The 144,179-nt window shown below is 47.1% G+C and overlaps 1 protein-coding gene across 5 annotated transcripts; it reads left to right on the forward strand.

The window, feature by feature from the left end:
- Positions 1 to 2,330: 2,330 nt before the first annotated feature.
- Positions 2,331 to 118,248, forward strand: pkib (protein kinase (cAMP-dependent, catalytic) inhibitor beta). 5 transcript variants are annotated; one of them, XM_038799716.1, is made up of 3 exons: positions 2,331 to 2,351; positions 115,048 to 115,222; positions 117,586 to 118,248. In XM_038799716.1, exons 2-3 carry the CDS (start codon positions 115,075 to 115,077, stop codon positions 117,663 to 117,665), a joined length of 228 nt encoding a protein of 75 aa, XP_038655644.1. In that variant the 5' UTR covers positions 2,331 to 2,351; positions 115,048 to 115,074; the 3' UTR covers positions 117,666 to 118,248. The 5 variants fall into 5 exon arrangements, with proteins under 5 accessions (XP_038655644.1, XP_038655642.1, XP_038655641.1 ...); XM_038799714.1 differs by lacking the exon at positions 2,331 to 2,351 and adding an exon at positions 44,051 to 44,181; XM_038799713.1 differs by lacking the exon at positions 2,331 to 2,351 and adding an exon at positions 64,310 to 64,423.
- The last annotated feature ends 25,931 nt before the right edge of the window (positions 118,249 to 144,179 follow it).

Raw genomic sequence — 144,179 nt, forward strand, 5'->3', positions numbered from 1 at the left:
TTTGATGTATGTCACTCTTAATTGTAATCATAACTTATGTGTTTAGATAGTTTTGACAGCTATATCATTCTTACTCATTATAAATGTTTTCTTTATGATTTTGATGATGTTGACAGCTTTGGAAATGCATCATGTCCTAATATGAAGTCAGTATTGGTTTGTACCAAGCATGTTATGTGCAATTACTTCTAAATAATTACCTTTATTGCAATTGTTAATCATTGGAGTTTTTACTTCTTTAAATTTTCATTGCATTTAAAACATGTAGAGTGCGATTCTCCTGTTTCCAGTCGAAGTGCTCCCACCAGCAGGGAATTAGGACTGTTTCCCGCTGGTGATTAGAGTGATGCTGAGGTGCCATTCAATGGCACTAAGAAATTCTCTTTACAGGATTGGGTTTTACGTTGGATGTGAGAGGGGTGGGGCCTAAACCTGTTGACAGGTTCCACTCCTCAGAGATCGGGCCACCATCTTTAAAGCCCGCCCCGGTCTCAGAACAACTTTGCAGCCCCTCCGCCTAATCGTTGGCAAGGCCCCACTCCCCTTAATCAGTGGTAAGGACCCTTCCTTGTCCCAGTCAGTGGCATGAACCCCCCCCCCCTCCCATTACGGATGACACCCTGTTATGGGCTCATCAAATGTCCCCCCTTCAACACCTGCTTCAGTTCCCCTTAAGGCCTTGCCCCTTGAATGCACCAACATGACAGCTTGCACTCTGAGGGCAGCAAGGGGGTGAGTACCCACTGTACACTTGCCTCCAGGCTGTCGAAGTGGGTCTTTCAGGGGAGTCGGAGTCGGCAGGACCTGGGCTGAGCTGGAGGGCTCAAGTCAGGAGTCTTTCCTGGGATGTGAATTGTTTTGCTTTTCCTTCCTATCTGTAGCCTTGAAAATCATTAAACTGTCTGAGAGCATGCAATGTTTCAATTTAAAATCTTCCCTCTGATATGCTGGAATCTCCCAGCATGTCAATATCAATGGTCGAAAAGAAGAAAGTGAAAGTGTCTCCCCTGTAGCCTTAAACCTTTTAAACTCTCTCCCAGCATGTCAATATCAATTATTAGTATGATGAAGCTGAAAGTCGTCCCTTTATGTGGTGGAAGCCTTTGAAGTGCTTTTATCAAAGTCAAGATCATTGCCTGTTAATTTTTTAAGCCTCTGTGCATGCTTGGAAGCCTAAAAGCTTTGAACTGCATTGTTTACATTCAATTTCACAGACCGTTGCTTTTACAAATCTCTTGATTGACAGGTATTTTCAAAGGAAGGCTTACCGTTGTTTATTTATCTGGCTCTACAGGGTTCAATCAACTCTGGAAATCTTCCTCTTTTGAGCAAGTCTTCTTTCCAATCAAAGTTTTTGATAATAATAATAATCTTTTATTGTCACAAGTATGAAGTTACTGTGAAAAGCCCCTAGTCGCCGGCACCTGTTTGGGTAAGCCAGTACGGGAATTGATCCCGTGCTGCTGGCCTTGTTCTACATTCCAAACCAGCTGTCTAGTCCACTGAGCTAAACCGGCCTCTGTGTCTTTGTTCTGACAACTTCCTAGAAAGACCAAATGCTCTGTCGGAATGCTGCCCCCCACATCTGTTTTTTCTTAGAAGCTCTTCAGAACAAAGAGACAGATAAAGATTACCCAACCCCCATCTTCCCTGAAAGACCCCATCCTTCTGGCACCCTGGGGACAAGTGTAGGGAGGGCACTCACCCCCTTTCCCTCCACTTGCTGTGCAAAGCGGCAGGTCCTTACTTTGTCAGAATTTGCACCAATTCATGTCCGCGTGACTCCAGGCTGGGGAGGGTGGTTGGAACATACCATAAGGCAGGTAAATTGAGTTTCCAACCGGATAATTACATTCAGGTGCATGTTAATGGCTATCAGAATGCTCTTGCATACTCTTGGCAAGAACATCATCAGGGCCGGCAGAAACCTTGTCATGGCCGGCGGGAGACTTACAATGGGCTTGATGCCTGGCTGGAATCTCGTACCTGATTCAGCGGGCCATCGCGATTCCCGCCTCTAGTTAGTGGCCATGGAAATCTCTCCTGTAATTGAGAGTATAAGTGTGCGGCAATTTGACTTGAAATAATTATCTTCAGAAAATGATCTTGTGTTGCCTTGAAGAGGTTTGGGTTTTGCTTCAGACCTGCCTCTATTGTGAAGCAAAAACTTGGCTGATGTCATATCACAGACCCAATGTGATGCTCACATCAAAATCAGCCAGGCAGAGATAGCCTGTAACAAATATAGACCAACATGTGTTCTTATGCTGAAGCTTTCCCTCTGGATTTTAATCATTACACTGGCTGCTTGCTGAGTGGATCGCATAATCTTCTTGTAGCTCCGCTGCTTGGTAAGTAAATACATAAAATCAGTTTTATGCAGGAATTGATAATATGCTGAATTGGAATTCTTAAGATGCTTATGTTTTAAATACAGTTGCTGTGTGATCCATCTGTCACGGTGTAGTTTTATACATCACATTCGCAAAAGTGAAATGACTCTCATAACATGGGCATCTCAAATATCTGTTTCATGAAATGTAGAATTCATGCTTTATAAGTTTTTCTGATAAAGTCTGAAATTATTGCATATATGGTATTATTTGGCATGGCACAATTTTACCTAATTGATTTCATTTTTTTTAGTGTTGCACAGATCAAGTGCAAGCACATCATTAGTCATCAGACATCATTAGCCAAGTGTGAGACAGAATACAGCTGAAAGATGATTCTGGGGGGTTTATTTTCCAGAGACTTTTTAATATAATGTTGGTGTGCAGAGGTGATTCCCGTTGACAGTGGTTATTACAGACTGCTTTCAGTTCAGTGGACCCTGCAGAAATATTGCTACGAGACATTACTCTGAAATGCGTTCATTTTGTTTGTCATTACCATTAGTTCCAGGCACCTGAGCACACAGTCCAACAAAGCTAGAAATGAAATTAGAGAGCGTGGAGACAGCAGCACAACACAGTTTATTTTGAGGAGCTATTTGGATTCTGAAGCTTAAGTTATGTTTGTAGGCTGGAGTTTGCACAGAGTAAGTCGCCATGATAGCATCTAGTTTATTTCAATAATCGTTATTAATCATTTTAATCTTACTGTTTTCATTTGTAACATTGCTTTCTGTGAAGATAGAATGTGATTAAATCCTTAAGCTACTTGGCCAGTATTGTTGAAAGACCCAAACTGGTAATTCCTCCTACCCCAATCCATGGATTGTGTTACACATGACAATTTGTCTTCTAGGACAATGACAAGTCCGAGAAGTATTACAAAAGCAGATGGACCTTGAGGGCTTCAGCATATCTTTGCTATGTTCCATTTGAACAGTTATGCTCAGGAAATGCATACATTTGGTCCGATACTTTGCTTGCGATTTCTGATGATTAATTTTAATGGAATGTGTCATGTATGCCTGGAATTTCTGTGATTTCATAGAATGAGACTGTGCAAAAGGAGACCATTTGGCCCAGCACATCCTATGAATGTACTCCCTTCTTGGACTACAGAACTGACCTAAAAGTTTAATTGAAATTCACAGATTTTACCTAACCAGACCACCTTCTTGTGGAAATCTTGATTGTGAATATTGACAGCGTTCAAGGCATCACAGCCAAACCTAATCTTGTCACATTCGTACGTTCAGACACAAGTTACTTAATCGATATTGAGTGCAGGGGGTTTAATTTCTGTTTTCTCTTCGCATTAGGAAATGGAGCAAAAATTGCTGTTCTAAATGATATCACTTTATTTCACATGAACTGAATATTGAATCTGAAATCAACATATAAATTGATGTGTGCATGGTAATAATGTCTTTCTTGAGAGAAAATGCAGCAATGTAACAACACAAGATCCATTGATTCCTAATTCGTTTCACAATCAAAGGTTCATATTCACAGAAACATTACAGTTACATTTGTGGCATATTTCCTACAGTTTAAATGGCTCCACAGAGCACTGATGGACACTATTTTTAAAAATTCCATGATAGTAGCTATTTAAGGTATTACTGCTTACTGATAAATGCAACAACACACAAAGAAAACATATAGGGCGGTATTCTCCCCCCCCCCCCCCCCCCACGATGGGTGAGAGAATTGCCAGGGCGCCGCGCGAGTAGCGCCACGCTGTCCCGACCCCCGCACGCGATTCTCCCACCCACCTGAAACTAGCGCTGTGAGAATCACGCAGCGCCGCTCGGAGAATCGCCGCAAACGGCGAGCGCCGATTCTCCGGCCGGATTGGGCCGAGCGGCCGGCGAAAAAAGTGACAGTCCCACCGGCGCCGTTCACCCCTGGTCGCTGCCGGTGGGAACTGTGCGGGAACGCTGGGGGGGTCGGCCTGTGGGGAGGGGAGGGGGGCTCCTTCACGGGGGGGGCCTCCTTTGGGGTCTGGCTCGCGATCGGGGCCCACCGATCGGCGGGCCGGCCTCTCCCCCCCCCGGGCCTACCTCCTTCCGTGGCCGGCCCCAGAAACTCGGCGCCATGTTGGGTCGGGGCCGGCACGCGTAAGAAGTTCCCCGCGCGTGCGCAGGATGGCATGGCCCAACGGCGCATGCGTAGGAATGAGCTGTCCCAACTGCGCATGCGTGGGTTGGCGCTGCGCCCATTCGGTGCCGCTTAAGGACGTTGGAGCGGCGTGAACCGCTCCAGCCGTGCTGGCCCCCTGTGGTAGTGCCCGAGCCCTGTACGCGCCATCGTGAAACGCGACGGCGATCACGACGGCGCGGGCACTTAGTCCCGGGAGCGGAGAATACCGCCCATAATCAGACAGTATACCATCTGAAAACTGTTTCTATAAGGGAAGATTCTGTCATAAGAAAATACTTCATTGGAGAAAAAAAATCCTTCAAAATGCAAGAAACCTTGGGCGGGATTCTCCCATCGGATGGCTAAGTGTCGACGCCGGCGTAAAATCGGAGTGTTTTAGTCTGGCGCGGTGCCCATTCCGGGACAACATTCTCCGGCCCACAGGGGGCTAGCACGGAGCTGGAGCAGCCCACGCCACTCAAGCTACTGATCCCAACGTGAACCCGGCACCGCGGGGTCTGCGCATGAGCAGTTGGGCCTGCGCCAACTAACGCATGCTCAGTGGCCTTCTTCCCCACGCCGACCCGACGCCAAATGGCGCAGGGCTACATGAGCCAGTGGAGGATAGGAGGCCCCCAGCAAGAGAGGTCGGCCCACCGATCGGTGTGCCCCGAACGCGGGCCAGGCCATTACAGAGACCCACCTCCCCCCGGAGTCAGACCCCCCTCTCCCCCCCACAGAATGCGGACCCTTCAAAACTGAGGTCCCGCCGGCTCAGAGGATATTAGAACAGTGCCGGCGGGACTCAGCTTTTTGTTGACGGCTGCTCGGCCCATCCAGGCCAGAGAATCGGCGTGCCGGCCCGGGCCAGAGTCAGCATATACCCTGACCGGCGCCGTGCCATCCACGTTGGCCCCAATGGCGCCGATTCTCCGCTCTGTGGAGAATCGTGTCCCAGCATCGGGACGGCATGATGCGATTTGCCCGGACCGCCGGCGATTCTCCAGCCCGGCAGGGATCGGAGAATTCCACGCATCTTTCATAGGAATTGTCGTTTTCTATATTAAAAGCAAAATGTATTTCAAATAGGAAAACTTGATGGAATGTGGAGAATGAATTGTGTTGGTGATTTAAAAAATATACAATAATGAAATAGTCATTTCTTCAAAATAGTTATTGCAAATGCCTCCAATGCACATTAGAACATAGAACATAGAACAGTACAGCACAGAACAGGCCCTTCGACCCTCAACGTTGTGCCGAGCCATGATCACCCTACTCAAACCCACGTATCCACCATATACCCGTAACCCAACAACCCCCCCTTAACCTTACTTTTATTAGGACACTACGGGCAATTTAGCATGGCCAATCCACCTAACCTGCACATCTTTGGACTGTGGGAGGAAACCGGAGCACCCGGAGGAAACCCACGCAAACAGGGGGAGGACGTGCAGACTCCACACAGACAGTGACCCAGCCGGGAATCGAACCTGGGACCCTGGAGCTGTGAAGCATTTATGCTAACCACCATGCTACCCTGCTGCCCCTGCTGCCACATTACTGAAGGCTTTGCTGTACGTTATTTTCAGTAATACTCTGTATTATTTTGCACATAACCTTCCATTGACATGGTAGTCATTTGCCAATTGGTAAGGAGATAATTGGTTTTGTGCCAGCTGCCTTTGCACAGTCAAGTTTGTCCTGTTGCAAAGGTCAAAAATAACACTGTGATTTCAACATTTTACCAATATATGAGAAGCTATCAAAATCTGAAGTGAATCAAAAGTATAATTCGAGTTGGATGGTCCTGTGGACAGTATGAGTCCTCTAGACAGGCTGATGAAATGTGTTGAGAGATGGTGGTCAGGATTTGCGATGCCCAATCAGGACGGACATGTTTGTTTGGGAGATTGCAACATATCCCGAAAAGGCCCGAGGCTCTTTTCTCAGTGAGGTAAAATGAGAAAGTGATTGTGTTCAGCCCCCATCAATGGTGGACCACATTTCCCCACACTGAACATTATTTGCATGCTTGCATCTCATCATTGTGGCCACAGGCTAGAATCACTCCATGTACAATTTAAATACCATGGGCGAGTTTCTCCATCCTGCGCACCAGATTTCTGGTGCATCACCCCGTCGGGCTTTTCCATTTTGCCGGCTGGTCAATGGGGTTTCCCATTGTGGGGCAGCCCCACGCCGTCGGGAGACCCCCGGGCTGTCAGAAAAATGGAGAATCCCGACGGCAGAGAACTCAGCCTCATATCAGAATGAATGGAGAATGGCGAGATTACAACTGCGTTTAAAAGACATGGGCTGGGATTCTCCCCCAACCAGCGGGCGAGCCGTACTGGCATCAAAGAATGGCGTGAACCACTCCGGTGTCGAGCTGCCCGGAAGTTGCGGAATCCTCAGCACTTCCGGGTCTAGGCTAGCGCTGGAGTGGTTGGCGCCACGCCAACCGGTGCCGAAGGGCCTCCGCTGGCCGGCGCGAGTTGGCACATGCGTGGGAGCGCCAGCATGTTCTGGCGCATGTGCAGAACTGCTGCCGTGATCCCTGCGCATACGCAGGGGTTTCTTCTCCACGCGGGCCATGGCGGAGCCTTACAGAGGCCGGCGCGGAGGGAAAGAGTGCCCCCATGGCACATGCCCACCAGCAGATCGGTTGGCCAGGCCACCGTGGGGGTGCCGGATCCCCCCGCGCCCCCTCGAGGACTCCCAGGCCGCCCTCAGAGCCAGGACCCGCCGGTATGGACCTTGTGTATTTCACGCCGGCGGGACCTGCCAAAAACGGGCAGCCGCTCGACCCATTGGGGCCCGGAGAATCGCCGGGGGGCCACTGCCAACGGCCCCCGACTGGCACGACGTGATCACCGCCCCTGCCAAAGAAATGGCACCGGAGAATTCGGTAGCCAGTGTCGAAGCGGCGGGGCGGGATTCACACCGCCCCCCTAGCGTTTCTCTGACCTGGTAGGGGTCGGAGAATCCCGCCCATGCAGTTGGCAACCAGAACTTTGAGTGGTACTCAGAAGTGAGTTCACGTAACTCAATGCAGTTCATGCGGGGTTCTCCAATAGAAGTACAAGGAAGTGGCGCTGTGCATTCAGTGGGTGGAGGCTCCGAGGCAAGTCAGCACAGTGACTTCTTTGAGGCTCCAGTGTGAGGGGGCTGGGTTAAGGCAGCATAAGGAAGAAAACCTCAGGGCAAAGGCTCCAGTGTTTGTAATAATAATAATTGCTTATTGTCACAAGTATGCTTCAATGAAGTTACTGTGAAAAGCCCCTACTCGTCACATTCCAGCTCATGTCTGGGGAGACTGATACGGGAATTGAACCCATTCTGCTGGCCTTGTTCTGCATTAGCTCACTGTGCTGAACCACTGTGTTTGTATTGGGGGGAAGGGGGGTTGCAGCAAGGTTTCACAGACTGCCTTATAATGAAAGATTGGAAAGATTAGGCTTGTTTCCACAGGAAGAGCGAGGGCTAACAAGATTGAAGTGTATAAGATCCTGAACAGTCTTCACTGGGTGGACATTGGAAGATGTTTCCCCTTGTGGGTGAGTCTAGCACTACAGGGCACTGTTTTAAAATTAGGAATTGCCCGTTTAGGACAAAGATGAGGGGTACAGTCTACCAGCCGCGTCCCGCCGGTATCGGACGTGATACAACGGACGGTATCGGTATCCGCCAGTAGATCCTGAGAGAGGCCTCGTTCGCCACACCAGTAGATGTTGGCATGGGTGCAGGGCACAGTTTAGTTATGGGGGCTAGGGCACAAACCTGTATATATTTGTTCACAATTAACACTTGTTACCAGTGATACAACCTACGCGGTGCTCAGTCAGATGGGTTTGAGGGGTGGGCTGGTCTGGGCTGGCTGAGGGTGGGGGGGGGGAAATGTGCAGACATTGGGGGAGGGAATGGGCGGACCCTTTGGGTGGTCCATGCTCCCTGCCCTCCTCGCACTGCCCCAACCGTCCCCACCACCACCTTCCCAGGAATCCAATGGGACCGTGTGATGGAATGGTCCGCTCACCTGTAGGAATCACACAGGCGGATGGTGGAACACGCTATCGTGGGCAGGAGTTGTACGATGCAGAGCACCAGAGCTCATCGCAGAGCGGGTTGTCATCATCCAGACCCGGTGTTACTGCTAACCCAGGGCCACCACCCCGCAGTGCGGCAGGTATGTATCATGGACAGGGTCGCAGGCAGGGCATGGCTGGGCGGGGAGGGGGGTGGCAGTGAAGCGGGGGTTGGGATGCGGTGTCCGTGCGCTTGGCCTGTCTCCCCCTTTATCCCCCCCTCCTAGTTAGTGAACCTGGAGGCGATCAGAGTGTCTTGTGCGCTTTGGACCTGGCACACAAGTTGCCTGGCCTCCTGTGCCTGCCTGGGCTCCATGTTCGGCCCACCCTCACACTCCTCCGCATCCCCGTCATCGAAGGCCTAGCTATCATACTCCTCCTCTAGCATGTCGCCCCTCTGCTGCGCGGTGTTGTGGAGGATGCAGCAGGCCTTCACGATGTGTGCGACCCTCTCAGCATCATACTGGAAGGCCTCGCCAGAGCAGTCCAGCCACCTGAACCACATCTTGAGGAGGCTGAAGCACTGCCCGATCACACCCTTGGTCGCTTCATAAGCGCCATTGTAGCCGATCTCCGCGGCGGTCTGTGGCCTCCAGATAGGCGGCAGCAGCCATGACCATAGTGGACAATCCCTGTGACCCACGAGCCAAACCCTCAGCCAGGGTGGGGGAGGGGGGGGGGGATGCATCTTGAATATGTCAGGAATCGTCGAGTGTGCCAGGATGAAGCTGTCGTGCACACTGCCCGGGTACCGGGCACAGGCATGTATGATGCACAGCTGAGGGTCACATGTCAGCTGCACATTCATCGAGTGGAATCCCTTTCGGTTGATGTAGAGCCGGTGCTTGTGGGGCAACATGCATCCCGTCAATCACCCCTGGACCTGGGGCAACTCGGTGATGATGGCGAAACCCGCTGCCCGGGCATCCTGGTGGGCTCGGTTCACATGTATTGATCCGCCTGGGAAAATAGAGCATCCGTGTTGGACTGCAGTGGTTCAAGAAGGTAACTCATCACTGCCTTCTGAAGAGCCACTAGAGATGAACACTAAATGCTGGCCTAATCAGCAAAGCCCACACCCCGTAAATGAATTTAAAAATAGAGTCAACAGAAGCAAACCACAGAGAGATAGGGGGCTGGATTCTCCAAACCCTGACGCTGAAATCGCTGGGGCGGAGACTACAGTTCCCCGCATGGAATCGGGACCGGCACCAGTACCCCAATTCTCTGGGGGCTGAAAAGCGATGTACTCAGAGAGTACGCCGCGCTACACATTCCCTTACCTGAGGCCATTGCTGGAGGCCCTCCATTCTCCATCCCCGACCGGCCGAAGTCCGGACAGCGTGGATCTAACATAGTCCTGCAGGTTGGGATACTAGCATGGCGGCTGCTGACTCAGTGCGTGGTCGCCCTGGTCGGGGGTGGGCCGAGCGGAGGGCGGGGAAGGCCTTATATGCAGCCAGGAAATTTTTGGGCAGGCGGTCTGGGTCGGGTGCGCGACCAATCGGTGGGTCTATTTTTAGGGTTCTGCTGAGTCCGTCATGGGGCATGGCGCGGCTCCTGGAGGCTGCCGCAATGTGCCTGCGTGGCCTCTGACCCGGAAGTGCAGGTGCCCGTATCTGAAGCAGAAGCTGCTCGCTCCACGCCAGGTCCCTGCTAGCCCCCTGTAGAGCTAGGAATATGTGGCCCTTTCACACCAGTTTTTCTGCCGTGTAAGTCCAGTTTCTGCGACGGAGTGGGGACATAATCCCAAAAAAGAGAGAATCTAGCTCGTCATCTCACACAGAATCTTGCACATTTTATTCATCCATTCACAGCAGCCTGGGTGTAGCAAAGACACTTCATAACTTCTGCCAAGAAGATAAACAAATATGGAAATTTAGTGCAAAGTGATAGAAAATTTGTTGCGTCTCCTAGTGATAATAATGAAAAAATATTGCCTATCATTGGTAATGGTGCAGATTGTTTGGAGCACACTGACTGTCTTAATGATAAAGCAGCAGCAGTAGACTGTGCTGTGATTCGAAAACCAGAAAGAATGGATGGTTTTTTGTAGAGTTTTGCAAATTCAATCCAAACTCATCAGTGACTCGGTATAACTCAGTTGGTGGTGTATAAAAACCATTGTTCATCCTAAATGAAATGAACTTCTGATGGCACATCGTACAGTCACATCATACAAAAGGCGTTCATTTAACCCGTTGCAGCTGTGTTGGACCTTTGTGGGGCTATCCAATTAGTCCCCACTATCCTGCTGTTGAGCTAGATGTAACTTCAGTTTTTAACAGAATGCTAACTTCATAATTACTGCTGAACACCCTTACTGGTCTAAAAAGCTAATTTTTAATAACTGTAAAATGTTAAATTTCTCCAGAAGAGTCAAATATTTGATCAAAGGGCAGCACGGTGGCCTAGTGGTTAGCACAACCGCCTCACGGCGCTGAGGTCCCAGGTTCGATCCCGGCTCTGGGTCACTGTCCGTGTGGAGTTTGCATGTTCTCCCCATGTCTGCGTGGGTTTCGCCCCCACAACTCAAAAATGTGCAGAGTAGGTGGATTGGCCACGCTAAATTGCCCCTTAATTGGAAAAAATAATTGGCTAATCTAAATTTTAAAAAAAAATATTTGATCAAAACATGAAATTTTTTTTTTTCGATGTCCATCTTTATTTTAGCTTCTATCTTAACACAGTCATACGTTTATTTCACTGTCTGAAAATTTAAATTAAATTAAACAATTGTAAGTACTTTCAACTCCCTGGTTTGTTCGGTGTGACTACTTCAATTTGATTTGCCTGTCTGAGGCTTGCTGACATTATTGCTGTCACATTGCAAGAAGTCCCTTCATTTGGTGCCAGAGTTAAATGGCTGTGAGGAATGGGGAAATAACCACCACTGACATTGCTAAAAACCTTTGTGGGCAGCTTTCTTCGATGTCTGCAATGAACCTAGACCATAGGCAAAAATGCAGATCCAAACACAGGAAATACTTGTCATCAAGAAAACTGGTATTATTAAACCTGCAAACAGTAAAATCTTCCAGTTCTTATAATAGATGTTCAATTAATTGTAATTTATCACAAATGCGCCTCTATCACCTCTGTGCTCCTTTTTTTAAGGGTTCGGCTACTGGAGCCCACATTCATGCCTTTGTTACCTCTAGACTTGACAATTCCAAAAATCGCCTGGTGCTGAGACATCCACCATCTCCCCACTTCCCCCTCCCCAGCCCAGGGGTGACCCCACCCCCTCACCGACAGTGGCCAACCTCACCCCCCCACCCCGACAGAGGCTGCCCCATGGGGACTTCGCCCCTCCTCACTCCCCTCTTCCCCCCCCCCACCCCCGCACTCTCCCCTCCCCCCCCCCCCCCGCCCGAACAATGGGGTCCCAGTCTCAATGCACGAGGAGCAGCAGCCACTCTGCCAGCTTCACGTTTTTAATCGGCACCGACGTGACCACTTGCTGGGGAGGCGGTTAGATCACGGGAGGCTGTTAGATCGAAGGACTTTCCCGTTAATGGTATGGAGATTGGCTTTATTTGATGATTATTGGTTTTTCGCCAGGCCATGGCAGGATCCTGATTTTGCCAACGGGAGCGGGCTGGTTGGATCACAATCTGATTGGCACGGTTCTCTATTTTGGCCTTCCCCGCAACATAACGGCCACGTCACGCTCTTGCTCAAGTGTGATGTGGCCGTAAATTCTTGCCCAATGTATAAAGGATTAGGTCAGAGGCTAGGAATTCTGTGTAGAGCAACTCACCTCCTGACTTTCCAAAGCCTTCCCATCATCCACAAGGCAGAAGTCAGGAGTGTAATTGAATACTCTTCTCTTGCTTTGATGAGTGCAGCTCCAACAAAGCTCAAGAAGCTCGATACCATCCAGCGCAAAGCAGCTCGCTTGATTGGCACCTCATCCATAAACATTCATTCCGAATGTGTGGCAGCCGTGTGTACCATCCACACGGTGCACCGCAGGAACTCAACAAAGTTCCTTCGGAAGCACCTTCCATACCCACGACCACTACCATCTAGAAGGACAAGAGCAGCAAATCCCTGGGAATACCACCACCTGGAGGTTCCCCTCCAAGTCACTCACCACCCTCACTTGGAAATATATTGCTGTTGCTTCACTGTTGCTGAGTCTAAATCCTGGAACTCCCTCCCTTCAGTGGGTGTATCTACACCTTCAGGGACTGCAAGAAGGCAGCTCACCTCCACCTTTCCAACGGCAGTTAGAGATGGGCAATAAATGCTGGCCGAGCCAGAGAAGACCACATCCCATGAATTAATTTTAACAAACAACACGGTGTAAGTGCCAACATCAGATAGCTGAAGAGGTCAGGGTTAATTTTTTGTCTCTCTCTGGATCAGATTTTCACACATGAGCCAGGTAGTATGAGTTAGGAAATTATGCTTCAAGAGAAAGTGCACTGTCAGATCTGATTTATGATCCAAAAGTTATTGTTTTACCAAGGTTTTTCATACGATTGTTTTACCAAGGTTTGTCATACGATTGGTTAGTTTGTGATAAATAGAAGATTGGCCCCTCCAGATGCTCTGCCCCTCCAAAGCGGCATTGCCTGAAGCCCGCACCCCCGGTGCTCAGTCCCGATGCTGTTGGTTGCTTGTGGTAACATCCGTCGGGAACTTGTCATGGTGCTGTGTCCTCAGTCCAGTGCTACCACAGTCGAGGGAGGGCCGATCGGCGGGTAGAGGGGGACATTACTCAGGTCTGGGGATGGTCCGGAGTGCGTGAGCCGGCCAAAAGGGGAGCAGTATTTCGCGGGCCGAGTCCGCGAGCTGCCCGCACCACATAGCATGGAGTGGCCACTGCCGTGCACATGCACGGCCACGTACCTGGCAATTCTCCGGGGCGTATCGGCAGCTAGAACCTGGTGCTCTACACTGCTGGCATGTTGGCCCCAAGCCAAATGGAGGAACGGTGGCCATTTTACGCCATTTTTGCTGGCCACAGTTCCAACACTGGCGTGGAGACATAGCTTCAGAATCGGAGAATCCAATACAGGGTCTCAGTGAGATTGTTCAAATTTGGGAGAGTTTAACTCGTACAAGTCTTCAGCAGCAAAACCTGTGCATGAACAGAGATTAAATAGCTGACTCTGAAGGGTATAGCTTTAAGCAGCATGACACAGACAAGAGAAACCATTGTTGCTATAGACCCATACCTTCAGGGAGTTGAGGAGAGGTTAAACACGGGAGACTGGCCTTGGCAAAAGAATTCCCTCCAGTAATAGATCTCAGCAGCTCTGAACAGCTAGAAGAAGACTGCTAAAAGTACTTTTTCCTCTGTTTAAGTATCCCACTTTGGGCACGATTTCCTGGCTGCACCCCGCTGGAATCGGGGTGGGACACAGCCGATAGATCCTGGGAGAGGCCTCCATTGGGATTCCTGATGGTCGATATGCCTCTAACTAGATCTCGCGAGACATCATGATCAGGACTCAGTCTTGCAGAGTTATGTGAGTTTAGAAACCCACTAAGACATGCTGACGCCAGATCGAACGACCTCCCGCCATCTACCGGCCTCGCCGAGGAGACCCCAGCCAGCCAGGCCGTTTAGCACTGGTCCCCACAAACCTGGGTGGTCGGACTCCAGGCAGGTTGGCACCTTGGCACTGCCTGGCTGGCAGGGGCACCGTCAGGATGTTAGGCTGCCAGTGCCAAGGTGCCAGGCTGGCTTTTTTCCGCGCTGGGGAACCGGGCCCGCAGGTGCCCTGCCGATGTGAGGTGGAGCGTGGGGAGCCCCGAGGACCCCTTTATTGGCGTGTTGAGGCGTTGGGGGTCACATTGGGAAGTTGGAAGATCGGCCCAGCATTTAAAAATGTCATCCTGATCCCTTCCTGTACTGAGGAGCTCCGCAGATTCATGCACCCAAACATTGTCCAGCTTTGAACAGTGCACGCAAGGCATGTGGCACTAGAGGACTCTGGTAGAACCAGTGCAGATAGCAAAGGCTATGATATTTCCGATGCTGCAAGGTATGAGATGAATCCACTGGAAATGGGTTCTGTTCATTCCTCTACTTCATTTTCTACGTTTAGAATTAGCGGTGATTCACTATAGTGGTTATCAATTTTCCTTCTAGGAGACAAGAGAAACAGACATGGCATCATGTCCAAGATCACACTACCTCATAAATACAAAGAAAACGTCTTATGCTATGGCCCCAGGTCATGCTATTGTTTAACTAATATTAGGTAGTAAAAATGCCTCCTTCCACTCAATCCACATGGCTCACCTCCTAAAATGATCCAGGATTAGGCATTTTTTTAGGTGCAGGTGGGGTTTGAATAGGACATTTGCCGCAGTCCTATTGTGCCTTCAGTCATTTTATCTCAAATCATTTTCTGTTTTATTGGTCAGAATATCTATGGCAGAGACCAACCAGAGTATTGAAGGATGGAGTCCTGTCATATCCTGGTTTCCCCTCACGTCCCCTTCTATCTGCACTATTCCTCTTCATAGTTACAGAATTGCAATAAAGAAACAATAACAAGCCAAAATCAAGATGACAAAATTGATTATAAAATTTGGAATGAGCTTAACTTCCACAACACAACACGCATAATGAGACTGTTGCGATCTCCCCACCATGATCTGGAATTTATGTATAGCAAAATTATTTCATAAAATACACCTGTAGCTTATTGCCGATATTGATCAGGATTGTCCAGTTATTCTCAGAAGTATAATATTTGAATCTCCATGCTAGGATTGAAAGCGTCAATAAAATAAAAATTATCCATATTAAATAGTCATTTATAAATGTTGCAACTGCACAAAACCTACTGAGTAAGTGCGCTTCTTGATAATTTGGAGACAAAATGCCATTTCTTTAGTGTTTTGAATTGAGCTCCAACTGAATGGATGACAGTCATTTGTTCTTTGAGTGCTGCGGTGAGACTGGCTCAAGCAATCTGAATTCAATTCTTAGCAAGAATGGCTCCACAGCATGAAATTTCACACATTGATGCATCACTTGGAAGTAACCTGGCCATTATGTGAAACAGAAAAATTCTAAAACTCTAAAACTGCATGACCAGCATGCAATTAACAACTGCCCTTTCAGTAGAAATACTGAAATAATTTATTGTAATGCAAAGAGGTGTTTGGCCACCGAGCAATAGTCAATATGAAATAAAACTGTTAATTAGCATGTCCCCTGATTCTACATTCGGGGCACAGTGGAAATAGCTTGCACAACACTATGCGGTACATTTTTTCTGATAATTTCGGCAAAAGAGTCGGCATGAATACAAAATGGAATATTTAATCTTATTTTCATGCTGATTTTCACAGTGAAGTTATTGGCAGGAGGAATTCCACCCAGCGGTCTTTTAAAAAAAGTTAACATTAAGTAATTTTAAAAAAAAATGTCTTGAAAATCTCATAAGTAATAAGAAGTGTGAATTTGTAGGGGTGTATGTCAAGCCACATTATGTTAGATTATCAAAAAAGCCAATAAATTGGTTTGAGACAGGCCATCTGTCTATTTTAACCTATTTGTGATTTTATCGCAAGTGATATATGTGATCTTTCATTGCGTTAAAAATATAAGGAGCTATGTTAAAAAAGTTGCAATAAATATTGCACGCGATATAACAGCCACTTTTCGCCCAGCGCGAATCCATGAGAGCTGGTTAGAACACGGGAGAGACTGAAATCGGGATCTACATCGGGTGCCGATCAGTTTCCGATCTAAGCGGCCCGCTCCAGTTGGTGGGTTCCGGATCCCGCCTAGACGGGGCGAGAAACCAATAGTCACCAATTAAGGCCAATCTCCATATAATTAATGGGACAGACTCCCTTTCGAACGGTCTCCCGTGAGGTAACTCAGGCATTGTCAAACTTGGGGTGCGACCCGCGGGTCGGTCGCGGGCGTCGGGTGGGTCGCGGAGCCGACCGTCGTGGCGCTGCCGATCGCGCAAATCCATGCACGATAATGCCGGCTGCGCGCAGCCTTCAAAATGGCCAGGAACAGATAAAAAAAAAATTTCCGCACTGTTCACGCGTGCTGATCATTGGTGCACCAGCGCAAAACTATACGCATGCGTACCGATGATCGGGCACACATGCGCAGTGTGGCCGCATATTTCTATCCGGTCGCAGACTTTTTAAAACTAGTTCGGGGGGCCAAAGGGACTAAAGGGACAAATGTACCATTGGGGCCAAATGGACCCAAAACTATATCCTCAATTTTTGCCAGCAACAAACAAGGGAAGAGAAAATGGTGGGTCGCGCAGGTCAGCCGGCATGGGTCGCGAAGGTGTTAGTTACACAAACACTTCACAGTTCTCAAGTGGATTCCTGTAGGTAGACTTGCCTCGTCGCAGACAAGTGTTATTGCCGAGCATCCCAGTCAGACTGTGAGGGCTGGGCACTTTGCCTAAACTCTGGAGGCATCACCACCACAGAGGCAGCGGCCAACAATGAAATACCCAAGAGCTGGGCTTCATGACTGGGGATATCCCCATGACTAGAGGGTGGGTATCTGGAGGGAATCTGAGTTAAAGTTGTGTTCCCGGCAGGGGTCTGGGGTCTAGGTTTCAGTGCCCAGAAAGCCCCTGCTATGGCCTTAAGTGTGTGCGCAGGGAGGGGTCTCCCAGCTCAATCAGCTCATTGGATGGCACCTTGAGAGAAAGTAGGGAATGTAAGGGTGGGGGAGGCCGGGGGGACTCAAATGTCTCAGTATGGAAGCAGTAAACAGTCTCTCACCTTCTCCAATTCCTTACAGATATCACATTATGGATAGGACTGTGGGCCCCACAGCAGAGGCCCTTGCGGTACTGTCCAGGCCAGATGCTGGACAAGGCAGCAGCAGCTGCGCCATGGAGACACAAGGTGGTAGTCCATGTGCATGGGTCTGGCCCACACCACGAGGAACCAACTGTACATCAGAGAAGGAGGCCAGCGATGACCCAAGTTGTACAGGCATCGCTGGCCACTCGAGATGTCGGACAGCGTGTACTGCAGGAGGCTCCGCCTCAACAAGGAGATGGTGCAACACCTGTGCCATGTCCTTGTGGACTTGGCACCACGTGGAAGAGGAGGACACCCATTCCCGGTAACCGCCCAGGCCACTACAGTCCTGAACGTTTACATTTCGGGTTCATTCCAGGGTTCGAACAGGGACTTGTGCGGTATCACACAAGCTACAGCCCACAAGTGCATCTGTGAGATCATGGGTACTCTGTTTGCTCGAGCAATGGACTACTTTGACCTGGACCAAGCCCATCAAGATGCCCGGCAGCAGGATTTTCTGCCATCACTGGGATATCCTGGTTCAGGAGGAAATAGATGGCATGCATGTTGCCTTGCACACACCAGGCGGTCCAGGAGTTCCCTTCATGTACAGGAAAGGGTTCCACTCCTTGAATATTCAACACAGAGGGCAGCACGGTAGCACAGTGGTTAGCACAGTTGATTCACAGCTCCAGGTTCCTAGGTTCGATTCCCGGCTTGGGTCACTGCCTGCATGTTCTCCCTTGTCTGTATGGGTTCCCTTCAGGCGCTCCGGTTTCCTCCCACAGTCCAAAGATATGCAGGTTTGGTGGATTGGCCATGATAAAATTGCCTTTAGTGTCTAAAAAAAGGTTTAGGTGGGGTTACTGGGTTATGGGGATTGGGTGGAGGTGTGGGCTTAAGTGGAGTGTTCTTTCCAAGGGTTGATGCAGACTCAGTGTGCCTCTTTCTGTGCTGTGAATTCTATGATTCTACGATTCTATGAACTCATGTGTGACCACCACCTCCAGAACATGCTGGAGGTGGAGGAGGAGGAGCATGCGGCCTTGTCTGAGGAGCAGGTGCCAGACCAGGAGGGGCTGGAGGACGAGCCTGGAGGACCTGCGGGATCAGTCAGTGGATGGAAAGCAGGCAGCCACGGGGACGGTCCTGCATTCTGAGAGATCCAGAGAGGCCCTCATCCTTGTCTGCTTCTCATAGGGTGTAGCTTTGTCCATTATCGCACCATCCTCCCTTCCCACCCACCTTCCCCCCCCCCCCCCACCCATCCTCCCCTCTCTTTACAGAGCTACCTCCCCCCCCCAACTTTCTCCCCACCCACGCATTCCTCCCCTTCCCCCACATCAATGATCCTGTCCCTGACCCTCCCAAGTTGTGTGTAACATCACTCCAGGGTGTTGGGCCTGTGCCGGCACCGTCACCTGGTTAATGTACAAGTTAGAAGGGTGATGATAACCTGGTGTGAGGTGAGTTCTGGTGCTCCTCAATCTATCCCATAGTCTGACTCCTGTCTGTCTGTTAAGTGAACACTCACACCCATCACCTGCACGTGGTGTGCCCTGGGAGGTGGGGGAAACCAGATCCAGCACCACCGTGCCCGGGAGGACTGGGCAGAGGGCACTGGAGGGTGATGGGTGCAGGCTGGCCCGCAGTGTGGAATAACATGAGAGGCGTCTCAGATGTAAAGTGTTTTAATTGTGAACAATTATGACCCTAACTGTCCCGAGCTATTGCTTGTGTCATCCCCCTCCTCCTGTGCTCTCTCAGTAATCCTCAAATTGCTTAGCTCTCCTTGATCTGCTGCCCTGACTGGGTGTGTCACCAGGATCTGGGCTGACACATCGGAGCTGGAGGCAACCTGCTGCTTACTGTGCCCTGTGGTGTTGGATGCTCCTGGTGGGTGTCCTCTGGGCTGACGGAAGGCAAGGATAACAGCTGTGATGCCTCAATGGTCACATCCTCGGGGCTGATCCCTGAGGTGTTCTCTTGGAAGGCAGTGTTGGGGGCACCCCGGATGTGCTGGCATCATTCGATGGAGATCCTGCTGGAGAATGAACATGTGGTCAGTAGGAGGGAAGGGCCCTTATATCTGGCGCAAACAATTCACGTGTGACAGGTCATCTGGGTGGAGCCTGTGGATCCTCACTTCTGTGACGCAGGCCAACCTCGATGTAGTTAACCGCTCTGTCCTTGTTCGTCCCTGTGACGTCCAGGGCCCATTTCTCATAGGACTGAGGACTCTGACGTCTGGCACCCCACCGCCTGTCTGGGCCCTTGATGCACTATCAATTACCACAAAGATGAGAATAGTAGAATAATCAAGGCTTTATTGAGCAAAGTTGTTGTGCCTCCTGTAGCTGGAACCAGAATGGCTGCAGCACTGGCGAGCACACACATTTATACCCTGCCTACTGGGCGGAGCCAGCAGGCAGGGATTTACCCATGTACCTTTACTATACGACCTTACCGTAATACATGCAATACTGCTAGTGGTGACTACCACAGCCCTTTTTCACCAATTGTGGGCTAACATCTCATGCGGGGACAAAGAAAGCATTGTGAGCTGTCTGCTTCATGAATCGTGGGGGAGAGGGGAGGAAACGGTGAGGGGGATAGGCAAGGGCACTGTTGCTGGGCATGGGTGGGGTAAGCTGGTGGGTGCCAAGTTGTGCTGGAGGTGATGATGTGCCAACTGTAGTGATCCTCGCCTGAGTGTGTACAGAAGGGGCTGAGGGGAAATGGAAGTATCACCAGGGGGCAGCGCGGGGACATATAAGAGGGACGCCGAAGGCCCACCCTTGCCCACTTGGACCGGAGGGTTAAGGAGGCAGGACGTGGAAGTTGAGCTCAGGGCTGCAAGTCTTTTGGGCCTAGTTGCAGAACATTGAAGAGCAGTATATTCTCAAGTGCAATTCTGTAACTTATTGTGGAGCACAATAAACCATCCTTTAACTTAAAGACGACTTCAAGCATTCTTTCAGGAAGCATAACATAGTACCAGGAGTGGGGTACTGCTCTTCAATGTTCTGCAATGTTAGCGGGGAGCTGCCAGGCGAAGTCTGGGTGAATCAGTTGGCGGGTCAGCCATTTCCACAGTGACGCCGGTGGGGCCTCATTGCCGGCCCTAATTAACATTAGATACTGGTCGCAGTCTCATTGGATCAGCCATCGGGAAGCACCTGGCAATTCTTGCTCGCTATTGCACTTAGTGCTTCTCCCAGTAGAGCGCACCCCTAAAATCTGGTTGGAAAATATCATCCTGCTCAAGTGCTGAAACTGCCAGCTTTAAGGGTTTGTTTAGTAAAATACTTCAATGCTGCATTTCTGCTCAATTCAAATAAAAGTTTCAGGTTTCTACGTGGTTTAAAAAAAAACCTGCTGCATGGCAAGGTGAAAGAGATAATTTAAACTGTACAGCTATATAAAAATAGGAATGAGGCTGGAATAGAAAATGCCTGAAACACTTTGGTCAGGCAGCATACGTGGAGTGAATGGATAAGGTAATGACACGCACTTTATCAGTTCTGACAAAGGCTTTTGTTGTTAGTGGGTATTTTGAAAGCTGCTTGTTTTATATGTGTGATGAACGGTATTTACCTTTAATACCTTGCCCCTTTAAGAGGCTTGGAACCCTGGGGGACTCCGCCTCTGGCTACGCCCCCAGGAAACAGTATATAGGATAAGGCTCCGTGTGGCAGGCACACTTCTCTCGAATGCTGTCCTGTTCTCTGTATATTACGTGCTGCACGCAAACCCTCAATATGCCTACGTCGAGCACCCCGATGGCAGGCAGGATACTGTCTCCCTGCGAGACCTGGCACCCCTGGCTCTCCCACCGACCCTCCCACCAACCCCAACGTTTTCCCCCCGACCCCCCCCTCTACCGACGCTCCCCGCCTCGCACCGACCACCTACTCCGACAGCGCCTCCCCATAGCGCTCCCTGCCCCCCAGCCAGCGCCGGCACTGACCACCCTAATCACCCCTGATACCCCCCCCCCAAAGGCGGGCAAAGGCTCAGTCAACCGTGCTCCCGGATAGACCACCATCGGAACCGACCGAATCCACGGCGCCACCACCAGAGCGGCAAAAGTCAGCACGGACTATCAGACCGCCATAAAGACTGAACTTATAATTTAAAGCACTTCACCCCCGACAGACTATGTGTTTTTTTTAAACAGGGGGTGAATGTGATGAATGGTATTTACCTTTAATACCTTGCCCCTTTAAGAGGCTTGGAACCCTGGGGGACTCCGCCTCTGGCTATGCCCCCAGGAAACAGTATATAGGATAAGGCTCCATGTGGCGAGCACACTTCTCTCGAATACTGTCCTGTTCTTTGTATATTAAAGCCTTTGATTATCAACCTCGCTCTCGCGTCGTAATTGAGAGTGCCTCAATATGTGTTCTCAGGAGGTTAACACGGCCACATTTATTGCCCATCCTTAGTTCCCCTGAGAAGTTGGTGCTGACCCTTCCTCTTGAATAACTGCTGACCATGCCACATGTAATGGTGTTATTCAGGGAATTCCAGGATATTGACCCGGGGTAATAAAGTAATGGTGATGGGGGTGGGGTGGGGGAAGGCAAACACCAGGACTGGGAGAGTGAAGGCTCCAATATGACGGATCTGACATTGGTGGCTCTGTTGGGGGAACGTGGGTAGGAGGAGCGACACTAAGGTTCTCCTGAAGGACCCCCCCCCCCCTTAGAAGGGTGGCCAGAGATGAGAACTCCTAGAGTCAGAACTTAGACCTGCCAGCATGCACTTCCCAATGCTCACACCTACCTCTCACTGCCGTCATGAACCTCCAGCTGTTCAGCTGTGGCAGGCAGATTATTCAAAGACAGTGCAACACAATGACGGATATTCTGCCCACTGTCTAGCAGGACAGGGTGGCATGCAGGAGAAGTGAGGAGAGCAGAACTGGCAGGGAACTAGTTCCTTTCATATCCTGAGTTCTGCAAAGGAGATAGTTGTCAGCACAATTACGTATATTTAATCTAAATGTGGGGGGGGGGGGGGGGGGGGGGGTCACTTGTAGGGAAAAACCCAATTTAAAGGAGGAGGTAAGAGTACAGATTAGCAATTTATGGTGAATGATTACCAGAAAATAAAAGTGAAGGACAGGAGAGGTAAACGTCTTTATGCACCAAGCAATTATAGAAGAGTGTGGAAATCTAACATTAAAACAAATTTTAAAGCTTTGTATCTAAATGCAAGAATCATTCATAACAAACTTAATGAGCTAACGGCGTACATAGAACATAGAACAGTACAGCACAGAACAGGCCCTTCGGCCCTCGATGTTGTGCCAAGCAATGATCACCCTACTCAAACCCACGTATCCACCCTATACCCGTAACCCAACAACACCCCTTAACCTTACTTTTTAGGACACTACAGGCAATTTAGCATGGCCAATCCACCTAACCCGCACATCTTTGGACTGTGGGAGGAAACCGGAGCACCCGGAGGAAACCCACGCACACACGGGGAGGACGTGCAGACTCCACACAGACAGTGAAGTCTGCACGTAGAAACAAAAGGTTATGACTTGGTGGGGATTACTAGAGTGTAGTTACAGGGAGACCGGGGCGGGATTCACCGATATGGTGGCTAAGTGTTGATGCCGGTGTAAACACCGGAGCGTTTTCCGCCTGCGTCAAAGGGCCCCATAGTGCACTGTTTTAAAAAAAAAAAAAATTTTTAAAGTTTTTTTCCAATTAAAGGGCAATTTAAGGTGACCAATCCACCGACCCTGCACATCTTTGCGTTGTGGAGGTGAAACTCACACAGACAAGGGGAGAATGTGCAAACTTTCCATGGACAGTGACAGGGGCCTCGGCGCCTTGAGACTGCAGTGGTAACCACTGAGCCAATTCTGCGGCGCACAAGGGGTCAGCACGGGTGCCACGTGAAGTGCAGGGGCGTGGCCCCAGACCGGTGTCCGATACGCGTGCCGCCTCATTGACACGGCGCCATTGCGCACTGAAATAACACGACCCCCCAGACACAGCTGACACTGGGAAGATGGCCGCCCACCGCGCAGAGCTAAGGTTCCGGGATGGCAACCTCGACATGCTCCGAGACACCGTGGAGCAGAGGAGGGGGTCTTTGTACCCCGGACCGTCCGCTGGACCCCGCGCAACACCATCCTGCATATGTGGAGGGAGGTTGGCGATGCCATCAGCGCGACGGGACGACACCTAGGACGGACGACCAGTGAGGAAGAAGCTGCACGACCCACACAGCGCAGCCAGGGTGAGTACCCAGCACTGTGCCACTGGCACCAACTCCCTGTTCACCACACATGTGACACCGCCTCCCACCCCTCCAGGGGGACGGTACAACCCCACCCTTAACCACATGGCCACACTCACCCATGCCAGCCGCATTGGCCGGGTGCCGTGTGCACCTATGCCATCATAGGCCCAACCGCTGGGTTGATTCTTCGGACCGCCTAACACTGCTGATGTTTGTGTGCCCTGCCCCCTCCCCAGGATAAGAACGTCCATAACTGCAGGGAGTGGGTGAAAAGCGGAGGGGGTACACCTGTATTCCACCCCCTCACCATGAACATGCAGAGGGCACTGGATCTCGTTGGCGGACCTGAGGACCAGGAGGTTGCCAATACCGAGATTGGGGGCGAGCCACCAAGTGGGACCCTCCTACCTGGCCCCAGCCATGCACCCCAGCCCCCCCCCCCCCCCCCCGACCCGGGAGGGCCTCCCCTACCCACTCCTGCAGCCATGGCCGTGCCCGTTTTGCCAGCCTGTGGTCCCCCCACACCGAGCCCTACCTCCTCCCGCTGCAGCGTCAGCCAGAACGACTGGTTGACGCTTTTTTTAAAGCAGATTAGAACCACACTGGCATGGCCTCGGGTCATGCCAGCGGGACTTTGACCCATCCGGGTAGCATTATCGTTGGGGGCCTTGAGAATCGGACGTCGGGCTACCTCTCGCGATTCTCCGGGCCGTGCGGCGCCCGCGGTGTTCGTGGGTTTGGAGGTTCGCGTCCCTGCATTGGAACAGTATCGCGGGCCATTTCGGAGCAGTCACGGAGAATCCCACCACAGGACTGTGAATTGAATATCCAAGGGTACACAGTATTTCGGAACGATATGGTGAAAGGAAAAGGAAGTGATGTAGCCCTGCTGCTGAGGAAAGGGATCAGTGCTGGAATGAGAAATGACATAAGCACTGGAGATCAAGATATCGAATCAGTCTGGGTGGAAGTAAGAAATAGCAGAGGGAAAAAGACCTTGGTAGGAGTAATGTATAGGTTCCCAAACAGTAGTTCTGTAGTGGGGCACAGTATAAACCAGGAACTATTGGGGGCTTGTAAGAAAAGTACGGCAATAATAATGGGCAATTTTAATATGCCATCAAATTGGCAAAGGTAGCCTGGAGGCAGAGTTCATTGAATGTATCCTGGAACAGTATGTTGGGGAACTAACCAGGGAGTAGGCTGCTCTGGATTTGGTATTGTGTAATGAGGAGGGATTAATTAATGAGGATCCACTAGGGAGTAGTGACCATAGTATAGCAGGATTCAAGGTTCAGTTTGGGGGTGAGAAAGTGGAGTCCCACACTCGTGTTCTGGAATTAAACAAAGAAAATTACTTGAGGTCAGATTTGGCCCAAATAGAGTGGGCAGGAAGGCTAAAAGGGTAAGACAGCTGATGAGCAGCGGCAGTTGTTTAAGGAGATACTCAATTCCTCACAACTAAAACATATCCCAGTGAGGAAGAAAGATGGGAAGAGGAGGAGAAAAGATCCATGGTTAAACATGGAGGTCAAGGACATTATGAAGACAAAAACTGAGGTATGTCATATTGCAAAGTCCAGTGGCGGGATGGAAGATTGGGAAACTTTCAAACATAAACAAAGGGATACTAAAAAAGTAATTTAAAAAAGGTATGGTAAATTACGAAAATAAACCAGCACAGAATATCAAAAAGGAGAGCAAGAGCTTCTACAGGTACATGAAAGGGATGAGAGTTGCTGAGGTGAATGTTGGCCCCTTGGAAGATGAAACTGGTCAGTTAATAGTGGGGAATACAGACATGGCAGAGATGTGAAATCAATACTTTGCCTCAGTTTTCACGGTGGAGGGCACTAGTACCATTCCTATAGGAACGGGCAATTCAGAGGTAATAGAAAGGGTGGAACTTGGAACAATCAGCATCAAGCGGGAAACGGTACTCAATAAACTCTTGAGATTGAGGGCAGACAAGTCCCTAGGGCCTGATGGCCCACATCATTGGGTGTTAAAGGAAGTGGCAGCAGAGATAGTGGATCCATTGGTTATGATATTCCAAAATTCCGTGGACAGGGGAAAGGTTCCAGTGGATTGGAAAAATGCTAATGTAATGACCTTATTCAAAAAGGGAGGAGGTAGAATGTGGGAAATTACAGACCAGCAGTTTAGTTAGTTTAACATCTGTTGTTGGAAAATAGTTAGAATCAATTGTCAAGGATGTGATGTCAGGATATTTGGAAAGCCAAAGTGCTATCCATCAGAGTCAACGTGGTTTTATGAAGGGCAAATCATGTTTGACTAATTTGCTTAAGTTCTTAGAAGATGTAACAAACAAATGGATAATGGGGATCCTGCAGATGTAGTTTACCTGGACTTCCGGAAGGCATTTGATAAGGTGCCGCACAGAAGGCTAATTCACAAGGTGAGATTACATGGGATTAGGGATAATTTATTAGTTTGGATAGGTGACTGACAGGATACAGAGAGTGGGGATAAATGGGTCTATTTCTGGATGGTAAGGTGTAACTAGTGGGGTGCCAAAGGGTTTGGGCCTTGGGCCCCAACTATTTACAATCTATATTAATGTCTTGGATACAGGGATAGAAGGTTCTATAGCCAAATTCACAGATGACTCAAAAATTGGCGAAACAGTAAGTTGCAATGAGGAAATAAGAACCTTACAAATGGATATAGATAGGTTAGGAGAGTGGCTCAAAATGTGGCAGATGGAGTTTAACATGGAGAAGTGTGAGGTCAAGCATTTTGGTCGAAAAAATGAAAAGGCAACTTATTATCTTAATGGGGAGAGACTTCGGGGTGTTCCGATGCAGAGGGATCTGTGTTTCCTCGTGCATGTGTCACAGAAAACGAGCATGCAGGTACAGCAGATAATACGGAAAGCAAATGGAATTTTGGCATTTATAGCAAAAGGAATTGAGTATAAACATAAGCAAGTGTTGTAACTATACAAGGAATTTGTAAGACCGCACCTGGAGTATTGGGCACAGTTTTGGTCCCCTTATTTGAGGAAAGTTGTCGTGGCATTGGAGGCAATTCAAAGGCGGTTCACTCGATTGATTCCAGAGATGAGGGGTTTGTCTTATGAGGAGAGATTGGACAGTTTAGGCCTGTACTGTCTAGAGTTTAGAAGAATGAGGGGAGAGCTAATTGAGGTATACAAGTTGCTAAAAGGTATGGATAAAGTAGATGTGGAGTTGATGCTTCCTCTTGTGGGGCATTCTATAATGAGAGGTCATAACCTTAGAATAAGCGGTGTCAAATTTAAAACAAATTTGAGGAGAAACGACTTCTCCCAAAGGGTTGTGAATCTGTGGAATTCGGTGTCCAGTCAGTGGTTGAGGCTCAGGACAGGGGAGCCCAGTCATAGGCAGCAATGTATCGGGCCCACATGGACATTGCTGTTGCGCTTCAGAACTCGGCCCAGTCACAAAGACAAGTTAATAAGATGAGTATCTAGATCCAACAATTTACATGGTAACCCTGTGTTGCACTTCAGCTCCACCCTCCACATGTCCCCCCACAATCCCACCCTTGGCCACACCCCCGATAATTTGCTTTCTGCACTGCCCCCCTTTCCCCCACAGTGAGTGGCACCGGGAAGCCTCTACCCTCACCACCCATTCCTGTCAACAGGGGTACCAGTGACTGCCATAAACAATGTCAGTTATAGGTTCTGCAGCCCCTGTCCTGTCTCCCCAGTGGGCTCTATTGTGGGTGTCCTCACTGGGTGTCTGTGTGTTATCCCACCAGCAGGATGGTACCTGGTTATGCGGTGAAGAGGGTGACGTGTGCCATCAATCGCCTCCATGCTTAGAAGCTTGTTTCTGCACCATGTGGACCGGTCTGGAAGGCATCTTCCCACTTCCCCACAATCTTTTATAATTTACCACAAGGAGACTCATGAGAATGTTTGAAGTTTGCTAGTGCTCTGCCTTTCACTTTCTGCCTCTGAAGACGGTATCTTGTTACCTTACAGCTGAGTATACTGAAACCTCTTGGGTGATCCTTGTTCCTTCCATTCAGTGGCAAAGCATGCCAGAGAATCCCTGCAATATTCATTTGAAAGTCAATTTAGATAAATCACACTATTGTGTAAATACAGATTAAAATCAATATTCCATTATCTCTATGCTTGATTTCTTGAAATCATTCTGATTACCAAAAATAACAGCGATTTATGGAATATTGCTGAAAAGATAGACGTGCTGTTATTGGAACTGGTAATGCCAAATTTCAAAGGGAGCAGCAACAATTTATATTGCCTGAAACAAAAGTGCTGATTGGTTGGCAAGTTGACTCTGATTTGTAAAGCCATTGTCGTGTCTCTTCCATCATAAGGTCAGAAATGGGGATGTTTGCGGATGACTACACAATGTTCAGCACCATTCGCGACTCCTCAGATAATGAAGCAGTGCATGTCCAAATGCAGGAAGACCTGGACAATATCCAGGCTTGGGCTGACAAGTGGCAAGTTACATTTGCGCCACACAAGTGCCAGGCAAAGATCATCTCCTACAAGAGAGGATCTAACCACTGCCCCTTAACATTCAATGGCATTACAATCACTGAATCCCCCACAATCAATATCCTGGGGTTACCATTGATCAGAAACTGAACTGAATCAGCCATGTTAATACTATGTCTACCAGGGCAGGTCAAAGGCGAGGAATCCTAGGGCAAGTAACTCAACTCCTGACCCCCCCAAAAGCCTGTCAACCATCTACAAGGCACATGACATGAGTGTAATGGAATACTTACCACTTGCCTGGATGAGTGCAGCTCCAACAACACTCAAGAAGCTTGACACCATCTAGGACAAAGCAGCCCGCTTGATTGCTTCCCCTTCCACAAACATTCAAACCCTCCACCACCGAAGAACAGTGGTAGCCATGTGTACCATCTACAAGATGCACTGCAGTAACTCACCAAGGTTCCTTTGATCCTTAGACAGCACCTTCCAAACCCACAGCTACTACCTTCTTGGGAAAGAGCAGCAGATACCTGGGAATCCCACCACCAAGGTTCCCCTCCAATTCACTCACTAACCTGACTTGGAAATAAATCGCCGTTCCTTCATTGTCACTCTGGCACCATCCTGGAACTCCCTCCCTAACAGAACAGTAGGTATACCTACACCTTCAAGAAGGCAACTCACCACCACCTTCTGAAGGGCCATTAGGATGGGCAATAAATGCTGGCCTAACCAGCGATGCCCACATCCTTAAATTAATTAGAAAACATGGAAAATGCACTATGGAGCTATTGTCACCCACACTTTTGTTTATTTTAAGAAAGGCCTTGATAGGTTCCTTTTTCCTTCAGAGGGCAGGTCCCTATGTATGACTAAATGTAACTTCTAGTAAACATAAGTGAGCCTTTTTTTACGATTCCGATTTATAATCTTAAATTGATCGTGTGTGAATTCTTAATACACTCAGGATTTTTCAGCAACTGTTGTCCAATCATAGAATTACATTTAACGACAGGCAAGCTAATCTGGGTTTTGCTGGTTCAGCACAGTCAGTGCTCTGCTTATGCGAACAGCCAAAGGGACGTGCTATTTGAATCGCCTCGCCAATCATTGGGATATACAGCCTGTGTACCTGGCAACACGGTGGCACTAAAATTCATATACCACATTTCCCGTTAGTGCATTTTCTTTTGGTTTGATGGCAGTATCCTGCTGGTGAAAAATACCAATTAAAATAATTTTACACTTACTGAACACTTAAGTTCTGTATTACAAAGTGATCTTTTCAATGTCACTGTTGGCTATTTAGTGTGACCCATATGATCTCCTTTTACAGAAATGTGTTGAACAGTGGAGCCTGATAGAAGGCAAAAAATTTGGCATGTTTCATAAGAAGAATCAAAACTTTCTTTTAACATTCTAAATGTTCTGCTAAGATGAAAATATCTACAGTTCGTGAAAATTATCATCTTTATTTCTAAAATTACTTAATTAATCGCTTCTGTGAGATGAAAAAACTGATGGGTTTTACCCGATGACAAAATTAAAGTTCTTTAAAATGAAATTGTTGCCACAGCTTTTACACTCAGAGTTTAGTAAATTAATCAATGCTTTCGGCACATCTCAGATTACTCTTATCATCTCAGAAATCCGATATTTGCAAGCTTCTGTGGAACAGCGAGAATGGTTTACGGTGTTGTGTTACATCCCCACTTTCCTCCCAGAACAATGGAGACATGAAAAACAGCTTAATAGTGATTTAGCATTTAGTAACCCAAAAATTAAACTGTATTCATAAAGCAAAATACTGTGGGCACTGGAAATCTGAAGGAGAAACAGAAAACGCTGGAAATACTCAACAGGCCACACAGCACCTGGGGTGAGTACAACAGAGACTGGATTTCCGATCCGGAGTCAGGAACCCGTATCCCAGACATTTCCAGGTCCCAACCCAATGCCGCATCTGCGCGCTAGTGACGCTTTAATGCACCTAATTGGGCCATAAGCGAATTGAGCACTGGCTGGGGGCAGGAATTGGCTATGCAGTGCAATACTCAAAGCCAGATGGCAGGCATGCATGGGCTTGCTGTTACCTTGTAGATTGGGACAAACAGTAAAGCAGATCGTCAGCAGCCTCACAGTGCATACAATCGGCCAAACAGTTACTTACAAGGCACCTGACCCGCTCTGCTCAAACAATGGCAACTTTGGGCGCGATTTACCAGCCATGTCCCGCCGGAATCGGGATGTGATGCGGCCGGTAGATCCCGGGAGAGGCCTCTTCCGACAGTCGTTACGCTTCACGAAATCTCATGAGACATCGCAATCCTGCCCACAATGGGTGGGACCCAGTCTTGCAGAGTTAAATGAGTTTAAAAGCTCACTTAACTCTGCCGACGCCAGATCTAACCAGCTTCCTGGATCTATAGGCCTCACCGGGGAGACCCCAGCCGGGTGCTCTTTAACACTGGTCCCACAAATGGTGGAATGGCACTCGGGGGATCTCCCGGGATCAGATGCCCAGGGGGGTTGGTATCTGCGCAGAGTAGTACCCTGGCACTGCTGATGCACTGCCGGGCACCCTGGCACGCCAGACTGTGGCATCCTGACAGTGTATACAAGCGACCAAACAATTACTCACAAGGCACTTGATCTGCTCTGCTCAAGCAATGGGCACCTTGAGCGTTCCTGTTGAGGCCCGAAAAAAAAACAGAATTGGATAGCGGGTCATTCCCGGTGCCCTGTAATCCCGCCCAGAACGGACTCTGTTTCCCCCCCCCCATTAGATTGTGCCCTTTGTGTCACCAAATGAGCACCTCAGTTTCAATGAGCCCTTTTATTTCAACACTTTAATTCAGCACCAACATCACTTTACAGTTTCCCACAATGCTTCTGAAACATATTCACTAGCATGTACCAGACCATTCAATCTTCACACACAACACTTTGTAAACCTCCTTCTGGCCCTCTCCAGGACATAGAAAAAACGTTTCAGTAAGTGTGATAGCCTGTCAATTGGAGGTGAGTGGATTGCTGCCTACCCCATAATGCACCCCCCTTCCTCCCTTTGAAAATTGCAGCATGTTCCAGAGGTGTTGGAATGTCATCTGGGGGTGTTGTATTTAAAGTGTGTCCGCATTTGACCGTTCCCCAACAGACAATTGAAAATCTGGTCCAGAGCTAATGTTTCAGGTAAATTACCTTTTGTCAGCCCACGTTAATTGAATGGAACAGCTTTAGCAAATGGACACGAGAAGTTAGTGCAACACATAGGAAAACTAAATGCATCTTTTGTGGTGATATGATCTGCATACTCGTCTGCCATTGGGCCAGAACGTCGGCTTACCATTGGCCCTGGTCGGTCATGTGCCTCTCGACCAATTGGCCAAGAGGCTGAGTTAACCACGCCTCTATTAACGAGGTATAAATGGTCAGACGCCTGACGATCGTCCCTTTCCATTGTAGACGATCGCAGAGCTGTGTTCTAGTCAATTAAAGCCAGACTTTGGTAAATCACTCGCCTCGCGTACAAATGATGGTACATCATCTTTAAAAGATAATTATTATATTCGATGTATATCTATAAATTACTACTGCCAATATTAGCAGATCGATGCTTGGAATGTTTGTATACTATTCTTAATCCATTATTCAACACAATGGTTAACTCAATTATTTTTACATGAGTCGCTCCTCAGGTAAAATAATAAATCACAACCACGCTAATGTATTGAACATTCATTTATTGACTTTGACAATTTCTAACTTATAGCATTCAGCAAATTAATCTGAAACCCCTTTTCCATTACCCATTTCTCTTCACATGATTTAACCTACAATGTTCCGGACAAGATACAAAACACAACTTAATCACCAATTAATCAAGGTGAAAGAATAGAGGTGAATTTGGAGTTAGAACTATAGAATTCCTACAGTGCAGAAGGAGGCCATTCATGCCATTGAGTCTGCACCGGCCCTTGGAAAGTGCACCCTACCAAGGCCCACTCCCTCACCCCATCCCAGTAACCTGCACATCTTTGGACAATATGGGGCAATTTAGCATGGCCAATCCACTTAACCTGTACATCTTTGGACTGTGGGAGGAACCAGAGCACCCGGAGGAAACCCACACATCAAGAGGAGAAAGTGCAATCCACACAGACAGTCATCGAAGGCTGGAATTGAACCCAGATCCGTGGCGCTGTGAGGCAGCAATGCTAACCACGGTGACACTGTGCCGTGGATGGATTTTCTACATGTATGCAAGTATAAAACTAATGGTGTCGATTGGCTGCCTATTATCATAAGGTCTGATATACATCTCCATTGAAATGAATGGTAGTCAGGTTTCATAATGTTCAATTGATGAATAGCACTAACATTGTGTCCTGATGCCATTGCAAGGTTACCCGTTGAGGGTAACTCTAACACCCAAGCAGGACTGAGTTTGAATCTGGCAAAAGTTGAACATTTTTAGAATTTCCAACCCAGGATTCACAGAATCACCAAATTGTTAAAAAAGCAGAAGGGCGACACATTGACACTGTGGATACCAGCCACGGAAGGCCAATGAATCTCGCCCAGTATTTAATGTTTGCTTTGTTGACTCTTGAAGAACAGAAAAATACCATGAAATATTGTGGCTTCATTCTTTTAGTGAATAGTTGGATTTTCACATTTCTTTTCCTAAAAAGGTTTCAGTTCTCGACTGAGCGCGTAACAGTGTTCCTATTGCTTCTTTTGTCAATTGCCTTCAATCTGTACCCTTTCATTTTCAATCCTTCCACACATGGAAATACTGGGCAAACTTTTCCCAAAATTTGTCAGTGTCAGGTTCTGACTGAAAAATGATATGTTTCTTTCGAGACCTGACTTTCTGGCACTTAGCGCACAGAAATTCCAGAGGCCTGGTTTACACCGACACTCTGGCTGGGCGGGGAGTCCGATAGAGCCGGAAAGGCCGACTCCACAGAGATCAGAGTGCTCTCTTTAAAGGGTACCCCTATCTGCAGTTAAAGTATGTTCATCCAACCCCATCATACACTCCCACAAGCTTTGGGGCAACCCCCTACCACAGAAGTATCTGGGGGAACTCCCCTCTTCCCCCCCAACCACACATGAAAGGAATCCCCGCCAGTAGAGAGCTACTTTTCAGCCAGCATGCGGAGAGGCAATGCCAAGCCTTGGCCCTTAACATCCCCCCCCCCCCCCCCACCCCCCAAGACCTCCAGACACCTCTGCAGACTTAGTGTGGTTTTCACAACTGTTTTTCGCTTTTGAAAACCAGCAGTGATTTGCACCGATGTGACCTCATGCTGCCAGTGGAGGAGAATACTTTGTGGGCGGACGATACAGTGTAAAGCCCTTCTTCAAGTACATGTAAATTTATTCGAATGAATGGAAATCAGGCTCACGCCTTTTCTTGGTCTGAGCCTGATTGTGTCACCAACAGAGGAACAGAGATGATCTCAAACCAAGATCTCACCAGCGCAAATCCCGTTTTGGCCCTCTTGTGAGATTTAGAGCCATAATGGGTTTTGCATCTGTGGCGCATAGGACCTCCAGACCTTGCCCAATGTTTCCAGATCCGTCATAGGTTTGAATACTTCTATCAAATATCCTCTCAACCTCCTCTTCAAGCAAAATAGTCCCAACATCTCTAATTCATCTACTGAGGGTCTTCACCCCAGCATCTAGTTTTTCTGTAGCTGTAACCATCTTGAACATGCCCCCTCCTGGTTTTTAACAGAGGTGGGGCAGGTAGCGGCCAAATGATCCACTCTCAGGTCAGTCAGTGAATTTTTTTAAGAAGGTTCCATGCTTCCATTTTAGAAACTCTTTTATGTATAACTCTTGTCAGTCATGTTTCCTTGTCACAGAACTCCCAGAGTCTGACCCCAACTTTAGTAGCCACATTAGTAACTATAGCCTTTTGGATAGCACAATTGCTTCACAGCTCCAGGGTCCCAGGTTCGATTCCGGCTTGGGTCACTGTCTGTGTGGAGTCTGCACATCCTCCCCGTGTGTGCGTGGGTTTCCTCCGGGTGCTTCGGTTTCCTCCCACAGTCCAAAGATGTGCAGGTCAGGTGGATTGGCCATGATAAATTGCCCTTAGTGTCCAAAATTGCCCTTAGTGTTGGGTGGGGTTACTGGGTTATGGGGATAAGGTACAGGTGTTGACCTTGGGTAGGGTGCTCTTTCCAAGAGCCAGTGCAGACTCGATGGGCCGAATGGCCTCCTTCTGCACTGTAAATTCTATGATATCTTTGATATTGAAAAATCAAAAATTTAGGAAATTCTCATCTGAAATTAATTCAGTAATAAAGTAATTAATTAACACCACTGGAGTGAGTCAGCGTTACTTCAAACAGTTAATCAAGCTGCTTAAGAAACAACTGAAAAGCCCCAGTTCACTATTTAGGTGTATATTTGATTTTATGCAAAATTTCCTTGTTTGGATATTGACTCCCTTCAGGTGTTTTCCCTCTCTCCTTTAAACCTGCTGTCATTATCCTCTCCTCAACTAAACCGATTTGACTCCGTCATTCTTACAAGTTACATTTGTATCTCCAACATCCATTTCCTCCCCAAAGTTCTTGAATGCTTTGTTTCATCCAAAATCTTGGGTACCACGTTACGCCCAGCACTAGGAGCATCATGGGACAGGCCCAAATCGGGCATTGCACCAGAGCAAACCCTCGCCCAAGTCACCCGGCCCGTGGCGCCCGCGTTGGATGTGATCCAGATAATCATACTTAAATGATCCATTAAGCTCATTTAAATATGCGCAGCCTATTTGAGGCAACATTCTTACAGCGCCTGGGAGTCACCGGCTGCACCAACAAGGCATCACCCGGGTGCTGATTAGTACTAGTCTCCACAATCAGAGACCAGGCATAATGGCCAACCTGGGGGTTGGCATTGCTAGGGTGCCCGATGCCAGGTTGAAGGGGGCCATGCCCATGAAAGAGAGGGGTGAAGGGCTGGGTATGAAGGATGGGGGAGTGAAAGGGGGACATGAAGGGGCTCCATAAAGTTTGGGGGAGTGAAGAGGAGGGAGGGTTCCTGAATGAGGGTTCTCAACAACCCCATAGCTGGTGTACTCTCTTTGGGATGGGGGAGGTAATTCCCATGTATGTGGGGAGCATGGGTGGTGAGAGTGGGGGACACTCAAACTCATTTAGGCATCAGGGAACCGTTTCAAAATGGCGCCTCGATCTCTAAGGAGCCAGTCTTGCTGGCGAATTCAGCTCTCCACTGCTGAAAACAAATTCTAAGAGTGGGCTAGACCAAGGAGAAATTTCCCAAGACTCAAAAAAATGTCTAAGTGTGGATGAATCCATGTCTATATCTCACCAAAAAGCCAATGGGAAACACTCTGCCAAACCCAGCTAAAAAACACTTAGGGCGGGATTCTCTGGCCGCGCCTGCCCTGCGGAGAATCCCGCCTGCGGTGAATGGACTTTTCCATTGTTCGCATCCCGCCAATGGCGATCTTGTGGAGGGCAGGGTGGAAGAATCCAGCCCTTAGTTATTTTTGCGCCCCTTGTTTCCTCCTTTCTTGGTTTTGTATATTTGAATCCCTCCAATTAGTTTGTCACGCCTGCCACACCAAAGCAAATCTTTTCACAGTCACAAGTGACATTGTACGCAACTGTGATAAAGATAAACTTCCTTTTTTCATCCTTCTCAACCTGTGTATAGCCTTTGACAGGACTGTCCACATCATCCTCCTCCAAAACCTTTCCACTGTGAAAGATGTGAGTGCTCACACCTGGTTCCATTCTTATCCGTCTAATCACTTGCAATGGCTTCTTTTCCTGCTCTCCCACTCTTAGCTCTGGTGTTTTCCAGGATCTACCTTTGTACTCTCACCTCATATTTCTCATCTACCAGCTTCTCCTTGCACACTAAGAACATTGATGAACATTGATCAGAGATTAATAAAGGAGGTCAGAATGTCTGACACATGGGCTGGGATTCTCCCTTCCGGTGACTAAGTCCCCATGCCGGCGGGCAAACTGGCGGGAACAACTCCGGCATCAACAGGCCCCCAAGGTGAGGAATTCTCATCTGTCTCGGGGGCTAGGTTGATGGCCGAGGAGTCGGCGCCGCTCCAGCCGGCGGCGAAGGAACGGTGCGAGTTCGTGCATGCGCCAAAGGGCATGCGTGATCTTGCGCATGCGTGGAACCGCCGGCGTGGTTCCACGCTTGTGCAGACCGGCTGGCATATTTTGGCGCCGGCCATGGCGGAGCCCTACAGGGGCCGGCGCAGAAGGAAGAAGTGCTCCCATGGATCAGGCCCACCCGGTGGGCCCCGATTGTGGGCCAGGCCACCGTGCCCCCCCCCCCCTGAGGTTGGATCCCCCGCGCAACCCCTGAGGACCGCCCCAGCCAAATTACCTGCCAGGACCCGCCGGTACGTGAGCTGAGTGATTCACACTGGCAGGACTGGCCAAAAACAGACAGCCTATCGGCCCATCAGGGTCCAGAGAATTGCTGGGGCTGTGAATCCCGCCCCCGTCCAAAATACAGCGCCAGAGAATACGTTAGCTGGCGTTGGGGTGGCGGGGCGGGATTCGTGCTGCCCCCAGCAATTCTCCGACCCGGCTGGGGTGGGGGGGGGGGGGGTATCCCACCTCGTAGTGCACCAGAAAATCCTGCAAGGGAAAGACAAATCAACCAGACCTATTTAAAAACCTTGCACCTAAGTGCACGCAGGTTTCAGAATAAGGTCAATGAGCTGACGGTACAAATAGAGACAAATGGGCATGATATGGTGGGGATTACTGAATTATGGTTGTAGGAGGATGGGGGCTGGGAGTTGAATGTCCAAGGGTACTCAGCATTCCAAAAGGATAGACAGGATGGAATAGGAGGTGGAGTTGCTTTATTGGCTAAAGATGTCATCAAGGCTGCATTAAGAAATTATATTGGCACTAAGGGCCAAAATGTTGAATAGATCTGGGTGGAAATAAAAAAATAACAGGGAAAAACCCTTGGTAGGAGTAATTTACAGGCCCCTGAACAATACTTCCAAAGTAGGGCATAGTATAAACCAACAAATAATGTGGGCTTGCCAGAAGGGCACAACGGTAATAATGGGTGATTTTAACATGCCTATTTACTGGATAAATCAAATTAGCAAGGGTAGCCAAGGTCGTGGAGTGTCTGAGGGATTGTTTCTTAGAGAAATATATTGTGGAGCCAACCAGGGAGCAGGCTATTTTATATTTAGTATTATGTACTGATGAAGGGTTGATAGTCTTGTCGTTAAGGATCCTCTTGGAAGGAGTGGTCACATTTCAGATTCAGATTGAGGGAGAGAGTACAGAGTGCCATACTAGAGTTTTAGCATTGGGCTGAGGTAAAGATACAGGCCTGAGGAAAGAGTTAGCATTGGGCTGAGGTAATGCTACAGGCCCGAGGAAAGAGTTAGCATTGGGCTGAGGTAATGATACAGGCCTGAGGTAATAGTTAGCATTGGGCTGAGGTAATGATACAGGCCTGAGGTAATAGTTAGCATTGGGCTGAGGTAATGATACAGGCCTGAGGAAAGAGTTAGCATTGGGCTGAGGTAATGATACAGGCCTGAGGTAATAGTTAGCATTGGGCTGAGGTAATGATACAGGCCCGAGGAAAGAGTTAGCATTGGGCTGAGGTAATGATACAGGCCTGAGGAAAAAGTTAGCATTGGACTGAGGTAATGATACAGGCCTGAGGAAAGAGTTAGCATTGGGCTGAGGTAATGCTACAGGCCCGAGGAAAGAGTTAGCATTGGGCTGAGGTAATGATACAGGCCTGAGGAAAGAGTTAGCATTGGGCTGAGGTAATGCTACAGGCCTGAGGAAAGAGTTAGCATTGGGCTGAGGTAATGATACAGGCCTGAGGAAAGAGTTAGCATTGGGCTGAGGTAATGATACAGGCCTGAGGAAAAAGTTGGCCCAAGGAGACTGGACACAGATAATTGAGGGGAGGGCAGTTGAGAACAACGGCAGATGTTCAGTGAGATATTTAACATCACTTAATTAAAGTACATTCTTGAGAGGAAGAGGAATTATAAAAGGGAGAAAACATTCCATGGCTAAGCATAGAGTCGAGGAAGGCATAAAGGCAAAAACTAGATACTGCAAAAGCTAGTGATAACCTGGAGGTTTGGGAGAATTTTAATGTTCAGCAAAAGGCTACTAAAAATAAAATCAAAAGAGCCAAGATGAACTACGAAAGGAAACTAGCAGAAAACATAAAGAGGAGGAGACTAGCTAAAGTAAATGTTGGCCCTTTAGAGGACGTTATTATTGAGGTAATAATGGGGAACACAGAGATGGTGGAGGCACTGAACCAATATTTTGCCTCTGTCTTCATGGTAGAAGATACTAACAATTTTCCCCAAACGACAGTTAATGTAGAGGAACTTGGTGCAATAACCATCACTGGGGAGACGGTATTGAATAAACTGATGGGATTAAAGGTAGATAAGTCTTCGGGATCTGGGGGCCTGCACCCTAGGGTATTATAGGGAGGTGGCAGTGGTGATAGCGATGCATTGGTTACGATATTTCAGAATTTACTGGATTCTGGAAGGGTCCCAGTGGATTGGAACATGCTAATGTGACGCCCTATTCAAAAAGGGTTAACTTGACCTCTGTGGTGGGGAGGTTGCTGGAATCAATCATTAAGTAGGAGATAACTGAACATTCGGTAAGACAAAGCTCAATCCACCAATGTCAGCTTGGTTTTATCAAAGGTAAGTCATGCTTCACAAACTTGCTTGAGTTCTTTGAGGACGTAACCAGCGAGGTGGATAATGGAGAATCTGTTGATGTGGCATATCTAGACTTCCAGAAGGTGTTTGATAAGGTGACACATAACAACTGATCCATAAGGTGAGATCGCAGAGGACTAGGGGTAGAGTACTAGATTGGATTGAGGATTGGCTGACTGACAGAAAGCAGAGGGTCGGGATAAATGGGTCCTTCCCTGGCTGGTGAACTGTAACCGACGGGGTGCCGCAGGGGTTAGTCTTCGGACCACAACTGTTTACTGTCGATATAAATGATCTACAACCAGGAACAGGGAGTAACATAGCAAAATTTGTGAGTGATATGAAAATAGGTGGGAAAGCAGGCAATGAAGAGGAGATAAAGATTTTTCAGATGGTTATAGATAAGCTAGGAGATTTGGCGAAGATATGACAGACCGAGTTTAATGTAGGTAAGTGTGAGGTTATCCATTTTGGCTGAAAAAATAGAAAAGCAAGTAATAATGGAAAGCAGATTCAAGCTGCGTCTGGGCAAAAAGATCTAATAATAATAATAATCATCTTTATTAAGTGTCACAAGCTTACATTAACACTGCAATAAAGTTACTATGAAAATCCCCTAGTCACCATGCTCTGGCGCCCGTTCAGGTACACAGGGAGAATTCAGGATGTCCAATTCACCTAAGAAGCACATCTTTCAGGAATTGTGGGCGGAAACCAGAGCACCCAGAGGAAACCCACGCAGACACCGGGAGAACGCGCAGACTCCACACAGACAGTGATCCAAGCTGGGACGCGAACCCGGGTACTTGGCTCTGTGAAGCAACAGTGCGAACCATTGTGCTACCGTGCCACCCTGGGTGTCTTTGTTCATGAATTGCAGAACGTCGGTGTGCAGGTACAGTATGTAATTAAAAAGGCAAATGGAATGTTAGAGTTTATTGCAAAAGAACAGGGGCTGGATTCTCCGATTCTGCGGCTATGTCAGATTCTCCGATTCTGCGGCTATGTCAGATTCTCCGATTCTGCATCTATGTCAGATTCTCCGATTCTGCGGCTATGTCAGATTCTCCGATTCTGCGGCTATGTCAGATTCTCCGATTCTGCATCTATGTCAGATTCTCTGATTCTGCGGCTATGTCAGATTCTCCGATTCTGCGGCTATGTCAGATTCTCCGATTCTGCAGCAATGTCAGATTCTCCGATTCTGCGGCTATGTCAGATTCTCCGATTCTGCGGCTATGTCAGATTCTCCGATTCTGCGGCTATGTCAGATTCTCCGATTCTGCATCTATGTCAGATTCTCCGATTCTGCGGCTACGTCAGATTCTACGATTCTGCGGCTATGTCAGATTCTCCGATTCTGCATCTATGTCAGATTCTCCGATTCTGCAGCAATGTCAGATTCTCCGATTCTGCGGCTATGTCAGATTCTCCGATTCTGCGGCTATGTCAGATTCTCCAATTCTGCGGCTATGACAGAAAGTCGGCGGCGCCCCCGCATTGATCATCCGTCCAGTGAGGGTCTAGCAGCGCGCAGTGTAAAGCTCCTGGCTTTATCTGCGGATATGGCAGGAGAATGGCTGCGCATGACCCTGGCCAAAAACTGCCCCCCTGTAACCCCCTCGCCACCTCTGGACATCCCCCACCAGTCCCCCCAGCCCTTGCCAAAACCCCCCCCTGCCAGCGCAATGGCTCCCCCACGACTGTGGCGGCGTTGGACTCAGTCCGCAGCCATCATATGAGGTTCCCGAATGGCATGAGCACATGTGTCCCATGCTGTTGGGGACTCGGCCCATCAGGGGCAGAGCATCGTGGGAGGGCGCCGCCCCTGATTCCGCCATAAACGGGGATTCTCTGGCCGATCACCGAACACGATTTTGGCATCAGCAATTGGTGAATCCCGCTCCTTGTAATATAAAAATCGAGAAGTATTGTTGCAATTGAATGGGGTGTTGATGAGACCATATCTGGATTATTGTGTCCAGTTTGATCTCCTTATTTGAGGAAGGATGTGATGGCATTGGAGGATGAGAATGAACAGTTTGGGTTTATACTCGTCGGAGTTTAGAAGAATGAGAGGGGATCTGATGGAGGTGTATAAAATACTAAAAGAAATTGATGAAGTAAATGTAGTCCAAATGTTCCCCCTTGTCGGGCAATTGAGGACAAGAGGTCACTGATATAGATTGACAGGTGATAGATTTAGAACTGAGATGAGGAGGAACTACGTCTTGCAGGGAGTGCTGAAGGTGTGGAAATTGCTGCCCCATAGTGCGGTGGCAACATTTAGCACTGCTCCACACAAACATGGACCAGATGTAATGGCACCTAAGGTGGTCTCCCAAGTCATTGAAGGCCCCGGGTGGTCGGACTCTGGGCAGGGTAGTAAACTGGCACTTACGCACCTTAGCACTGCCAGTGTAGCACCGTCACCTAGAACCTCTGGCAGTGCCTCCCTGCATTGGCAGGCTGGAAGGGGTACTGCCAGTGTACCAGCCTGGCAGGTCATTTGAGGGGCAGCACAGTGGCGCAGTGGGTTAGCCCTGATGCCTCACAGCGCCGAGGTCCCAGATTCGATACCGGCTCTGGGTCACTGTGTGCAGTTTGCATATTCTTCCAGTGTTTGCGTGGGTTTTGCCCCCACAACCCAAAAGATGTGCAGGCTAGGTGGATTGGCCACACTAAATTGGAAAAAAAATGAATTGGGTACTCTAAATTTATAAAAAAAAGAGATCGGGTGAGGGAAAGGCTCGAGGACCCCTAAGTGATAAACTGGGCATTGGGCGGGTCTGGAAGCCACAGTTGGGTGGCTGAGGCGGGTCAAAGCTCTGGACAGCATTTAAAAATTACGCCCGTATCCGCGAATACTCTTTCTGCACTGGCGAGCTGAGCTCATCAGTGCAGGAAATAATGCAACAGCGGGGCGTTCCTCGCCGAGGCCAAAGAAAAGGCAGAGTCCCCTTTGATAGTGGGGTCGGTCTCGCTGCCTGATTAAACGTGCCCAAAATTAGATGTCTTTTCGCTTTACATTATGCCCAATATCTCCATCAGTGGCTTGTTGTCATATTTAGTTTTCCCGTACTCCTGTGAAACACCTTGCGGTATTTTGTTATCTCACAGGCACGATAAAAATAAAAGTTTTCATTGTTGCTGTTGCCTGAGAAGGTAGCCGGCCCCCTCTATAAAAATCTGCAAGGGGCAAATGAGTCTGTTAATGAGAATAATGAAACAGATATGTTCTTATTAATTTGAGATTGTCCTCTCTAGGTAGCTGAAACAGGTTAACATTTGATCACGGTTGTTGCTCATGTAAATTCACTTGATATCTGTAAAATAAAAGCGACTTGATGATTTTTATTTGGTCACAATATAGGTCAGAATTCTTTGGCTGTTGGAGTTCTTTTTTCCGCTGGCAGCACACCCCTGCCCACGGGTTTCCCGGCGGCGTGGGGTGACTTCAGTGGGAAATCCCACCAGTGATGGAGCACAGCCGAGAAACATGCGGCTAGGGGACCGGAGAACCCCACACATAGGGTGGGATTCTCCCCCACCCGGCGTGACGGAGGGTCCCGGCGTAGGGGAGTGGCGCCAACCACTCCGGGGTCGGGCCTCCCCAAAGGTGGGGAATTCTCCCCACCTTTGGGGGCTAGCCCCGCGCCGGAGTGGTTGGCACCAGAGGACTGGCGCAAAAAACCGGCGCCCCCGGCAGCGGGGCTGGCCGAAAGGCTTTCGCCGGTCGGCGCATGCGCCGGCGGTGACGTCAGCGGTCAGTTGCCGCTGATGTCACCACCGGCGCATGCGAGATGTGGGTTTCTCTTCCGCTTCCGCCATGGTGGAGGCCGTGGAAGAGAAAGTGTGCACCCAGGGCGCTAGCCCAGAGTCTGAGTGGGGGGCCCCGATCGCGGGCCTGGCCACCGTGGGGGCACCCCCCGGGGTCCGATCGCCCCCCACCCCCCCCCAGGACCCGGGGGCCCGCTCGCACCACCGATCCTGCCGCCACCAGAGGTGGTTCAAACCTCGGCGGCGGGAGAGGCCTCCCAGCGGCGGGACTTCGGCCCATCGCGGGCCGATGAATCGCCGCAGGGGCCTCGCCGATCGGAGTGACGTGAATCCGGCCGCCGCCACTTCCCGGGTGGCGGAGAATCTCTGCCACGGCGGGGGTGGGATTTTCGGCGGCCCCAGGCAATTCTCCGACCCTGCTGGTGGTCGGAGAATTTCGCCCATAATCAGAAAGATTGGACCATTACATGTCAAGACATGTGCAAATGTCACAGTCGTCATTTCAGATCACAAGGGACTCCCCCTTTACATAAATGTGTAATTAGTTACAGGGCAATACAGATGCACTTCTGAATGCAAGAAGACTGACCCACCTGCTGGGTAGCTAATAATATGAGGATTTAAAAAATTTTGCACAAATATACTTTAAACTTCAGGGGCGGGATGCTCCGACCCCGTGCCTGGTCGCAGAATCGCCGGGGGGCCGCGCGAATCGTGCCACGCCGCCCCGACGCAATTCTCCACAGAGCGGAGAATCGGCGCCTTTCCTCATTCTGCCCGTGCGATGGCTGCCCCAACCTTTAATGTATCCCTCAGCACATAGTCCTGGACTTTGGAATGTGTCAGCCTGCAACATTCAATTGGGGACAACTCTTCGCGCTGGAAAACCAACAGGCTTCGGGCAGACCAAAGAGCGTCTTTCACCGAGTTCATGATCCTCAGCAGCAAGTGATGTTTGTCTCAGGCGCGTCCTTGGGAACATCATGTAGAGCACAGAGTCCTGCATCATGGAGCTGCTCGGGATCAACCTTGAAAAAAAGACACCTCACCTCCCCCCAGACCTTCTTTGCAAAGGCACATTCCACAAGGAGGTGAACAACGGTCGTTTCTCCACCACAGCCCGGCAAGGGCAACTTGCGTTTGGGGTGACTCCACGCATTTCCAAGAGAGAATATGTATTGAAGACCCCAAAATATTAACAGTAACCAGCTGTAATTCTCTGTCTTTATAATAGAAATACCATTATAACTGAGGTTCTTTGTAATGCAGGTGAAGCATTGCAAAATAGAATAGTGACATCTTGTGGCAAAATAACAGCTCGAAACTGCTGCTTGGGCTCTGAATCTTATGCTATCTTTTGCTGTTGTTGTTGTTTTGGATAATCCTGGGTTGGGCGTCTGCCAGACACTTGGCTTTGGTTTCTCTGGGATTACTCACCTTCAATACAAGAAGCTTCGCTCAATGCGATACAAAGAAAACATCTGCACACTGGTAAGTGGCCTTCCAGCTTCTCTCGTTTGACGATGGAAGCGTACTTGAGGAAGCGGAAAAACAATGGTTATTAGGTAACTACAGGATGTACAGCCAGATAGTTATAATAGCAGCTGTTTCAACTTGACCTCTGTGTAAATGCATGAAAGACTTCCATTGTGAGGCCGGTCCTATAAGGCAACTAAACTTCATCACGGATCTGATGTTGGCCTCGGAAGCATTCGTTTCAAACCGGATTACTATGAAATGGCAAACGCAACATAAGCAATCACTCTTCTGGCACTTTAAATTATGTAAAGATTATTCAGAATCAGGCCATGGACGTTTAATGACTTTACAGATGAATATCTTAACTGAACATTATTTTTATAAATAGGCCTCAAATATGTGCACATTAATAAAGAACCAGTTCAGTGCAGGAGGGAGTTAAGTAAACTCCTTTATCTTCCATTTCTTTTGTTTACCCTCCTAGGCAAGTGGCCATGGTAATGCATGCAGATCAGCTGAGCTCACTTAGAATAGCTAATCAGAACACAGCATAGGTGTTTTAATTTGTAAACTGATTAGAATAGCCAATCAAAGCGCCATAAAACTTCTCTCGCAATAGTTCTCAGAAGAATAGCTGAACCATGGGCACTCAAGTGAACAAAAATTAAAAAGAAAAGAAGGTAAGCTGTGGGAATATATTTAACTCTGAAATATAATCAAGGGATATTTAATTGAGGCACTCAGTCACAATGTTGGTGCAATTTTAAGTTACTCAAGTATTGTTATCTGTGCTATTGCTATAAGAAAACATGTGATGCATCTTCAATGCTGAAACAATAGCTTTTATTCAAATTTGAGTCACACAAGATAACATAAAAATAACCAAAGACTCAATAATGATGCGCCTATTTCAATTGCCCAAAATTTGAACCATCTAAGTATTAGAGATGTTTTTGCTGCATTTAAAATTTTTCTAAAAACAATCGGTATATGATTTTTGAAATGGAGTAAATCCGGAAAGAGCTCCTCTGACTGCCTGATGTAGTAACATTGTGAATTGCTTCATCGAGATTTCTTGTTCAGTACTTTGAATGAAAACAGTCACAAATACCGTTTCAAGGTCACTCTACTCATACTCAGAGGAATTCAGAATTACTGCTTTACTTGACCTTTGTCACTGAATTTTATGTTTATTAAGTTTTTGCTAATCATTTGCTTGGTAATTGCTTACATGGGACTGCCATGCATATCCGGTTGTATCGCAATACTTTATGCTGTGTCATATTGAATTGTTTCATTTGCAATACACCAAGAAAACAATATTTTTCTCAAGCTGCAATTTGCAGGTTACAGAATGTAAATCATCGGCCTTTCTCAAACAGCCCGTTTAGGTGACGTGCTTTTCATTACTATGAAACACCACTAAAGCCATAGGGAACACTGTGGGGTCGACCAGGCGTTCTGATGTTAAAATGCTGGAAGTCCCAAAACTGCTTTTCGTTCGCTATCAATTCAAGTGAGTTATGGTCTAAGACACTTAAAGCCATAGCTGCATCATCAGTTGTTGGTTTTAACCCAGTTGGTTTTAACGCTGTACTTCTGCAAACTTCTCCTCAGATATTGGCCGGGATTCTCCCCTACCCGGCGGGCGGGGGGTCCCGGCGTTGTGGAGTGGCGAGAACCACTCCAGCGTCGGGCCTCCACAAAAGGTGCAGAATTCTCCGCACCTTTAGGGGCTAGACCCGCGCCGGAGTGGTTTCCGCTCCACCGGCCTGCGCGAACGGCCTTTGACGCCCCGCCAGCCGGGGCCGAAAGGCCTTCGCCAGCCGGCGGAAGTCTGCTGACGTCATCCCGGCGCATGCGTGGGGGAGGGAGTCTCTTCCGCCTCCACCATGGTGGAGACCATGGCGGAGGCAGAAGAAAAAGAGTGCCCCGCGCCCCCCCCCCCCCCAGGACCCCGATGCCCGCCCGTGCCGCCAATCCCGCTGGCACCAGTGCTTTGATTCCCGCCGGCGGGAAAGGCTTGTCAGTGGTGGGACTTCGGCCCATCGCGGGCCGGAGAATCGCCGCGGGGGCCTGCCGACCGGTGCAGCGCGATTCCCGCCGGTGGGAAAGGCTTGTCAGTGGTGGGACTTCGGCCCATCGCGGGCCTGAGAATCGCCGCGGGGGCCTGCCGACCGGTGCAGCGCGATTCCCGCCCCCGCCGATTCCCAGGTGGCGGAGAATTCGGGCCACGGCGGGGGCGGGATCGATGCCGGTCCCGGGCGATTCTCCAATGCTGCGGGGGGTCGGAGAATTCCGCCCATTGATTCAGTCCTTCTCCATTCATCTTTTTCTCTTGTTTCTCACTGTAATCCAAGTTTTAACTTTTTTGTAAACATTTTTCATAAACAGACTCCCACCATCCTTCAGGTAAAGTCGTTTTTTCTCACATCCTCTTTAAACTTTCTGCCCTCTACCTGAAATCTATGCCCCCTGTCATTGATCTCTCCACCAAAGGGAAAGGTTTATGTCTACTCTATCCATGCCCCGTCATAATTTTATACATCTCAATCATGTCCCCAGTCAGTCTCCTCTGCTCCAAGGAAAACAGCCCCTGTCTATCCAAACTCTCTTCATAGCTAAAACTCACCAGCCCAGGGAACACCCTGGTAAATCTCCTCTGCACCCTTTCCAGTGGTATCACATCCCTCCTATAATGTGGATACCAGAACTGCACACAGTACTCAAGCTGTGGACTAACCAACATTTTATACAGTTCAATCACCTTGATTTTGTTTTCTATCAGTGATCTATTGCAACATACTGCACATTCCCGTACCAGCCTCCCCGAACAGGTGCCGGAATGTGGCGACTAGGAGCTTTTCACAGTAACTTCATTGAAGCCTACTCGTGACAATAAGCGATTTTCATTTTCATACTGCAACATAGCTCAGGGAAAACAGAAGGTAGGCACAGCATGAAAGGGGACCATTCTGCCCCTTCTCTCTTTATGGGCTATTACCTAGAACAATTGAACACTAACCCACTGCTTCACTATCTAGTTATGCCTTGTATCTCCCTCTACCTCAAATATGCATCCAATTTTCTTTTGAAAGAGACACTAGCCTCTGTCTCAACCTGTGGCATGGCCAATCCTCCTAATTTCTCCTCACTCTTACTTGCTAACTCTGCAACCAAAATAATGAATCTCTTTTTTAATTCACCCTCAACACCTTAAGACACTCAATTACATTTTTCCTTGGCTTCTCCTTCAGTGAAAATAGCCCCAGTATTCCATCTTTTGTCATGGCAATAGTTTCCCAATTTCCTACGGAATCATTGTCCTACCTTTTCTGTGGTTTTAATGTTCTTGCTGGAAGGTGGCACCTTGTACTCAGAAAGCCAACTGACTTGACCATAGCTGGAATTCTCCGGCCTTCGAGATTCACTTTTCCCACTGGCATCGCACCCCCGCCTGGGTTTTCCAGTGGTGTGGGGTGTATTCACTGGGAAATCCCATTGACAAGTGGAGGGAAGATAGAATCCTATCGCCAGCAGTGGCGCGGTGCCGAGAAACATGGGGCTTGGGAACTGGAGAATCCTGTCCAACAGTCTCTTCTTTGTCCTTGTAACCGTGCGTCTATTTACAAAACCTCAAATTCTGCAGTCTTTTATAGCTTTCTCTACTTACCACTTGGATGTATTTTGGGCAACTATGCATTTGGATATTTCAGTACATCCACAAATGTCCAGTATTTTCCCATTGAATATCCATTCCCATTCCTTTTTTCTGCCAATATTATTTCTGCAAAAGTATTATCTTGCCCTTCAATTAAGTTACAACTGCCATCTCTGTCTCTCCTATTGCAATAATATGACGGTACTGTCTTGACGTCTTTTACATGCCTCCTTACTGTTATTTACTCTACATTTGAGTGTGTAGAAAATATCAAGATCATGCCCTTTATGTCCAAGATCAAAAGATCTATAGAATCATCTTAGAGTCTTCCCAGTGCAGAAGGAGGGCATTTGGCAACATTGAGTCTGAACCGATCCTCTGAAAGAGCGCCCTACCTAGGCCCACTCCCCCATCCGATCCCCATAACCTCACCTAATCTGTACATCCCTGGACATTGAGGGGGAATTTTATCATAGCCAATCTTCTAACCTGCACATCTTTGGATTGTGGGAGAAAACCGGAGCACCCAGAGGAAACCCACAGGGGAGAAAGTGCAAACTCCACACAGGTAGTTAGCCAAGACCGGAATTAACCCTGGTCCCTGGTGCTGTGAGTGCTAACCACTGTGTCACCATGCCACCCATAGAATGGTTACATCAGAGAAGAGGCCATTCACCCTATTATGCTGGGCCTGTGAAGGAGCAATTCACCTCCTGCCTTTTCCCCATGGTTCTGCCAATTCTTAGTTTACAGAAAGTGATCAAATTCCTTTTTGAAAGCCTCAGTCCTACTTCCACCATGCATCAGTACAGCACCCAGGATAGATTACTTCCAACATGTCTCCTCTCTGAGCAATATCTATTTGCCAAAACTGTTTCCTGACTATTTCATGCTGCAACCTATTTTATCATACACTGTATCTGGACTTTTCCAACAGATCTTTATTGAGTGCCCCCTGAAAATTGATACACTTCCTCTGCTGAATTTGCTCTATCTATCCAATGGGTCACTTGCTCAAAAATGCTGATTAAATCTGTCAAACACAATTTGCCTTTAATAAATTCATGCCAGCTGTCCTTGATTAATTCATTAATTTTTAAATTCTCATTAATTTAAGTCACAAATTATGGATACTAGGAGATTGGCCACAACATTAGAGAACTGATCTATAGCTACCAGTTTATCTGTCTTTATCTTCTTGAACATATGTTTACATTGGCTATTCTGCAGTCCTGTGGCCTGCAGAATATATAAAGAATATTGTGAAGCTGTGGCCCAGAGCCTTGTGCTATCTTGTGTGTGACTTCTTCAGCAGACTAAGTCAATGCTGTCAGAGTCAAGTAACTTATACACAATTCTGCTATCTTTGGGAGAACTCATTAATTTTTTATGTTATTACTAACCATATTGTCCTCTGGAACAATTGCATTCATATTTGTAAAAAAAAACAATGCAAAATGTTTATTCAATACATTTATCATAACTTAATCTTCCACAATTGAGGCTCCTTCCTTAATCCTGGAAACAATACAGCACAAGAATGGCGTGCGGTTAATACTCACCCAAATCTGTGGTGAATATTTTATTATATTTAAAACAAACATGCTTCCTCAGTAAAGGGCATGACCCAGTTGGCAACACTGGTAGTATAGAATCTCTACTATGCAGAAGGAGGCCATTCAGCCCTCAAGTCTGCACCGACCCTCCGAAAGAGCACCCTACCTAGGCCCACTCTCCTGTTCTATCCCTATAACCCTATAAACCCCACGCATTGATCATGGCCAATCCACCTAACATGCACTTCTTTGGACACTAAGGGGTAATTTAGCATGGCCAATCCACCTAAACTGCACACCTTTAATACTTAGCATTGAGTTACAATTGGCATAAAATGACGGCAAGAATGTGTCACATACATGTCACGCTGCAGATAGCATTGAGGAAAGTAATGAAAGACTTGTGCTCAGATTGTGTATTTCAGTTTGTTGGTACATTTCCTGAGGGCAGAAATGGACATGGGGGAATACATAATATGTAGAAGTACTGCATGTTATGTCTATTTTTTAAGTCTAAAGTGGGCACAAATTTAACAGCCTCTACCGTACATGTGCTGATCCCACTGCTAATTTATGGGGCCTTTTATTTATCCCCAGCCATTAGGTATCTTTAGTAAATTAGGAGCCTGACACCTGGTGATAAAACTTGTCGATGGTCAGTAGTGTTGACATTGGACTTAACACACTCAAGATTCTTCCGTATCTCCTGCAGCCACCAATGGAAAGAAAGTTTAAAGATGATTGTTTAAGAAACATCTTGTGGACAGAAGTCACAGTCACCTGCCTGATGGCTGCTGGAGTGGACTTCCTGCCTGTTGTAAGACTCACCTGATTCCCCCATACCATTGAATTCTGCGATGGCAGTTGGTCCATTTCACCATATTACTGCCTGGGGTAAGTTGTAAATGACCCCAGATGGGCTTACTCGGCTGTGAACATCATAGTTGGTAACCATTTGCGTTAAGCATTTTACTCGTCCCCATGTGAAAAGGAGCCAGTTGGAAACCCTTTTCAAATATTGAAGCATTAATGCATCTTTATTTTCCTTTATAATCAACATAGCTTAATTTTCCAGTAGTGAACCTTGTCACTTCTGTGGTTCGGCACTATATGTTGATAATAAATTGTGACTGATGGTGGCAGATACACAGCATATTTGGAAGATGTTGAAGTGAAAGTCTAGGGTATTAAAATTTTGCTGCAGATCCCGCTGTTATTCCAGAAGCCTCCTCCACACATCCAGACTATTCTTAAAAATACACCTCGACAGGGGAGCCAGGGTAATCACTTCCCCCACCTGTAAAATGGGGTGTCAGAAATGAGGGATGAGAAATGTAAAATAGTCACTAATAATAATTCACACTAATAAATACAATGAGTAATTCAGGAGAAACCTTTTTATCCAAAGAGTGATATTTACCTTGCGTTTCTCGGTGCTGTAGCTAAACACGTCTAAACACACTCGCTCTGAGATTTTGTTCCCATTAGTAAAATTGCACGCGTAGTAACAGGAGAGAGTAACAAGATCAAAGTGCATTTGGCAGAAAGCCAAATTCCACTATTATAAAGCTACTGAAATATTACCAGAACTGAGAGTTGGAGAGCCGATCAGAGTTCAAACATTCAAGACACTCAATAAAAGTGAGCCCACTTGACAACTTGGTCCTATGTAGAGAGGTTTTCAACTGGATTGTACACTGTGAAAGTGAACAACCAGAGCTATCCTCACAACTGGGAATACCCACGTACAACAGTAGAAGATGCTCCTTCAAAGCAGGCAGCTGATGAGGCAGATTTGATTTTTCTAATTGAAGAAGAAACTGAACAGCATCAGTCCCAGAGGTCAATTCCTCCCCATCAAAGGTAATGCATCAGCAGCAACAATTACCACAGCAATAGCACTCGCCGCAGCAGTAATAGTCCCCAAAGAGGCAACGTCACCCCAGGAACCAGAAGATACCTGATGAAGAGCCAGCAGCAACTGGCACAGGTACTATAAAATGACTTGGACATTTTAAAATTATTTTTGGATGTGGGGCTCAGAAAAAATTTGAACAGACTAGAAAGATCAGTTTTTTTGTTCATAAACCAGAATCAATGAACACTTGAAACTATTTTCTTATGTCAACTAATATTGTGAAATTGACAATTGTGAAATTGGGCTCTGCCCACGACTCCTCCCCCTAGTGCCGCTGTATAAATACCCTTGTCCAGAGTCAGCCTGAGTTCACTACGAGTTCATCAACGGGTAACAGGCTGGCTCTGAAGTAAGTCGATTAAAGCCTAGATTCATATCGGAAACGCGTGTCTGGTGAATTGATGGTTCCATCACTCACATTCTGTTCGTGGCTGAACAAGAATCAATTTACTGTATGTAATTTGCATGGAATTAGAATGTGGTATGGTATAGGCAGCTTATGAATTCCTGGAGGACACGGGAAGCCATTCTTATACTCAGAGTTAGACTGACAGGCAATGTGAATGAGGCATTGTTAGCCTTGATTTACTAAAGGGAGGCATGTTTTTTGGCGATGTGGCCCACCAGCGGGATCGACAGGTCCCACTATTGTCAACGAAATCCAGTTGACAGCACCCCTTGCCACCGGAAAACGGGTCGAGAATTTACCGCCAGCGTAAACATCTGGTAAATCCCGCCCGTTATCTTTGCCCAGTGCTTGCCAAGATTAATTAAATCCATGACAAATATTATTTTTAATTCATACCGATCTGACCTTTTAAATTAATTTTGTTTGAAACTTTTGATAACATTCCAAGATACAAGGGGCTGGATTCTCCATTTGGGAGACGAAGTCCCCACGCCGGCGTGAAAACGGTGGTGTTTTGCTCCAGGTAAACTGCAACAAAACGGCCACTGATTCCCCCTTTTGCTGGATGCTAGCAGGGAGGCAGGATAGGGCTCACACCTCTAGCTGCTGTTACAGCCCTGAGCATTTCCTGTTCCGTGGCCGTGCATGTGCTTGGCGGCGGCTTGCAACGGCTGTGCCGTGCTTCATGGCGGGCTCAGCCTGCGCACCCAGGCCGCAAAAGTAGTGCCCCCCCTAAAAAGTAGTGCACGCGCGCCGCGGACCACCTGCCCACAGTGCCCACAGCCCCGATCAAAGCCCCCCGTGCCCGTGGATCGGCCCTCCCCCGACCGTGGCAGCGCCGGACTGAGTCCGCAACCGCCACACTAAGTTCACGGTGGTGAGACCATGAGAGTCCCATGCCCTCAGGAACTCAGTGGTTGGGGGTAGAGCGTCGCGGGGCGTGCTTCAGGCAATGGCATGAGGCCATGGACATGGCATGCTCCGAGAGTATGCCACTTTTTAGGGGGCGGAGAATCTGAAAACCGGCGCCGCCCCCGATATTGGCGTCAAAACAGATTGTCCACCCCCTCGCCGAACGTGATTTCGCCGTCGGGGAGCAGAGAATCCAGCCCATGGAATTTACTGATGTTGTCACTCTTTTCTGGATTGTTCCTTTTGGAATGCCTCGTAAATTGTCGGTTCACCCAAAGGATTCCATCTCACTGATGATCCAGGATGATCCAGGAAATAACTTGGTTGTTTAACCAAGTTATTGCACAATGGGCGTGATCTTGCAACTATTCAAGTCAGCAGGATCTTCTAGTCAGGTTTCCCAGTAGTGTGGCGTGGATTCAATGGAAACCCCATTGACAGCGGCGAGACCAGAAGATCCCGCCACTAGCCAAAGGAGGGCCACCTCCCGCTGCCAAGAAACATGTCCACAGGGAGGCCAGAGAAACACACCCAATGTTATTGTTGTACAACCTCCGCTGACCTTGATAAATATTCAATTACTTATTAAGGTTTGTCCTACTCTCATGCTGTCTGCAAATGCAAGATGAAAAAAATCCCGACAGCATTTTTCTTTGTATAACAACAACCGCTAAGTTAGAAAATCAATGATGATAAGTTCAGTTAGTTTATATGAAAGGATATTTTTGATCTTAATCTATGGAAGTCAAAAATTGATCCTCCAACAGACTCAAGGGAGGCAATTTTAATCCCCAGTAGTTGGTGTGCTGAGGAAATGAAAATGAAAATCGCTTATTGTCACGAGTAGGCTTCAATGAAGTTACTGTGAAAAGCCCCTAGTCACCACATTCCGGCGCCTGTCCGGGGAGGCTGGTACGGGAATCGAACCGTGCTGCTGGCCTGCTTGGTCTGCTTCAAAAGCCAGCGGTTTAGCTGAGTGAGCTAAACCAGCCCCTACTGGTTGGGTGGATAGTTAAAATAATTGATTTTTGGATCATGACAGCAACCCAGCTTCAATGCATCCATTTTTAGGTTTAACTGAGCCTTGTTTGGATGTCTTTGGTCTCTCTGAGAATCATGGGAGAGAGATGTAAGTGGAAGTGGAGTTGAGGCCAAGTATCAGCCTAATTGTATTGAATGCTGTTAGGAAAACAAAGATAGCTTTAAGGAAGTTATATTTGTATGGCTAAACATTCAAAATAAGGTATAGTTTTAGATGGGTTTAATTTAACATTTCTGTGCCGGGAAGTGATAGTTAGATTCATGCTGGACAAAGGTGTTTGTGCATGTAGGGGTTGGTTTCGGTTCCAACTGGGTTTCTATTGTGATGGAGAGAGCTTCGGATTGAAGAGTAAATATAGTTGCTTGGCAACTCGAGGCCCTTGTGAGGGAAATTCTTTTCCTTTGTTCTTTCATTTTAGCTGGAAGCTACAGCAGTTTGGAGATTGACAGCCAGAGAGGGATCAACTTCCTGAGTTCTGCTGACAGCAATGGTTTTAGAAAACTAAAGAGGGAACATCTCTCTCAGTTTTGCTATATAAGAAAAAACATACAATGCAGTAATCTATCTAAAGAGCAGCGAATTAAGGAAAGAAGTGAAATTGAAAAGAAGCTTCCAGGTGGTCTGAGGTTAAAGGTATAACAACAGAAGACTGTTCAGTAAAGACAGAGAGAGCTCAGAGGAAGACTGAGGCACCCAAAACACATCTGAAGTGATTTTCAGGTTAGGGAAATGTTACTGCTGTCTGTGGAACATGAATTGAAATATCTGTGGGAATTGGTAAAATCCTGAAAGAGGTTGGTGTAAAGTCCTGGCCTGGATTTACTGGTAAAAGTGCAATGGAAACTCTGTTCACAAGAGTCTTTTGGAAGAGGTGGATTAGATTTCGGAAAGCAAATGCTAATAGAAAAGACGATTTTGAGAGAAGATTTCAAAGCATTCTTTAGGGATGGATTAGAGTTTGGAAACTCTCATAGCATTCCTACAGTACAGATAGAGATTATTTGGCCAATCAAGTCTGCACCGACTCTCTGAAAGAGCACCCTACCTAGGTTAGTCCAACACCTAGGGGAAATTTAGCATAGCTAATACACGTAACCTGCGCATCTTTAGACTGTGCGAAGAAACCAGAGCACCCAGAAGAAACCTACGCAGACATGGAAGAATCTGCAAAAGCCTCACAAACAGTCACCTGAGATCAGAATCGAATCTGGGTCTCTGATGCTGTGAGGCAGAAGTGCTAACCACTGTGCCTCCCGTGTCATACTCTCTATGACAATCACCTCGGGAGATTCTGAGCTAAAACTCATGGACAGTAACTTGGGTTCAGAGTGGAGTGTGAGTTTGACCACAGCCAATCTGCGGAGTCTGCACGTTCTCCCCGTGTCTGCGTAGGTTTCCTCTGGCGCTTCGGTTTCCTCCCACAAGTCCCGAAAAATGTGCTTGTTAGATGAATTGGACATTCTGAATTCTCTGTCAGTGTACCGTACAGGCGCCGGAATGTGGAGACTAGGGGCTTTTCACAGTAACTTAATTGCAGTGTTAATGTAAGCCTACTTGTGACACTAATGTAGGTGATCATGTGGGTGTGATTTTTAAAGGACTTTGTTTGCTAATTAAACCATTGCAGCTTCAAATGTAATGAAAATTAAAATTGCGAGTAGGCTTCAATGAAGTTACTGTGAAAAGCTTCTAGTCGCCACATTCCGGCGCCTGTTTGGGGAGGCTGGTACAGGAATTGAACCGTGCTGCTGGCCTGCCTTGGTCTGCTTTAAAAGCCAGCGATTTAGCCCAGTGTGCTAAACCATCCATATTAATTAAAAACCTGTGTATAATTGTTAACTTAACTTAAGAGGGGGGTAAAATAGTATTGTATCAGAATCCAAATTTTCCATGCTTAGTAAAACATTATTCATGTTGTTAAAGCGAAATAGCAGTCCTGTAACTCTGTTCCTCCACAAAATAAAACTTATGGGCTGGATTCTCTACATCTGCAACTATGTGTTGGCGGCAGAGAATCTATGGACCTTTACAACAGGAGAATTGGAGCCGTACCCGCACCAATTCCACTACCACAGAGGGTATCTTTTTTGGGGGGGGGGGGTTCAGTGTTGGTAGTTGGTAAGATGTTTACTGTGGTTTATAAAATGTTAACTGGATTGATAGAATAAACATTATTCTGTTTTAAAAATACTTTAGATCTCTGTTGCATCACATCTGTAAAGTGAGCCCTTGTGCTCCCCACAACCAAAATCTATTCAAAGTTGTGGGTCAGGTGAACTCCATGATATTCTTTGGTGTTCTCTAACCCTGGCCCATAACAAAATGGGGGTTTGTGGGATAAAAGTCTATCTTTCATGATTGGGTTGGCTTAGTGAACTTAAAGACAGTGAGGGGTGAGCCCGCTTTTCAGATGTGGTATTCCAGTTTAAGTAGGGAGTGTGTTGTGGACAATGGCTCTTTCAGAGGCTCTGAAGTTTTTGGGGGTGGAGATGGCCACGCACATTACCTTACGAACAGAGAATAAAAACAGGCTTTTAGATTTGGCAAAAACATTGCAGTTAACATCACCTGACCGTCTCAACGTTTCAATTTAATTGCCAGCACTCCCCAGGTCCTACCACCAGACTTTTAGGCCAGGATTCTCCGAGCCCCCGCCTCGTAATCGCGCCCAGTGCGGGGGCGGAGAAAGGGGCGTCGGACCCGCGACGCCTTAGCGCAATTTTCCAGCAACTGGAGAATCGCCGCCAGCCATGCGCACCATTGAAAGAGGCCCCCGCGGCAATTCTGCGCAGTCGACCGCCTGAGTTCCCGTCGGCATGCTTCTTGTACGGTTCCATCTGACGGGAGTTCGGAGTCGCGACTGCGGTGGAAATCCTTGTGGGGGGGGGGCCTCCACGAATGCCAGGCCCATGATCGGGGGCTACCGATCGGTGGGCGCGGGTGATCTGGGGGGGGGGGGGGCATTTCTTCAGCGAAGGCCCGCTGTGTGGGTCCGCCATGTTTCGCAGGGCCGGCACCGCAGGCGGCCGCCGCGCGCATGCGCAGACCCGTGGCCGGAAGTGCAGAGCCCCGTATCAGCAGTCGGAGCTGCACGGCGCACGCTGGGGCCCAGCAAGCGCCCTTAAAAAGAGAGAATCACCCCAGACTTTTTAGAAAAAAGTCCAGAGTGATTCACGCGCATTTTATGGCGGGCGTGGGGACATAGCCCCTTTATTGGAGAAACCCGGCCCTGATGTCCAATTCTTCCTTCCCCCACCATCCACTCTATGTCTGATTCCCTACCAACAGACAGCCATCAGTCTCTCAATCTTGCTAGACCTGGCTGGGGAACTGATCACAGTTGATTAAATCAGCTCCAGCCATTAAATTCAATATAACCACTTGGAAACTATACTTAATGGTAGCTGAATTTCCCCACCTCTCCTTTCCTATCTCCAAGTTACTATTAGGGCCAATAGAACTGCAGAGAAATATCCATAAGACCATAGGTTATAGGAGCAACTTTACGCCATTTGGCCCATCAAGTCTGCTTCGCCATTCGATCTTGGCAAATATGTTTCTCTCCCCACACTCCTGCCTTCTCCCCGTAGTCCCTGATCCCCTAATTAATCATGAACCTATCTCTGTCTTAAAGATACTCAGTAAGAGGTCTCACAACACCAGGCTAAAGTCCAACATGTTTGTTTCAAACACTGGCTTTCAGAGCACTGCTCCTTCCTCAGGTGAAAGAAGAGGTATATTCCAGAAACAACAGAGCGCAATCTCAAACAAACCATTGTTTGCAGCAAACTACCCAACCTTCAAAACAGTGACCACGGCACAACACAATCCTGCCATGGCAATCTCTGCAAGACGTGCCAGATCATCGACATGGATACCACCATTACACGTGAGAACGCCACCCACCAGGTATGTGGTACATACTCGTGTGACTCGGCCAATGTAGTCTACCTCATACGCTGCAGGAAAGGATGTCCTGAAGCGTGGTACATTGGCGAGACCATGCAGACGCTGCGACAACGAATGAACGGACATCGTGTGACAATCACCAGGCAGGAATGGTCCCTTCCAGTCGGGGAACACTTCAGCAGTCAAGGGCATTCAGCCTCTGATCTCCGGGTAAGCGTTCTCCAAGGTGGCCTTCAGGACGCACGACAATGCAGAATCGCCGAGCAGAAACTTATAGCCAAGTTCCGCACACATGAGTGTGGCCTCAACCGGGACCTGGGATTCATGTCGCATTACATTCATCCCCCACCATCTGGCCTGGCCTTATGAAATCCTACCAACTATTCTGGCTTGAGACAATTCACTCCTCTTTAACCTGGGATTACCCCTATGTCTGGATCTGTAAAGACTGAATTACCTGCAAATGCTCGCATTCTAAGCATTGTCTGGCATCTTTGAATTTGTCTATATATATGTTTCTGGAACATACTTCTTCATTCACCTGAGGAAGGAGCAGTGCTCCGAAAGTTAGTGTATGAAACGAGCATGTTGGACTTTATCCTGGTGTTGTAAGACCTCTTACTGTGCTTACCCCAGTCCAACGCCTGCATCTCCACTTTAAAGATACTCAGTAACTTGGCCTCCACAGTCTTCTGCATCAATGATTTTCACAGATTCACCACCCTCTGGCTGAAGAAATTCCTCCTCATCTCTGTTTTGAAGTATCTTCCCTTCAGTCTGAGACTTCCCTCGGGATCTAGTCTCTCCTACTAGTGGAAACATTTTCTTCACGTCCACTCTACCTAGGCCTCCCAGTATTCTGTAAGTTTCAATGAGATCCCCCTCATCCTTCTAAGCTCCATCAAGTCCAGTCCCAGAATCCTCAATCGCTCCTCATATGACAAGCCATTCATTGCAGGAATCATTCTTGTGAACCTCCTCTGGACCCTCTCCAAGGCCAGCATATCCTTCCTTAGATATGGAGTGCAAAACCGCTCACCAATATTCCAAATGGGGTTTGACCAGAACCTTATAGTCTCAGTAGTCCATCCCTGCTCTTGTATTCTAGCCCTCTTGAAATGAATGTTGACATCACATTTGCCTTCCTAACTGCCAATGGAACCTACATGTTAACCTTAAGTGAATCCAGAACTAGGATTCCTAAGTCCATTTGCGCTTCAGATTTCCAAAGCGTTTCCCCATTTAGAAAATAGCCTATGCCTCTATTCTTCCAAAGTGCATAACCTCACACTTTTCCACATTATTTTCTACCTGCCAGTTCTTTGCCTACTCTCCTAGCTTGTCCAAGTCCTTCTGCTTTCCTCCTCCTTGGGGTGAACTTCTGTTGTGCCTCCCGAATAACCCCCAAAAACATCTGCCATTGCTGTTCTACTGTCTACCCTGCTCGGCTCCCCTTCCAATCAACTCTGGCCAGCTCCTCCCTCATGTCTTTGTAGTTACCTTTACTCAATTGTAAAACTGTTGCATCTGATTCTAGCTTCTCCCTCTCAAACTGCAGGGTAAGTTCTATCATATTGTGGTCACTTCTCCCTAACGGTTCCTTCATCTTAATCGAGTCGGCCTCATTACACATCACCAAATCCAGGATTGCCGAGTGGTATCGACCGCAAGCTGCTCCAAAAACCATCTCATAGATATTCCATGAATTCCTTTTCTTGGAACTCACTGTAAAATTGTTTTTCCCAGTCCACCTGCGTAAGTCCCCCATGATTATTGTAATATTACCTTTGTTATGTACCTGTTCTATCTCCTGATTTATTTTCTGCCCCACATCCTCACTACTGCTATGGGGCCTGTACATAACTCCCATCAAGGTCTTTGTTCCATTGCGATTCCTCAACTCTACCCACGCAGATTATCCACCTTATGACCAGATATCGCTTCTATATTTCATTTCTTACTAACATAGCAAGCCCACCCCCTCTGCCCATCTGCCTGTCCTTTTGATAGGACAAATTTACCAACCCTGATCCCCTTGCAGCCATATCTCTGATGCTCACAGTATCAGACCCGCTAATTTCAATGTGCGCTACCAGCTCATTTGCTGGAAACAGGGACCTCATTATTGTATTCAAAAGGGATCAAGCCATGCTGTTAGGATTCCAATGTGATTTTAATATCAATGAATTCAACACTGACACTGCTGCTTCCTGAGCTCACATACAAAACCACGGGTGTTACAGTTTGGGAAGCAACGATATGTTTTACGTAGAGAAGGGCAGCACGGTGGCGCAGTGGGTTAGCCCTGCAGCCTCACGGTGCTGAGGTTCCAGGTTCGATCCCGGCTCTGGGTCACTGGCCGGGTGGAGTTTGCTCATTCTCCCAGTGTCTGCGTGGGTTTCGCCCCCACACCCCAAAGATGTGCAGGCTAGGTGGATTGGTCACGCTAAATTGACCCTTAATTGGAAAAGATTAATTGGGTACACTAAATTTAAAAAACAAAAAATGTTTTACGAAGAGGGACTTGAAGCTGATGTCAGGTAAATCTGGAAGAATGTGCTTTCATCATTCATTTGTAAACTTTTAAACCTTAAAAGCTTCCTTAAGTTTTACTCCTTGCTGTGCTCGATCCGACTGACAAATATTAAAGTCTGTTTTTGGGCGTGTTTAATGGGGTGTTTCTCAACAGCTGAATCGCTGAGAAACATCCCATTATCCATCAGCACTTTGCCTTTATTTTGGCCTCAGGGAACCTCTCCCCACCGAGGCCGCATTTAGAGTGATTTCCTGCTGACAAGATGATCTCACCAGCAGGAATGGCTGCTTGCAAATCGGCGCCATTTTGACTGGCTTCGCTAATCACTTCCCCCCACTTTCAGCACCACCACCACCACCACTTTATTGACCCGCCCCTCACCCCTCCAACCTCGTAACGGCCGCTGGAAACCATCCCTAATCCCTCCTCAAATTGGCAAGGCCCCCTCTCCTAGGTCTGACCCTTGGCACTGCCAGTCTGGCACTCTGGCAGGGGATACTGCCAGGGTGCTTGGGTGGCTCCAACCGGGTGCCAGGCTGGCAGTGTCAATGTACCCAATTGCCAGAAAGAGTGCCAGGATACCACCCTGCCCTGTCCCTGAACATCTGGGGGTCTCCAGTGGCCTGTGAGACCCCTCGAACTGCAGTTACACCCGGTCCACGTTTGTGTGGATCAGTACTAAATGGTACCCTGGCGGTAAACCCTGGGTGGTTGAGTCCTGGCTGCCGGGTGAATCAGTGTCTGGGTATTTAATTGAGCCATTAAGCTCATTTAAATATGCAGATCTGGATCTCAGCCAGCAAGGACGAGATCCAGATCACGCTGTGTGGAGCAGATCAGTGTCTCACAATCGGCCTGGCACAGAGCCCAATTTGGGGCTCCCAAGTGATTCACCCATTGTGCCTGGATCTGTCCACGTGTAACGGGGTCACTGAATCCCACCCATTCAATCTAATGGGCATGTGACTTGCTCAGATCAAGAAAAATATGCAATGAGATGAAACTCTCCAAGTTCTGTCAGATGTTGTGATGAAAGGATGACCTGAAACCATCAAGCATCTGAAATCATTAGCGGAGGCAGTGGCGTAGTGATAGAACATAGAACAGTACAGCACAGAACAGGCCCTTCGGCCCTCGATGTTGTGCTGAGCAATGATCACCTCACTCAAACCCACGTATCCACCTTATACCCGTAACCCAACAACCCCCCCTTTTAACCTTACTTTTTTGGGACACTACGGGTAATTTAGCATGGCCAATCCACCTAACCCGCACATCTTTGGACTGTGGGAGGAAACCCACGCACACACGGGGAGGACGTGCAGACTCCGCACAGACAGTGACCCAGCCGGGAATCGAACCTGGGACCCTGGAGCTGTGAAGCATTTATGCTACCACCATGCTATTGTTGCTTCGCCAGTAATCCAGTATACAGGTTAATGCTCTGGGGACCAGTGTTCAAATACCACCATGGCAGATGTTGGAATTTAAATTTAATAAAAATCTGGAATTAAAATTTCATAGAATTTACAGTGCAGAAGGAGGCCATTTGGCCCATCGAGTCTGCACCGGCTCTTGGAAAGAGCACCCTACCCAAGGTCAACACCCCCACCCTAACCCCATAACCCATTAACCCCACCCAACACTAAGGGCAATTTTGGACACTAAGGGCAATTTATTATGGCCAATCCACCTAACCTGCACATCTTTGGACTGTGGGCGGAAACTGGAGCACCCGGAGGAAACCCACGCACACATGGGGAGGATGTGCAGACTCCGCACAGACAGTGACACAAGCCGGAATCGAACCTGGGACCCTGGAGCTGTGAAGCCATTGTGCTATCCACAATGCTACCGTGCTGCCCCAAATAAAAACATTTGTCCATGCCCCTGAATCAGTAGTCCAGTAACATTAGCACTATGCTACACCCTCTCATGCTCATGATGACCATGAAACCATTGCCAATTGTCATAAAAACCCATCTGGTTTACTAATGTCCTTTGGGGAAGGAAATCTGCTGTTCTTACTCAGTCTGGCATACATGTTACTTTAGACCCATTGCAATGTGGTTGACTCTTAAATGCCCTCTGAAATGACCTAGCAAGCCACTCAGTTCAAGGACAATTTGGGATGGGCAATAAATGCTATCCCAACCAGCGATGCCCACATCCCATGAATGGATTTTTAAAAAGCACACATCTATTGCTATTTAAGTGTATTGGGTTTACAGAGATTAAGTGATTATACAAGATGGCATGAGTTGAAAAGCAGGTCAGAGTGTAAACATTCAACACACTCTATAAAAGTGAACATACATGGCAACTTTGGCCCCTATAGCTTGTTTTCATCATGATCATACATGGTGAAAATGAATAACAAGATCTATTATTACAACCATTGATGTCTACTTGCAACTTAAGAAGCAGGTCTTTAACAGCAGACAGTTGCTGAGGCAGAATTGATTTCACCAACTGAACAAGGAACTGAACAACCATCAGTCCCAGAGGTCAACTCCTCCCCATCAAATGCAATGGATTAGCAGCAATTATCTTAGCAGCACTCACCACGGCAACAACAATTCTGAGAGGCAGCGTCACCCCATAACCAGCCGTCATCAGAAGAGCAACCACATATACCACCTATTGTGTAGGGTTTCAACTACTTCTTCTTGGCCAGCAGCCTGTTTAAATTCAGACTTCTGTATTTTTGTAGGAGAAAGTGTGTATGATAGTGTCGTGATTATGTTTTTGGGTTGGTAATTCAGTGGTCTTGATGGTGAATTTATTGGATTGTTGATAAACCTAACTGATTCACTAGCTTCCTTAAATGAAAGAAACCTATGGCCCTTAGCTAGACTGACCTATATGTAACTCTAAACACATATATAACTGCTCTCTCATATGGCCTAGCAATAGCACTCATACAAGGCAACTAAGGATAGTTAGCAAATGCTTCTCTAGCCAGGAAGATCCACTAAGATTTTGAAATCTCTTTCCATTTATGCATTGGTATTGGTTAATGGTAGGATTTGTATAGCTATCTGAAGCTATCTATTGCTTAAAGCACTCATGGAAATTCTATGAAAATTAATGCCCGCTCACTGATTTATCTAGGACCTGTTTGAAGAATTAGGCCACTTTTCCCAAACAGGACGTAACTCCTGGCTTCATCTAACAATAGTGGGTTCTTCACTGACCTTTTGGACTGACCCAAGGGTCAACAATGACTGAAGAGACTCTGAGCTGCCATAAGCATTGTCTGTTCTTGAAACAGATTGCAATTTCGCTGCTTAGTGCATAAGCTAATGGTTCATGGTCTGAGTTGCGGACCCCGTACACATAACCAGGAAAATATTCAAGTATGGTCCTCTGGGCCATGAAGCTTGGTGAAATGGCACCGACAGAAGGGAGGTGCTGCCTAATAGAATCATAGAATTCCTAGAGTGTATAAGGAGGCCATTCGGCCCATTGAGTTTGCACAGACCCTCTGAAGGAGCACTCTATCTCGGCCTACATCCCCACCTTATCCCCGTAACCCAGTACCCCCACCTAAGGGGCAATTTCATTTTCATTTCATTTCATTTAGCATGGCCAATCCACCTAACCTGCACATCTGTGGACTGTGAGAGGAAACCGGAGCACCCGGAGGAAGCCCACGCAGACGCGTGACAAACGTACAAGCTCCACACAGTCACCCAAGGCCGGAATTGAACCTTGGTCCCTGGCGCTGTGAAGCAACAGTGCTAACAACAGTGCCACCCCTAATGAGAAATTATTTCTCATAACAGGGTGATTATCATTTTCCCAGCTCAAAAGTGGACAGGCTAAGATTTCCAAAAGGCAATGTGCAACTCAATACAAGGTCCAATTTCACAAACACCTTCTTTAAAAAATGATCATTTGAATACTGTTCCTTTGGTGCTCAGATCTAATTTCTCTAAATTATTGATGACTACCTGTGACGTTCATCCAATATCATTTATTATGCCAAAAAATCCTAACTTTTCAGGCAGGTAAATCTGGTCTCTAATACTTTTATCGCTTCTGTTAGCTCATGCTTGCTTTAGTTGATAGTGTAACAAATTAACATTTGTTTCTGAAATTTTCCCCAGCGGTGGACAACAAGGTTATCGCAGTTCAGTGGGCAATATTATTAATGTTAACACAGCAGTATCCATTGTCCTCTCAGCAGCTTTTGTTCCTTGAATAGAATAAGCTGTTTCATCATAATCAAATGTGATAGGACAGCAACCAAATAAGGCAGCGGATTTAGCCTGCATCTGAAAACTATGCCAATCTTTTTCTGACATTGTAAGTACATCTGATGCAGTGAAATTAGAAATTGATTTATTTTCTGAAAGTTGTATCGGAATAAGTAACAGCTATTACAAAAATAATTCTTCGACATTTGTGCTCATAAGCTTATATCAACAAGCCGCACAAGTACTTTGGCAAATATTTACAGCTGTCTTGGAATATTGGTACTCACCTAATATTTTACAGTTGTAAAGTTCATTTTTTTGTTGTTACAAGATATTTAGCATCTACTTATCGCCTTTATCAGTATCGGAAAGACACAGACAGGCAATGTAATTGAATACTGAGGCAGGCAAATACAGTTTTCACTAATCGTTCAAGGGCACTCTTAGTCCATCAGCGTCTGTGATTAACAGGAGACTGCAGTCCTTGCCGGACATTTCCAGTAAGATTGCTTCAAGAAAGGGAGGCAAGAGTTAAGTGTATCTGGACAGGTGAGTCACTTCTGTATTCGAGCTACCAAGCAATTAGTGCTAGAGATGTAAATGTTGTGGATGATTTTCTATTCATACATTGACATTTAAAAATAATTACTTGCTACCATTCTGAAATAATAAATAGAAACATTGAACTAATGAGTTTGGACAATATCAGAAACCTATGAAAGCAAAACTTGGGGAAATGAAATAATACTGATTTACATGTATATAAAATATGTATATTCATAGCAAAACAATTGTATTATTAATTTATCTTACTACTGGACATGGCTAATCAGCAGTATGCTTGATGTTTGTAATAAGGGATGACTTTCACAAATGGGTATTGATTGATTTTTCATATTTTTATTGTAGGTTTATCAAGAAATAGTTTATTTGAGGGGGATTATGTTTATGACAATATTTGTTTTCCAAACATGTTTCCATTTTAATGCATTACCATTTCTATCATTTATTTTATTTCCGAACCATTGCAGGGAGAACCTGCTTTCTACAACTGAGTTAGCTGTGAAGCTGTGATAGACATCTGTTGAAATGACTCTTTTAATTAGTCCAGTAGTACTAGGTCTTGCTAAAACGCAGTTTCTAATAAGTCGCTTTAACTTCATATTACAGCAAAGCTGTCACAGCATCTGTTTTGTAGTTGCAGTATGATGCATGCACTACTGTTGCTTCATGATTTTGTTTTATGAATAAAATACATTTGTACAGAGCTCATTTTGAACTAATTCTCTTTAATATATTTAGTTATAATGGTATAGGCTAGATATGATCAGTCATATAGCATTCAGGTTAAAACATTTTCGACTTTCCTTTAAACAGTGTATTTTGTAATAACCACTAATACAAATCATACAAGGGTAGCACGGTGGCCTAGTGGTTAGCACAGCTGCCTCACGGCGCTGAGGTCCCAGGTTTGATCCCGGCTCTGGGTCACTGTCCTTGTGGAGTTTGCACATTCTCCCCGTGTCTGTGTGGGTTTCGCCCCCACAACCCAAAAATGTGCAGATAGGTGGATTGGCCACACTAAATTACCCCCTTAATTGGAAAAAATAATTGGATAATCTAAATTTATTTATTTTTAAAATACAAATCATATAAAAGGAACTAAAAAGGAAATAATAATTGTAGATTAGGGTAAATATGGGATACTTGGAAGATAGTACTCGTAACAAATTATTAATCCAGGGTGAAATATTGGACAGCATTCGAAGAATACAAGCTTCAATATCGTGAAAGAAAACTTCTTGTTGTTTTTGACATTTGCTTTCTTTTATTTTATATAAACGCCTTGTGTTACTTCCATTACTATTATGCTTTTTAAAACTTGTCTTTCTTGGACTAATGTTGAAAGGCAAAAATAGACAGAGATAATTGCATTTAACAATGTAGCTGATTTTCCAATAATGAGACTATTTTTTATTTGTAAAAAGGTAGTGTTTTCCATTTGCAAAATCTGCTGGAAAAGCAGAAAACATTTGTTGCTCAGCAACAGAATTCTATAAGAGTACTTATGCACTGTGTATATAAAAGGGAGGGAATTAGTGAGTCGAGGCTGGCAGGGACAGCAATATAAAAATAATTAGCTGTCCTTTTAATTAAATTTGTTTTTATTTGGCGGGTTGGGGATGAGGAGGCCAATATGAAAGTTAATACAATAATAAGTGTTCACTATTTAACAAATAGGCTACAAAATTCAGTTCAGTGGTGTTATGAATTCCTAGTTCATTGTCCATAGGAATATTTTAGGGGTAATATTTTGTTCTTGGAAAATTAAAGTGTAACTGAAACTGCTGGAATCAATCATCGAGGAGATAGTAAGAAGTCTTACAACACCAGGTTAAAGCCCAACATGTTTGTTTCAAACACTAGCTTTCGGAGCAGTGCTCCGAAAGCTAGTGTTTGAAACAAACATGTTGGACTTTAACCTGGTGTTGTAAGACTTCTTACTGTGCTCACACCAGTCCAACGCTGGCATCTCCACATCATGACTACCATCGACACCACAAACTGCCGACTCAAAGTGGAGAGGATCTCCAGGAAGATCGCGCATATAGACACGGACATTAAGTTTCTACAAAGATGCAAGAAAGCAGACAAGATCCCAAAAGGGCTACAGATCACAAACCTATTCAAGTCGACCTACAACACAGACTACGCTGAGAGACTCTGCCGTCGCACCTCTCTCACACTCCTCAACCATCTCATACGCCAGCTCTACAGCAGACGACGCAACCTGGAAACCAAGATAGAGATCATATTCTCAACTTGTGCTCAGGACGCAGCAGACCAGCTGCGGAACACCGCCAAAAAGATGAGACAACGATACTATGCCACCTATTTTCCACTGAGGAGTGGCGGAGTTCGGAAGCCTGGAGGGTTCTGGAGAAGAAGGCCACGGGTCTGCCCGCTTGGTTCAGGGTGGCCGCCAGAGCTACTTCTGATGCGTCGCTCTCGACCTGGAAGGGGAGGGACTCGTCGATGGCGCGCATCGTGGCCTTTGCGATGTCCGCTTTGATGCGGCTAAAGGCCTGGCAGGCCTCTGTCGACGGCAGGCAGGTCATGGTCTGAATAAGGGACGGGCCTTGTCGGCGTAATTGGGAACCCATTGGGCGTAGTAAGCGAAGAAACCCAGGCAGCGTTTGAGGGATTTGAGGGTATTGGGGAGCGGGAGTTCCATCAGGGGGCGCATGCGTTCGGGATCGGGGCCTATCACTCCGTTACGCACTACGTAGCCGTGGATGGCTAGACAGTCAGTGCTAAACACGCACTTATCCTTATTGTAAGTGAGGTTAAGGAGTTTTGCGGTTAAGTACGTAATCCATACTTGTCGACCATTCGTTCCCTCTCCCGTTGGAAGACCGAGACCCCATTTGTGACACCGAATGGAACCCTAAGGAAGTGTTAGAGGCGCCCATCAGCCTCGAACGCGGTGTACTTGCGGTCACTCGCGCGGATGGGGAGCTGGTGATAGGCGGACTTGAGGTCCACCGTGGAGAAGACTTTGTATTTCGCAATCTCGTTTACCATGGTGGAAATACGGGGGAGAGGATACGCGTCCAGTTGCGTAAACCGGTTGATGGTCTGGCTATAGTCGATGACCATCCGATTTTTCTCCCCAGTCCGGACCACCAGCACTTGGGCTCGCCAGGGACTGTTGCTGGCCTCGATGACCCCTTCCTTCAGCAACCTCTGGACCTCGGACCTGATGAAGGTCCGGTCCTGGGCGCTGTACCGTCTGCTCCGTGTCGCGACGGGTTTGCAATCGGGGGTGAGATTAGCAAACAAGGAGTGGGGGTCCACTTTGAGGGACGCGAGGCTGCAGACAGTGAGGGGGGGGTATAGGGCTGCCAAATTGGAAGGTCAAGCTCTGCAGGTTGCACTGGAAGTCCAGTCCTAGGAGTGCCAGTGCGCAAAGGTCAGGGAGGACAAGGAGTTTGTAATTTTAAAAAACCTTCCCTTGGACCGTGAGGTCCGCGATGCAGCAGCCAGAGATGCGGACGGAGTGCGAACCTGAGGCTAACCCGATTTTGTGTTTTACAGCAGTGCTTCTCAAAGTGTGGTACGCGTACCGGTGCCGGTACTCGAGCCATCGTCTGCCGGTACTTGGAGTGTTTCCAGAAAAGAAAGAGACAGTAATCCTGGATTGGCTTGTTTCGCTTACCGGTCCCTGGCACATTGAAAAAAAAACTGCCACATCAGATAGTTTGAGATGCACTGTTTTACAATGATGGACAGGGAGCGCGCAGCGTCTTACCGCAGCAGGGTGAATTAAGCTTTCCGTGCTCCCGGAGTCCAGCAGGCAGCCCGTCTCGTGGCCGTGGAGGTGGATCAGCGTTGCTGTTTTGGCGAGCGTGCGTGGCCGTGACTGGTCGAGTTGAATGGCCGCGAGCCGTGGAGAAGAACCATCGTCGTAGTCGTCGTCGGCCGAGTAGGTGCTGGCACAACCTTGCGTGCCAGTCCAGGATGGTGGTGCCCAGGATCCGCACGTGGAGTCGGGGCCCCAAGATGGCAGCGCCCAGGACCCACATGTGGAGTCGGGGCCCCAAGATGGCGGCACCCAGGACCTGCACGTGGCGTCCGGGGCCCAAGATGGCGGTGCCCGCAGGGCCCTCGTGGTTGCTGGGGGCAGGGTTAGCAGTGCCGGCGGGCCAAATGGTGCGGCTGAGAGCGGGGGCAGAGAGGTGCGCAGGCCGGGCGCAGGGGCCCGGGGGCGGGGGGGGGGGGGGGGGGGGGGGGGGAGAGATTTGCACGGTGCGCTGGAAGGGCCCAGAAGAGAGGAACGCAGGACGGGCGCAGGGGCCCGGGGGCGGGGTGGGAGAGATTGGCGCGGTGTGCTGGAAGGGTCCGCAAGGGCCCAGAGGGGGGGATCCCCGATCGCTGCGCAGTACAGCAGCGACCGATTTGGCCTGGCAGACCGTCGGAAAGTGGCCCTTCTTCCCGCAGCTCTTACAGAGGGTGGAGCGGGCCGGGCAGCGCGGGCGAGGGTGTTTAGCGAACCCACAGAAATAGCAGCGGGGCCCCGCGGCCTTGTCGAGGCATCCCGCGGCGCAGGCCTGAGGGGGGTCGGGAGCGGCGGATAGCGGTGGGGAAATGTGCCAGGGGCCCCAGGGTGCTGCAGCGCGGCTGGGGACATAGGCGCGGGTGTTTAAGTCGGCGACCTCCAGGGAGGTGGAGAGAGTCCGTGCCTCAGTTAGGCTGAGGTCGTCTTTCTCCAGCATCCGCTGGCGGATAGCGGCAGACTGCATCCCAGCCACATAAGCATCTCTAATCAGAAGTTCCATGTGCTCCGTGGCTGAAACTTGGAGGCAGGAGCAATTCCTCCCCAGGACAGCGAGGGCCTGGTAAAAATCGCCTAATGACTCACCGGGGAGCTGTTGTCTGGTAGCCAGCAGATGTCGGGCGAATACTCTGTTTACCGGTTAAAGAAACTGCCCTTTCAGCTTATCTATGGCCGCGTCGTAATCTTTTTCCTCTGCAATCATCGCGTAGGCCGCCATGCCCACGCTGGAATGGAGGATATGAAGCTTCTGTGCCATGGTGGGGGGGCTGTTTGCGGACGCCAGGTAACCATCGAAACATGCCAGCCAATGTTTAAAGATTTCTGAAGCGTCCTGAGTTTGCGGGCTGATGCGGAGACATTCGGGCTTGATCCAGAGCTCCATCTTCAAAATTCAAGCTTATTAAATTGATGAACCATCAATCGAACGCGAGACGGGTTGCTGTACAAAAGTAGGCTTTAATAAGCTAGATGTTAGCCCTGCGGTCGACTACAGTAAATGGCCGACCGCCGGGCATGCTGGGTATTTATACCTCACCCTGGAGGTGGGGTTAACTAAGCCTCTCGACCAATCGGGGAGCCATCACATGACTGGTCTCAACCAATCGGTCGAGAGGCACATGACCGACCAGGGCCAATGGTAAGCCGGTGTTCTGCACCAATGGCAGGCAGCTATGTTAATCATACCACCACAATCAGTAGTAGGGAAAATGCGAGAATCTATTATAAAGGATGTGATAACAGGACACTTAGAAAATATCATGGGCGGGATTCTCCGTTGGCTGACGCTGGAATCGGGGAAACACGATTGGCATCAGCCGAAAATAGATATAGGCGGCGGGTGCCAAACGGAATGCCATGCACCCGGCGTGAATGTGTTCTACACCGCACATTTGTGTGGGCATGCAAATTGTACAGTAAAGGACGTTGGCATATCATTAACAGGCCTGACCCGCCATTTTTTAGGCCTTCCGTGATGCTCCGCCCAAGCCAGGAGGAATTACCGACGGCGGGGTTCACTTGTGGTTTTCTGACAGTCGTGCCACTGGCCAAAGGGTGTCTGCCAGTTCAGGGAGGAGTTGTGCAGTGTGGCTAGGAGGTGGGCTGTGGGGTCGGGGTGGCCGGGCACAGATCGCCATTGCAGCAGCCTACAAGGCAGCCATACAGCTGCACATGTCGCTGACTTCCCACTGAGAACTCAGCACCATGAATGTATGGGAGCTCCACCCAGGCCAACCCCCCTCGGTACCCTCTGGCACCCACCGACCCATTAATGGAATGAACGTGCTCCAGCGTAAGCAGTACCACTAACTTGGCTGGGACGAGGGTTGGCATGCATTGGAATTTTGCAAATTCTATGTGGTGCATGTGCAAGCCCAGTAACATTAGCCCATTAACAGGATTAGCACCGCTTTCATCCACGTAGAACACTCACAATTCCGTCTTGGTATCAGCACTTAGTCGCACAAATGGAGACTTTGTTACCATGAGTTCAGGCAAAGTCTTTTTTTTTTCTTTTTTAAATAAATTTAGAGTACCCAATTCATTTTTTTCCAATTAAGGGGCAATTTAGCATGGCCAATCCACCTACCCTGCATATCTTTGGGTTGTGGGGGGCGAAGGCCACACAATCACGGGGAGAATGTGCAAACTCCACACAGACAGTGACCCAGAGCCGGGATCGAACCTGGGACCTCAGCGCCGTGAGGCAGCTATGCTAACCACTGTGCCACCATGCTGCCCGAGCAGAGGCAAAGTCAACATGGATTTATAAAAGTGAAATCATGTTTGACAAATCTACTGGAATTTTATTAGGATGTAACTTGTAGAATAGAAAAGGGTGAACCAGTGGATGTATATACTTGGACTTCTGGAAAAGTTTTGATAAAGTCCCACATAATAGGTTAGTGTGCAAAATTAAAGCACATGATAGCACCGTGGTTAGCACTGTTGTTTCACAGCACCAGGGGCCTGGCTTGGGTCAATTCCCGGCTTGAGTCACTGTCTGTACGGAGTCCGCATGTTCTCCCTGTGTCTTTGTGGGTTTCCTCGGGTGCTCCAGTTTCCTCCCACAAGTCCAAAAGACGAGCCTGTTAGGTGAATTGAACATTTTGAATTCTCCCTCAGTGTACCCGAACAGGCGCCGGAGTGTGGTGGCGAGCAGATTTTCACAGTAACTTCATTGCTGTGTTAATGTAAGCCTACCTGTGACACTAATAAATATTATTATTATAAATTGGCATGGATTGAGAATTGGTTAGCAGGCAGGAAACAGAGAGTAGAAATAAATGGGTCTTTTTTAAAGTTTCAAGCAATGAGATCAGTGCTTGGGCCCCAGTTATTCACAATTTGCATCAATGATTTCGATGAGAGAACCAAATGTAATATTTCCAAGTTTGCTGACGACATTAAGCTTGCTGGGAATGTAAGTTGTGAGGAGGATGTTAAGATGCTTCAAGTTGATTTAGACAAGTTGAGTGAGTGGGCAAATACATCGCAGATGCCATGATAAATGTGAAGTTAGCTACTTTGGACGGAGAAACAATGACAGGGTATTACTTAAATAATGATAGATTGGGAAATGTTGACATACCAAGGGTCCAGAGTATCCCTGTACACCAGTCTTTGAAAGCAATGTAATTGCAGCAAGTCATTAGGAAGGGAAATGGTATGTTGGTCTTCACTGCAAGATGACTTGAGTACAGGAGAAAGGATGTTTTCCTTCAGCTGCACAGAGAATTGGTGAGACTGTGTAGAGTTTTGTCTCCTTATCTTGAAAGGGATATACTTTCCATAGAGGGAGTGCAGCAAAGGTTCACCAGACTGATTCCTAGGAATGCAGGATTATCACATAAGGACAGATTTGGGGCAGCACGGTAGCATTGTGGATAGCACAATTGCTTCACAGCTTCAGGATCTCAGGTTCGATTCCAGCTTGGGTCACTGTCTGTTCAGAGTCTGCACATCCTCCCCTGTGTGCATGGGTTTCCTCCCACAGTCCAAAGATGTGCAGGTTAGGTGGATTGGCCATGTTAAATTGCCCTTAGTGTCCAAAATTGCCCTTAGTGTTGGGTGGGGTTACTGGGTTATGGGGATAGGGTGGAGGTGTTGACCTTGGGTAGGGTGCTCTTTCCAAGAGCCGGTGCAGACTCGATGGGCTGAATGGCCTCCTTCTGCACTGTAAATTCTATGATAATCTATGAAAGATTGGGTTGATTGGGCTGATTGGGCCTTTATTCCTTGAAACTTCGAAGAATGAGAGGAGATCTCATTGAAACAAACATAATTCTGACAGGCTGGATTCAGAAATGCTGTCTCCTCTGGCTGTGGCTTCCTCTAGATAAAGGGGTTACAGTCTCAGGATATCTGGTAGGTCATGTACGACTGTGCTAAGGAGAAATTTATTCATTCAGTAGATGATGAACTGTGGAATTCTCTATCACAGAGGCTGTGGAGGTCCAGTCACTGAATATATTTAGGAAGGAAATAGATAATTTCCAGTCTCGAAAGGAGTAAAGGGATATGGAGAAAGAGTGGGAGTATGGCGTTGAGATAGAACATCAGCCATGATCACATTGAATGGCCTGGAGCAGGCTTGAAGGGTTAAATGGCCTGCTCCTGCTCCTATTTTCTATGTTTCTATGTTCCACAAGAGCAAAGATTAGCTTTTGATCAGTGTACAAATGGAGTGCCATCATATCAGTAAATCATGTTGGTGAATATTCTCTATTCCAGCAGGAGTCATGATGCCTTCATTCCAGGTCAGTTCATGATTCCAGCAATCTTTCAGCCACAACATCAAATCAGAGGGTGGCTGTGGGGCAACGTGGCCCACTGCAGACTGGATTCGTGGAAGGTCTGTTGCTGGCCAGTTTCTGAACTGTAGATTTATTGGAAATACAGATTTCCCTATTCTCCAAGGAATCAAAATACAAAAACACTTACTCTGGGATTCTCAACACTAAACCCATGAAATGTAGTTTCCTTTACTTCTGAAAGGAACTTAATTTGTCAGGAATTTCTCCCTTCAAAACTAGGTCCAGACAGGAAAAATAATTTTGGTGAGGAGACTTATTACCACAACAAGTTTGGAGTAAGTTTATGAAGTACACCAGTTACAAACTTACCCAATAATTAACAGATCAGCACAGGTTTTACTTTCCATATCAAACTTGGATGGTTAACTTGGATGGCTAAGCACACAAGTCCAATTCTAGCTTTATTAAGTTCTTCTCTTTGTTCTTCTTTCTTCTCTGCTGTGCCAAACAGGGCTTTATAATTTATTTTATCTGGATCCATATGTGAGGGAGCCCTCGTGCATGATCTGTCTTGACTGCCTGATTTATGTGTTGCAATGTGATTGGTTTGTGATTGGTTCATGTTGGGGCAGCACGGTAGCACAAGTGGATAGCACTGTGGCTTCACAGCGCCAGGGTCCCAGGTTCAATTCCCTGCCTGTGCGGAATCTTCACGTTTTCCTCGTGTGTGCGTGGCTTTCCTCTGGGTGCTCCGGTTTCCTCCCACAGTCTAAAGACATGCAGGTTAGGTGGATTGGCCATGATAAATTGCCCTTTGTGACCAAAAAGGTTAGGAGGGGTTATTGGGTTATGGGGATAGGTGAGGGCTTAAGTCGGTCGGTGCAGACTCGATGGGCTGAATGGCCTTCTTCTGCACTGTATATTCTGTTCTATGTTAGACTGAGTCCATGTCATTACATGCAGTTTCTCCCTCGTTTGAGCCTTCGGGGGTGGGGGCACCTGGGTGGTGGGTGGGGAGGGGGTGCGCGATTGCTGCCAAGCTGAGATTTACAGGATTGAATTATGGCAAAAGCAGTGTCCCAACAGCATTGACCTGGGACATGCACCAATGTCATCAAATCAGAGCTAATCCCATAATAATCGTACAAAATAAGTCACGGTTCATCACCCTGCTTTACCCTTTCAATTGATGCCATGTTGTTCCGAATGCCTCTCATGTGTGTGATGTTCTTTGTGCTATACTGTGTTCTCAAGACATCCTGATAGACACACCAAAGAACATCAAGCTAAGTTATTGAACAAAGCTAGTTTATTTACAGTACTTAATTAAGGTTTGAATCTTAGTTTATTTACACTAAAGCAAGGTATAAGTTGTTAAATTAAACTATGCGATATCTCTAACTATGTAACTCTACACTATGCAACTAATCTATCTCACGTCTCAGCACCTTCTCACTGCTCTTTATCTCCATCTGGTGGTGAGAAGTATTAAAATCATATTGTTAACCCTTTGTAATTCCTTACAATAATAATAATAGATTATTGTCACAAGTAGGCATCAGTGAAGTTACTGTGAAAAGTCCTGAGTCGCCATATTCTGGTGCCTGTTCTGGGAGGCCGGTGCGGGAATTAAACCCGCGCAGCTGGCATTGTTCTGCATTACAAGCCAGCTGTTTAGCCCACTGTGCTAAACCAGCCCCTTCATACATATTGTTACAAAGTAGAACCTTTCCAAGTGCTTAATATGTTTGGAATATGTTTCATGTTTCACAGTCACATAAAAGGGGTAGTCACAATATCTTACACAGCAGGTTCTAATGTAAATGAGATATCTCGTTTTCTCCATGGTCTCTTGTGTAAATGGCCAAATGCTAAATTTTCCATCTGTTTTGAATTGGATATATATTCCATCAACATTTATATAGGGACTGGTTTAGCACACTGGGCTAAATCACTGGCTTTGAAAGCAGGCCAGCAGCACGGTTCAATTCCCGTACCAGCCTCCCCGAACAGGCGCCGGAATGTGGCGACTAGGGGCTTTTCACAGTAACTTCATTGAAGCCTACTCGTGACAATAAGCGATTTTCATTTTCATTTCATTTCATATAATTCCCCAGAATGCATGACAGCAAAGATTATACTGTGGCGTACACGGGCCATAACATACTGTTGCTTCAAGCCACTTGTTAGGGGCTTTTCACAGTAACTTCATTGAAGCCTACATGTGGCATTAAGCGATTATTATTATTGTTATTGTTATGTCAGTGGGGTCAGTGTATTCATCACAATTAGTGAGGATTACTAAATGGGTGTAAGCAGTGATGTAAACAATGCATTCAGAACAAATTGTCTATTTTGAAATACAATTGTGTGATACAAAGACCATTAAACACACATACCTCAAAGAATGTTCAAGGATTCGCATAAAAGAATAAAGGCAAAAGGTGAAAAACTAAATTGGTCTAGCCAAATAAATACAGAGGCTGTCTACCCAAGCCTGTCCGCCATCTTTTTTAATAATCTTTATTGTCACAAGTATGTTTACATTGCAATGACGTTACTGGGAAAAGCCCCTGGTCGCCACATTCCGATGCTTGTTCGGGTGCACAGAGGGAGAATTCAGAATGTCCAAATTACCTAACAGCACATCTTTTGGGACTTGAGAGGAAACTGGAGCACCCGGAGGAAACCCACGCAGACACGGGGAGAACGTGCAGACTCCACACATACAGTGACCCAAGCCGGGAATCGAAACTGGAATCCTGGCGCTGTGAAGCCACATTGCTAACCACTGTGCTACCACGCTGCCCGGCACAATCAGCAGTGTAATGGAATACTCTCCATTTGCCAGGTGAATGCAGCTCCAACAACTTCCCAATGCAGTGAATGGAGATTTGGCAAAGCGCCAAATTCTCCGTCTTGCTGCCAGCTGTAGCGAGGCCGGCTTACTACCATTACTACTAATAATAATCTTTATTATTGTCATAAGTAGGCTTACTTTAACACTGCAAAGAAGTCACTGTGAAAATCCCCCAGTTGCCACACTCCGGCGCCTGTTTGGATGCACTGAGGGAGAATTCAAAATGTCCAATTCACCTAACAGCACATCTTCCGGGACTTTGTGGGAGGAAACTGGAGCACCCGGAGGAACCCCACGCAGACACGGGGAGAACGTGCAGACTCCACACAGACAGTGACCCAAGCCGGGAATGAGAATCCCGCCAGTGTGTACGATCTGCAAGATGGACTGCAGGAACTCACCAAGATTCCATAGATAGCACTTTCCATACCTACGACCACTACCATCTAGAAGGACAATGGCAGCAGACGCATGAGAACACCATCATCTGGAAGTTCTCCTCTAAGTCACTCACCATCCTTACTTGGAAAATACATAGCCGTCTCTTCACTGTCGCTGGGTCAAAATCCTGGAACTGCTTCCCTATCAGCACAGTGGGCGTATTTACACCTTGCAGACTGCAGCAGTTCAAGAAGGCAGCTCACCACCACCTTCTCAAGGGAAATTAGCGATGAGCAATAAATGCTGGCCCAGTCAGCGACACCCACATCTCGTAAAGAGATAAAAGAAATCCAAAACTTCTTGATGGTATTCATATCAAGGTCATATCATTTGGATATCTATTATCTTCAGGCAGTGAATACATTAAATGCCCAATGCCATCATGCCCTACTCCTTTTATAAAAAAAGGGTTCTCAAAGAAAAGGGAACTAACCATTATTCAAAGCAGTTAATTCTTCAGAAATACATTAAATGGACAACAAAGTGAAAGCACTTCAATTATTAGCTGTGCAATGAATGTGCATACTAAACAAGTGAACAATTATTTTTCAAGCTCATGTGAAATGTCTTAAATTAAAACTCTATGCGTTTCATTTGTTTGACCTAAGTATTGGAAACAAATGATTCAAACAAAGTGGAATAATTCATGAAGCCGAAGACCTCCCCTATATCAGCAGCTATTAAATCCAGTCCATTAATTACGTCCAATATTCTTGTTGGTAGAGTTCTCTGCATGTTGCAAATTTATATTATTATTCTAAAGTGTTTTTGTCAGATCTGAGAAGAAATCACCAGAATACTATTTTATACATTCGCTCTCACCTTTATCAGACTTATTGAGGTCGGAATGAAAGGTAAGGTACATGCATTAAAGATGATCCGAGTAACCGTGAATTTGGGGGATGTCAAGGTTAATACAAGCACACAGCCCTGTAGCATTAATAATATATCATAGAGAACCACAGATTCTCAATTTTCACGAGGAAAATGGAAATTAGGAAATCAATATATTCTGCTGAACTAACAGACATACAGTATAAATATTTCACAAAACATAGAATGAACTTTGACTAACATTAACACTTATTCTGACATTTGCGTCCATCATTATATTCCAGATGAAGCAAATTAATCGATTGGTACAGAGTGCAACTACATTTGGCAGAGGCATTGCTTCCTCAGTTATTGCTTTATATTTCTTAACTTACTTGACACTTAGGCGCCGGAATGTGGCGACTGGGGGCTTTTCACAGTAACTTCATTTGAAGCCTACTTGTGACAATAAGCAATTTTCATTTCATTTCATCTTCTCCGACAGTCAATTTGAAACAAAAGACCTATTTAAATCAGTGGGACAATTTTCTTAAACTTAGACCAAGACCGCTGCACCAATGGGAAAGTTCTGATGACACTGCCATATCTCCTCTCACTGGGGCCTTGACCACTCTAACTGACTGCCCAGTTGCATGGAGCTGGAAGTTAATCCTGCCACCAGCCAAACCCTAGAAAAGTTCCTCAGTGGCAGAAATGCATTGAGGGTGGGGGAGGGGCCATTCTAATGTGCCCCCTCCTCCCCCCCCCCCCCCCCCCCCCCCCCCCCCCCCTCTGTATTTCCTCAGCACTCCCCTACTTCCAACCCCATCTACACAGGGCCTGGAAAATCCACTCTGTTGTTGCTGGGGCACATTTTTACAGGCCTATGTTTCCATCCAGAACTTCATCTCAATGTATGATCCACGTCAGTTACTGGTGGTAGCATATTAATTCATGGAAGGAGCACAGAAATGTGTCCCTTTGTCCATCTCCACATGCATTTTCCAACTGATAAACAGAAACAAGAAGCCTGGCTGCTTCAGTTTCTCCACCTTCTGGCCCAGACCAGTGTATCATCGTTATCACTGCCCATGTTGAGTTTAGCAGTCCACTGAAAACCAGGATGTTACCTGTGGTGTGTTGCTGACTAGGTTCAATGCCATGCTGTAAGGAGTATTTATTTGTTGGAAGAACCTGACGATGTATATTTGATCATAAATCATTTGCATTGTTATTCAATCTGTGAGAAAAAAGTATTATTTCTGAGAGACCTTTGCAACGGAGATGCCTCAGTATCTCCCTTTGTTGGGTCATGAGATGGAAAAAGCCTCCTGTAGAATATTAAAGTACACAAGAAGTAAGTTTTTACCCTCCTTTTTGAAATTAACAGATTTTATCCCTCAAATATTACTGCCGTTCGAGAAAGATTAAAGGGATTTTGACTGAGGCCAATTAATAGCCTGACCTATTTAAATGCATTTCGCTGGGGAGAAATTTATTTGTGTAGTGCTGCTTCCAGCAGTGCTTGGCAGATTTATGCTGATTCCCTGGGGCAGACATGAGAACCGCTGGCCACCACTAGAGCAACTCCCACAGCATTCCGTATTTATATCATTGGAGAACACAAGTGGTGCAGCATTGCCTGTCTCCAGGCAATCTATAAAGTCTCTGTAACACCTCTAGAAATGCTGTTATGTGAACAAATTTCTCCACTATTTATTTTAAATGGTTTGTTGATTATACACACAAACAGATGGTCAGGATCTGCAATAGGATTGTAAAACACTCCTGTACTGTCTAATCTCTGGCTTCTGTGTACAATTGGGGCATGTCTCTCCTAATCTTTATCACACATGTTTAATCACAATTTACCCCCTGCCCCCCACCGTGTGCCTATTCATGGGTACATTCAGTTTACTATGTCAGACCCTAGTCTATTACTCCCATGTCCTTTCTTAAAATCTTATTTGCCCCTCCTGGTCCTTCTGTCCTCTATTTTCCTTCCTGTCATTCAGTGATATTACTTTTAATTCTTCACTCTCCAAAACTTCAACACCTTAATAACTTTGTCATTACTCTGCTGGATTACTACACTCCTGCCCCGTCCCAGGTTTGCATCCTATTTGAATAAGCTCATAGCCACTCTTTTTGAACCTTGCAACACTCTCTGAAGGACGAATCAAGACGCCCATCACCACCTCGTTATGAGCATCAATTCCAAATGGCCCAACCTCCTCCTCTCACCAATCTTCTCGCCCAGTATGCCTACTGGAGGCTATTTTTGTTAACCTCTCTCCCATCCAGTTCACCACATGTGCCACAATCCCCTCAGACTCTGCCAGGAGATCAACATTTCTCTCTCTATACTTAACCTCCAGAATCCAGAGTCCATTCATGTTATGAAAACACCTTAATTTGTCATCGATAATATTATTGCAGGTGATTGCATTGAATCTAGTCTAATGTGATCACTTATTTACATAGAATTTACAGTGCAGAAGGAGGCCATTCGGCCCATCGAGTCTGCACCGTCTCCCGGAAAGAGCAACCTACCCAAGGTTAATACCTCCACCCTATTCCCATAACCCAGCAACCCCACCCAACACTAAGGGCAATTTTGAACACTAAGGGGAATTTATCATGGCCAATCCACCTAATCTGCACATCTTTGGACTGTGGGGGGAAACCGGAGCACTCGGAGGAAACCCACGCACACACTGGGAGGATGTGCAGACTCCGCACAGACAGTGACCCAAGCCGGAATCGAACCTGGGACCCTGGAGCTGTGAAGCGATTGTGCTATCCACAATGCTACCGTGCTGTCCATTCTTCTCATTCTTCTAAACTCTAGAAATTATAGGCCCAATTTACTCAGTATCTCATTATCCCAGGGCCAATCTAGTGAACCTTTGCTGCACTGCCTCTATTGCAAATGTATCCTTCTTTATGTCCTCAAACACATTTCAATTGTCATCCAGCTGGTTGTGGCTGTCCTCATTGTTCCATTTTAAGCTATTCAGTTGTATCCAGAGAATCGCCTTCAATGGCTTCTCTTCCTGAACTGTACTGTTATCACTGATGTCTCCAAGGAGTCCTTGTTGGCTTCTCCTATTTCTTATTTACATGCTTCCCCTTGGCCACATCATCTGAACACAATGTCAGGTTCCATGCTCATGACACCCAACTAAACCTTACCACCTCTCTCCACCTTTCTGGTCTCTAAATTGTCAGATTGTTTGTCCGATGTCCAGTACTGGATGAACAGTCACCCCATAAACTCTGCTCCCTAACCACCAATTTCATCCTTCTCCCTGGAAAGACTGAAACAAACCTTTCACAACCTTAGTGTCATTTGATACAAAGGCAGGTGGGAAATCAAGTTGTGAGTGGAATACAAACAGCAGGATGTTCTGGACCTTCCCATTGGTGAGATTTACTGATGCCGCTGACGTCAATAGACTTTAAGCTGGCTCACCGTATTCTCACAGCAGGGCAGGGACATCCTGGCCCAAGAGTCTGTAAAGGGAAATAGATAGGTTAAATGAATTGGCAAAAATGTAGAAGATGGAGCATAATGTGCGAAAATGTGAGGTTGTCCACTTTAGCAGGAAGAATTGAAGAACAGAAAATTATTTAAATCAAAAGAGATTGCAGAATGGTGGAGTACAAAGGGACCTGGGATTGCTTGTGCATCAATTACAAAATGTTAGCATGCAGGTATGCTGGGAGAGTGGGGAAACAGGTGGCTAATGGAATTCAATGTGGGAAAGTGGGAAGTTATGCACTTTGGTAGGAAGAATAGAGGCATAGACTATTTTCTAAATGTGAAATGACTTTGGAAATCAGAAGCACAAAGAGACTTAGAAGTCCTGGTTCAGGATTCTCTCAAGGTTAACGTGCAGGTTCATTTGGCCATTATGAAGGCAAATGCAATGATAGAACTCACGTTGAGAGGGCTAGAATACAAGAGCAGGGATGTACTGCTGAGACTGTTTTGGACCCCATTTAGAATATTGTATGCAGTTTTGGGCCCTGTATCTGAGGAAAGATGTGCTGGCCTTTAGACATAGACATAGAACAGTACAGCACAGAACAGGCCCTTCGGCCCTCGATGTTGTGCCGAGCCATGATCACCCTACTCAAACCCACGTATCCACCCTATACCCGTAACCCAATAACCCCCCCTTAACCTTACTTTTTAGGACACTACGGGCAATTTAGCATGGCCAATCCACCTAACCCGCACATCTTTGGACTGTGGGAGGAAACCCACGCACACAGGGGGAGGACGTGCAGACTCCGCACAGCCGGGAATCGAACCTGGGACCCTGGAGCTGTGAAGCATTTATGCTAACCACCATGCTACCCCAAAAACAATAATGAGAGGGTCCAGAGAAAGTTCACAAGAATGAACCCTGGAATGAAGGGCTTGTCATATGAGGAGTGGTTGAGGTCTCTGGGTCTGCACTGTATGGATTCTAGAAGGATCTCATTGAAACTTACAGAATACCGAGGGGCTTAGAGTCAACGTGGAGATGACGTTTCCACTAGTAGGAGAAGCTAGAACCCGAGGGCACAGTCTCTGACTGAAGGGACGATCCTTTAAAACGAGATGAGGAGGAACCTGTGGAACTCTTTGCCGCAGAAGGCTGTGGGGCCAAATCACTGAGCATCTTATAAGACAGAGATAGGTAGGTTCTTGATTAATAAGTGAATCAGGGGTTATGGGGAGAAGGCAGGAGAATGGAAATGAGAAACATATCGGCCGCGATTCTCCGCACTCACGACAGGGCGGAGAATAGCGGGCGGCGCAAATTTTTACGGCGACGCTGGTCCGACGCCCTCCCGCTATTCTCCCCCCACCCCCCACACGCCCGCCCCCCGACACGAATCGCTGTTCGCCGTTTTTTTACAGCGAGCAGCGATTCTCCCCTGGCCGATGGGCCGATTTCCAAGGCCTTTATGGCCGTTTTCACGAATTTGAATACACCTGCTATATACAAGTTCGTGAAAACGGCGCCAAAGTGCCGTTCTGCACAACCATGCCACCGATTGGCACGGCCGCACCACGGCCATGCCAAGGGTGGCATGGGCCCGCGATCGTGCCCACCGATCGCAGGCAGCGGGTACTTACCCTGCGCACTCTTTGTTACTCCGCCGCCCCGCTGGATCAGTCCACGGGGCGGCTGAGGGGCATTACGGACGGCGCATGCGCAGGTCTGACGCATATGCGCGGATGATGTCATCCGCGCATGCGCGGGTTGGAGTCGTCCAATCCGCGCATGTGCGGCTGACGTCAAACTTTGGCGTGCGGGCTTAGCGAAATTCGTTAAGCCCGCGATGCCGTAGTTCACGGGGCCGCGATGCTAGCCTCGACCGGGGAGCAGAATCGTGTCCCGGGAGGGGGCGCGGAGGCTGCCGTGAAACATGGCCGTTTTCATGGCAGCCTTCACGAATCTCCGCCTTAGCGGAGATTCGCGCCCATCAGTTTTGATTAAATGGGGGAGCAGACTCGAATGGGCTGAATGGCCTAATTCTGCTCCTTTGTCCTATGGGGCTTCCTTCAGGTACAGCAAGTAATTAGGAAAACAAATTGAATGCAGGGTAGGTGGGTTGGCCACGCTAAATTGCCCCTTCATTGGAAAAAATGAATTGAGTAACATAAAATTTAGAAATAAAAGGAAAACAAATTGAACACTGGCCTTTATTGCATGGGAGATAGAGCATAATTAAGGGAAATGTTGCTGCAATTATACAGATGAGATTGCACCTGGAGTAAGTGCACAGTTTTAGTCTCCTTACTTAAGGAAGGATAAATTTGCATCGGAAGCAGTTCAGAGAAGTTTCAATAATCTGATATCTAAGATAAGAGACAAATGAGACAAAGTTGAGCAAATTGGGCCTAGAATTATTGGAGTTTAGAAGAATGAGAAGCGGCCTAAATGATTCATAATGTAGGGTTCTCCAGTCTCACATGTGGCAGGGCCGAATGCGAGCAAGAATGGAAAATTTGGCATTCCAGCCAAAACTTTATTCACTTTCAGTGGATGGAAAATCCCAGCTGCGAATGAGGATGAAGAATTTCAGTCATATAGGTTATTGAGGAGGTTTGGAAGGGTTGATGCTGACAGGGTGTTTCCTCTCATGGGGGAATCTAGAACTAGGGGCACAATTTAAGGATAAGGGGGCTTCCTATTTAAGAAGGAGATGAAGAGGAGTTTCTTCTCTCAGGGTTGTCCGTTTTTGGAATTCTCTTCGCAGTGAGCTGAGTTAAAATGATTTTTAATTGAGAGTCAAGGATTATGAAGGCCAAGAAAAAGTGTGTTGTTAAGGCCACATTCAGATCAGCCATAATCTTATTAAATGTCAGAGCAGGCTAAATGGGCTGAATGGCCTACTCCTGCTCCTATTCTTATGATCCTATGTCTTCAAATTCTCCATGACGTCTCCCTTCTCTGTTTCTGCAATCCCCTCCAGCACCACAACCCTCGGAGATATCTGCACTTCTCCAATTCCTGCTTCGTGCACACCCCTCAATTTTAATTGCTCTGCCATTGATGGCCATGTCTTCAGCTACCTCAAGTTCGAATTCCCTTTCTGACTCCCCTCTCTTTCCTCTTTTAAGACAATCCTTAAACTTCTTAAAACCAACCGCTTTGACCAAATGTTTGGTCCTCTGCCCGAATATCTGCTTATGTGGCTCCAATGTGATTGATTTGTTCCTGTGAAGCACCGAGGAATATTTTATTCTGTTAAAAGTGGCATTGTGGTTAGCACTGCTGCCTCACAGCTCCAGGGATCCGGGTTCAATTCCGACCTCGGCTGACTGTGTGGAGTTTGCACTTTCTCCCCGTGTCTGCTTGGGTTTCCTTCGGGTGCTCCCTTACTGTCAAAATGGTTAGGTGGGGTTACAGGGATAGGGTAGAGGCTTAGGCTTAAATAGGGTGCTCTTTCCAGGGGCCGGTGCAGACTCAATAGGCTGAATGGCCTCCTTCTGCACTGTAAAATGTGTGATTCTCTGAAAAGTGCTCTATTCTGTTGAATTTCAACAAATTATTGAATTATATATTCCTATACTCTTTAGTTAAATGGCTGGGAAAAACAAATGATTTTCTGAGTTGGCTAATGTAAAATGGTCACTGTTTTTCCTCATGGGATTATCAGCTGAATACTGGATGAAGTCATGAATAAAGAAGACCATGGGCTGGATTCTCCCAAAATGGGTCTATGTCCCCTCGCCAGCATAAAAAAACGCTGGCATTTCACTCTGGACTTACCTTAAAAAATGTAAGACCTGTTCACCTACCTGCAGGGGGCTGGCAGGGCCCCGGAGTGCTTCTCGCAGCTTTAGCTGCGGATACGGCCCCCCGCACTTCCAGTTCCAAGTCCGCGCATACCCACAATGGGGGCCTTCAGCAGCCATGCCGAACACGATGGCGGACCTGGACCAACAAAGAAGGTTCCAACTATCTGCCCCGCGCTGCTCCATCTAACCCACCCGATCGCCGCCTTGGCCGCCCATAAGGCCCCTCCCCGGTACTTGATCCCCCACTGCCCACCAGGGCGGCCGCGTGAGAGTCACGACCAGCCAGATGTGGTTAGAGCCACGCCGTCGGGAATTCGGCCTCTGACAATGGCCCCCCGGCCTCGCCGTGTAAATCGCGAGCGAGCGATTCTCTGGGGACTGGATTCAGGTGCCAGCCCGATTCGGGCGTAAAAGTGGATTCTCAGCCCCTGCGCCAAACACGATTTTGGCATGGGGCTGCTGAGAATCTAGCCCCATATTGTTTGGTCTGGAAGTTAACAAGATTTTACAGTACCATATTTGTACACTAGGTGTCACTGCATCAACATAGAATTTCTCCATTTGCTGCTAAGTGTACCTTTATCTTGGATTTGTTTAACAAGCTGCCAAAGCTTGGATGAATATTAAAGCTGCTCGAGTTTGTTTATTTCAGCTAATTCTTGAGGCAAACATCAATTCAATAATTCTTACTAAAATACGTTTAGATAATTGAAATAATTCATTACAATGGGCTCAGAGAAAGCACTCATTTATCTATCAATGGTAGATAATTTGTCTCATCTGATGTTCTATTTTTGTTTTGGTATAATCTTCTTAGTAAAATTAGTAGCTCAGCATAGATTGTCAGCATAGTCCATTTCCATGGGACCGTTTCAATCTCGAGGTTTGTGACGCTCAGAACGCCTCGTGGGATGTCGCGATCTGGGGTCTCGCCCTCAATGGGTGAAATCCAGATTTATATATTAAAGTGAGGCCCACTTAAATATATCGCTGCCTGATGTTCCCGAGGACCAGGAATGAATGCCCGGGCCTGAGCGACCTCGACATGGTGCCATTTAGCACTGGCCCACACAAGCGTGAATCAGGCATAACGACACTTGGGAGCGGTCTCCCAGGCCATCGGAGGCCATGAGTGGTCAAGCTCTGGGCAAGGTGGTACCCTAGCTCTCCTGCTACCACCCAAGCACCGTGGCACTTCCAGGGTGCCACGAATCGAGCTCAGGGGTACCCTGCCTTATGAGGTGTGGTGAGGGGGGCTTGGGGGCCCCCCTAACAGGTAAGAGGGGGTCCAGAGGCCTTGGTGGAAAGTCTGAGGGGGGTTGAAATATAGGGGCAGCATTTAAAAATAGCAGAGTACCCCACTCTGCCCAAAAAGCCTGACATCCGACGGCACCCCGCCCAGGGATCGCATAGTCGCCCTCAGTGCTGACCCTGTGTATTTGTCTGCTCCAACCAATTTCCAGCTGCTGCTCTAGAAGGGCAATCCCTCAGTGGAGAAATCACCACAAGCCCAGCAAGGAGGACTTTTGAAGCTATGCCTGCACACTACTCGCAAGACCCCCTTAAACCTAAAAGCTCATAGCCATAAAGGGCCGCTAAGGACTGCAAGTGACCCCATCTCCCTGAGATGCTGAGACTGAACCCGCCCCCCCCTCTCCACCCAGCCCTAGCTGTACTTATCTGGTTTCCCTGTCCTCTCTGGTGCCCCCTCTGTAATTGGCACTCTGGAGTGTGATGACGACCTGAGCGCTCCCTCCGATATTCCTTTTGGAGGTGAGGACGCCAGGTTCTCTTTGTGAAACAGCTGTTGTAAGTTGTGTCGGCATGACATCATGATGGCACATGATGAATATTCAGTGAGGAGTGAAGTCCAGGCAGGAGGGCTCTCAAATGAAATGTTGATGTGTTTAAATTACCTTCTGTGGCACGATTCTCATTATGTCATTGGCAAGGGGCCTGGAAAATCAGGAAACGTGATCTTGCCTGCAAGAGTCACATTTCCCGATTCTCGTTGTAATTTACCACTGCGTCGTCATTCTCCTGACGGCTAACACGGGCTGAAAATCATTGCTTCGAGGGCACATTCCCAGCTCAGACCTAAACATCTATCAACATAAAAACGTACAAACAAACAAATTAGGAGCAGGAGTAGTCATTCACCCCCTTGAGCCTGTTGCATCATTCAATAAGGTCATGGCTGATCCAATTGTTCCCTCACCTCCACATTCCCACTAACCCTTGATAATCTTTCACCCCCATGATAATTAAGAATCGATTCAGCTCTGCTAAAAGACTCTGCTTCCACTGCCTTTTGAGGACAGGCGTTCCAAATACTCAGGACCACACGAGAGGAAACATTTCTCCTCAGCTCCATCTTAAATAGATAACTGCCTTTTGGAAAGAGATTAGGAAATTTAAAGGATCTTTAATTTGAGGCAAATCAAACCACATTTTTTTCAGTTTGTTATCCAACACGTCATGCATGAGGTTATAGGAAACGATGTGGAGAATTTACCCAAAAGGTTTCGAAATGTAGTCTCTGGTGGGAAACGAGGTATGGGAAGTGGGAAATGAGGGGTGGGATTCTCCGACCCTCCATGCCGGAATTGCGTCCGTCGCACGCTCGCAGTCGTGGGGCGCCCATCGGGGGCTGTTGGAACATGGTGATTCTCCGCGGTCGACCGGCCGAACTCCCGCCGGTTTACATCTGGTACCACCTGGCGGGTGCTCGGAGCCGTGGCTGTGTTCCTGGTGGGGCGCGGGGTATCTGACTCCGGGGAACCTGCCTTACTCCGCGCGGGCCCGCTGTATGGCTCCGCCATGTCGGCGGCGCCCACGCCGAGGTGGGCAGTCGCGCGCATGTGCGGACCCGCTTTCGTCCGCTGTGCGCATGCGCGGCCGCACAGTCTGGACAGCAGGGCCCTGCCGGGAGCCAGAGCTGCAGGACGTACGCTGGGGCTCTCCGAGCCCTCTGGAAAACGGAGAATCACCCCGGTCTTAAAGTCCTGAGTGATTCTCGCCCGTTTTTCGGCGGGCGTGGGGACTTAGTCCCCAACAGGGAGAATCCCTGATGAGATTTTTCCCAATACTTGGAAATCCTTTTGGAGCCAAGGGTGATTCACGCCATGAGACTCGACCAAGTTGGCAAGGCCACATCCACAGATATCGGAGACCATTTTTAAAGGGTGCCCCAATCTCAGAATAACACTTGTCCCACCCCCTCCAATCTCTGACAAGGTCTCCCCACAATCACTGGCAAGGCCATCCTGAAGGTGAGCGACATTCCACTATGGATTTGCCAAAGGCAATTTCAGGGCTACCTCTTCAGGTCCACCCTCAGTCCCCCACTTCAGGTTCTTCCCTTGGTAGTGCCCAGCTGCCAGGTGCAGTGCCAGTATGACATTGCCAGGATGACAAGGGGCAGCTCTCAGACAGAGCACCTGGGTTTTATAGGAAGGACTTTACAACAAGAGGACTTCACAGTAGAAAACAATTACTGTCAGAAACAACACCTGCTCTTCCCAGGAAGCCCATCAGAACAAAGAAACCGTCTCTTTAAAAAGACTATGATCAGAAACAATACCTGCTCAAAAGAGGAATCACTTCAGAGTTAATGGACCATGAAGGTCTATTAAAACAAACAAAAAACTGCCCCCTCTTTGAAATAGTCTGGACATGTCAATCAAGTTTTATAATCTTTATTAGTGTCATAATTAGGCTTACATTAACACTGCAGTGAAGTTATTGTGAAAATCCCCTAGTCGCCATATTCCAGCGCCTGTTCGGGTACACAGAGGGAGAATTCAGAATGTCCAATTCACCCAAATACACGCCTTTCAGGACATGTGGAGGAAACCGGAGCACTCGGAGGAAACCCCATGCATTCACTGGGAGAATGTGCAGACTTCACACAGACAGTGACCCAAGCCGGGAATCGAACCCGGGACCTGAGCGCTTTGAAGCAACAGTGCTAACCACTGTGCTACCGTGCCGTCCTTTAAATTTCTTAATGGACTGTGAAATTGAATCTAAACAATGCAGTTAAAATATTTCAGCTCTCAGCAAGCCCAGAGGCTTGGAAAGGTTAAAGGGAAATGAAAATTAACATTATAAAAGCACTTCAAATCTTTCCAGCACGTCAAAGGGAAAACCTTTTATCTTCATCTGACAGATCTTTGAACTTGTTTAAGGGTTTTCAAGGCGACAGAGGGAGGTTGTCACACAATTTCCATCCTGGGAAGACCCGCAACCAAGCCACTCCAGCCTAGTCCAAGCACCCCTGACCGCCACCTTCCTTAAAGGACCACTTCTTGGCCCCTTGGAGGTAGTTATAGATCATCCCCTTGCTCCCCGTCGGTGTCCCTAGTACCTGGCCCCACTTTTGGGAACCAGTAGTGATTTGTGCCCAAGTGACTTCCTGTTTGCACTTGCTGTAACTGCCCACTAACTTTTGTGATTCATGTACCAGGAAACCCGGTTCGTTCTGTACCGCCACGTTCTGCAATTTCTCTCCATTAAATAGTATATTACTTTTCTATTCCTTATCGTCAAAGTTCACATTTTCCTACATTTATAGAATCATAGAATCCCTACATGGCAGAAGGAGACTATTCAACCCATCGAGTCTGCACCAACCCTTCGAAAGAACACTCTACCCACGTCCACTCCAGCCTACCCCTGTTAGGGCGGCGTAGTAGCACAGTGGTTAGCACAGTTGCTTCACATGGCCAACGTCCTAGGTTGGATTCCTGGCTTGGGTCACTGTCTCTGTGAAGTCTGCACATTCTCCCCGTGTCTGCGTGGGTTTCCTCTGGGTGCTCAGGTTTTCTCCCACAAGTTCAGAAAGACATGCTTGTTAGCTAATTTGGATATTCTGAATTCTCCCTTCGTGTACCCGAACAAGCGCCGGAATGTGGCTTTTCACAGTAACTTCATTGCAGTGCTAACATATTCTGGCCCAGCCTGTGACGCCCACTTCCAATTAACAAACAAATAAATAAATGTTATCCCCTACATCATGTTTTCTTATCTTGCATAGTAACCTTTGATATGGCACCGTTTGAAAATCCAAGTACACGATGAAAGGTGTTCCTCATATCCACCTTGCTTGCTACTTCTTCAAAAAACTCTAATAAATTAATTAAACACGATTTCCCATTCGCAAAGCCATGTTGACTCTGTCTGATGATTTTCTAAGTATCATGAACCTCTTGAGTAATGGATTCTAGCAATTTCCCTATGACAGATGTTAGGCTTCCTGACCTGCGGTTTCTTGAAAAAAGCTGTTATATTAGTTATTTTTCATCCACTGGGACCCTTCCAGAATCAAAGGAATTTTGACCATTGACTAAATCAGAAGACCCTGACCTGAAGGGTATGACCACCTTAAAGGGTGAATGTTAAACTCAAAATTTGAGTACTTGTAGAGAAACATCTAATTCCAAAACAATTTTTGAACTATAGATGTCTTAAAAAAACTGTGCTTGGCTAGCACTGAAACTGGGAGTATTTGGTACCTGTAGGTGTTTGGTACCTGCAGGGTAGCACTTTAGACAGAGTCAAATCTACAGACAAAGAGAGGATAAAATTGTATTTTTTTAAAAAAGCAAAGACAATAATAAATGTAAAAACTAATTTTGAATAAATAAGGAGAAACTGTTTTTAATTAGATTTAATTAGGAGCTGCCCCACCCAGATAGTTGAGTGGCAGTTATCTGTCCATCATCTGAAGCTTGATGAAGAGTCAAGAGGTGTTGATTACTTACATTTGAAGCTTAACTGATGAGTGAGTTATCTCAGACCATCTCAGCTCTATTTAAGAAAAGGTCTTCAAAGTGCACACAGTGAGCTTTGCGCACAAACAACCACATCTGGAGTGAGGCACAGCAAAAGTGAGTTTTAAACTTGGGAATTTGAAATAGGTTGGGAATTCAGTGCAAAGCGGGAAGAGGTGTTCTTTGCTTTTTCTCCTTGATTTGTAACTTTTAAATCTTCAGAGAGGGGTCTTGCCCTGCTGCAGCTGAGGCTTCAAGAGAGAGAGCTGATTGGTAAGTAGCGGGTAAGGCCAGTAAGTCTTTACAACTTTTATCACTTATATTTGAGAGTACGTTTTGCGGTTTATAAACTATAATCGTTATAATTGGTAATAACAAGGATAAGGAAAGAAGGATCCCAGAGAATTGGATTTAATCTAATATCAAGCATCTTCCAAAGGTTTAATTTAAAGGGGTAAGTCATGGCAGGATAGTTCAAGGTCTTGGTTTGCTTCTCTCGCTCTATGTGGGAAGCCAGAAACATTTCCCGTGCCCGGGACCAGCATGTGTGCAGGAAATGTCTCCAGCTACAGCTCCTGGAAGCCTGGGTTTTGGAGCTGGAGTGATGGATGGGAACACTGTGTGTAGCATCTACAAGGTGGGAAGTGTCATGGATAGGGGGTGGTCACACTGCAGGCTCAGACTCCACAGGCAGGAAGGGAATGGTTGACCATCAGGCAGAGCAAGAGAGTTAGGCAGGCAGTGCAAGATCTCCTGTGACCATTCCCCTGCAATACTTGGATACTGTTGAGGGGAATGACTTCTCGGAGGAAAGCAACAATAGCCAAATCTGTTGCACCATAGTTGGCTCTGTAAAAGGGACCTTATGGAGGGGGAGGGTGAACAGTCACTGGCCGTGGTACACATCGGTACCAACGACATAGGTAAAAAAAGGGATGAGGTCTTCAAAGCAGAATACAGGGAGTTAGGAAGAAAGTTGAAGTCAAACCTCAAAGGTAGTGATGTCAGGATCCCAGTGCAACGTGCTAGTCAGAGTAGAAAAAGCAGAATATATCAGGTGAATACACGGCTGAAGCGATGGTTTGAGGCGGATGGGTTCAGATCCCTAAGGCATTGGGACCGGTTCTGGGGCAGTTGGAGCAAATTCAAACTGACGTGTTACATCTGGGCAAGATCATGACTGGTGTCCCAGGGGGAGTATTTGCTCGACAGGTTGGGGAGGGTTTAAACTAAAATGGTAGGGGGACGGGAACCAATGCAAACGTATCAGAGGAGGAGGAAACAAGGACAAAAATAAAAGATAGAAAGGGAAACAAGAAAAGTGGTAGGCAGAGAAACCATGGGAAAGATGCAAACAACGCGACAGTGGAAAATACTGGGAGCGAGACAAGTAATGTTAAAAAGACACGCTTGAAGCATTCGTAATAAAGCGGATGAACTTATCACACAAATAGATGTGAACGGGCATGATATAAATCGGGATTATGGAGACATGGCTGTCAGGTGACCAGAGATGGGAACTGAATATCCATGGGTATTCAGTATTTAGGAAGGACAGACAAAAAGGTAAAGGCCGTGCTAGTTAAATAGAAACTTAGCGCAATCGTGAGGAAGGATATTTGCTTAGACAATGTGGAAACAGTATCAGTAGAGCTGAGAAACACCAAGCGGCATAATACATTAGTGGGTGGTATATAGGCCCCCAAACTGCAGCGGTGATGTTGGGAATGGCATTAAACAGGAAATTAGAAACATCAGTAATTATGGGTGATTTTAATTTGCATGTAGATTTGGCAAATCAAATTAGCCACAATACCATAGTGGAAGAATTCCTGGAGTGTATATGGGATAGTTTTCTGGACCAATACATAAGGAACCAACTAGTGAACAAGCCATCCTAGACTGGGCACTGTGTAATGTGAACGGAATCATTGACAAACTAGTTGTGCAAGACCTCTTGGGGATGAGCAATCATAATATGATAGAATGCAAGCTGGAGAGTGAAGTAGTTGATTCTGAGACTAGGGTCCTGAATCTTAAATTAAGGAAACTGCAAGATATGAGGCGTGATTTGGCTTTGATCGATTGGGGAACATTATTTAAAGGAATGACAGTGGATAGGCAGTGGCAAACATTCATGGAGCGTATGGGGGAACTGCAACAATTGTTTATGTCTGGCGCAAAAGTAAAATGGGAAAGGTGGTCAATCCATGGCTTACAAGGGAAAATAGAGATAGTATACGATCCAAGGAAGATGCATATAAATTGGCCAAGAAAAACAACATGTGTGAGGAATGGGAGCAGTTTAAAATTTAGCAAAGAAGGATCAAGAGATTGATTAAGAAGGGGAAAGTAGAGTACAAAAAATAGAGTACGAAGCTTGCAGGGAAAATAAAAACTGACTAAACGTTTCTACAGGTACGTGAAGAGAAATAGATTGGTGAAGACGAATGTAGGTCCCCGACAGACAGAAACAGGGGAAGGTATAATAAGGGGACAAAAAAATGGCTGAGCAACTAACCACATACTTCGATTCTGTCTTCACAAATGAGGACACAAATTAGACAGCAGAAATGTTGGGGAACACAAGGTTTAGTGAGATGGAGGAACTGAAGGAAATCAATATTAGTAGAGAAATGGTATTAGGGAAATTGATGGAACTGATGCCTGATAATCCCCAGGGTCTGATAACCTACATCCCAGAGTATTTAATGAAATGGGGCGGGATTCTCCCATTCGGCGGCAGAGTGAGCACGCTGTCGGAAACTCCGTCGCGTTTCACGGCGGCGTGAACGGGCCGCTGGGAGCACGGCGCTGAAGTGGTTCACGCCACTCCAGCTTCCAATCTGGCGCGAACTGTGCGCCGTGCCAACCCACGCATGCGCAGTGGCGCCGGCGTCAACCCATGCATGCGCGGTGGCCTCCCTCAACACACCGGCCCTGAGGCAACATGGCGCAGGGGTTCAGGGGCTGGTTTAGCTCACTCAGCTAAATCGCTGGCTTTTAAAGCAGACCAAGCAGGCCAGCAGCACGGTTCAATTCCCGTACCAGCCTCCCCGGACAGGCGCCGGATTGTGGCGACTAGGGGCTTTTCACAGTAACTTCATTGAAGCCTACTCGTGACAATAAGCGATTTTCATTTTCAGGGGCCGGCGCGTAAGAAAATAGGCCCAGGGAGCGAGAGGCCGGCCCGCTGATCGGTGGGCCCCGATTGCGGGCCAGGCAGCATCGGAGGCCCCCACCCCCCCCCCCCCCACCCCCACAGGTCGCCCCCCCCCCCCACCCACCCTGCATGCAGAGTTACCGACGGCTGCGCCCAGGTGTGGACGGCGCATGCGGGACTCTGCCTTTTCAGAGCGGCAGCTCGGCCCATTCGGGCCGGAGAATCGGCAGCCCAGCTGCCTAGAGCAGCCCGCAACCGGCACCGTATCAAATGCACGGGTGCCAATGGCACCGATTCTCTGCTCTGCAGAAAATCGCGTGCCGGCGTCGGGGCGGTGTGGCGCAGTTGCGGGGATTCTCCGGCCTGGTGCAGGTCTGGGAGAATCCCGTCCATGGCTCTAGAAATAGCAGGATACTATAGACTCAGTTCCTGCAGATTGGCGGGTAGCTAATGTAACTCCAATATTTAAACAGGGAGGTGGAGAGAAAGCAGGGAATTATAGACCAATAAGCCTGGCGTAGGTAATGGGGAAAAATCTAGAATCTATTCGCAAAGATTTTGTAGCTGAGCACTTAGAAAACAATGGCAGGATTGGACAAATCAGCATGGATTTAATTAATCTCAGACTGTTACAAGAGAGGGATGGGGAAATTGGCGGCAAAGGACGATGTTTGAAATGGGGGAAAAAAGCAGTGGCTTCAATCTGTTGCCTATTTAGTTGGAGGAGGTTTATGCCTGAAAGGGTGCTACAAATAATAACATTTCAAAAAAGGAATTGGATATATGCTTGTAGGGAAGAAATTGCACGAATGTGAGGAATAGGTACGGATTGAGACTAATTGAATAGTTCTTTCAAAGAGCCAACATGGTGATGGGCAAATAGCCTCCTTTTGTGTAATAGCATTCTATAAATCTATATTATATAGAGCAGCAGTGTGGCCAGTATTTAACATTATGGCTGGAATTTAGAAGAATAGGGACACAGCATAATACAGTAAGGCAATCAAGTGAGAAGGAGCATTATGTTTCAAGGGGGTAAGTCAAGGCTAGATGGCATCTACTTTAATACCAGGAGCATTATGTAAAACGGATGAGTTAAGGTCGAAGATTGACTTGTGGAATTGTGATATAGTAGCCACCACAGAGATGTGGTTGAAGGAGGGGCAGGATTGGCAGCTCAACATCCCGGTTATAGAATCTTCAGGTAAAATAGGGGAGGGGGTAAAAGAGAAGGAGGCATTATTAGTTAAGGAGTCAATTACTGCAGTACGGAGAGATGATATCTTGGAGGGGGCTTCAAATGAAGCATGGGTAGAGCTTGGAATAAAACAAGGTCAGCTGCATTGCTAGGTGTATATTGTAGACCCCCAGATAATCAACGGGAAGAGGAGCAACTACCGTGGGGTGACACGGTGACCCACTGGTTAGCACTGCTGCCTCTGTGTCAAGAACCTGTGTTCAATTTCAGTCGTGGGTGACTGTGTGCAGTTTTGCACTTTCTCCCCATGTCTGCGTGAGTTTCCCCCGGGTGCTCTGGTTTCCTCAAACAGTTCAAAGATGTCAGGTTAGGTGGATTGGGCATGCTGAATTGCCACTTAGTGTCCAAAGATTAGGTGGTGTAACGGGATTACACGGATAGGGTGGGGGATGGGGGAGGGGGGAGAAGTCACAGGGAGGGTTTTTCCTCCCTGGTGGTGAAGGATAGGTCTTGACATCAAGGGCCTCCCCTCTCCAATGCCTGTTCCCTCGATTTAGAATTGAGTTCCTCTGAACGAGTGTCCCGCCCCCCCCCCCCCCCCCCCCCCCCCCCCCTTCTTAGATGACAGGTTTGCTAGGTGGCCTCCGGTTAACGTGTGTCGGAGGAAGAGATTGGGATCTCCAACCTGCACCCTCCTACCCGATCACATGGCCTCCAAATTCCTCTCCTTGGTGGTGGGGTAGGCGGTACATTAAAAGCTGCCCAATGTTGATTTTGGTCACCTTACACTTAACAGGGCATAACAGGACATTGTCGCACTGGAAACAGTCAGGGGAGAGAGGTAAGGAAGATTCCAAATCTTGGGGTTTCAACTTGTGAAGCGAGACTCATAGAATGTACTTTGTTTTCTCTTCACGATACAAATTTGATGTCGATATATTACCTCTTTGCTAAGGCTTTATTCTGCATCCAATCAGTGTCTAAAATTAGAAAATGCTCCATTCCCCAGCAGTGAGGTCTGTTAACGACAAAATCAAATTAAAAAAAGATTTAAAAAAAAACAAATGACAAGTTGTGTGTGTAGTTAATGAATCGTTAGGAAATCAGTTCTGTTGTAATTCTGATTCAGCCATTCACCAGGTGGCTTTCAGTAATATTTAAATCAGGCATTAAAATGCAAATTTTCGAACCTAGTTTTAGAATTCTCCAGACAGTCAGCTAGTGTCCCCGAGAGGAAACATTTACATCCAAGAATTCAATCTGAAAACAAGCCTAAACACTGCTTTCTATCATCGAAACCTGAGAATGGACATATGTGCACCACATTTTAAATGATTTTCAGCAAAAACGGCTTTAACAAGTCAATGATTAGAGCTAATTGTTCACTCCTTCCCCACTACAGTCTTCATAAAGACATCGGAATTCACAATGTAAGAGGAGGCAGAGATTGATCTGTTCGCTTTCTGCCTTTTGGGTCTCTTGATGAATCAAATAACCGTTAGTTTGCGCTGGGCTTTGGTACGATTTATCACCAAAACACTTCTCATGTTAGTTTGTGTTGAAATCTTGGTCACCAATGTGCAGGATTCTACATTTGGGAAACTATGTTCTCCCGCCGGAGCTGAATTGCAACTGATTCATGCTCACGCTCATCAGGAAGCGATTCCCAATTCATAGCTCACTCTCACCCCAGTCCGTGTGTGACCCGAATCCACCCCCCCTCCCACCATACCCTCCAACAGTAACCGCCTAAATAAAGAGATCCGCCATAGAGACCCCCTAAAGATAGAGACCCCTTCAGAGACCCCTAGATAAAGTGATCCCTCAAATTAAGAGACCCCCCAGAAGAGGGTCCCTATCTGGAAACCCCCAGAAAAGAGACGCCTGTCTGGAAGCCCCCCTGAACAGAGACTCCTGAAAAAAGACCCCGATCTGCAAACCCCCAGAAGAGAGACCCAAGTCAGGAAGCCACCCTGAAAAGAGACCCTTGTCTGGAAGATAGAGCACAGTCCAAACAGAGGCAATGAAAAAAAATCACAGCTTTAAAACTCACCTGGGTAATCCACCTGCTGGTTCAGACAGAGGAAGCAGCATCTGTCAATTCCTGGAAAGAGAAAACCCAGTCAGCTGGGTTTAAACCCCCTCAAATCTTTGATCTGCAGGCCAATCATTCATTCCTCTTTGATATTGATTTTGTTAGTCTGTGACTGGTAGTTTGCACACACACCAAACTGTCAGCATTGTTCCATTTATGTCTCTTCATGGTTGAGTAACTTTGAAGTAGTCAGCTGTAAAACTGCAATGTTTCTAAACATCAAGCTTTAATTGACATTTCCTGAATCACTTCAAACAGAGTTAAATGTTTTCCATTCATCTCACTTCATGCTTGATGACTTTGAAGTGGCCATCTATAAACCTAAGGGAATGCACTTAACTCTGGTTGAAGTGTCCAGGTGCTGTCAATCAATGAAATAGATGTTGAGGCCCTTTTCTTAGGGTGAGGGTTTGGTGGCAAGGCATTTGATCAGGTGGAAGGATGGTGCACCTCTATTATGTCTGTGGTGGGAAAGGCCAGTGGATGGCTTTCCTGACCTGCTAATTGAGGCTCTTAAGTGCGCATTAATTGTCCACATAAGTGGCTCATCATGCCGCTGCTGGTATTAACCAATAGGCAGTTGTGTGTTCACCAGGGGAAAGCTGGTTGCTTGTGGGCTTCCAGGGTGTTGAGGGTAGCAGGAGCAGGATCTCTCATTCAAAGGCACTCTATGCCTGATCAAAGAATATGTAGCGGGATTCTCTCCGCCCACGCCGGTTCGGAGAATTGGCAGGCTGGGCGCGATTCATGTGACACCGCGCAGATGCCAGCTTGCCGATTCTCCGTTACTGATTTTCGGCCCCCCGGCAATTCTCCGGGCCTCGACGGGCTGAGTGCCCGCCGAGTTCGGTCAAGTCCCGCCGACGTGGGTTACTCAGGTCCCACATGGCGGGACCTGGAAGGTGTGTCTGTGGGGACTGTCCTGGAGGGGGGTTGGGGGGGATCTCACCCTGGGGGGGACCTCCAAAGAGGCCTGGCCCGCGATTGGGGCCTACAGATCAGCAGGTGGGCTGGTTCCGTGGGGGGGCCTATGTTCCTCCGCACCGGCCCCCTGTAATGGCTCCGCCATATTGCCTGGGGGCTGGCACAGAGACGGGAACCCATGTGCATGCGCGGAATCACACCGGCTGTAGCGCGTATGCTCGAACTCCCGCCGGCCGTAGCGAGCATGAACTCTTTTGTCAATCCTCTGGTGTCACTGGGTCAAAATCTCAGAAATTCCTCCCAAACAGTGCTGATGGGTGTATTTACATGATGTGGACTGCAGCAGATTAAGAAAACAGCTCACCATTACCCGTTTAAGGGTAATTAGTGACGGGCAACACTGACCAGCCTTGTCATAAATGCTCACATCCTAAGAAAAATACATAAAATATATTCTGCCTGGACAAAATAGGTGATTTACCAGACACCAAGAGCGGGATTTCCCTTCCCGCCGCACCAGTTTTCTGGTGTGGTGCACCCCCGCCAGCAGCAGGATTCTCCATCCTGCCAGCCAGCGAATGGGGTTCCAAATTGTGGGCAGCCCCATACCATCGGGAAATCCCTGGGCGAGGATGCGCTGCCGGTGTAATGGAGAATTCCGAAGCAGAGAATCCAGCCCTATCTGTTTTCATCCATATTTTACACTAATGTAAGAAAATGAAATAATTGGTTAGAGGCACTACATTATACTATTGTACTGATCAACGTCAAAAATACATCAATGAACAATGGTAAATGCATTTCTATGGTCTGCTAAACATTTGAAATAAAAGGTAAGCTGGAATTCTTGACTTCAAAGCCCCCAATATTTGGCCAGCAAGCTGCAGATAATGAAGAGGTGCCCCAGGCAGCTTGGTAGCAAAGGGGATTTGGAGGATTTGGTGATCCAGCTGCTGTAATACCAACACTGGTCATTGGGAAAGTAATTAAAGGCAAACCCAGAAATCATGATGATGGGCAAATAGGTTGGAGAGTTGTGGTGGCTAGGAAGGGATCGGTTGTGGTAGATCTCCTATTTAAATAAACAGAGCGCCTAAAGTCTATTTCAGATAGGTGGCTTGGATGCATAATCCTTTATTACACGAGGAATTGAATATAAAAGTAAGGAAGTATTGCCTCGGTTACACATGACATTGGTGTAACTGCATCTTGAATACTGTGAGCAGTAGGTCTTCTTATTTCAGGAAGGATGTAAATGTATTGGTGGCAGTGCAGAGGGGATTTACTAGATTGATACCTGGAATAAGCGAGTTGTCTTATGAGAATATGTTGGACAGATTGGGTTTATTTCCACTGGAGTTTAGAAAAGTGAAGCGTGACTTGATTGAAGTACAAAAGGTCTTGAATGGTCTTGACAAGATGGATATGGAAAGGGTGACTGGATTTTCTGACTTTGCTCCCTACTGGGGTTCTCCGGTTCCCCTGAAAGTGAATGGAGGTTTGATTGGGAAGCCAAATTCTCAGTTCTTACTGGCAGCAGGGTGACAATGGACGAGTTTGGAGAATCCTGGCCAAAATTTACTCTGTGGGTAAGTCCAGAACAAGGGGGCACTATTTTAAAATTAGTGGTTGCTCTTTTAGGACAGAGATGAGGAGATGTTTTTTCCTCTAAGGGTTGTGCAATTTTGGAACTCTCTGTCTCAGAAGGCAGTGGAGATGATGTCATTAAATCTTTTTAAGCTGGAGGTAGATTCTTGCTAAGCCAGAGAATTAAAGGCTATCGGGGGTAGATTGGAATGTGGCATTCAAAGCACAAGCAGATTAGCCATGGCGGACTAGGCTTGAGGGGTTGAATGGCCTACTTCTGCTTCTATTCCGTGTGTTTGTTTGTCAGTGGTAGCAAAAGATGCAAGTGTGGAAATTAAAATTGAGTAACAGATTAGCTCTGACTGGAGTAATTGGTAGAAGTGCAGTGGAGTGTTATATGGTAACGATGCAGTGGAGATAGAAAGGCAGTGTTGAGACTGAAAGGAAAAATCTACAAGCCAGTTGTAAGACTGGTCCTGGTATATAGTGCAGAAACATGGGCAACATCAAGAAGAGAGGAACGAACAACGACTGGATACTAATGGGAAAGGGGGTCAGTGAAGATTGTAAAAGCATCAAAGAGAGTGGACAAGAGGAAATTGAAATGGTTTCGTCATCAGTTGTGGAAAAAGAGAGGAAAAGTGGTGAGGTGAGTGATGGAGATGGGACTGCCAGGAAGGAAGAGAAGAGATAGGCCGAAGACCAGAGGATTGGGATTCTCCAATCCCCCAGCCCTGTGTTTCTCGGTGGTGCTCTGTTCGGTGGCAGCTCTGTTCTCTCTTCCCGCCGCTTGTCAAAGGATTTCCCACTAAAGCCACCCTATGCCGTCGGGAAACCTGCTGCCAGTGGAGAAAGCCCAGTGATTCTGGTCACAGTTGACTGAGACTCTGCTCGATCAGCTTAGACAAACGCAATAAAGAGACCTGAATTTAATACAAGTCTACTTTATTTAGAAGAGCTAGCTTAATTGTGATTTCTGAAATGACTCAGACTGATGACTGAGATCTAAGTATTACCTGCAATAGTTAAGGAGGCTGGCCAAGCTATGATCACTCAATGTGGGTGTCTTTTTCCCTGAGCTCTGAGCTCCAGCTCCTCGTTGATGCTTGCTGGCTGTCACTGATGATGTGCTCCGATATTCCTTCCTTATCCAGGTTCTGCTAGCGCTGAGTCAAAATACACACACACCTGGCCTGAATTCTATGGTCTCATCAGGACTAAAACTCATAAATAGAAATATACAGAATACTCCTGTTGAACCCCTCTGAGCACTCTTGTCTGACCAGCTATTAGCCAATTATGGAGCCTAATTGCCTCTTTTTTTATAATAATAATCTTTATTGTCACAAGTCACATTAACACGGCAATGAAGTTACTGTGAAAAGCCCCTAGTCGCCACATTCCGGTGCCTATTCGAGTACATGGAGGGAGAATTCAGAATGTCCAATTCACCTAACAAGCACCTCTTTCGGGACTTGTGGGAGGAAACCAGAGCATCCGGAGGAAATCTGCGCAGACACGGGGCGAATGTGCAGACTCCGCACAATGACCCAAGTGGGAATTGAACCCAGGACCCTGGTGATGTGAAGCAACAGTACAAACCACTGTGATACCATCATCTTTCTTGTTGCAAAGTTGATCTTTACTGTCTCAAAGTTAGTTACATATTCACAGCAAAAAGGTCTTTTGTCCCTTTTGTTAACGTTATGAATGCTGTTATTGGGTAATAACGAAGTTCTGTTTAGCAATAGTGAATTTCTGTGCTAACTTGAGTGGCCCGGTCGACGGTCAATATTGATTCCGGCCAGGGCCCTACTTGGTCATTTCCGTTTTCGGCCTATGTCTTTTTCCCTTTGTCAGCTTGTCCCCAGGACCACAATACAGTATACTGATAGGAGACTTAAATGCAGCGGGATTGGAAGAAGAATAGATGAGTGACAAGAGGAAATTGGGAAGAATATGGAGATAACCAGCATTGTACAGGCCCCAATTAGAATGGGAGAAGCTGGAGGGAGAAGAAACAAGGTGAGACATAAACAAGGTGCTCTAAATATTCAGCAGGTTTGACAGCATCCCCAGAGAGAGAAGCGGAGTTAATAGTTGATGAGTTTTCATTAGATTTGAAAATGTTACAGATGCAAATAGATTGTAAACAAGAAGAGAGACAGAGGAAGTGTGGAGGGAAGAGTAAAACTAATAGAGGTCTGTAATAGTGTGGAAGGCAGTTGTGTTGAATTGAATAGGGGAAGCATTATCAACAGCTAAAATTGCTGAACTTGATGTTGTGTCCAGAAAGCTATAAAGTTCCCAATCAAAAGAAGAAGTATTGTTCCTTGAACTTCATTTGACTGTCATTTGAGGCCGGGAACAAAGAGATCACATTGGAAGAGGGACAAAGAATTAAAATAGTAAGCGAGTGGAAGCTCAGAGTCATACTTGTGGACTAATTGGGGAGTCAGGAGGTGAGTTGTTTACAGCAGGATTCCTTGCTTCTGACCTGCTCTTGGCTGGTCCAGTTCTGTGTCTGGTCATCCCTCAGGATGTTGATAGTAGGGGATTCAGTGATGGTAAAGTCATTGAAAGTGAAGGGCCGATGGTTAGATTCTCTCTTGGTGCAGATGGTTATCGTCTGTCACAGTGGCACCAACCTTACTTGCCACTTATCAGCTGAAATTTGAATATTTTCCCAGTTTTGCTGCATTTGAACACAAACTGCTTCAGTATCTGAAGAGTCGTTAAAGATGCTGAACATTGTGCAACCATCAGCAAATCTTTCCACTTCTCACCTTATCATGGAAGGAAGGCCATTAATGAAACAGCTGAAGATGCTTGGACCTAGGACTCTACCCCAAGGAACTATTGTAGTGGTGACAGCACGGTCGCACAAGTGGATAGCACTGTGGCATCACAGTGCCAGGGTCCCAGGTTCGATTCCCCGCTGGGTCACTGTCTATGTGGAGTCTGCATGTTCTCCCCGTGTCTGGGTGGGTTTCCTCCGGGTGCTCCGGTTTCCTCCCACAGTCCAAAGACGTGCAGGTTAGGTGGATTGGCCATGATAAATTTCTCTCAGTGACCAAAAAGATTAGGAGGGGTATTGGGTTACGGGGTTAGGGTGGAAGTGAAGACTTAAGTGGGTCGGTGCAGACTCGATGGGCCGAATGGCCTCCTTCTGCACTGTATGTTCTATGTTCTATGTCCTGGAACTGAGATGATTGACCTCCAACCATCACAACCATCATCTTTGTCGAGGTGTCACTCCAACCATGGAGAGCTTTCTCCTTCATTCCCACGGACTCCAGTTTTGCTAGGGCTCTTTTATGCCACAGTTAGTCAAATGCTGCCTTGATGTCAAGGATATTCACTCTCACCACACCTCTTGTGTTCTGCTCTCGTATCCATGGCTGGACCAAGGCTGCAATGCTATCAGCAGCTGAGTGGCCTTGACGAAACTCAAACTGAGGGGCAGTAAGCAAGTTATTGCTGAGTAAGTGCTGTTTGATTGCATGGTTGTTGATCCCTTCCATCACTTTACTGATGATGGAGAGTAGATGGAGAGTAATGGGGCCGTATATGGCCGAGTTAGTTGTCCTGCTTTTTGTCTTCAGGGAATTTTCAGAGTGACATCCTGAAACGTTCTTTTCACCAACAGCAGCAGTAAATGTAATTTACTCTGTTTTAAAATGAACAGTGACCTCTGCTGGTAATATATTTGTGTGAGTCTCACCTGTATGGGTATGTGTACATCTTCAGGAAAATCAGGAAGGGTAATGGAGATGGAGTTATCTTCCAATATTTTCTGATCACTTACCAGAGTCCACTCTGGTATATTGTCCAATATATTGTTGCGATGCCACAATGTCATTATTGTTCTTTATAAGAACTAAGATATTTGCCATTTTGCTCCAGAAATGTTTTCATTCAGAAGTGCAGTCAGGACATTTCCCGGTTCCACAAACCCGAGCCGGGAGAATATACCCTGGAGTTGGGATTGGTAGGGGTGGGCTGAGTGACCCCAGAACGAGTGCGGAAGGCTGCTGGGTATGGAGCCGAGCTGAGCTGAAGGGCTCCCTTCAAACACTGGCATGGCACTTTGAAAAAGTTTTTTTAAAACATTGCAACAAAAATCAGTCCTCACACCTCAAACCCCTTCACCCGCACACACTTTCCATGCCCCAACCATGCCACCTCAGCTTTGACAAAGGGCCATCTGGACTCAAAACTGTTTTGTTATGCTTTTGACGTAGCATAAGCTGCTTCCTTTATGTGCACTCTGACAAAGGAAGGTTCAGATTTGGAGATAGCTTTAACACGTTTATTAAACTGTTAACGATTCTCCTACTTGGATTCGACTCTCCTGTTAATCCTGCAATAGCTACTCAGACTGACGAACCAGTCTGCTACAATCCACGTGGTGGGTGTGATGTGTTTCAAATCAACCCTGTGTACTCACTAAGTGTCTCCACTGCAAAGAGACTGAGCATGTGTGCTGTGTCCTTTTATATTGGTTTTGTGTAATGCCCCCTGTGGTAGTGTCACCTCTATGTGTGTCGTGAATGCTCATTGGTCATGTTCTATCTTACTAGCCTATTGGCTGGTTTAGCACACTGGGCTAAATCGCTGGCTTTTAAAGCAGACCAAGCAGGCCAGCAGCACAGTTCGATTCCCGTACCAGCCTCTCTGGACAGGCGCCATAATGTGGTGACTAGGGACTTTTCACAGTAACTTCATTGAAGCCTACTCGTGACAATAAGCGATTTTCATTTTTTCATTCATGTCGGTGTGTCATGTCTCTGGTGCTCCCTCTAGTGTCTATCTAGTCTCCGTGTATTTACATTAACCCCTTGTGTATTTACAATGATGCATATCACCACAGAAACATTAGCTTTTTTCTCTCCCTACAGATGCTGCCAGTCCTGCTGAGATTTTCCAGCATTTTCCCTTTTAGTTTCAGATTTCAGCATCTGCAGTAATTTCCTTTTATACAGAAGTAGACTATTTGGTCCATTTTGTTATTAACCCTTAATTAGCACAGTGGTTAGCATTGCTGCTTCACAGCGCCAGGAACCTGGGCTTGATTCCTGTTTGGGTCATTGTCTGTACAGAGTCTGCATGTTCTCCCCGTATCTGCGTGGGTTTCCTCTAAGCGCTCTGGTTTCCTCCCACAAGTCCCGAAAGACATGCTTGTTCAGTGAATTGGACATTCTGAATTCACCCTCTGTGCACCCGAACAGACGACTCGGAGCTTTGCACAGTAACTTCATTGTAGTGTTAATGTAAGCCTACTTGTGACAATAATAAAGATTATTATTATAAAAATAAGCTTTGGAAATAATAATAATCTTTATTGTGACGCTGCAATGAAGTTACTGTGAAAAGCCCCTAGTCGCTACATTCTGACGCCAGTTTGGGAACACAGAGGGAGAATTCAGAATGTCCAAATTACGGATTAGCACATCTTTCAGGACTTGTGGGAGAAAACCAGGCACCCGGAGGAAACCCACGCAGATACAGGGAGAACATGCAGATTCCACACAGACAGTGACCCAAGCCAGAATCAAACCTAGGATCCTGGAGCTGTGAAGCAATAGTGCTAACCACTGTACTACTGTGCGCCCGCTAATCAGAGTACCCTTTCAAAGAGTCTGTAACCACTTAGAGCTGTCAATCAAACAATGAAATGGAAGTTATAAAAATCAGTCATACAACACAAATCCACCAATGATAGGATTCAGATTTATATCAACAAAGAGAATAAAATAGCAAGCAATGATTTTTTTTGAATCACTCCTTGACAACCTGACAGTTGCTATTGAAACTGATTTGATACTTTTGACTGTTCCTCTTTCAGTTGCTTCTCACACTTCCAGCAATTCCTCTTGACAGCTCTCGAAAGTTCCAATGGTTTTATGCACCTTTTACTCATGTCCAATTTTAACAATCACAAAGGGCACCTTGCCTCTCCCAAAGAGCAAATGACTGCTCCCGGACGGCACCTGACCTCTTCCCAGAAACAACCAGACCTTTCCAAAAGAGTAACCCATTATTCCAAAGAACTCTGTAAAAGTTTAGGCCTTCTCCTACCAGGCCTAGTTTGAACATATCATGTTTCCCAGTCCTGGCTGATGGAAATCACATATGATTGGAGGCAACTATTATTTTATATCAGCAGCTGCCTCTGAAACTCGGAAGCGCAAATGCTGACCTGGTCCTTTCTCCACCTGTAAAAATGGAGGCTGTATGTGGTTGTGAAAATCCAGACCATGGTATTGTGACAGCTCTAAATATATTTATGTATGGATGTAGACTTCAATGTAATGTTTTCTGTGTAACAAGTGCCACCTTTCCCTCGATCTTCCAATTGGGAAGTTCTATCACAAACTTTGCATTGCTCTCAGCGAGTTTCAGCTATGCAGCAGAACCACATTTAGCTCAAAGTTTAACTTTGGATATGAGGTAGCCTCATGGAGTTGACCTTGATCACAAGAATTAGGAGCAGGAGTCCACTCAGCCCTTCAAATCCACTCTTTCACCTGACAGGACCATAGCTGGTCAGATCCCAGCCTCAACTCCACACAACAATGAAGGGATTTTTTTTACAGATGGAACAAACATCTCCTTCCAAAGCAATGCAATTTACCAGACTAAACTTAATTATTTTCCTTGTCACAACTTTTGCAGAAATGAGGTGAAACACCCTCTGGATCATGTGCAGTTTGTACCGATCCATGTCATAATGGACTTCAATATTGTGATTCCAAAACAATACAAACATCTCTATGCTGGATGAACTACTTCAACTTTCCAGTATAAGTGAAATTTAGAAATCTCTCAGTAACCAGAGAACATTTGACCCTTTTCTAATATTAAAAAGACTCAAGTAGCCAATGCCAATGATGACGGTTTCAGATTTGTCTAACTGAATCATCTTGGACATACTGAATTTGGGAGAAGTTTTACCAGCTTTTAGAATACCAATAAGAAATCACTGTAAAAATCTGATTAAATGCATACACCAAATTTGTATTCTCTGATTATAAAACACAAGAGTCAACTGGATAACGTATTGAAATTAAATGAAATGAAATGAAAATCGCTTATTGTCACGAGTAGGCTTCAAATGAAGTTACTGTGAAAAGCCCCTAGTCGCCACATTCCGGCGCCTGTTTGGGGAGGCTTTTACGGTGATATTGTTATCACCTCAAATAGTTTTCAAACCAGATGTTTGTGTCAAAACATGACGATAGTGTCTAACGCATGCAGAAAGCATGAAACAGTGGCAGGATTCTCTGACCCTCCGTGCCGGAAATGCGCCCGGTGCGGGGGGTGGAGAATAGCTGCTCACGCCAGAAATCCAGCACAACGGCACTTTCACGATTCTCCGCAGACCCACGAGTCATGCGCGCGGTCAATGCAATGCCGGTCGGGGGCTGTTGGAAGAGGCCCCGTGGCGATGCTCTGCAGTCGACCGGCCGAACGCCGGCATGGTCTACATCACTGAGGGAAATAGTCCGGAGTGATTCTCTCCCGTTTTCCGGCGGGCGTGGGCACTTAGTCCCCAAATGGGAGAATCCAGGCCCAGGTTTTTTTCTTTATTAGTTCATGGGATGTGGGCATCACTGGCTGGGCCAGCATTTATTGCCCATCCCTGAGGGCATTTAAGAGTCAACCACATTGCTGTGGGTCTGGAGTCACATGTAGGCCAGGCCAGCTAAGGATGGCAGATTTCCTTCCCGAAAGGACATTAGTGAACCAGATAGATTTACACAATCAACAATGGTTTCTTGGTCATCATTAGACTTTTTTTAAATTCCAGATTTTACTGCATTCAAATTCCACCATTTACCCTGGTAGGAATCAAACCCGGGTCGCCAGAGCATTACTCAGGGTCTCATAGATTATTAGTCCAGTGACAATACCACCACGCCATGCCACCCCTGTTCTCAGCAGAACGTGTTTCCAAGTTTATAATGCTTAAATGGGCTTAAACTTGTTGGAATTTATAAGATGCTAAAGGGGATTGACAGGGTAGATGTAGAGCTCATGTTTTCCCTTGTTGGACATTTAGATGGAGATGCCATAGTTTTAAGCTCGGGGGCAGATTTAAAACAGAAATGAGGAGGAATTACTTCACTCAAAGGGTCATGATTCTGTGGAATTCTCTATCCCAGAGTGCAGTGGATGCCGGAACACTAAACTAATTTAAGGAGGAAATAGATCCGAGGACCCCTTATCGGAGTAGAGGCATTGAGGGGGTCCGCTGGTCACGTTCGGGGGATTGGGAGATCGTAGTAGCACCATTTAGAAATGGCATATCTTCCTGTACTGAGGAGCTCCGCTAATTGTGACCTCGGGGGGGGGGGGGGGGGGGGGGGGGGGAGGCATTCCTCATTGGGGTCCGGAATAGTAACAGAGTTACATTCGATAGTGAGGTCATTCTTGGCACTACAAGCCCTAAGTACTGATGTCGCGACTGAATTGTGGCGGTTCGTCATCCCTTTGGGAGTCGCTATTCTGGGCAATTCTGAGCAATTCCCGGCCCAGTGGGCATTCTAACCACTGGGCCGGAGTTAGCGCCAAAGAGCCTGGCAGTCGGAGCTATTTTTAAGCACTCCACTCACCACACACTCACTGCAGCCACCAAGATGGCTCAGAGAAGACCTGCCCCCTGAAGTCGGGATTCCAAGGGACACCCTCTTCCCCAGAATGGGCCGCAGACACAAGCCTGTCCTCCTGCATGGGAGGTGATTGCAGAGGCAGTTAGCGCTGGCAATCTCACCAGGAGGAGACAGCTGGTGATCCGGAGGGGTGGAGCTCACTGGTGAGTCCTCTGACCTGAGTGGGGCAGAGAATGAAGGAGGGTTCCAAAGGCTGCAGTCCAGGTGTCCTCTGGTGGGGTGAGCTCTGCTGATCCCCTGCTTCCTCTGCAGTAGGGCATCGCCTCTGAAGAGTGCCAACACCTAGGGGGCTCTTGATTGAGCTTGACTCATGCTGATACGGCTGGGGTATGAGGATGTCCAGAGAGCGGCCTAGATGGGCTCCCAGATGACCAGAGGCCTTTTGAGCTTTTAAAGGACACCGGCAGCACTCAGCAGCGTGAGCAGCCAGGGGTTGCGTTTAAAAGACAGACTGCAAAAACGGCAGTCAGGGCCAGGCTACCCTGATCCCGAGGCCACCAAGTCACTACCAGCTACTGCCCTTGGGCAGTCATCCCCTAGCAAGCCTGACAGTTTTCATGGTTTTTCAGTGTTTTTTTAGTCTACCTCTTCCCCTCTGTAGCCATGGTGCCCAGTCCACGTTTGTAAATACTTGTAGTAAACCCCGCCTACATGACTTGCGCATGAGAGGAACGGAGCAGCACAGAAAGGCAAAGCACACTGTGTCCAACCCCATTCATACTTAAATGCATGCAAATGCCGGTTTTGCATGCAGCCGCTGGCACGGGGCACAAACTTCATTATCTCCACCAGCGAGGAACCGGAGCATGGCGTCCAAATCGGTGCCGGGCGGGGACCTCTATTTTGGCCTGATTCTCCACCCTATCGTCATTCACATTCGTAAGGCGGAAAATTTTGCCCTAAGCGTCATTTCCGATGTGAAGCAAAATGCTTTTCCCACCAGATAGGTTGGCATGATCCCAATCGCAATCAACCCACTTCGTCTTATTTTTTGCAAGAGGGGCATGTTTTGCACCGGCATTGAGAGAGGCAGAGCCTAAACATGCCAGGACCTCCAACTCCTCAGAGATCCGGTGTCGTTTCTCAAGGGCGGCCAATCTCAAATTTAAGTGACGAGTCCATTTCCCCCCACCCTCCCCACCCCGACATCACAACCTCATGCAGACAAGGGGAACACCACCAACCCTTCACCACAGAGGGAAAACCACCCCCCATCTCCAAAGTTTGGGTCAATACCACCCCAACACCACATAGGCATCATGCTGACCCAACACCACCACCCCCAATCCACGCCCGCCAGCATCACTCCCACCAGCCCCTCACCATCCTCGCTGGCACCAGCACCACCCCCCACAATTGCCAGCACCAGTCCCTCACCAAAGTAAGTAACACTGTGCTATGGAGTTGCCAAAGGTTCCACACCCGTAAGGCCCTCTTCAGGCCTTGCTCCTGGGCAGTACTAACCTGGCACAATGACAGCTCCAAGTAAGGTACCAGGGGCAGTGCCAGGGCACTGATCAGCCATTTCCCTGATTACCTGAGGGTTACAAAGACTGAGCACCCCCACCCCCCTCCAGAATAGTCTTTGCGTATATCCAAAGAATTCTACTGTGGCTGCAAGAAGGTCCTCAATGAGGAACCCTTGGACTTTGATACCTGAGTTGTATCAGCTGTTTCTATGGAGGAAAACAACCTCCAGTACAGGCATGCATTCAGGCATAAGTGGTCGAAAAAGCACCACTATGAAACAAATGTGGTCAGGCAGAGTACTTCCTCTTTCTGGAGAACCCACTATAAAAATACCATGGTTTGAAAGAACACCTGCTCAAACGAGGAAGCACTTCAGAGTTAATGGACCGCTAATTCCCCCTGGAACTGTCAATCAAGACGCTTGTAAAACAAAATAAATAAATAAAATTGAATGTATACTTTGCAGTTCAAAGCTTTGAGGCATCTCAGAAAGCCCAGAGGCTTCAAAAAGTGAATGGGGCATGAAATGGAATATGAAAAAAAAATCACTTCAAAGCTTTTCAAGGCAACAGAGAGAATCAACCTGGCAGCTCTTTGAAATAGACATGTTGGAAGAGAGTTCAAATCTTTTCAAACTAACAGACAGAAAATTAGCCCTGCGACCCCTAAACCAGATGTGACCCCCGACCTGAACCCCTCCAGCACACCCAAACCCCATGTCCCTTGAAGGACCCCATCTGTACCCTGGCAGCAGCTGCTTTGCGCATGGCCACCTTGGAGGTATATATGCAGATTGTACTCATCTCCTTGCTCCCCCTCGCAGTCCATGGCACCTGGTCCCCAGTTTTAAGGGCCAGTAATAATATGCGCCCAGGTGACTTCCTGCTGGGGAGATATGGGAGCATACCAGAAGGCCGCTGCATTTGACTTTAATCTCACTGACAAACAAGCCCTTATCGAGTTCTTGCTCTTTCTGCGGCGAGCCGGGAGCATCGGAAATTGTTTAACACCCAGCGTAAATCTCATTTTGCCTTCTCGCTAAATTCACCAGTTCAGCTGGATTTGCACCTGGGGCTAACAGGGCTGAAGAATTGCCCCCATTATAACAGTTAAGAGTAAAGTTTTCTTTTAAAATATTGTTCTGGTAAATTATAAGAAATATGGGCACTATTATCGTTTAATTATTTCCTTAACATTTTGATACCTTCAAGCGTTCATGTCTTCAATAGCCAGTATAATATTCGCCCAGACGCCTTGCTCATGTGAAAGATGTGTCTTGCATGATAATTTACACAAAGCCAGGTAAAGGTCATAACTATCCATAGAACGGACCTTTGGAGATATGCAAGCACAACTGAAACAGAACTGTGTCATAAAACCATTGTGTACTACTTTTAGTATTTTATTTACCGTTTTTGATTAGTTGCTCCAAGTGTATGAACAGAGTGACCAGGTCATAAACTCAACATACATGCCACAATCTCCTGACTCAGTTGAGTAATTCTTCTTCCATTGAACATTTGCCATCAGATTAAGAGCCTTTTGAGCATGTAACTAGCAGAATCGATAAGGTCCCACACAGGAGATTAGTAAACAAAATTAGAGTACATGGGTTTGGGGAGAATATAATTATAATAGAATGGATTGAAAATTGGTCAATGGACAGGAACAGAGTATTAAATGGATCATTTTCAGGATGGCAGGCTGTGACTAGTTGAGTACCAGAAGGATCAGAATTTTAATGGCCTGCCATATCCACTGGCAGGAAACACACCATTGGAGGGCTGTAACATCCTGGCTGCAAGTAAATGGTGAGAGATTGGGATGTGTTGATGCCCAAAGGGAGCTGGGTGTCTTTGTTCATAAGTTGCATTAAGCTAACTTGCAGGTTTAGCAAGCAATTAGGAAGGCTAATGATATATTAGCCTTTATTGTAAGAGGATTTGAATACAGGAGAGGAGACTGATGAATGCTCTCTGGAGTTTGAAGAATGAGACGTGATCTCGTTGAAACCTGTGAAATTCATACAGGGATTGTCAGTGTAAATTCAGGAAGGATGTTCCCTCTGGCTCGGGATTCTAAGACCACGGCTCAGCCTCGGAATAAAGGGTAAGCTATTTAGAACTGAGATGAGGAGACATCTCTGCAGTTTTTTGCGATCTTGGGCCGAGCAGTTGCTATACCAGGCTGTGATGCAGCCGGATAGGATGCTCTCTATGGCACATCTGTAGAAGTCTGAGGGAGTTGATGCAGGCATGCATGCCAAATTTCTTTATCTTCCATAGAAATTAGAGACGTTGTTGGACTTTCTTGACTGTTGCATCAACGTGAGTGGACCAAGTCAGACTGTTGGTGATGGTGACCCCCAGGAACTTCAAGCTATTGACCATTTCCACTTTGTAGCCTTTTTAAAGGTTGTGAGATTTGATGCCTCTCCAACCCGCCCAGGCAGTGCATTCCAGACTCCCACCACTGGGTGAAACATCTTTTCCTCAAATCCCTTCTAAACCTCCCTCCTCACCTTATAATGATGTTTCCTCATTATTGATCCTTCAACTAAAGGGAACAACTGCTTGCTATCCATTTGTGCACACTCCTCATAATGTTATACACCTCAATCAGGTCCCCCCCTCCCCCCCCCTCAGCCTTCTCTGCTCTAAAGAAAACAACCTGAGCCTGTCCAGCCTCTCTTCATGGCTCAATTGCTCCATCCCCAGGCCACATCCTGGTGAATCTCCTCTGCACCCTTTCCAGTGTAATCACATTCTTCCTATGATGTGGTGATCAGAACTGTATAGAGTCTTGGTGAGACCACACCTGAAGTATTGTATGCAGTTTTGGTCTCCTTACTTAATAAAGCATATACATACCATCGAGGGAGTGCAATGAAGATTCATCAGACTGATCTGCGGGAGAGCAATGAAGGTTCATCAGACTGATCTGCGGGAGAGCATTGTTGTTCTGGTAATAGAGAGTTTTGTATGGCTCCAACATAACTCCCTGCTCTTATAATCTATGCCACGACTGATAAAGGTAAGTGTCCCTTATACCTTTGTAATAACCCTAGGTACTGTCCTGCTGCCTTCAGAGATCTGCAGGCAAGCACAACAAGATCACTCTGTTCCTTTGAGCTTCCTGGTGTCTTGCCATTCATTGAGTATTCCCTTGTCTTTTTATTCTTTGCAAGGTGCATCACCTCAGGCTTTTTAGTGTTAAATTCCATCTGCTAAAGATCTGGCCACCTGACCAACCCATCTATATTCTCCTGTAACCCAAGACCTTCTTCCTCACTGTTAACCACCCTGCCAACCTTTATGTCATCTGCAAACTTATTTATCATTCTCTGAACATTCTCATCTATATTGTTTATATATATCACAAACTATTAGGGAACGACAACTGATTCTGTGGTATGCCGCTGGACACCTGGACGCTGTGGTATGCCACTGTTGACTATCGCTGATCAAACTTTGCCTCTCCAAATGGCAATTGATTCTGTCCCTCAGAATTTTCTCCAATACTTTCCCTACCACTGACTTGAGACTCATTGGTCTGTAATTCCCTGGTTTATCTCTGCCACCCTTCTTGAAAATTAAACCACATTAATACTCTGGCACCTCCTTCATGGCCAGAAAGGAATTCAAAATTTGGATCAAAGTCCCAGTAATTTCCTCCCCTGCAGCCTGGGGTACAACTTATCTGGACCTGTGGATTTGTCTACTTTTAAGCCCGCTAAAATCTCCTCAATCTCTATGTCAAACTTACTATGTCAAACCGTTGAAGAACTTCACAGTCTCTCTCCCCGAATTCTGTACCCACATCCTCCATCTCCCGAAGATAGATGTGAAGTACTTGTTTAACACCTGACCAATGTCCACCGGCTCTGTGCACAGTTTGCCCCCTTGGTCCCTGATGTGCCCTACTCTTTCTCTTGGAAATTCCCTTTGGAATTCTCTACCCCAGAGGACTGTGAAGGCTCAGTCATTGAGTGTATTCAAGACAGAGAAGGACAGATATTAAAGATATCAAGGGATACAGCGATAGTGTGGGTAAATGGCACTGAGGTAGATAATCAGCCAAGATCTAGTTGAATAACAGAGCAGGCTTGAGATGCGAAATGGTCTGCTCCTGTTCCTATTTCCTATGTTCCTATTTTGATAAGTGAGTCTTGACTCAGACTTTTCTACAACACATAATGACACTAAGATACAGACAGTTTCATTTCTCTACTTTTCCACGTGAAAACTCGGCCTCTTGTTAAATAGCCACATTTGAGTGCACATGCAGCCAAGAACATAGAACATACAGTGCAGAAGGAGGCCATTCAGCCCATCATGTCTGCACCGACCCACTTAAGCCCTCACTTCTACCCTATCCCCATAACCCAATAACCCCTCCTAACCTTTTTTTTTTGGTCACTAAGGGCAATTTATCATGACCAATCCACCTAACCTGCACGTCTTTGGACTGTGGGAGGAAACCGGAGCACCTGGAGGAAACCCACGCAGACACGGGAAGAACGTGCAGACTCCGCACAGACAGTGACCCAAGCCACGAATCGAAACTGGGATCCTGGCGCTGTGAAGACACATTGCTAACCACTGTTGTACCATGCTGCCCGGCACAATCGGCAGTGTAATGGAATACTCGCCACTTGCCGGGTGAATGCAGCTCCAACAACTTCCCAATGCAGTGAATGGAGATTTGGCGAAGCGCCAAATTCTCCGTCTTGCTGCCAGCTGTAGCGAGGCCGACTTACTACCATTACTAATAATAAGACAGTGATCCAGCGGGGAATCGAACCGGGGACCCTGGCGCTGTGAAGCCACAGTGCAAGCCACTTGTGTTACCGTGCTGCCCTGCACTAAGAACTGTATAATATTTTACAATAATTAAAATCCAAGTCCTCCACCCATTACCCTCACTATAGAGCCAGTATGAGATTTTTTTTGACCGCCTTAAATATATATTTATTTGGAATTGTGGTTTGAAAACACTTGCAAACAAAAATCCAATGCATTGTTTCATTATGTCTTTGTGATAATCAATTTGCAACAGCTGAAATCTGACAAATAAAAAATAGGAAAAATAAAAAAAACGGCTATTGCATGAGATCAAAATCTACCCTCCTATCTCGAGTGAATCTGGATGATTTAATTGTCAAACAGTGTTGGGAGTCACTTGAGTTATCCATGGATTAAGAATTGCAGACTATTATAAATACACTGCTCAGTTTAGTGCTGAGTTTATTTTTGGTCTGGCTTGGTAGTGGGTTGAAGGGAGCAATATAAACATCATGTGCTATTTCATTACAATTAACCTTATTTCTTTCAGCTGTTGCTATGAGGAGACGACTCAGAAATGACTGATGTGGAGCCTGGTGTCACAGATTTTGTTTCATCAGGACGGGCAGGCCGCAGAAATGCCTTACCTGATATCCTTGGCTCTCCAACAGGAGCCAATTCATCTGATTTACCACACAAACTGTCAGAGTTATCCATAAGCACAGGTAAGGACTTTGGCCAAGAATTTCCTGTAATTAGTCACTATAGTAGCTACAATCTAAATAGAAATATAAAGTCAATGGACTGATTTCTCTGATTTTGAGGCTAGGTCTGGAGCATGTGTCTAGCTTTACGATGAAAAGGTTGGTGCCACCCTCGCCTCCGCAGCAATGCTCCGCCCGTTAGGGGGCGAGCAGTCACCCCACGTAAAACCCCCTGCGTTCCCAACAGAAACGGCTAGAGAATTGCTGGGTCTGTGGCCGCGCCATGGCGGCGATCTGCAGGTGGACCTCCCCTGCCAGATAGTGCCCCCCCTGCCAGCTGAGTGGCTCCCCCCACCACCACCTCTCCCCCCCCCCCCCCACCCCCCCCCCCCCCCCCCCCCTCCCCAGACTGTGGCAGCACTGGACACAGTCCACAACCAACATGCCAGGTTGACAAAATTCAGATCACAAGTGATCCATGCCGTGGGGAAGTCGGCCCATCAGGGGCGGAGCATCGGGGGAGGGTCTTCAGGTGACATCCTGAGGCCGTCCCAACTGCGTACGTCTTACTCACCAATGAGCCGCTTTGGAGGGGGCGGAGCATCCGAAAACAGACACCGCCCCCGATTTCGGCATCAAAAAGGATTCCATGCCCAATTGCCGAATGCAATTTCGGCGTCGGCAATCGGAGAATCCTGCCCAATATCTTTGCCGAAAAAGTTGTAGCAACTGAGCTTTCAGCTATATCATTGAATAATTATAGATAATTCAGATATAGATTTTTTTGAATTTATCTTAATTATGCAGATTGTGCACAGGAAAAGGAGTCAGATACTGTGGTGCACTTGACGATGTTCTTGCATTGTGTAAGAATGCAGGTTTATGCCTGAATCCCAAAACCCTGTTATTGTTCATAAAGTAGGGAGTCGGAGACCAAGAAGGAATAGAAAATGTGAGGAAAAATCCTATAGTCCCCTTCCATGCATCGCTGTGTGGCTTGCTTAAGAGTGAATTAGGAAAATCTTGGGATCAGGCAAAACCTTGGCAGATTCCTTACCAAGCCTCAGTTACTGATGATTTCAAACATTTTACTTCAGTTTTTCTTTTGGAAAAAATGATTGTATTGGTCTCTGAATTTATGAGATGTAGACCACTGTGCAAATAAATGAACTGACCAAAATAATCTTCTCACCTCATAACTTCATAATTTATTCATGTATAAAGATTTGAGCAGATTAAAATGCCATTAAATTCCTCTTGGTATCATTTCGCTAATAAGCAGCACTAAACCCATATAAAGCAGTCACAAAGATTGTAGTTTCACCCACTTTTCAGGTGTGATCTGAGTAACTCAACATTATCATGCCTTTAGTATACTTTGGGGTGAAGTGCCTTGATTAAACTTATCCAGTTAAATGGGCAATTTATATGAGCCACACGTTAGTGGTGCCTTGGCTTCCTACAAGCCATGCAGCATTTTCCAAATGCTGTGTACATGCTGAACCACATATTGGATATATATACTTGCATAAGTATAATGGTCCTTGACTTGCAGAAAGAGCTATGCAGACCAATGTAATCTGGTAGCATATATTGTGCAGCCGTAAGGAATTGCCTTTCATAGTGGTACGTAGAGGTAAAAACACAATCGAAAATGTAGCACACTGTCAATTTGTCTCACTGTATTGTCACCCTGATGGTTCTCATTGACGTCAATAAATCTCAGATTCAGCAAATCTGTCCTGAAACCTTTGCATCATATTTATACTGGTATGAATGTAATTGTAGTGCGAAACATCAAGGCCAACAAAGAGATATGAGTACCTGACAAGACAAATTGTCAGTTAGTGTCCAAAGGTGTGTAGCTTAGGTGGCCATTATCAATACGCAGGGTTGTAAGGATAGGGTGGGGGATTGGCCTAGGTAGAGTGATCCTTCAGAGGGTTGGTGCACACTCGATGGGCTGAATGGCCTCCTTCTGCACTGTAGATTCTATGAAATACTATGAATTCTACGAAAAATCTCAAAGAATGACATCCTCTATGAAGGCTTTCCTAAATAAGAAGTGTAAACAAAAATGAATGAAGATCTAGATAAATCCTATGAAAACAAATTCAACACTATTATTCTTTTCTACCTGAGTAAGAAGGATATTAATTGTAAAAAGTGTGTTTTTTGCCAAAATGAAACTGGAAAGAGCAGCACTCTGAAATATCTGGATAATATTGCTAAGGATACAACAAAACCTGCATAAATCATAAATATTCAAAAAAGTGTTTTCAAATTACAAAATCAATCACCACAGCTATATTTTCTAAGCAACCGATAACTGAGATATATATCCTTATTCATAATTATTTTTCTTTCTCTTGATTTGATTCCAGATGAAGGAGAAGAAAAAACATCTCCATCAGAAGCACTCCCCAAACCTCCAGAATGTGAGGAGAAGGACAATGCATCATAAAAGGGCTCTGAAGTGCAATATTACATGACAAGTGTACATATCATTTTCACAAGAGACACCTTGAGGCTCAGATTTATACATCACCTCAAAGCCCCAGATTGCCACCCCAAATTTAAGCAAGCTAGGTATTTCGGTATTTTGAGAATATGGAGAAAAATTAGATTGAATTTTCAAAGATAAAATTCAAGCAACATGTTTTGCTTTACCTGATTACCTTTTCTTTGACTGATAGCATTTACCAACACACTGATACATTCAAATTATATTGCTATAACCAGGCAAAATCTAAGATGTGTGGCTAGAATATTAAAGGTATCAGTAATTTGTGGTTCAATGTTTAGAGTACATCTAGAATTTATTTTCTGCTCTAACAATGATTTCCAGAAAATGGCGTATAGAGGAGATTGTCCTATTTCTAATTCCAAAACTATTATTTGCTCTCTGTTCTTTGTGGCATTGTACTGTCTGGTCTTCTGAACTTTCAGGATGGGCATTGACTGCTTTGTACTGTTGTAGCTTGTATGGTATTTGCAAAACCTTTTAGGTGAGATTTTTGATATAAAAGTCACCTTTTAAAAAAAAACTCTGCTATTTCATGTGTCCCTCTTAAAAATCTGTCTTGCAAATGTGAACTGAAATGTAAAGCTCAAACTGATTCTTTACTAAAACGCTGCAGTGGGATGATGTGGGGGTGGGGGGTGGAGTGGGGCATGGCAGAGGGAAATGGAGGTCAAAGGGGGTTTGGGAGATGGGTGGTGAAGAGTTCAGGGGGGCATAATTGGGTGGGGGTGTTGGCCTTGAACATTAAAACCATATAAAATTTCAGAACAAACATATATTGGCAAGAAAACATCCCGCTGCATACCATCTATCTCTCAACTCATGAATCAGTACCCCCCTCACCACTTGGAGGAAGCACTGATGGTAGCAAGAGCACATAATTCACTCTGATGTTGGAATTCACTGTCCATCATCAAGTGCAACTTAGTAATACCAATTTTGGCCATGTTGTCTGAGTTCTGACAGACACAGGGCGGAATTCTCCGTCCAGTCACAGCAGTAGGATTCTCAGGTCCCACTGCAGTGTTTGGGAAATTTGGCTGAGCGCCAAATACTATGTCCTTGGGAGTCGTGGTAGCGGGGTGGACTCGCAACGGAGAATCCCCGCCATAGTTGTAAGACTGGGCTTGCAGTAGGTAGTGAAAGAAACAATACTACCCAGCTCTCCATCACCAGTGTACCCTTGCTGAAGTGTGTACTGTCAATATGACGCACTGCAGAAATTCATCAAGGCTTCTTTGCCAGTAGCTCCCAAACTAGTGACCTCCCCACACTATAAGGACAACAGTAATAGGTACCACCTTCCAATCCCTCTACAAGTCAAAAAGAATCTTGACTTGGGTTTATATTGTTGTTCTTTTATAGATATTGGATCAAAATTCTCCAACCTTCAATCTAACAGCACAAGAGGAGCACCTGTATCAAGCAGACTACAAAGAAATAAGCAGAAGGCCCACCACCACCTGCTCAGAGAAATGGGGATGAGAAATAAATATTCTCCTTCCCATTGAAGCCTACATCCTGAAAAGGAATTAAAAATAAGGATGTGTTCTGGAAGCATGCCAAAGACATTTTCAAGTCCTCAGTTCATCATAATGCTTTTAAGTAATTTTTAAAGAATATATTCTGTTAGGGAAATGGATGAGAGAGGACTGAAACTCCTTCCCTTACTGTCTGTAATCAGTATGATTTTGAAAAGAATGGTGCATGCTTCTTAACTGCTGAGTGCGTACAATTTGAATGGCTTGAAATAGAGAGGATATTTATTCATGAGTTCACTCTGAAAACCTAACATCATGTCGTCACTCACACACACACAAACACACATACCACACATGCACTTACACACTTTCCCTCTCTCTCAAGGAAAAATCAATTAAAGATGATAGTGCACTTATACAATTTACAAAGACATAGTTCATAGTTCATGGGCAGCAGGGTAGCATGGTGGTTAGCATAAATGCTTCACAGCTCCAGGGTCCCAGGTTCGATTCCCGGCTGGGTCACTGTCTGTGTGGAGTCTGCACGTCCTCCCCCTGTGTGCGCGGGTTTCCTCCGGGTGCTCCGGTTTCCTCCCACAGTCCAAAGATGTGCGGGTTAGGTGGATTGGCCATGCTAAATTGCCCGTAGTGTCCTAATAAAAGTAAGGTTAAGGGGGGGGGGGGTTGTTGGGTTACGGGTATAGGCTGGATACGTGGGTTTGAGTAGGGTGATCATGGCTCGGCACAACATTGAGGGCCGAAGGGCCTGTTCTGTGCTGTACTGTTCTATGTTCTATGTTATGTGATTGTCTTATCTAGGCGCAGACACGGTAACTAAAAAAAATGTTTCCACTCTTGAAGTTAGCTAGGTGAATTCAATAGCCAAAGTTGTATATCAAATTTGTTGCAGGTTTCTCTTGAAGTGATGGATTTTCAGCAGGCCACAACATTAGTTGCTTATGTTTTTATTATCAGGAGATTGATTTTGCTGTGCTGGGAGACTTGAAAAGGAACAGTCTTAGAAACCTTCTGGTGTTGCAGTCTGCAGTTTTAAGGCATAGATGTTGCTGCCTTTGTTGCTGTGGTTATTGATTGCTGTATTGTTTTCAGACTGACTGGCTTCTCCCTGATGCTTGAAGTAAGGTTGGTTACCCGAAGACAGTTTCAATCAGGTGACAACATGGTCAATACTTCTAATGTCCATCCAGAACGATTTGAAGTTTGAATTCATTCTACACAATGGGACAAAAACAGAAAATACTGCACAGTCACAGCAGGTCTGACAGCATCTGTAGAGAGAGACGAGAGCCAACGTTGAGTCTGGATGACTCTTTGTCAAAGCAATGGGAGATGGATGGTGGCCATTCTCACATCCTTATGAGTGATTTCTGTGGCTTCTAAAAGGCTGGAGCTTTGCACTGAAAAATGGCAGAAGTTAGCTTCGGAAAAACACCGTAACTGTCTTTGGACAGGTGCGATACAATCCGCCATGTCATCAATGCAGTCAAACATATTTGCAGTGACAATATTTTAAAAACAGATAAATTATATTTGACCATAGAAAATTGGCACTTTATGATGTATTCTGCCTTCTATAACAGATCAAAGAGGTTTATTTTAAATAGACCAATATATTAAAAGAGCTGACAGAGAAATATCATACCAACACATTAAATAATTCCCGGTCTGATAACTTTGTTCTACGTTCTATAATACAGAGTGAGGGCGGTTTCCTTGGGCCTGGAAAACAGCATTGCCTGATAGTGTAGCCATGCTGGCCACGCAAAATGGACACTGAGCCAAACTAAAATGGAAGGCTGCTGAGAAACAGACAGTTCAGCCAGAACAGCAGTCTGCAAAGAGCAGTTTGCATTCTGCAGCAGCAGAAACCAGTTTGGGCTCAGGTGAAGAGACCTTAGCTAGGTGCAAATGGCAAAACGCTTTGCATGCTAATGAGGCCATCAGACTTGAACACCCACACAATAGATACATTTGGTTCTGAATGGACACATTCCAATCAAGACCCAGACATCGAGGCACCAGAAACCTCCGAACAAAAGGACATAAGAAACGCCCCCTCCATCACGGAGACCCCCTCGCATTGGGGAATTAATCCAGTATCGATAAGAAATTGATCCAATAGGTAGAGCCCGCCCAAGAAGAGGGAAGGACAACGGAACCCCTATAAAAGATAGGGACCTCGTGTTGTCCGGTCTGTTAAACCTGTGCTCCGGCCCCGACTGACACCTGGTATCCTGACTCCAGCCGTTGAGCACCAGCCGCCGAAACCGTAAGTTCAACGCTCGCTACGCGATCCAAGCCCGCTAGACTCCCAAGTGCCAGAACGCTTGCTGAAGGCTGCAGACAAAACCAGGACGAAGGCCTCGTTCTCTGACCTTGCCTGTTCCTGTTAGATAAGTATTCTGTTTGCTTATGTTTAGTTGTAGCTTAGTCTCTTAGTGTGTGTGTGCATGAGTATTTATTATTAACTGTATAATAAATATTGATCGTTTGAACTTGACTAATCGGTGTATAGCTTTTATTCGTTTGAACCCTTGAGGACCTGTGTTTCGTGCACATTTAGTGGCGACATCCGCCGGGACCCTGTTGTAAGTGGAAACACCACAGTGTCCAGGACCCTGAAATTTGAATTGGAACTCCAAATTGCAGAGAAAGAAAGAGATCACAAGTATTCAAGGTGTTCAAAATAATAAGCGAAATTCGGAAGTGTGTTTAGTGCATGCGTACTAACAGGGCTGTAAGGTAAAACTGAAAGCTTTTTGTTGCGACAAACTTTCGGTAGTTTTGTGATCGGAAAATAGCGTAAGCCGTACCCTTTTTCGAAACACCACCCCAGCAACCCCCTGTTCCAAATTATAAAAAGAGAGTCAGAGGAAATGGCCATGCAGGCAATGGAACGTCTGATGGATCCAGCAAAGTTTGTGGTCGCAGCGACCAGCAGCAGTAGCAGAGTAGGCCAGTGTCCCACGTGGGAGCTGGAACTCCGCAAATATTTACAAGGAAAGGGATGGCCCCTTTGGAAAGAGTTTTGTGCAAATGAGGAGACAGGTCCCGGAAGTATAGGTCATACTTGGTGGGAGAACCTCTCTCAGATACACAAAAAGAGTTTAAGTAAAGCACGCAAGCCGATGGCGATTGTGTCCTGCTTGGCACAGTTGCGAGGCGCAGAGGAGGTCATCAGGACGCTCCGGACAGATTTAGAGGAAAGGAACCGGATGAGTAAGGTCGATGTCAGGGACATCGAGAAAGAAAACCTGGATCTTAAAGGGAAGTTGGCAGAGAAGGGTAGAGAGGTGGATGATGCCAAGAGGGCTCACCAGTCTTGTCTAGCTCATCTGAACAGTTCCCAGACCCAGTATGAGAAAGCCTATCAGGACGTGCAACGTGCCGTTCTGATAAGACAGGAATCGGAAAAGCAGGTGGAGGCATTGCAGAGGCAATGTTCCGATCTCAAAGCAGCTTTGAGAGCACTCCACGCTGCAACGACCGAACAAAGACAAAGCACAGTTGACCACGCGAAATGCAGAAAACAGATTGCGGAACTGCAATCTCTGCTTTCGGTGCAGAATGGCTTCCAAAGCACCTTTGGAGCTCAGTTAGATGGGGAAAATGCCCCAGATTGGCAGGAATTAAGCGAGACAGCGCAGCGTTATGTTCAGGGAACATGTGCGCCCGCAGCTCAGCAGAAACGACAGGCACCCCAACCCCCCACAGCTCAGATCATAACCGCACCCATGAATCCCGTAACCACACAGAGGAAAGCCGAATCAGAAGGCGCCCCAGACATAACTTACACCACCCCTTTAACAGTAACCCAGCTAAGGGACGCTTGTGAAAAGATCACTCCGTTCCTCCCCACCGCAGACCCCCACCAGTTCTTTGCGAAAGTAAAACAGCAGGCTACCATGTACGGCCTGGATGAGAGAGAGCAGGTTAAGCTCACCGTGCTGAGCTTAGACCAGAGTGTAGTGGCAGCCCTCCCCGACCCACAAAACGTGGCAGGAGGCAGCCTAGAGGAGATGCACACTGCTATTTTAGATGCCATCGGGTACAATAGAGGTGACCCCGTAGAAGGCTTGAATAAGTGCAGGCAGAAGAGATCTGAACACCCCACAGCATTCGCCGGAAGGCTGTGGATTCACTTCAGCGCAGTTTTCGGACAGCTAGATAGAGCGCATTTAACCCGCGAAAACATGGTTAAGTGGACGCGCACAATTATCTCACACGCAACAGAAGCAGGACAGAGCGCTTGCAATAATTACGACCCCTCAGAAGAGGCCCATAACGAGAAATGGGTCCTCAAAAGATTGTCCCGCGCTTGGGAGCAATCGCTTCAGGCAAAAGCAAAGGTTAGATCCCCAGAAGAGGCTCAGGCTGCTGCAGATATCCAAGCAGTCAGAGAGCACCAGAAGCCCGCATGGGTAAATGAAGGCAAGAGCAGCCCTCAACAGAAAGGACAGGAATGCTATAACTGTGGACAGTTAGGGCATTGGGCAAAAGAGTGTAATGCACCCCAGCGATCTCAGAGAGGCCAGCAGACAGGCACTCTGAACCGCAACAAGGCAAAACCCATCCACAATGTAGCAGTACAGTCAGGACCCACCAATGTGGACGAGACGAACTGACGGTGTTCGGGCTCCCCCACTTGGGTCTGTGACACACTATGGGACTCATCAGGGAGGCCCGTAGTCACGGCAAAAGTCAAAGGGAAGCCCATAGAGTTATTGTGGGACACAGGAGGATCCCGCACCACCATTAACTCCACAACCACGGCACACGCAGACACGTGGCCGACCACCTCCACCATCACACTTAGCGGGTTCACCGGACACTCGCAGCAGGGACATATCACAGCACCCGTAGCGATCCAGCTAGGGAACATTAGCACAAGGCACCCCGTAGTTTTAGTAAATCTTCCCCGGACAGCAGAGCACATCCTGGGGATAGATTTTATGAACGCCCACAGCTTGTCGTTCGACCCAGTGAACCAGTGTGTCTGGCGAATGGCGAGATCAGACAGAGCCCCAGCCACCCTCACAGTAGGAGACTACGCTAATCGGATTAGCGCAGTGGGAGAGTACTCATTCGACCTGACTACACTCCACACCGACCGACAAATTAAGGCCCTACTAAACAAACACAGGACAGCATTTGCAAGTCACCGTCATGACTGTGGCAGAATGACTGGACAAGTTCATGTTACCGGACAGGACCCCCGACCGCAAAAGCAGTATAGATTTCCCCTCGAGGCAGAGGTGGAAATAGAAAAGGTTATAGGCAGCTTGTTGGACCAAGGTGTACTGAGAACGGTAGCCTCCACCAACAATGCCCCTATTTGGCCAGTGAGGAAGCCCGATGGATCATGGCGTCTGACCATCGATTATCGGGAACTCAACAAAGTAACCCCCGCAGTAGCCCCAACGGTAGCTACTAGTCCCGAGACCATGCTCAAGCAGGGTCTCAACGCCAAGTACTTCACGGTATTGGACATCAGTAATGGATTCTGGTCAATACCATTGGCAAAAGCGTGCCAATACAAATTCGCATTCACTTTCAAAACTCAGCAGTACACGTGGACATGCCTCCCACAAGGATTCCACAATTCCCCCTCCATTTTCCACCGACAGCTGGCAAGTGGATTAGAGAAATTTTCCCGACCCGATTGTCTGGTACAGTATGTAGACGACCTACTACTGCAGACAGACACAAAGGCAGAGCACATTTCGCTTCTGGCCGAACTCCTAGAACTCTTAACTGAAATTGGCTGTAAAGTTAACCCGAAAAAGGCCCAAATATTGGAAAGTAAAGTGATGTATTTGGGATCAGTCATCACGCACGGCAAACGCGAGATCGAATTCAAAAGAATTGATTCGATCGTCAAATTGCCCCTTCCCCAGAATGTTTCAGCCCTCCGGTCGTTTTTAGGACTGGTTGGCTACTGTCGGAACCACATCGACGGATTCGCGACAAAAGCCGCCCCACTTTCAGACCTCCTTAAGAAAGGAGCCCCCTGGGAATGGCTTCCGCAGCATACAGGCGCTGTGGAAGAGTTGAAACGAGCCCTTAGTGCAGCACCCGCGCTGCTAGTCCCCGACCAACTTTCACCGTACGCAATCGAGGTAGCTAGCACAGATCTGACCCTCTCGGCCGTGTTGCTTCAGGAACGGCACGAGCAGCTAAGACCAGTGGCTTATGCCTCCCGACTGTTAGACCCGGTAGAACAAGGATTTTCGGCCTGTGAGAGGCACCTCCTTGCTGTCTTCTGGGCAGTGCAGTATTTCTCATACATCACCGGACTCAACCCCATCACCATTCTAACCGAACACACACCCACACAGCTACTACTAGACGGTCGACTGAAGGACGGTTCAGTTAGCCAGATTAGGGCAGCTAGGTGGACCCTACTTTTACAAGGACGGGACATTACAGTAAAACGGACACGCACCCACACATACTTAGCAGACAACCTCCAATACCCCGGACAGCCCCATGACTGTGAAATTGTAGCTCCCCTGCATAACACAGGACCCTTTTTAGCCAAAACACCCCCCAGGAAGATAGGGAACCCGAAACAAAGCCCCCAGCCCACAGACACGTGTGGACCCTTGAGGATTTATGTAGACGGTTCCTCCACAGTTTTAAATGGTGAGCGTATCACAGGATGCGGCATCTATGTAGAGGACGCGCAGGGGCGCGCTCTCGAAGAAATAGCTCTTAAGTTACCAGGTCACTTAGGCGCGCAGGCAGCAGAGCTAGCAGCCATAGCGTACATAGTGGACCACCCCGATTCTTTCCCCAGCCCAGCAGACATATATTCAGACAGCTTATATGTCTGTAACAGTTTAACCGATTTTCTGCCCCTGTGGAGGACACGAGGTTTTGTCTCCGCAGACGGAAAACCCCTTCCATCAGCCCCTCTACTCCAGCATATTTTAGCGAAAGCGAAGGACAGGACCTTCGGCATAATAAAAGTAAGAAGTCACCATAGGTCATCACCCCCTGGGAATGTAAAAGCCGACGCGTTGGCTAAGGCAGGTTCCAGGAGAGGACACTTATGGACCCCCCCAGCTAGCGCACCAGCTAGCGCCCCTGTGAGCGCAGTCCAAGTCTCACAGACTGATATTAAAGATCTCGTGGCAGCACAAAAACAGGACGGAGACCTCAGGGAGGTTTTCAAGGGAAACTTTGTGCCTGCTTACGAGCACTTTAAACACGCACTGACCACACATGAGGGTGTGATCATTAAGGACCGACTTTATGTGGTCCCACAGCAGGACAGGAATCAGATGATTGCCTTGTTCCATGACGGACACGGGCATCAGGGAATTGATGCAACAACGAGGCACCTCAGGCAACTCTGTTGGTGGCCTGATCTCAGGAATGATGTAACGCACTACATAGAGAATTGCCTGATTTGTGCTCAGAATAACCCGGACAGGTATTCTAAGAAGGCACAACTTCGGCATACTCGCCCAGTTAACGGCCCTTGGACAAACCTCCAGATCGATTTTATAGGTCCATTGCCCCCTTGTAGGAATGGCTATAAATACGTTCTGGTGGTGATAGACACCTTTACCAAATGGGTAGAGGCATTTCCCTCACGAACAAATACAGCAAAGACAGCTGCAAAGATCCTGACCCACCACATCTTCACGAGATGGGGTTTACCCCGAAGTATCGATTCGGACCAGGGATCTCACTTTACAGGACGGGTCATGAGGAACGTCCTGACAATATTCGGAATCAAACAGAACTTCCACATTGCGTATCATCCACAGTCCAGCGGGATTGTGGAGCGCATGAATCGGACCCTAAAAACTACCCTTAGGAAAATGGTTCAAGAGAACAATTCCACATGGGATTCAGTGCTCCCCTTTGCACTTATGTTCATAAGGAACACTGTCTCCACATCGACAGGATACACACCACACACACTCATGACCGGACGCCCTATGAAAGGTACAGAATTCCTTTTAGGACTGGACATGACAAGCCCCGAAGTGACGGCCCTCACACATGAAAAGGCAGTTAAAGATCTAGTTGAGACTGTGAGGTCTGCACAGCTCGCAGCCGCAGTCCAGCTAGGGAAACGCCGACAGCAACGGACTGCCTGTTTCAATAAGACCGTACACACCACAGAATTCCAGGTTGGGCAACAGGTAATGTTATCTGTTTATAACCCCAGCAGTTTTTTGGCTCCAAAATATTCCGGCCCCTACTCAATTTCGGACAAAATTAGCCCCTCCGTTTACAGGATAAAGTATCCTAATGGGAAGACCGCGTGGTTCCATATAAACCAGTTAAAGGCATATGGAACACAGGCCAACCATGCTCACCATGTCCTGCTAGACGCAGCAGAACACTTCACCCCGCCCACCAGAGACACTTTTCCACCATCCCCCTCACAGACCAGTTCATCAACGGACTCGCCCACGACTCCGCCCACAGACCACTACAGACCACGCCCCGACACGCCCACAAGCTGCCACAGCAGAGACAGTAGGACAGACACTGCCTCTGAAGACAGCGACACCACACAGCCATACAGCCCACACTGCACCAACTACGACCCCGACTCCAGTGACCCCATGGAAGTCACTTACCTTAAAAACCCAGAACCACCACCCGACCCCGACTACCCCGACAACACACTCGACGCTACACAATGGCACAGGGACAATTCCTACAGACTTGTCCGCAATGACGAGAGTGACCCCCGGTCACACAACTCCAAAATAGCATGCCTGATCCACACAAGGGTGTGGGATCCGGGAGAGCAGGACGACACGGTGTCTGACTCCCGACACGGCAACCCCTTTGTGACCCTGTTCACAGAGGCAGAATCCAAGTGAGGTGTCCAGATGATGTAAGATAGGAATCGTTTGAGGGAAACGATGTCCTTTCTGATGGAACCTGCACGTATGTTTGTCTTCGTTTCATGTTTGTTTGTCTCAGGAATGTACATTGTTCAGCTGGAGGATGGACATCTTCTTTTCAGCTGAAAAGATTGTGACCACCTCACATACACGTTAGCTTGTCTGCCGAAACTTTTGAGAACTTCGGTTTGATTGGAGATCTTTTCCAAAGTTGTAAGGCCACACGCCAAATAGTTTATCTGCAGATATCTCTGAGAACTTCAGTGATGTCCTCAGTTGGAGCATCTTGGCTCCCTTGGTTTTTTTTAGGTGCCCCTCTATTCGGCGAAATAGAGGCTGCAAGTCATGGTCAACACATTCGTACCCGTTTCTTTCTAGGTTACTCAGGCAGTGGACAAACGGCACTGAGGACCCGCCCTGTCTGAGAACCAACCCTTGGTCAGCCAAGCTCGGGTACGGCACAGCACGCCCTACCCGGGGATCCCATCCAACTCTTACCCGTAGCGGCCCATACGCAACTCATTCGGATGTTTCTTTCCAAATTTGTTTTCATTTTAGGTTAGGTAGCCCTTCGGCCGCCATCCCACATGCTATTTACATCCGGAAACATTCGGATGGTAAATCAGCAAAGCCTGCGAGACGGCTCGCAGAAGGAAGGATTGTTAGGTGTATGCTGGTCTTTAAATTCGCTTTTTGAAAAAAAAAAAAAATGAGGGGAGTCACAGGGTGTGACTTAGCCAGTCATTTTAAAGGGTCAATTGGGATTTGAAAGACAGATGCACTAACAAGTAAAGGTCTTAAACTGTGTATTGACAGATACTGTGCTTGATCCCAAAGGTTTCAAAGGACGAGACAGAGGTCGAAGCCAGGATTGTCAATACCGGAGGAAGAAGGAAGAGAAAGAAGAAGAACAACAAAAGATGATGGAAGCCCACTTATTACTGTTTAATGTCATATGTATATGTGTGGAAACAAGACACGTTTCCCCCACAACCCCCACCGTAAATGTTAGTACAGCAAACCCCCAGTGCTCAGCTCTGATCAGCGAGGTTCAGACCTGGTGTACTAAATTCATGACGTGGTACTCCATGTCCTACATAATCGAATCACTGTTGGTGATTGCGATCCTCACCATCCTAGTGCAGACCCTCAGGTTGAGGAAATGGAAGAGGAGAGCCTCTCGTTCCAGCACCTCACCCATCTATAGAGTGCAATCCCCCATCTTCGGATTCCACCAAACCCCTCAACCCCTCACTGATTACAACACTCTGTAAATAAAATTCAGCCATGTATTATATTGTTCCATACTCGACTGCCGAGTTGGGAAGTGTGATGTTGTGGTGTGAATGGTTAAGGTTTAGAGTGATTAAATGTTTAAGTTAAGGTTAAGGTTAATAGTGATAGGTAGAGGTTCCCAATTGTAGTAATGCATGTCCCTTTGACATAGGGCCAAGTAGAAATGTTAGTTAAAAATTTTTTTCTCTTCTTCCCATAGTTTAGAACAGAGTAGAACAGGAACTGGCAAGAGGTCAGAACACAAGGAGGCAAAGTACATAGGTGATCCTTCACAATAGTATGATTGTGAGGATCACAAGGAGGGAATGTAGCCATGCTGGCCACGCAAAATGGACACTGAGCCAAACTAAAATGGAAGGCTGCTGAGAAACAGACAGTTCAGCCAGAACAGCAGTCTGCAAAGAGCAGTTTGCATTCTGCAGCAGCAGAAACCAGTTTGGGCTCAGGTGAAGAGACCTTAGCTAGGTGCAAATGGCAAAACGCTTTGCATGCTAATGAGGCCATCAGACTTGAACACCCACACAATAGATACATTTGGTTCTGAATGGACACATTCCAATCAAGACCCAGACATCGAGGCACCAGAAACCTCCGAACAAAAGGACATAAGAAACGCCCCCTCCATCACGGAGACCCCCTCGCATTGGGGAATTAATCCAGTATCGATAAGAAATTGATCCAATAGGTAGAGCCCGCCCAAGAAGAGGGAAGGACAACGGAACCCCTATAAAAGATAGGGACCTCGTGTTGTCCGGTCTGTTAAACCTGTGCTCCGGCCTCGACTGACACCTGGTATCCTGACTCCAGCCGTTGAGCACCAGCCGCCGAAACCGTAAGTTCAACGCTCGCTACGCGATCCAAGCCCGCTAGACTCCCAAGTGCCAGAACGCTTGCTGAAGGCTGCAGACAAAACCAGGACGAAGGCCTCGTTCTCTGACCTTGCCTGTTCCTGTTAGATAAGTATTCTGTTTGCTTATGTTTAGTTGTAGCTTAGTCTCTTAGTGTGTGTGCATGAGTATTTATTATTAACTGTATAATAAATATTGATCGTTTGAACTTGACTAATCGGTGTATCGTCTTTATTACTTTGAATTTGACCTTGGAATACTTGTGACGTTGCCTATACGGCAGCTGGCGACTCCAGAGCTTAAATAATTACATAGAACAGAGCCTAGCAGTGTTAAGCACACGTCGAACTCGGAGGCGTGTTAATACACTCCAATAAACGCGTTTTACGCCCATAGTAAAACGTGCAACAATAGCAACATGCATCAGAACAATGTACAGACCGAAGCTGATGCCTAAAGAGGGATCCCCCAATTTTAACATTCATTTAAACTGATGGAAATCAGGTAGGTTCCTTGGCAGGCCTGTTTTCTGACTCATACAATTTTCTGATATTTCGTTGACTGAGACTGACTTTCTTCCACTATGGAGTTGTAGGTCTTGAGTTGAATAAAAATCATATAGACATAGAAGTAATCAGATCAATCACAACTTGAGTGCAGTAATTGGCTGGTACTAATATTGAACTTCCCTAGGACTGCCCAGCTGCATTAGATTGTCTGATGGCAGCTACATCAGAAGACACCGCAAATAGGATTATATTAGTTATTCCGCACTGATTATAATAATGTGCCCATTAGATGGTACTCTTACCTAATAAAAGACAATTTCATATCACAATGGAAACACAAATTACTAATTCTATTTGCGAAGGCATGCAAGGTTAGAACATTAATGCAAATCCCTTTCGTATCCAAGCTCACCGATAGCAAATTTAAAAAAGGAGCAGAAGTAGGTCATTCAGCTGCTTGCCCTGGGGCTGGTTTAGCACAGGGCTAAATAGCTGGCTTTTAAAGCAGACCAAGGCAGTGGCGCGGGTTTAATTCCCGTACCAGCCTCCTTGAACAGGTGACGGAATGTGGCGACTAGGGGCTTTTCACAGTAACTTCATTTGAAGCCTACTTGTGACAATAGCGATTTTCATTTCATTTAATTTCTTCTACCTGAACTCCACCTTCCTGCTTAATCCTAATCTTCCTTAATTCCCTGACTATCCAAACGTCTAGCGATCTCTGTCTTGAATATGCTCAATGACTAAGCACTGACTGCTCACTGCCAAAGGTCGAAAAGATTTTTTTTTAATTTATAAATTTAGAATAGTCAATTATCTTTCTTTTCTAATTAAGGGGCAATTTAGCGTGGCCAATCCTGCACATCTTTGGGTTGTGGGGGTGAAACCCACACTGACAGAGGGAGAATGTGCAAACTCTATATGGACAGTGACTCAGGGCCGGGAATCAAACCCGGGTCCTCAGCGCCGCAGTCCCAGTGCTAACCATTGCGCCACATGCTGCCCCAGGTCTAAAAGATTTTGAGTGAAGACATTTCTCCTCATCTCAGTCATAAATGGACAACTTCGTATTTTGAGATGGTGACCCTGAACGGTTTGTTTAACAGGGTGTTTCTCGGCATCTCCACCAGGGGGTGAGGGTCACACTCGGGAGGTGCCCAGATGATGTGTTGCGCCTCCCCGTCCCACGGACGTCCCCACTCAAGGATTACTCAGGAAATTCAAACATCTAATAGGCAATTAGCCTGCCCTGGGAGCCATTTGAAACCCTGATTCAAATCAGAGACTCTGGATGAATCAGAATGTCTTAATGGAGCAGTTACCCAGTTATAAGAATTAAAACCATTTGTAACTCCTGAGAAACTGGAGTACTGACATCCCCCCCCCCCCCCCCCCCCCCCCCCAGCAAAACCCGCTTCCTCACTGGAACTTCCTCACCCGGTTATCCCCAACCCCCCTGACAGCTCTCCACCCTCCTGGCCCCCGACTACCTCCCAATTCACCGGTTCCCCAACTACCCTCCCAAACCCCGCCCATCTCCCAATTACTCAACTACTCCCGAACCTCCCAACAAGCCCCAGCTCCCCTACTACTTGCCATCCCCAAAATTAATCCCCAGCCCTGACTTCCTCCCATGCCCCCAGCCTTCCCTCTACTTTCCACCACTTACCAAATTACACATTCACCCCGAAGACTACACTCCTGATCCCCCAAATGCCCACCCACCTCACACTGACTGTCCTCCTGACCTCCCAACTACTCCTATCCCAACCTCCCCATCTTCATAACCCATCCTACTCCTTGATTAACCCCCCAACCCTCCCCACCACTGACTGACCACCAAGCTGTCCACCTCCCCCCCACCCTAAATGACTACTGGACTGACTATCCCTCGGAATGACCATCCACCCCAACTGACCACCCGCTAACCCATCCTACCCACTTATCTTGCACACTTATCTTTTCCCTTTCTTCCGAAAGTGGCTGGTACCTTTAAACTACCTGCTTTACAACAGCTCGTGCCTTAAAAAAGGAATTGTGACTTTCATTCCCCATCTTTGCTACATTCAACAGAAGACCCCAGGAGTAGACACTGCTGCACAATTCTCACCTGACCCAACTTGAAACATTCAGCAAGAAATGTGCAGCTGCATTTCAGCACAAGTATAAAAAAAGAGCAGAATGGCAATTACCATTCCCCAGGAATTCTGGCTCACTCTCTCCTTATAGGACAATCCTCTCATCCGAGGAATCAGCCAAGTGAACTGCACTGCATCCAAAACCAACATAACTTTCCGTGGGGAAGGAAACCTTCCAGCTGTGGTCTGACAAAGATCTATATAGATGCAGTAAGACTTCTTTACTCTTATACTCCAATCCCTTTGCAATGATTTTCTTTCCTAAATTTTTCATGTATCTGCAGGTACATTTCTGTGTTTCAGGCCAATGAGATCACATGTTTAGGTTTCAAAGTCAATGCAGAAGGATTTGGACAGGCTAGGAGCGTGGGCAGTGAAGTGACAGATGGAATACAATGTGGAAATGTGTGAGGTTATGCACTTTGGAAGGAGGAATTTAGGCATAGACTATTTTCTAAATATGGAAATGCTTAGGAAATCAGAAGCACAAAGGGACTTGGGAGTCTTTGTTCACAATTCTCTTAAGGTTAACGTGCAGTTTCAGTCGGCAGTTAGGAAGGCAAATGCATTTTTAGCATTCATGTCGAGAGGGCTAGAATACAAGACCCAGGGATGTACTTCTGAGGCTGTGTAAGGCTCTGGTCAGACCACATTTAGAATACTGTGAGCAGTTTTGGGCCCTGTATCTAAGGAAGGATGTGCTGGCCTTGGAAAGGGTCCAGAGGAGGTTCACAAGAGTGATCCCTGGAATGAAGAGCTTATCATATGAGGAACCCTGGGCGTGATTCTCTGACCCCCACGCCGGGTGGGAGAATCGCGGGAGTGCCGGGTGAATCACACCATGCCGCCCTGGCACCCCCACGCGATTCTCCCACCCCCCCCCCCAAAATGGCGTGTCGCGTTTTGCGACAGGCCGCTCGGAGAATCGCCGCTCGCCGTTTCTAACGGCGAGCGGCGATTCTCCGGCCCAGATGGGCCGAGCGGCCTGCCGAACCCGACCGGTTCACGTTGGCGGCAACCACACCTAGTCACTGCCGGCGTGAACATCGCGCGACCACTGCATGTGGGGCCTGTGGGGGGTGGAGGGAGGATCGAGCACCACGGGCAAGCTCAGGAGGTGTCTGGCGCGCGATCAGTGCCCACCGATCGTCGGGCCGGCGTCTCTAAAACACGCACTCTTTTCCCTCCGCTGCCCCGCAAGATCAAGCCGCCATGTCTTGCGGGGCAGCGGAGGGGAAGACGGCAACCGCGCATGCGCGGGTGACGTTACTTAGGCGCCGCCGGCTGCGTCATTCCGGCCGCTCCGCTTTGACGCAAGCGTCAAGGCCCGGCGCTCGAAATTCACGCGCCGACGCTCCTAGCCCCCGGGTGGGGAGGAGGGTGGGGGAGAATAGGGGGCAAGGAGCGGCCTCCGACGCCGGAGTGAAACACTCCGGGTTTCACTCTGGCGTCGGCTGTTTGTCTCCCTTTGGGAGAATTTCGTCCCCTGGGTCTGTGCTCGTTGGAGTTTAGAAGGATGAGGGGGATCTTACAGAAACTTACAGGATACTGCGAGACCTGGATAGAGTGGACGTAGAGAGGATGTTTCCACTTGTGGGAAAAACTAGAACAAGAGGACACAATCTCAGACGAAAGGGACGATCCTTTAAAACAGAGATGAGGAGGAATTTCTTCAGCAGAGGGTGGTGAATCTGTGGAACTCTTTGCCGCAGAAGGCTGTGAGGGCAAATTATTGAGTGTCTTTAAGACAGTGATAGATAGGTTCTTGATTAATAAGAGGATCAGGGGTTATGGGGAGAAGGCAGGAGAATGGGGACGAAAAAAATATCAGCCATGATTGAATGGTGGAGAAGACTCAATGGGCCGAGTGGCCTAATTCTGCTTCTATGTCTTATGGTCTTCCGTCCACTCCACGATAGATGTTGAAGGAGCACCAATGATGGAAGTGGGAAGATTCCCAAAAAAATATATTTTGACCAATTGAAGCAGACCTTTCAATCATTGACCTTCCTTGTCCATTTGGATCCAGACAAACCCATAATAGTGATGTGTGAGGCATCACCTTATGGCATAGGGGAGGGACTTTCTCATAAGTTGGGAGATAGTGTGGAGCAGCCTGTAGCCTTTGCATCCAGAACCTTGTCAGATGCTGAAAGGAAGTACTCACAGACAGATAAAGAAATTTTGGCAATCACATATGCCATCTAAAAATTCCACCAATATGTTTATGGCCTGATGCACGATCAATTGTACAAAGATTAGAGTTGGGTACAACTGAGGCTTTATTGCTCTAAGATGTGTGGCCTCCCACAGCAGCTGGCGAAATGGCTGCTGAATGGAGGACACGCATATTTATACTCTGCCTAGTGAGCGGAGCCAGAAGGCAGGGACTACCGGCGAACCTGTGGTACAGGTCCTACCTTACATCACCTAATACAGGTGTAACAGTGGTTTACCTCATGGCCGTAACTTATTTATCATCTCGGACCATAAACCGTTACTTGGGCTTTTCCGCAAGGATAAACCGGTTCTGCCAATCACATCGGCCAGAGTGCAAAGGTGTATTACTGCTGGCTGTGTATTGTTCTACTTTTCGATACAGACCAGATACGCAGACCTCAAATGCTGATGCTTTAAGACGGCATCCACCTCCACAGATGGTATCTGTGCTTCCCATTCCTCAGGAGATCATCTCGGCTCTGAATTTTCTTGACACTCTGCCTATTTCGTCAGCCCATACCATGGACGAACAGGGACCCAGTTTTATCAAAGATGAAAGGATGGCTCTCCCTAGCTGGCATATTGATAAGTTAGAGCAAGGTAACAGCAAATTACGCCATACTTGCAGCAATGGGATGAAATTACCTGTGAAGACGGGGTGCTTATTTGAAGGAGCAGAGAAATAGTGTCATCCCAGGTCGAGTATTACTTATCCAGGAGTTTCACAGCATGCATCCTGCAAACCAAGATGAAGATGTTAGCCAGGAGCTACATTTGTTGGCCAGGGATAGACAAACTAAGAGGGAGTTGTCAACCTTTGCGACCAGTGCCAGATGCAGCTGACCCTTCTGCTACAAACTTGGGGGTGGCCGGGCTGCCTTTGGATGAGGCTCCACATTGATTTTCCTGGTCCTTTTATGGGAATGATGTTTTTAATTGTTGTGTACACCCACTCAAAATGGTTCGACGGCCAACTCATACGTTATATGACTTTGTCAGCTATGATAGTCAAGCTGCAATAGATTTTCGCATCACACAGTATTATTTCTGATATCGGAATTGCTTTCTCAGCTGAGGAGTTTAAACTTTTCATCAAGTTTAATAATATCCACCACATACGAATGGCCTCCTCCTACCCCACTTAATAATAATTTTTATTATTGTCACAAGTAGGTTTACATTAACACTGAAGAGTCGGTGATGGTAGAACCAAAGATTTCCCAAGGGAGATCTCGTGTGTCAGCAGAAAGTGTTGGTGAGAGTGTCGGCACTGGCTCATCTTCAGTTTACCTGCTGCCGATGGGGACTCTGATTCTTTCAATATGGAAATGAAATGAAATGAAAACCGCTTATTGTCACGAGTAGGCTTCAATGGAGTTACTGTGAAAAGCCCCTAGTCGCCACATTCCGGCGCCTGATCGGGGAGGCTGGTACGGGAGCAATCTGTTGCAGAGTTGAAGTGTTCAGCAAGAGTTTGAAAGGCCCCTGATAGACTGAACTTATGAACTTTACCCTTGGGCTCCCTTACTGAGAATTCTGTTTAATTGTACCCAGTTGCATTGAAGAGTTGTATGTCAGTGTAATGGAACTCAAGGGGGAAGAAATGTGATCCCCTTAAGGGGTGATCCTTTATGGGTCACGCGACCCGCCCAGTACCTATGGAAATTTGATCGTGCAAACCTGGGACTATTGGGTGCCAGAGCGCAGACCCGGGAAGCGGGTATCATAGTGTAAGCCTGGGAGTCGAGGGAACTGTGGTGAAGTTGTGCTGTTCTGTCAGTTCTTCCTTTAATAAGTCACCGTTGTATTACCTCGTGCCACAACAGATTACGCTCTTCCCCACAAGAGGAAACTTTCTCTCTGCATCCACTCTATTAAAGCTTTTCATAATTTTAAAGACCTCTATCAGATCACCCCTCAGCCTTTTTTTTTGCTCAAGAGAAATGAGATCCAGTCTAGCAATCCTTTAGAATAGAATGCCAAAATGTCAGACCATTTATTTCATTATGAGTGATTGGCTGGGATGAAACATGGGTTAATAAGGGATGCCTGCACAGATTTGCTAAAGGCAAATTGTGCTTGGTCTTCTAGGTTGAATTTTTTGATGAATTAACAGAGATGATTGTTGAAAGTAATACAATAAATGGTCTATATATGAATTTTCAAACAGCATTTACTAAAGTACCACATAATAGATGTATTCAGAAAATAGAAGCACTTGTGATTAAAAGGACAATGGTAATTTGAGTACAAAGTTGACGCAGGAGTAGGGGTGAAAGAGTAACTGTGAATGGATGTTTTCCTGACTGGAAAGATGGATGCTGTGGTCTCCTCTAGGGCTCAGTATTTGAATGAATGCTTTTCTTGTTCTGGATAAACAACCTGGACTTGGATATTGCCTTTTCTGAAGTAAAAGTTTCCAAGGGAGTTTATGGCTGTCATTTTCATCTTTATCTGTAATAACATGACATGCAGTTAGAGCAGATAGTGAGAAAGATGATTTACTGACTGAAGATGTGCTGTGAGGAATGCTAATTTGCAACTTCATCACTTGATCATTTGTATGAATACTCAACCTTTTTTTATAAAAAAGACATATTGCTAAACAAAGGAAGTAACTGCTAATTGGCACTATGAAGTCACGTTCTATTCCAGGAAGGTGCAAAGTTTACCGAGACCCAAACAGAGGCAGTGGCACTCTTGGAGGTATGAACAGCTCCCCCTGACTCATCAAAATGGAGGATGGATCATGACTTAGAAGAGTGCTGATTGTGGTTCAAACACCAGGAGGACCATAGGTGCTGATGATTATATCATAATGGCTGTGTTTTAATAATAATATAATAATCTTTATTGTCACAAGTAGGCATACATTAACACTCCAATGAAGTTACTGTGAAAAGCCCCTAGTCACCACATTCCGGCACATGTTTGGGTACCCAGAGGGAGAATTCAGAATGTCCAAGTTACCTAACAGCACGTCTTTCAGGACTTGTGGGAGGAAACCGGAGCAACCGGAGTAAACCCACACAAACACGGGAAGAACATGCAGGCTCCGCACAATGACCCAAGCCAGGAATCGAATCTGGTACCCTGGCGCTGTGAAGCAATAGTGCTAATCACTATGCTACCGTGCTTCCCAAAGACAGTAGACTTTAATTCCTAATTGATGTGGATTGGCCAGTGTGCAGAAACATGGGGCGGGATTCCCCCCCCCCCCCCCACCCCACCACCCCCCCCACCCCCCCCCCCCCCCCCCCCACAGGGTCGGAGAATATCCGGGGGCTCGGCATGAATCCCACCACCGCTGTCCTCCGAATTCTCCGCCCCCCCAAAACTCGCCCGGGCATGAATCGCGCCACCCGCCTCGGAGAATGATGGGGACCAGCGCGACGCAATGGACCCTGGGGCCGCCCGAGTTCTCCGGGCCACGATGGGCCGAAGTCCCGCCCGTTTAACGAGGGTGCCGCCGGCGTGAATCAAGGTTGGTCCCTACTGGCGGGTCCCAGCTCCGTGAATGGCCTCCGGGGTCCTCGAGGGGACACGGGGCGATCTGGCCTCGGGGGGTGCCCCCACGGTGGCCTGGCCCGCGATCACGGCCAACCGATCCGCGGGCGGGCCTGTGCCATGGGGGCACTCTATTTCTCTGCGTTAGCCTTGTGCCGATCCGCAATGGCCGACGCGGAGATGAACCCCCCTGCACATGTGCGGGGATGACGCCAGCAGACGCTGGCACTCCCGCGCATGCCCCAACTCGTGCCGTCCGGTAGATGCCCATCAGGCCGTTGGTGTGGTGCCAAGCTCCTTCCCGCCGGCCGATGAGGTGCAAACCACTCCGGCGCTGTCCTAGCCCCCGAAGGTGCGGAGGATTCCACACCTTTGGGGCGGCTCGACACCGGAGTGGTTCCCGCCAGAGCTTGCGCCATTCCCCCCCCCCCCCCCCCCCCCCCCCCTCCCCCGACGATTTGTGCAGAATCCCACCCATGATACCAGAATAATAATGTGGAGTACCCAATTCTTTTTTTTTTCAATTAAGGGGCAATTTAGCATGGCCAAACCTCCTATCCTACACATCTTTGGTTTATGGGGGTGAGATCCATGCAGACCAGGGGCATAATGTTCAAACTCCATGTGGACAGTGACCCGGGGCTGGGATCGAATTATAGGTCTATTCAATCTCTTTCAATACTTTTATCACCTGATTATATGTCCCACTTCAAGTCAAAATCAAACTCTGAAGAACTCTGAAGTTCTGAAGAAGTAATTTAACTCAAAACATGGCCTCTGCTTCTATGATACTGCTAGACTTACATTTCCTGTATTTATTTCAGATTATCAGCATCTGCAGTATTTTGCTTTTAGCAAAAGACGGGCTGGATTCTCCATTATTGGGGTTATGTCCCCACACCAGCCTCAAAACGGTGGAGATTTACTTCTGAAAATCCTGGAATAAAGGGACACAAATTCACAGCCCTGCAGGGGACTAGCAGGGATCCGGAATAAATCTCTCAGCTTTTGCTGCAGATATGGCATCCCGCACTTCTGGGTCAGAGGCCGCGCATGCGCAAGCGGCGGCCTCTAGTAGCCACGCCCTGCTCCAGGGCCTGGACCGCGGAAGTAGACCCACAAAGAAGACCCTGCGAGGGCAGCACGGTGGCCTAGTGGTTAGCACAACTGCCCCACGGCGCTGAGGTCCCAGGTTCGATCCTGGCTCTGGGTCACTGTCCGTGTGGAGTTTGCACATTCTCCTCGTGTGCATGGGTTTCGCCCCCACAACCCAAAGATGTGCAGAGTAGGTGGATTGGCCACACTAAATTGCCCCTTAATTGGAAAAAATAATTGGGTAATCTAAAATTTTAAAAAAAAGACCCCGCGATTGGCCGCACGTCCGACCCTCAACCTTTGCACGAATGTTCCCTGGCCGCCTATAAGGACCCCACTGGCATCCGATCCACCCGTCCCCGACCAGGGCGGCCCCGGACTGAGTCCGCATCTGCCACGCGAGTATCCCGACTGGCTGGACCAGGTTAGTTCCCGCCGTCGGGACTTCGGCCGTCGGTGGCGGAGGATTGCTGAGCGGCGCGGCGTACTGCCCGGAGAGGCCGCTTCTCGGTGCCCAGAGAATCTGCTAACTGGCACCTGCCAGCTGGGCCAAACTGGATTCACTGGCCAATTTTGGCGTCGGGGTGCGGAGAATCCAGCCCATGAGCCGAGTGTATCTGTCCAATTCAAATACTTCATACCAGCTCCTTAATTAAAGTTTACCCAGGTGTCTTTATTTATTAGGAGAACAAAGTACAGATACAATGCAACACACTTTATGAAATATAGTCAACTCATAAATTACCCACTATTAACACCAGGATTTGACTATATTACCCGCAACGGTGGTTAGGTATGCTGTAGATCCGGTCCCTGAATCTCTCTGGTTCCTCTTCGCAAAGATGATTCTCAATGGCTATTTCTTCCTTGCTTCCTTGCTTCCTTCCTTACTTCTTGTCTGGCCAAGGTCACCTTACACACCAAGGGCATGATTCTCCAATAATGGGGCTATGTCCCCCGCCCGAGACAAAATGCACACAAATCACTCTGGACTTATCTGGAGAAAGTCCAGGGTGATTCTCCGATGCAGGGGGCTAGCAGAGCACTGGAGAGCTCCTTGTAGCTCCGGCTGCTGATACGGTGGTCCGCGCATACGCATGGCATGCCAGGCGAGACATGGCCGACCCACACCGCGGACCGGCACCAAGAAGATAGCCACCCTCCCCCCCAGATCGCCCACGCACACGGATCGGTGGTCCCCGATCGGTAGCCTGGTCATCCTATGGACCTCCCCCTGAGTGATCCCCCCACCCCCCACCAGGGCGGCCGCGAGCTGAGTCCGCAGCCACCACGCCGAGTTGCCGCCGGGTGGAACCATGAGAGAACCACGGCGGGAACTCGGCCAGCTGCACTCGGTGAATCGCCGCATGGGGGCCTCTTTCAATGGCCCTCAACCGGCGCCGCGTCAACTGCATGCACACGATTGGCGGCTTCGGACCCGATCTCGGGTTTGATGCCCATTCTCCGACCCCGCGCTGATCGCGACTTCGCTGTGGAGGCTCGGAGAATCCCGCCCCAAGTCTTTGCCGCTGGTGCATCTGAGATGCCCACCTTTATCCCCCTCTCTCCTCGCCTTTCCAGAAACTTCTCTAGCTTCCGGCCAATGAGGTCTCAGGAATGGGTCCCAGCAGCCAATGGTCTGGTTGATGGCTGTTTGACAGGCCACCTAAGCCCGCCCCAGGAGTCCAATCTCTGGTGGTGTGGGCCGCACATGATCTGTTTCCATATAAGGTAACAATAGATACTCTGGGTGACGGAAAGTCTGGTTCGATCTAGGCTACGAACAATAGACCTGTGCATTTCAATGGGGTATGATGATCACATGCTGGGTCTCAGTAGAGTGTGATGATCTTTGATGGGTGATTAATGGGACAGGCCCAGACATGTTTTGGCAGCTTGTCTGTTTGTTGTGTATTTGACTTTGTTCAAGTTTGGATTCCAACAGCCTTCCTGAGTTTGACTGCAGCACAATTTTAAAATGTTGAATTCTTTAATTTAGGATATCCAATTTCGTCGGCCTTAAAACTAGGCCCTGTTTATATTACCACACAAGTAACTTTCACATTCCATCAATTCTTCATTCTTGCCTTTAACCAGACGATACACAGAGTATGTGACGCATGGCCACAAGGGGAGCCCCAAATCAGCAGTTAAGTAAATAAAATATACTTCAAAAAAGTAGGCTACAAACCATGTCGAACATGCGCATATTTACATATGAAAATATCTGAAATTACCAAGTATGAAAACACAATCTAGGTGATAGACACTGAATGGCATACCCCAATCGGCATTTTTCTGCAAAAAACTAATTGACATGCACATTGTTATCATTTTACGTCACTTTCAGTCAGAGCACTTAAAAAAAAGACTATGATGTGAGTCAACTGAGAAACGCAGTCAGACATGATTAACGTTGAAAAGCATCTTCCAGGGGACCAGAAATGAAAAACAAAAAACAAGTTCAAGAGGATAGTCAGAAAAAGTTGAAAATATTGATTACAAATTGGATTGCCCAAAGCTCATGTGAGCAAGATGTTGATGTGTCAGCAGCAGCAGCACCAGCAGCATCGACTCTACGGCCGCTAATGACAATAGGTAGATCCGCTGGAAACTAGGACTGAAGCTACCAGGTTACAACGGTGTCAGGGTGGCCCGGGTCAGACACCATTCCCACCAACAATAACAGCAAGGTCCAGGGGGAGACTAGCATTGAAGCTAGCATGGATACTAGACCACCAATGACAGCGGGGCAAACACAAACAGGGAGAGAATCCCAGTTACCCGAGGTTTTCTAATTGCCAGTGAAGACAGCCAGGCCGAGCAAGTGAGTGGTTCAGGCAGCCCCACCCACTTACATAATTCATCCCATGTTCAGCAGAAACTGTTTCAGCTCATTGTTCACTGATCCAGAAAAAGCTTAGTGCATCACCATCTGTTCTGAACTGTCATTCCCATGGTAGACAAGTGCAGAAGGTTAACAAAAGTTTTGTTCACCCATCTGTATAGTGTACAAAAAAAAATCATAATTCATCAGTGTCTGAGTTACTGAATAATTATGACTCAAGCTATCATATATCACTCCAAACGTTATGCATCTCTGCTCGAGCAAATAACTTAATCCATCACATTATTTATGTTGTACACGCGTATTGTACTTTGTACAAAGCTTTAGCATTAAAGTGGTTAAAATATTAAACCTGTATGCCGATAGGGGTGCAAAAGCAGCTGGAAAAAAATATGTAATTGACTAAAGTTTGGGAATTTCTGAAAGTGAAAATGACGTTCGGCTGCATTTTCTAATCCCCTCTACTGTTTTAAGACCATAAGACCATAAGACATAGGAGTGGAAGTAAGGCCATTCGGCCCATCGAGTCCACTCCGCCATTCAATCATGGCTGATGGGCATTTCAACTCCACCTACCAGCATTCTCCCCGTAGCCCTTAATTCCTCGCGACATCAAGAATTTATCTATCTCTGCCTTGAAGCCATTTAGCGTCCCGGCCTCCACTGCACTCCGCGGCAATGAATTCCACAGGCCCACCACTCTCTGGCTGAAGAAATGTCTCCGCATTTCTGTTCTGAATTTACCCCCTCTAATTCTAAGGCTGTGCCCACGGGTCCTCGTCTCCTCGCCTAACGGAAACAGTTTCTTTGCGTCCACCCTTTCTAAGCCATGTATTATCTTGTAAGTTTCTATTAGATCTCCCCTTAACCTTCTAAACTCCAATGAATACAATCCCAGGATCCTCAGCCGTTCATCATATGTTAGACCCGCCATTCCAGGGATCATCTGTGTGAATCTCCGCTGGACACGCTCCAGTGCCAGTATGTCCTTCCTGAGATGTGGGGCCCAAAACTGGACACAGTACTCCAAATGGGGCCTAACCAGAGCCTTATAAAGGCTCAGTAGCACATCGCTGCTTTTATATTCCAACCCTCTTGAGATAAATGACAACATTGCATTCGCTTTCTTAATCACAGATTCAACCTGCATGTTTACCTTTAGGGAATCCTCGACTAGCACTCCCAGATCCCTTTGTACTTTGGCATTATGAATTTTCTCACCGTTTAGAAAGTAGTCTATGCTTGGATTCTTTTTTCCAAAGTGCAAGACCTCACATTTTCTCACGTTGAATTGCATCAGCCATTTCCTGCACCACTCTCCCAAACTGTCTAGATCCTTCTGCAGCCTCCCCACTTCCTCAGCACTACCTGCCTGACCACCTAACTTCGTATCATCGGCAAACTTCGCTAGAATGCCCCCAGTCCCTTCATCCAGATCATTAATATATATGGTGAACAGCTGTGGCCCCAACACTGAACCCTGCGGGACACCGCTGGTCACCGGCTGCCATTCCGAAAAATAACCTTTTATCCCAACTCTCTGCCTTCTGTCAGACAGCCAATCCTCAACCCATGCCAGTAGCTCACCTCAAACACCATGGGCCCTCACCTTACT

This window comes from Scyliorhinus canicula, chromosome 6 (genome assembly GCF_902713615.1).
Source record: "Scyliorhinus canicula chromosome 6, sScyCan1.1, whole genome shotgun sequence".
Lineage (NCBI taxonomy): Eukaryota > Metazoa > Chordata > Chondrichthyes > Carcharhiniformes > Scyliorhinidae > Scyliorhinus > Scyliorhinus canicula.

What these genes read in the sequence shown, in the direction of transcription:
- pkib (XM_038799716.1), top strand. Translation starts at nt 115,075, where the DNA reads ATGACTGATGTGGAGCCTGGTGTCACAGATTTTGTTTCATCAGGACGG. An exon ending in AGAGTTATCCATAAGCACAG is followed by an intron (nt 115,223 to 117,585) that starts GTAAGGACTTTG and finishes ATTTGATTCCAG; the next exon opens with ATGAAGGAGAAGAAAAAACA.